Source organism: Cucurbita pepo, chromosome 14 (genome assembly GCF_057944985.1).
Source record: "Cucurbita pepo subsp. pepo isolate OVF chromosome 14, ASM5794498v1, whole genome shotgun sequence".
In the NCBI taxonomy this organism is placed as follows: Eukaryota; Viridiplantae; Streptophyta; class Magnoliopsida; order Cucurbitales; family Cucurbitaceae; genus Cucurbita; species Cucurbita pepo.
The window spans coordinates 6269878-6391793 of record NC_141811.1 but is presented as its reverse complement, the minus strand read 5'-3'; the positions used below and the strand labels follow the sequence as shown (position 1 = coordinate 6391793).

At 35.3% G+C, this 121916-nt stretch overlaps 15 protein-coding genes, 2 long non-coding RNA genes, 3 other non-coding genes and 1 pseudogene across 28 annotated transcripts; 7 read left to right on the top strand and 14 right to left on the bottom strand.

Moving 5' to 3' along the window:
• Positions 1 to 1062: 1062 nt before the first annotated feature.
• LOC111810648 (uncharacterized) lies at positions 1063 to 4703 on the bottom strand. The gene is made up of 7 exons (XM_023697391.2): positions 4144 to 4703; positions 2814 to 2954; positions 2601 to 2714; positions 2275 to 2448; positions 1686 to 1801; positions 1445 to 1529; positions 1063 to 1351 (listed from the first exon to the last, which is right to left on the bottom strand). The coding sequence occupies exons 1-7, from the start codon at positions 4624 to 4626 to the stop codon at positions 1346 to 1348; spliced, it is 1119 nt and encodes a 372-aa protein (XP_023553159.2). The 5' UTR covers positions 4627 to 4703; the 3' UTR covers positions 1063 to 1345.
• A 1716-nt stretch (positions 4704 to 6419) lies between these two features.
• Positions 6420 to 14037, bottom strand: LOC111810632 (Cyclophilin-like peptidyl-prolyl cis-trans isomerase family protein). Of its 2 annotated transcripts, none has more exons than XM_023697365.2 (12): positions 13803 to 14037; positions 13230 to 13490; positions 13061 to 13150; positions 10405 to 10500; positions 9503 to 9610; positions 9296 to 9345; positions 8295 to 8397; positions 8059 to 8112; positions 7131 to 7289; positions 6916 to 7038; positions 6767 to 6816; positions 6420 to 6679 (listed from the first exon to the last, which is right to left on the bottom strand). In XM_023697365.2, exons 1-12 carry the CDS (start codon positions 13974 to 13976, stop codon positions 6568 to 6570), a joined length of 1380 nt encoding a protein of 459 aa, XP_023553133.1. In that variant the 5' UTR covers positions 13977 to 14037; the 3' UTR covers positions 6420 to 6567. The 2 variants fall into 2 exon arrangements, with proteins under 2 accessions (XP_023553133.1, XP_023553134.1); XM_023697366.2 differs by having other exon boundaries at positions 13230 to 13498; positions 13803 to 13944.
• Positions 14038 to 16018: 1981 nt separating this feature from the next.
• Positions 16019 to 17596, bottom strand: NAC2 (NAC domain containing protein 2). Its single transcript, XM_023697395.2, has 3 exons — positions 17329 to 17596; positions 16917 to 17230; positions 16019 to 16830 (listed from the first exon to the last, which is right to left on the bottom strand). The coding sequence occupies exons 1-3, from the start codon at positions 17510 to 17512 to the stop codon at positions 16276 to 16278; spliced, it is 1053 nt and encodes a 350-aa protein (XP_023553163.2). The 5' UTR covers positions 17513 to 17596; the 3' UTR covers positions 16019 to 16275.
• Positions 17597 to 26115: 8519 nt separating this feature from the next.
• On the bottom strand, positions 26116 to 27578 carry NAC3 (NAC domain containing protein 3). The gene is made up of 3 exons (XM_023696281.2): positions 27335 to 27578; positions 26973 to 27241; positions 26116 to 26878 (listed from the first exon to the last, which is right to left on the bottom strand). The coding sequence occupies exons 1-3, from the start codon at positions 27498 to 27500 to the stop codon at positions 26405 to 26407; spliced, it is 909 nt and encodes a 302-aa protein (XP_023552049.2). The 5' UTR covers positions 27501 to 27578; the 3' UTR covers positions 26116 to 26404.
• Positions 27579 to 34144: 6566 nt separating this feature from the next.
• ABCG9 (ABC-2 type transporter family protein) lies at positions 34145 to 36463 on the bottom strand. Its single transcript, XM_023696216.2, has 4 exons — positions 36313 to 36463; positions 35473 to 36244; positions 35077 to 35402; positions 34145 to 34961 (listed from the first exon to the last, which is right to left on the bottom strand). The coding sequence occupies exons 1-4, from the start codon at positions 36421 to 36423 to the stop codon at positions 34296 to 34298; spliced, it is 1875 nt and encodes a 624-aa protein (XP_023551984.2). The 5' UTR covers positions 36424 to 36463; the 3' UTR covers positions 34145 to 34295.
• A 2406-nt stretch (positions 36464 to 38869) lies between these two features.
• On the bottom strand, positions 38870 to 39725 carry LOC111810423 (putative 2' cyclic ADP-D-ribose synthase BdTIR). Its single transcript, XM_087117719.1, has 2 exons — positions 39126 to 39725; positions 38870 to 39045 (listed from the first exon to the last, which is right to left on the bottom strand). The coding sequence occupies exons 1-2, from the start codon at positions 39614 to 39616 to the stop codon at positions 38979 to 38981; spliced, it is 558 nt and encodes a 185-aa protein (XP_086973845.1). The 5' UTR covers positions 39617 to 39725; the 3' UTR covers positions 38870 to 38978.
• A 4153-nt stretch (positions 39726 to 43878) lies between these two features.
• On the top strand, positions 43879 to 46078 carry LOC111809747 (fiber (DUF1218)). Its single transcript, XM_023696153.2, has 3 exons — positions 43879 to 44083; positions 45307 to 45512; positions 45605 to 46078. The coding sequence occupies exons 1-3, from the start codon at positions 43994 to 43996 to the stop codon at positions 45861 to 45863; spliced, it is 555 nt and encodes a 184-aa protein (XP_023551921.1). The 5' UTR covers positions 43879 to 43993; the 3' UTR covers positions 45864 to 46078.
• Positions 46079 to 47560: 1482 nt separating this feature from the next.
• On the top strand, positions 47561 to 47757 carry LOC111810976 (U2 spliceosomal RNA). Its single transcript, XR_002817491.2, has one exon. It is a non-coding gene; the product is annotated as a U2 spliceosomal RNA (small nuclear RNA).
• A 969-nt stretch (positions 47758 to 48726) lies between these two features.
• Positions 48727 to 59456, bottom strand: LOC111810039 (Leucine-rich repeat (LRR) family protein). Its single transcript, XM_023696577.2, has 21 exons — positions 59205 to 59456; positions 59041 to 59104; positions 58827 to 58963; positions 58625 to 58711; positions 57974 to 58049; positions 57733 to 57807; positions 57582 to 57651; positions 57401 to 57478; positions 57240 to 57300; positions 57045 to 57123; positions 54223 to 54313; positions 53747 to 53807; positions 53562 to 53629; positions 53379 to 53449; positions 51322 to 51459; positions 50802 to 50906; positions 50244 to 50368; positions 50031 to 50127; positions 49535 to 49609; positions 49152 to 49207; positions 48727 to 49056 (listed from the first exon to the last, which is right to left on the bottom strand). Exons 1-21 carry the CDS (start codon positions 59267 to 59269, stop codon positions 48984 to 48986), a joined length of 1752 nt encoding a protein of 583 aa, XP_023552345.2. The 5' UTR covers positions 59270 to 59456; the 3' UTR covers positions 48727 to 48983.
• Positions 59457 to 59837: 381 nt separating this feature from the next.
• On the bottom strand, positions 59838 to 65919 carry LOC111809676 (uncharacterized). 4 transcript variants are annotated; one of them, XR_015411716.1, is made up of 5 exons: positions 65753 to 65919; positions 65234 to 65315; positions 64699 to 64900; positions 60717 to 61176; positions 59838 to 60248 (listed from the first exon to the last, which is right to left on the bottom strand). XR_015411716.1 is itself a non-coding variant. In XM_023696057.2 (3 exons), the coding sequence occupies exons 2-3, from the start codon at positions 65307 to 65309 to the stop codon at positions 64797 to 64799; spliced, it is 180 nt and encodes a 59-aa protein (XP_023551825.1). In that variant the 5' UTR covers positions 65310 to 65315; positions 65753 to 65918; the 3' UTR covers positions 64532 to 64796. The 4 variants fall into 4 exon arrangements, 1 of the variants encoding a protein (XP_023551825.1); XR_015411715.1 differs by lacking the exon at positions 60717 to 61176; XR_015411717.1 differs by lacking the exons at positions 59838 to 60248; positions 60717 to 61176 and adding an exon at positions 61803 to 63916.
• On the bottom strand, positions 65753 to 68718 carry LOC111809677 (uncharacterized; the record flags this gene model as incomplete). The annotated part of the gene is made up of 3 exons (XM_087117577.1): positions 65753 to 66924; positions 67381 to 67426; positions 68504 to 68718. Coding segments are annotated over 3 exons (459 nt in total), but the record flags the coding sequence as incomplete, so codon positions are not given.
• Positions 68719 to 69160: 442 nt separating this feature from the next.
• Positions 69161 to 69290, top strand: LOC111810962 (U6atac minor spliceosomal RNA). Its single transcript, XR_002817477.2, has one exon. It is a non-coding gene; the product is annotated as a U6atac minor spliceosomal RNA (small nuclear RNA).
• An 899-nt stretch (positions 69291 to 70189) lies between these two features.
• On the top strand, positions 70190 to 71126 carry LOC147789398 (uncharacterized). Its single transcript, XR_015411769.1, has 2 exons — positions 70190 to 70421; positions 70463 to 71126. It is a non-coding gene; the product is annotated as an uncharacterized LOC147789398 (long non-coding RNA).
• Positions 70878 to 73774, bottom strand: LOC111810091 (uncharacterized). The gene is made up of 2 exons (XM_023696664.2): positions 73453 to 73774; positions 70878 to 71390 (listed from the first exon to the last, which is right to left on the bottom strand). The coding sequence occupies exons 1-2, from the start codon at positions 73670 to 73672 to the stop codon at positions 71077 to 71079; spliced, it is 534 nt and encodes a 177-aa protein (XP_023552432.1). The 5' UTR covers positions 73673 to 73774; the 3' UTR covers positions 70878 to 71076.
• Positions 73775 to 75247: 1473 nt separating this feature from the next.
• LOC111809828 (3-deoxy-manno-octulosonate cytidylyltransferase, mitochondrial-like) lies at positions 75248 to 78739 on the bottom strand (annotated as a pseudogene). Its single transcript, XR_015411650.1, has 8 exons — positions 78403 to 78739; positions 76708 to 76753; positions 76545 to 76630; positions 76341 to 76466; positions 76101 to 76239; positions 75913 to 75964; positions 75718 to 75828; positions 75248 to 75562 (listed from the first exon to the last, which is right to left on the bottom strand). The product of XR_015411650.1 is annotated as a 3-deoxy-manno-octulosonate cytidylyltransferase, mitochondrial-like (transcript).
• Positions 78740 to 84142: 5403 nt separating this feature from the next.
• Positions 84143 to 87758, top strand: LOC111810245 (uncharacterized protein At5g49945). Its single transcript, XM_023696897.2, has 3 exons — positions 84143 to 85241; positions 86963 to 87166; positions 87253 to 87758. The coding sequence occupies exons 1-3, from the start codon at positions 84222 to 84224 to the stop codon at positions 87481 to 87483; spliced, it is 1455 nt and encodes a 484-aa protein (XP_023552665.2). The 5' UTR covers positions 84143 to 84221; the 3' UTR covers positions 87484 to 87758.
• Positions 87759 to 88914: 1156 nt separating this feature from the next.
• Positions 88915 to 92186, bottom strand: LOC111809717 (putative sodium/metabolite cotransporter BASS2, chloroplastic). Of its 2 annotated transcripts, XM_023696110.2 has the most exons (6): positions 91684 to 92186; positions 91413 to 91553; positions 90065 to 90220; positions 89746 to 89867; positions 89505 to 89666; positions 88915 to 89407 (listed from the first exon to the last, which is right to left on the bottom strand). In XM_023696110.2, exons 1-6 carry the CDS (start codon positions 92089 to 92091, stop codon positions 89158 to 89160), a joined length of 1239 nt encoding a protein of 412 aa, XP_023551878.2. In that variant the 5' UTR covers positions 92092 to 92186; the 3' UTR covers positions 88915 to 89157. The 2 variants fall into 2 exon arrangements, with proteins under 2 accessions (XP_023551878.2, XP_086973409.1); XM_087117283.1 differs by lacking the exon at positions 90065 to 90220.
• A 6978-nt stretch (positions 92187 to 99164) lies between these two features.
• LOC111810590 (putative sodium/metabolite cotransporter BASS2, chloroplastic) lies at positions 99165 to 102455 on the bottom strand. The gene is made up of 7 exons (XM_023697319.2): positions 101970 to 102455; positions 101740 to 101880; positions 100936 to 101091; positions 100739 to 100860; positions 100491 to 100652; positions 99725 to 99785; positions 99165 to 99626 (listed from the first exon to the last, which is right to left on the bottom strand). Exons 1-7 carry the CDS (start codon positions 102372 to 102374, stop codon positions 99456 to 99458), a joined length of 1218 nt encoding a protein of 405 aa, XP_023553087.2. The 5' UTR covers positions 102375 to 102455; the 3' UTR covers positions 99165 to 99455.
• A 2399-nt stretch (positions 102456 to 104854) lies between these two features.
• Positions 104855 to 105050, top strand: LOC111810975 (U2 spliceosomal RNA). Its single transcript, XR_002817490.2, has one exon. It is a non-coding gene; the product is annotated as a U2 spliceosomal RNA (small nuclear RNA).
• A 1564-nt stretch (positions 105051 to 106614) lies between these two features.
• Positions 106615 to 110415, bottom strand: LOC111810098 (uncharacterized). The gene is made up of 2 exons (XM_023696672.2): positions 107850 to 110415; positions 106615 to 107105 (listed from the first exon to the last, which is right to left on the bottom strand). The coding sequence occupies exons 1-2, from the start codon at positions 110413 to 110415 to the stop codon at positions 106681 to 106683; spliced, it is 2991 nt and encodes a 996-aa protein (XP_023552440.2). The 3' UTR covers positions 106615 to 106680.
• Positions 108558 to 113330, top strand: LOC111810099 (uncharacterized). Of its 3 annotated transcripts, none has more exons than XR_015411720.1 (3): positions 108558 to 108697; positions 108798 to 111679; positions 112966 to 113330. It is a non-coding gene; the product is annotated as an uncharacterized LOC111810099 (long non-coding RNA). The 3 variants fall into 3 exon arrangements; XR_015411721.1 differs by lacking the exon at positions 112966 to 113330 and adding an exon at positions 112318 to 112941; XR_015411719.1 differs by lacking the exon at positions 112966 to 113330 and adding an exon at positions 111805 to 112183.
• Positions 113331 to 121916: the final 8586 nt, after the last annotated feature.

The window sequence follows — 121916 nt, the reverse complement described above, 5'->3', positions numbered from 1 at the left end:
ACGGTGTTATTTTCTCTAACTCTTTCCTATTTAATTTCAAAATTATTATGCCCTAAGACATGTTTCACCCGGTTTAGTGCGAGTAGGAGATTGTTGGGATTTATTATTTTATTTGTAATTTATCTATTATCCATTATATGAAAATCCAAGGTTATTAATGTAATCTTGAACCATATGTGGTTGACATCTAAGAGAATCGAGTTCAAATAATAACCTAAACAGTCTAGTATATGGATAAGGTTGGGTGCCTTATACTCGTAACACTATTGATACGGCCCACTTTGTAATGGTTACAAATGATTTGATCCAAATCGTTCGTGTGGAGACATGTAAGTGGGGGTATCCTATACAATAAGTTTGTATAAGACTAAACCAAGAAATATTTAATCTCTATTTATAAATCTGTTAATTGAAAAGATTAATATTTCACATGATGATCATATGCGACTCGATCTTAATCCTATGTGAGTTATGAACTCCTTCACGTGAGGGCTTGTCCTTTAATTTACATGGGTGAGAATGACTCTTTAGCCGATTCAATATGCCTACCATTCTAGGACTTCACCAAATAAGGAGTTGGGAACACTCCTTTCTATGAGGAAAGTAGATGAGTTGTTCTCTTAAGTACCGATTTCGAGACTTGAACAATGGAGACCCCACCCTCTCATTGGCCCGAGAGGAACTTAGTTTATGATTGGATCATTATCAAATTGTTCATAAAAGCATTAGAGATACTTAAGGTAAAAGATGTAATTACAGAGGTAAAACAGACTTTTCACTCAGCTCGTGAATGATCGACTTACTTGTAATCTCTCTTCGGGGCTCAAGTTGGTTATTGCAAACTAACCCCTTCATTCTACAACCTTTAATATCTTAAAGCATAAGCTTCAACTATAATCTAGACAAGATAAAAAGTGTAGCTTGTACCTTTTAGCCAATCCAGGGTGGTTCTTTTCTTCAACTCACTCAACCCCACAGCAGTTTTTTCTGGAAGAATTGATGGTGAATGAACTTAAAAGAAGCTTTTCTGCAGCTTCTGATCGTTGGCACCATGGACAAGGCTTGAAGAGCCAATGGGAGTGTACAAGATTCTATATATTTCACTATATTTATACAGTTGATGGAAAGCTATCAAACGCAAAAAGAAAACGTGTAAAGTGTTCATCTACAATAATGTTCAGAGATTTCTACACAATGTACAACAATCAAGATTTGCTGCTCGAATCATGTTTAAACGTGTAATACATTGTACCGTTTCTGATCGCAGACGCTCGGAGTAAATCTTTCTCTTAAGATTCTCAGAGTTGAAGTGAACAACACATATTTCATGGTTTTTCCTGTCAGCTTAGCCCTGATAAAACCAAAGAAAAGTACAACGGAAATGGTTAGTCCAGTCAGGGATATTAGATAAAATGGTCGATCAAGAGTTCTAAGACCAAAATACCTGAGTTGAATCTGTCGAAACAGAATCCGAACCGGAATCTGTAGCTACCTCAGAGATTCTAGCCTCCGATTTCTCGTTCGAATAACTATCAATCAGATAAATTGGCAAAGGTTAGGAGACAACTAGCTCACAGGAAAGTATGTTGCTCAACACCATTTCACTTGCATTATGCTCACTCCTAAAGAGATATATCAAAACATAACATAAAATGACTAACTGAATGATATTACTATATGCTTACGTGGAGAGTATGGTCACCCAGATAAGCTCCACACAATCAACCCAGAGGAGTCTTTGTTCTACTGGAACGACACCGTATGTGATAAGATGAGCAAATGGCCAAAGTTTCCAACCCGCCTGGATAAAACAAAAATCCAAAATTAAACTCAGAGAATAAAAGAACGTCCATTCAAACCAACATCAAATTCAATTGAAAAGCACTGGTAGTCTTCAAACTTCTGGTAATGAGATTTTCATAGTTGCTATGGTATGAATAAAAGTTAGATTCAAACTCTCATGATATTGATGGTTTCTTCGTATGTATGAAAAACTGAATTCACTATTAAATCAAGGGTCAACCATAGGGGAAAGGTGACCAAAAAACTAGTGTGCGTATGTTAAACTTACTACATACAAAAGAACCAAGAACGAGAAAGTTCAGAAGACGAAAAATGTACGACGAGAAATGAATCATATTGATAAGGGATAGTCCAAAGCAGAAAATGACTTCCCAACAATAGTTAGAACAAGAAAAAGGAACCCAATGTGCTGTCTTATTTCAACTAACTCATAGAAGTGTGAAGATTCAAGAAAAGAATGGAATCTCTTACGGTAAGCATAGGCCAAAACGTCGCCCTTAGTTCATTAAATATAGAAACTGGGGACTCGAGCCGTAGGAATCCTAATACCACAAAATAAATGCTGTTCCAAACTGCTGACCATGCCGTTTGATCGAATGCTACTTTAGCAGGAACTACCCACCAATCTTGAAAAGGAAAAAGACCCTGGAAAACACAACACAGATGATTTCTTCTTAAACGGGAAGTAATGAGACTGAAAAATATTTCCACAACTCAAACAAATAGAAGTTCATGTTAAGGTAAGGAAACATCTTGAAATCAGAACACAAGGAATAAAATTCAGAAGGCACACATACCTCACAAAAATGATAGTAGTAGTGGGAAAGGGAACCATGTAGAGAAAAACCAACAAGGCCTGATCTGAACATGCGTGTACGATCAAATTCGAATAGAGGTTTTCCTTCGACACACTATGAGAAGAAACTTAAAAATGAGAAAAATCATTTACATGGGCATACAAAGAGAAGATTTTATGGGATGCAAAAATTTGATGGTATGAATGAGTTTACCTGGGCAATCCAATCTCCAAGAGAGTACACCACTCCACTAATCACCATTTTAGCGAGAACTGGGTGTGTCTTAAGAGCTTCCTCATAAGCACTCCAGTTGTGTTGAGGGGCATATCTCAGTATTTCAAAAAGTGTCCATCCCTAGAGGTTGGAAGGAAAAAGAATTAGAATGGTGTCTAGAGATGACATGTTTGAAGCATGAGTTACTCTAAGATTACACATCAACGCACTTATTTAGACCATTGTCCAAGTGCTGAACTTCTTGAGTGACTAAAAACACTCGGATTGTGTTTTTAGCCTCTTCACGAATAGCTCGAATTACTGGGGTTGGGGAATTATTAGGATCAGTATTGTATAGCATGGAACTTGAAATGCGGGAGATTAATCTTTAAGGATTTTGAGACCAAGAACGTGTTAGGGAGTGCTTGCGAGTGCTTTTGGGTGCTTCCTGGTGATTGATCCAAAAAAAAAAAAAAATGTGACTCTATAACTTCTTTTCTACAGCAATTTAAGTTGCATTTCTTCTTCCCAAATCATGAAACTCTTTACAGCTTTTCCATTTGGAAGCAGAAAAGGTTCAACTTATTCCTGGCTTTCAGTAAAGCAAACTTAGTATAGATGTCATATAACCACCACATAACTTTCCGTTCATCAAGAACTATGTGTAGTTGTTGTTAGGAATCATGACTCTCCACGATGATATGATATTGTCCACTTTGAGCATAAACTCTCATGGCTTTACTTTTGGTTTCCTCAAGAGGCCTCGTACCAATGGAGATAGTATTCTTAGATTATAAACTCATGATCTTCCTCTTAATTAACCAAGGTAGGACTCCCCACTAACAATCCTCCCCTCAAACAAAGTATACCATACAGCCTCCCCTGGGTCAATGTAGCCCTCGATCACTCCTCTTAATCGAGGCTCAACTCCTTTCTCTAGAGCCCTCAAACAAAGTATACCCTTTGTTCGACACATGATTCACTTTTTAACTACACTTTCGAGACTAGCAATTTCTTTGTTTCATACTTGAGGATTCTATTGACATGGCAAGGCTAAATTAAGGGTATGGCTCTAATAATATCATGTTAGGAATCACGACTCTCTACAATGGTACGATATTGTCCACTTTGAGCCTAAGCTCTTGGTGAACTAATACAAATAGCATAGTTTATGTCTTTTATTTATCAATCTGAGAGTGACAGTATATTCAAGTTAGCGATTAACTTCTTCAAAGTAGTTCCCCAACTATTCAATTTGAACCAACCAACATTCTATCCCAAGTAAACACAGAAAACTATTGAATTGAAGCAATTGAACAGTATGACTCACATGCCAATAATCTTGATCGATGGTGAGCAACTTCGTGATAGCATAAGAACCCGCCGCAAGAACAATGGTGGCATTTATAATCCGATCAATTATGACCTTCTCACTTTCCCCGCTCTCTGTTACACCGCCATCTCCAACAGAACCAGAAGAAGAAAACCCCTGAATTTCACCAGCGCCTCCCAACGAGAGCTCGCCGAATCCACCTACCGCACTCCCCATCTCTCCCTCCACGCTCTCCCTCTCCACCCGGCTCACCGCCACTCCTTCTTGCTGGTCGGCGAAATCAGCGCTCTGCACCGGGATAACATCGATCTCTTCCACCGCAGAGTTCAACGCCCAACTCAACTTCCGCCCATTTCTCGAGAAAATCGAACGCTGCGGAAGCTTCAACGCGTGGAAATTGGGAGCGGCGCGTGGACAGGCTCGTTTTTCTTTAATGAAGGAAGTGAACCTCTGAGGAGCTATGGCGTGGACGGAAGCCATGGCCGCGTTGGAATGAAATCAGGACTCGGGAGGGAACCGAGTTGCCAGACGATGTTACTCCGAGTTGTAACGAATAAGAGGAAGGAGACTATATAACGTGGCTGTTTGGGTGCTGATTTGGTGTATAGTGATTTAATGTGTCGTCGAATTTGAATTGCCGTGTGATTGTCAATGGACGTTGATGATGGGAGGTGTGGAATTAGTAGCTGACCAGATGTACGATAATAGTAAAGTAGGGAATCATTTTCTAGAAGAATCCCGACGGCCAATTACCGTACACATACCATGAGTGGATAATATTCATCCGATAAAAGAAAAAAAAAAGTGTTTTTATCGTAAAATAAATAAATAAAACAAATAAATAACTAAATAGAAATGAAGTGAGTTTGAGCAGAAATCAGGGGCTGAAAATGTAAGCCCACAAGTTGATCCATAAGTGGGCCCACTTAAGCCCAAAACTAAGGGCCCACGATATTGGTCACGATAGCTCAAGATGAATACGACATGTAGTCCTAATATCTCCACCTTGTATGAAATAATATCATTCTTTAAATCCATATAAACCATTTAATTTCTTTTTCTTTTTCATTCCAAATTTGGAAATTAAAATTCTAAGCACCGAGGGATTCCACGTGTTCGTTGTGTTTCTTCTTCTTTTTTTTTTTTTTTTTTTTTTTTTTTTTTTTTTTTTTTTAATTTTGCAATTTTCTCTCTTCTTAATGGGTGTGTGGAAACTCCACTTCTTGAATTACGCCCATAATCGGATTTCAATTTTTTTTTTTTGGTTTAAAAATAAAAAAATACAGTTGTTTCTATAATATTTTACAATATTATGTTTGACTTTTATTTGGAAGAGATCCAATAATTTTTTTAATGAAAATTAGAACCTAAAATTATGTGACAGTGATGTAGAACGGAAATTTGGATTGTCATGTCTTGTTAAGCCATTCTCACTTCCAAATCTTAATGTTTGTATGAAATTCTTATAAAAAAAAATATATCAATTTCAATGATAGTTTTGAAACATTTATGAAATGTCAACTCACGATTATGATTATTATCCTATTTGAAGATTATTAGAGAGTCTGGCAACTAATCTCTAATAATAAACTTTCTAGATTGACATGATCCATGTATTATCAATTAGAACGATTATGAAGTCGCATCTCACCCATATATGTGTGCGCATGAGATTTGAAGTGATTCTAGGGAATAGTAAAAAGTTAGCTAGATTATCTAAATTCGGATAAACATAATGATTAAAATAAGCTCATATGAGCTAGATTACATGAACTCAATGATTGGGATAAGCTAACTCAAGTAATTGAACTCAAATGAGCTAAGATTATATGAAACCAACTATTGAAATAAGCTCAAATGAGCTCGATTATATGAAACTAAATGAAATCCCTATGTTTACGGTAAGCTCATACGAGTTGATATAACTAAACAAGAGATAAGACTCCTTTAATACAATTGAATTGATTGAGTCTTAACAATGATAAAGGTAATGGTCCATGAACAATGAGAATGATATTTTAATCTTTAATCTATGGAAGTTCTAAAAGTGAAGGCACGTATATAGCTTTACTACATGGTTCATGGACGATTGAGAACCTACATGTGCGATACTTATTAAATATTTTTATATACACTCGTCCTACTCTTTCTTTTCATCAAATACAAATGAGTAATTTTATAAATTAAATCGGTCTTTTAATTTGTTCTTTGTCCTTCTATAGCAGCCCTTTGATATAAGAAAAAGGGGTGATTACACCAACGAAGACCAACTCTTAGGAATATCAAAAGATCAAAGTAAATGAATCAAGTTGCAAGTAACATAATGGTACATGTAAGATATCACCAAGCAACAAAACTTTGCCAACAAATACAAATGAAACGAATCAATTGCTAGATCTGGTTTTGATAAGAACAAAAGAATCAATTCTCGTTCGGTAGGATAAGGCGATCTCCACCTTCCACGAGTTTCACAGATCGAATTATGTCTCCCGTTTTAATCTGAGGAAGGATGTCTCGTCCAACGGTTGTGTATCTACCAGACACAAGAGAGTATAAAGATTAATGAAACTTCAAAGGTTGAAGAGAAGAGAGAAGGTTCAGTGGTCAAATTATTTATTACCCAAAAACTGAAAACTGCCCTTCATCAAAGGATAGTCCTCCCAAGCCAGACTGAAATATGAATTGCATAACCAGATAGCAAACTCATGAGCAGTTTCAACCAGGAACTGCTTCCAAAAATATGTAAACAAAATAATGTACCAAACTTACATTTCTTTTATCATACAGATAGAAGAAGAATTGATATGGTGAAGAATATTCCTCTGAATCTTCATTATGTGCCATGGCAACTGCCCCATACACAGACAGAGGTAAGACCGGCAATTCTCCATCCTTCCATGTCAGGGGAAAAATAATATAAGAAAAACGAAACGGAAAAGTTCTCTTAAATAAATTATAAGTCGATAATGAGAACAGGATTAAACCTGCACGCTAAGGGTTGTTTTGTATAAGGGTTCGAATTGTCCTGACGGCTTTATTTCCAAGGGAATGCTATAGCCTTTGTTGTTATCAAGACTATTTTCAGAAAGAACAGCTTGACTTGTACAGCTGAGTTTTGTTCCATTGTAAGCTCCATCAATTACCTGCAATTCAGCGAAAAACATGGAAGATATACTGAATTTCCATGCACAACCAGTATTTTTTCAAGCTAGCCGTACAGTTTTCTTTATTTCAACTTGTTATGTTACTTGTGTCATATGTGAAGTGTTGAGGATTGTTGGGAGGGAGTCCCACGTTGGCTAATATTAGGGAATGATCATGAGTTTATAAGTAAGGAAATATATCTCCATTGGTATAAGACCTTTTGGGAAGCCTAAAGCAAAGCCATGAGAGCATATGCTCAAAGTGGACCATATCATACCAGAGATCCGTGATTCCTTACATGGCACCAGTGTCATACCCTAAATTTAGCCATGTCAATAGAATCCTCAAATGTCGAACAAAGAATTGTGAGCCTCGAAGGTGTAGTCAAAAGTGACTAGAGTGTCAAACAAAGGCGGTACTCTATTCGAGGGCTCTAGAGAAAGAGCCGAGGCTCGATTAAGAGGAGGCTGTTTGAGGGCTTCATAGGCCTCAGGGGAGGCTCTATAGTGTACTTTGTTCAAGGGGAGGATTGTTGAGGATGGTTGGGAGGAGTCCCACATTGGCTAATATTAGGGAATGATCGTGGATTTATAAGTAAGGAAAGTCATGAGAGTTTATGCTCAAAGTGTACAATATCATACCATTGTGGAGATCCGTGATTCATGTTATTCCTAAGATGAAGTACCTAACTCATCAATGAAAATTAAAAAGCAGTGTAAAGACGTCCTTCAATTAAGCTTAAGTGGGGCTGACACTCAACTACCTTACCAGTTTTGCAAAATTCCCAGCTGTCAATGGTGCTGAAAATCCATCCACTACAACCTGGAAACGAGGATAATAATATCAGTATCACTTGATCCTGCTATTGTCTTTATGTGAAAGATCGATGATCACAAGTCAAGACCAACAAGTTCGAGTCAGAGAGAAAATATATATTGTGAATTAAATACAATTTTTTTCTGGAAAGCACAAATGACGTCCAAACTAATCAAGATTCAACGAACCTGAATTGTAGCTGTATTGCTAGATTCACCACCTGCTTGTGGGGAAAAAGCTGAACCATCTCCTTTCTCAATGGTAAATTCAACAGTTCCTCTCCCTGTCAACCTACAAATCACTATGAACATTGATATTTGACTCTCAAAACTCATGGAGAACGTTCAATACATTTCTATAATAAATTAATGGAAGTCGTCTATATAGCACATGTCACATGAAGCATAATCACAAAGTTAATAATACACTAATCTGAGGTAACGTTAGAATAAATCCATTTATCCAAAATGAAAATATAACTCCAATAGCTAATCTCACTTATCTTTTGTAAATCTGGAGGTAAACTAACAGAAAAGTTAAAAATACGAATATGGACCCAATCATGAATCAATGTATTATGACGTTTTCTGCATTCCAAACTATATGTCTTTATATCATTCTTCACGATGATAAAAATTAAAAAGTAATAACTCATGAAATAAGGAGTCACCCTAATGCGAAAGCCATTGGAGGAGTTACATGTATACATTTGTCGAACTAAGATAAATGCATATTGTATTAATTTTGAATTATATGAATAACAATATCTTAATTAGGATAGCAGAATTTTTAGGATCATAGCAATTTTAGCGTTGCCCTTGTGACACAGAATCTAACCAAGTTTGGTTTAGGGATGGATACCCATACATAAAGGCTTAGGATGAAAATCCTAGTTTAGTCTTGAATGAGTAGAATTTTGAATATTAGTTGAGTCACAACGTCAATATTCTTAGTCTCTCTTTCTCCTATCTATTTGTCCTACATCACATGCATCTTCAAATACTGAATAAGGAAATATGGTTGAATTGCTAAACTAAAGCACTTGAATGCATCTTGAGGTTAACGACTATGATGGACGTTTCGAGCTAATTCTTAGTCCTCGACAGTCGGAGAGTGATAAGAAATGAAATATGGGTGCAAGGGCGCCATTCAAACAGGAAATGAAGTATTGATGGGAATAATTACTGACCTTGGATATTTCAAGTATTGCTCAGGCAATAAAAATGACAATCCAGGGGCCTGTGAGACAAGAATGTTAAGGAAAAATAGGATAAGAACCCTATTATAACATTAAAAGAAAAAACATAAGCAGATAACATTGTTTCTAGGTCATGCAACTCCAACTTTCGCACAAGTCAAGCTGTGGGTAGTTCTTTAAGTGGTTTAACATGCTGACCTGCAACAATTCCAACTCTGCAACAGTATCAAGTGATGATGCAAGTCCTACAGACACTTTATCTGGGTCATTATCCTTAATGCTTTGGAGGAGAGTTTGCAGTCCACCCTGAGAACCAAAGAAATGTTAAATGTTCATCTAGCTTCTGAATTACCCAATAAAATTAACCAAAACCTAATCATGAGTAGATTATGTGAAAGAGAGAAAAATGGTAAAATTCATCGATGAAAAATAAACTGGGACAGAAATTTTATATGAAGTCTCGATTGCAATATTACATTACTTCAATTCGTATTTACTATTCTATCCAGCCATAAAATCACCCCCACAACACTGTTTTCCGGTCAGTTAGCCAAAAGACCTATTTATCATTCCAAAGTCTAATTATAAGACTTTAAGTTCTGACCTACGAAAAATTTTACTGCTAGAGAGACTACTCAAAAGAGTTAAAATCGCTATGATCAAATTTTATGAAGCATTGACACTTCATTTTATTGAGAGTATTGTCTTCAATAACCACTAAACACAGGCAGCAGACTTTCATACTGACAAGAGGTTTAATTCCTTAATATGATTTTTTTTTTTAAAGTTTGCTGCCACGTGATGACATTGAGGATATTGTTAAAACATTTGCTGCTTTAAAAGAATAAATAAAAATTAATGATGAAATGTTCATTTTATACTGTGTGTAACTACGCATGTATATTTCGTTATCTATTCTCTTATTTTGAAAGACAAAAGAATCATTTTGAGGTCTATTAAATATCACGTGTATCTTATATGTTTCAACCATACTTCTTGGATCAAGGGCTTGTTATAATCTTCTTCCTTAATTTCAATCAGCATTATAATGGAGATGTACAGCAGGTCTCCAAGTCAAGTGGAGCGCTGCTCTTATGTACCTTGCCTTCAGTTAGAGTTGTGTATAACGATGAACCTTTTTCCTTCAACTCTGATGGTATACTTCCCAAAATCAAGTCTTTCTCATCAATTGCCAGCTGCAATAGGCAAACAAAAACAAGTCAAATAAGAAGTTTAGAATGTGTTACCGCTCCAACTGATAAATAGATCTAAACGAGGAAGGAAAACACAAACAAAAGTAAAAGTAAACTTAACCTCATGGTCAAGGAAAGAACGACACAATATTTTTACCAGCAATTATCTTCTGATTCAAGTTAAACTATTGTACTACATGCGATAATCTCTCAAAAAGAGAGAGAGTTCTTCTCATTTAATGAATAAAGAATGTACAACCCTATTTACAGGCAACAATGCAAAAAGAACAACAATTAAAAATTCCTCAATAATTGAACACTGATTAGTTACTATCCTCCCTCAAACACATGCACGAAGAGGTCATGAAATTGGACCACAGAGCTGAAGGCAAAAATTGGTATGAGCTTTAGTCTAAACATCGGAAAGTTGATGATCTGTAGTAATATATGGTAGCTCAACATTCTAATTGTAATGGCTCATGCCCAGAATTTGGATCAAAATTTGACACACCTGATAGCCCTAACATTATCCTACATCCCCTGCGACATGGCCACGTTACTTTTCGCTTCTAAGAGTGAAGACTATTCCCATAGGTCAACACGAGTCCTTCCAGCATGCTTTGTTCTCACTCACATGTATCCTAGGAAAATTCCTAGGAGGTCACCTAACATAGAATTACTCCAAGCAAATTACGCTTAACCATGGAGTTCCTATGATTGAGTCACAAAAAAAAGGAGCACCTTGTTGGTATAGGTAGTGACTTTCAATTCTTTTAAGCCTTTCATAGTCATTCTATCTTCAGGATCGCTCTCATTCGGTTGTGGCCTCGGTACATTCAAGTAATCCTCCTTTACTTGGGAGTCACATGCCCACCAGCATCCGCATTGGTTCATTGACGAACCACGTCTTAGAAGGAGAGGTACCGTTCTGATACCATCTGTAACAACTCATGCCTAGGCTTCGGCACCTGACGGCTCCGACATTCCCCAGCATCCCCAACGACGTGGTCACGTTACTTACTCTTCGCTTCTAAGAGTGAAGACTATCTCCACAGAACGATATGGGTCCTTCCAGCATGCTTTGTACTCACTCACATGCATCCTAGGAAAATTTTCAAGAGACCACCCAATAAAGAATTGCTCAAAGCAAAGCACACTTATCCTCGTGATTGCTTTCATTCAGATGAGGTCTCAGTTCATTCACACACCTCTCCTTTGACTGGGTGTCACACTTTTAAACAAAATGAAAATCAATTTCCACATTCTTCGTTCGACCATGAAAGACAGGATTACAGGCTAACTGAATAGATGAAGCATTATCACATAAAACAGGGGATTTTATTCCTGTAAACATGAAAATCCGTTAGAATTTGGCGAAGCCAACAAAGTTCAGCAGCAGTCTGTCTCAGTAGAATTTCAAGAAACAATCTGTTTCTTAGCAACCCAAAAAAAGGATTTGAACCCAGAAATATAAGGTAACCAGACGTGGAATGTCTATCAAGAGAATCACCAGCCCAGGCTGAATCAGAATAAGCATGGAGACAAAGAAAATCAAAGTACCCTCGATGAAACAGTAAACCAAGACCAATAGCCCCTGAGAGATAATTCAATATCCTCTTAGCAGCAACTAAATGAGAATCAGAAGTAGTGTGCATATACTGAGAAAGTTTACTAACACAAAACGATATATGAGGCCTACTGAAGGTTAAGTAATGAGAAGGGCACCAATAGGAACTCGATCGTTTTTAGCATCCTCAGCAGAACAAAGAGCACCCAAGTAAGAAGCTGCTGCTAAAACAAGAGGAGTCGCACAAGACTTAGCACTAAGCATGTGAAAACGCTTCAAAACATCCCTAGTATACTTTGCTTGATGCACAACAATACCATTCTTATGAGAAATCTCATCCTATAGTATAAGAAATCTTAAGCCCAAGAAAGTATCTTAAAATTCCAAAATCTATCATTTCAAACTGAAGCTTCAGCTGCGAAATAAGAGCCTGAATATAACCATAGTGCCTTTTGTGGATAGAGTAACAATAGTGCTTAATCCATAGAAGTCTCACAGCCACAATATTTGCGAGAGCAGCCGGAGAAAGTGTAGCATTGATAACCATCACTAGAATATGATCCTTCGCAATCCAATCCTCTTAAGCAGGATTTGAACAAGGAATGGCAGAAAGAGAGGACGCCAATTCAGAAGTCGTTGGTGATGGGATCAAAGACGATAAGGACAGTAAAAGAGCATCCGGTTTATGAATTTGATCCATCAATGAATCAATAAGCTTATGAGCCTTTCAAAATCGAGGTCATTTGAAGCTTCTACATCACAAAATTGGATGCATCCAGTCGAATTGAAACAAGATTACAGGTGTTAGAAAGAAGAAAAACCTGAGAAGAATACTCCTTGGAAGCAGAAGAATCAGTCATGGGGAAAGGTAAAAGACAAATGCGTGGAGAAGAAAACAAGACGCAGACTGGAGGAATTAAAAACAACAATCAAACACTCATCAAGTAATTAAACACTGATTAGTTACATGAATGAAGAAGCAGGGTTATATGTTACCTTGAGAGCTTTCTTCACATTACCCTCCATAGTTCCATAAGGCTTCCTTTGCGGAATCCTTAGCAAATATGATATCTCTTCTAAAGAGTCCTAGAAGGAAAAACAGTGTGGCAAAACAATTAATGATCACCATAAAAAAAAATGTACATGCTAGAATCTCAGCAACAACCTGTATCGCCTTCATGCTCGTGTTTGCAGGAATTGCTCTCCTTAATGCAAGTTCTCCTGTTCTTGGGACCTTGGTGTCAGGTGAATAAAGTACTGCCTTGGCAGGATGAATTGATTGAATGTCCCAATTCAGCAGGGGCAATGGGGAAGAAATTTGTATACATATGAGGATCATAGCAATTAACTTCCCAAATTCCCTCTTTCCATGTTCAAAACCTGAAATACATGACTGTCGGAGAAACTTATGCTGGTCCATTGCTTCCTGCATCACTGAAACTCTATTCAGAAATTGAAGAGCACCAAGTAAAAGCGAATCACCAAAATGTCAATAGAGGTGGCACATTCAGTAGATTTCTATCACTTTCATTCGAAACTTCGAACATAATTCCATTAGAAGAAGTTCTATTTGCTTAAAAAATCCCTATACATTTCTCGCCAAGTTTGGGGACTAAACTCATTGAAACAAAAGAGAAATTTGAAGATGCTTTCCGTGCAACCAATTAAACAGGAAAATTGAACTGACATTACGAAATTTACAAGAAATAAACACTTTTACAGTGAATCGGGGACCAACCAGTGATGAGTTCTTAGCAGACGCGGAGGAGAGTTTCGGGAGAATCGAGCTTCCAGATGACCGGGTAAATGGAATTATGCAATGTGTATGAAGAAAGCTGCATCTCGTAGTGTGAGGGGCGGCAGAGAGAGATAACCGGCGAGAGAAAACGGCCGAAGATAAAGGGAACGCCATGAAAGGAAGTTGGTAGCTGCAGAGAGGCCTTGGCGCGCCTCATCCGTAGAAGAAAGCTTATCTGAAACTGAAATTATAATTTTTTTTTTTTTTTTTAAAAAAAAGTAAAATTATAGAAAATAACTTCTTCAAAAAATTTCAATAATGCCATTGAAAATTTTAAACTTAATAAATAAATAACACTCAGATTAATAATAACGTTAAAATTTTAAAATATTAAAAATATCCTTAAAATGATGAAAACTGTACACTGGTGTGGTATCTTTTACATAAACTCTACCTAGGTTAAATAGGTTGAATATAGCAAGCTCAAAGTTTCGGGATCTCGAATTTGGGTTTGAGAATTAATCAGATCAAAATGACCCCTCGAGCCAGGGTATGCATTTGGCACGCCCCGTTGAACAAGAGTCTAGGTTAAATCCGACCTTGGATTTTGGGACATAACTCAGTTCGAGTTTCATTTGTTTCCTAGTTACGGAGCCTCTAAATTTTTTCAATCTCGATTATTCCCGTAGGATCATTTCTCTTGAATTTGTACTTAATTTGACGGCTCGATAAAGAACCTTTAACTCCACCGTTGTTGATCTTCTTTAGCCAATCTTTGACTTATTGATCTCGACATGTGTTGATCTATTTGGACAATCTTTCAACTTATTGATATTATTGGATCGGTCTTCTACTATTTCTAAATTCTCTGAATTCACCTCTCTTCTAAATTAATAACAACGTTGAAATTTACTTTAATAGACATAGGTTTTCTTTTCTTTCGATATCGATATATCTATAAAATTCGAAAGGTCAGGTGAGGAGTCGTCATACATCATTTCCTAAAAATTGTGTTCATAAATATTATCATAAGGATACACTAAAATTTTATCATAATCTATACATTAAAAAAAGAAAGCAATTTAGAGCAAACAAATTTGATATGGTAAAAAAAAAAAGAAGAAAAAAGAATTATGATGAGGGGGTAAATAATTAATTAATTACTTGAGATGGGGTAGGGTTAGAGTGGAAGTATTAATCACTTACTTAATTTAATTTCATATATAATCCATAATTAGTCACTAATAATTCAAACCTTTGTAAAGTAGTTTTGTACGCTTTCCTCACAATGGAATGCAATTAAAAAGAGGTATTAAATATGGGGTAGTTTTAAGATAACGATTCCTATATTAGATCATTGTGTGAATGGTCCCATTTACCCATATTCATTCTTTTTTTATTTATTTAATTTTTTAAAGAATAATATTAAAGAAAAATAAAACCAAGTTGGCTTCTCAATGCAATGTAAGAAAATCACCACCACTCTCGAAGATCTACTTAATGCTATTTTCCTTATTTAGGATTTACTTTCTTTTTTTATTTTCCATTTTAATTAAATTCACCCATACCCGTATCTTCTAATTTTTAAATTAGATACGTAATAAACATTTAAAAATTTATATTTATCTATTCATTGAGATGTCACATCAATTGGAGAAGGGAACAAAAATATTCTTTATAAAAGTGTTGAAATTTATCTCTAGCAAACCCATTTTAAAATCGTAAAAGGATATAGGTTAAATTAGATAATATCTGCTACCCAAGAAATATTTTAAAAAGTAAATGTAGTTTTCATATATGAAATTAATTCCTTCCACACCCACCTCTAGTTTGAAATTTAAAAAGTAACTTAAAATTGATATTCAACAATAAGATCTTTATTCAAATGGATATTTCCATACAAATCAAACCTTCCATTATATATATATATATGATAATGATCTTATTGGTGAGTAGCTTGAAATATAAATGATATAATTACTGTTTAAGTTTCATGAAGAAGAAGAAGAAAGACCCCATAAGGGTTTCAGATGAATAACCCTAAATCCTTCATACATCTGCACGTGATTCTACAGAAACACAATCAAAACAATGAAATTATGAAATTTTCATCAAATTTAAAGTTCTACGGAAGCAGAGCAGTACATTCAGAGTTCATAATATATATATATATATATATGTTTATATAATCATAGTGTTCATAATTAACTACTCTGTACAAAAGGGTTTTACCACTATTCTATTTGAAACCAAAGAAAAAAAAAAGTATATGTGTATACACTAACCTTCTTTCAAATGGGTATAGAATCTATTCTTATGTAGAAAGCATCTATGGCCTCAGTTTTGAAATTGGAGTGAGAGATAGAGAGAGAATTGTTTTTTTTTTTTTTTTTACCTACTACCAAACAAAATAATATTCTCCTAAAATCTAAATTGTTACTGGGTGGAATTGGATTGGGTTGTGTTGAATTGTTTACGAGTACCAATTCGCACCTGGGACTTGGTAAGTCGAGCGGAAAAGCCCGTCTCCGATGGAACCGAGGATGGTGTGAGCGTGGTGGTGCAGGGGCGGGGTTTGTGGGAGGTTGTTGAGTAGAGTGGCGAATGAGGAGGTGGAATTTTGGGGATTATTGTCGGTACTATGTGTGGTTGTAACAGAGGTGGAAGCCCCATCGGTAGTGTTTTCGAAATGCAATCTCTTGTTTGAGGAAATGTCTGAATGGTCTTGTTGGTCTTGTTGGTCTTGTTCTTGTTGTTGGGTCCAGAAGAGTGAGGAGGGTAGGCGCTTTGAATTGGTAAGTCCACCATCGTTGTTGTTGGCGCCCACTATTCCCTGAAGCAGGTTTTGATCATTTTGATGAAGGAACGTGGCGTAATTGATACCCAATTTCGGGTACTCATCATTTAGCCTCAACGATTGGGGTATTGATCCTATCATAATTTCATCCATTGAATCTTCCCTCTCTTGATCCATTCCCCTATGCGAATTGTTTTTCTTGTATATTCGGCACAGTACCCAATCATCCAGCTAACCAAAAAACGCACAAAAAAAAAAAAAAAAACACTCAAAATCATGATTCCATCAATTCAATCAATGTTATGTTATTGATTTACCTTCAAGGAGTTCTTCTTGTTGGCCAAATCATATCCAGGAGGCCTATTGATACTGGGCTTGTTATCAGCCAACCTATATTCGTGCATAATCCAATTGGTTTTGATTCCTTTAGGCGGTTTTCCCCCATAGAACACCAGCGCCTTCTTCACCCCTACTTTCTGGTTGCTTCCACCCGAGGCCAACACCGGCTTATCCGTCCCTGTCGCCTTCCAGTATCCGGACGTCGCGGCTCGATTCGGCCGCGCTCCTTTCGGATACTTCCTTTCCCTTGGACTGAAGAAGTACCATTCCTGTTCTCCAAAAGTAGCTTTCGCTGATAAAATCATCACAAAATTAATTACTAATTACAACAACAACAACAACAACACCTAAGGTTCTGAAAATTAATTATGAAAAAATTGAAGATCGTACCTGGAAGCTCCCATGGATCGAACTTGTAGAGATCGACCTCGGCGATTATGGCGACCGGCAAGGGCACAGAGTTGGCTTTCTTCTTGAGATAGTGAACCACGAGCTCTTCGTCCGTCGGGTGAAATCGGAACCCCGGCGGTAAGTTCGGCTGCTGTGGTCCCGCCGACGAGTCGGTGCTCTCCATCGTTCACTTTCCGACCGATCACTGTGAGATTCTGTTTTGGAAGAAGAAGAAGAAGAAGAAGAAGAAGAAGAAGAAGAAGAAGAAGAAGAAGAAGAAGAAGAAGAAGAAGAAATGTGTTTGTTGCAGTTACTCAAAAATGGTGCACGAAACAGGCGAAGGTGATGTTTTAAACGGAGGAGTGAGAAAGAGAGTTGGGTATGATCAAGTGCGGGCGGAAGTATGTAAACACTTACTAGAAAGCCAATAGAATATGACCACGTCGTTGAGAAAGGGGTATTGTTGTCTTTTGGAAGCCTGGAATTATGGCTTGATTCGAGCGGAGTTGGAGGGAGAGTGATGCAGTGGATGATCACCTGATGCTGATGCGAAGTGTAACTGGAACCGTTAAATGACCGACGCGTGTGAAACGAACTCAGAATCATAACGCGACACGTGTAAGAGTTGTGTGCGTGTGTGGGGTCCACTCTCCACACCCACAACATTTTAGAGCAAATGGAGTGGGGCCCACTGTACAAATTCCAATGGAAATCCATTTTGTTGTGTGTGAAATTTTTATAATAAAATAAAAAAAAAAAAAAAAAAAAGGAAGAAATCAACCCTTTCTCTCTCTCTCCTTTGAACCCACTGGTTGGAGAGCCTTCTCATTTTGGGTGCCCTAGTTTTCTACTTTCTAAATTTAGTTTTGCATTTATTTCTTTTTTCTTTTTAAATTAAAACAAATTAAATTCTGGTTTTATTATAATAATTTTGTTTCATTTTTTTTTATTATTATTATCGCCTCTATATTTAATTTAAATCCCATTTTCAAATTAATAAGCTTAATGAATTTAAATGTCATATTATTAAATTTAAGTGAATATTTTTTATTAATTTTTCTAGAAAATATTATTTAAAACTTTGAATTTAATTTTTTTAATTTTTTTTTTACAAAAAGGGAGTTTTCTAAAATAAAGATTTTAAAAGGGCTTTAAAAGAGAGGGTAAACAAAAGTAAATTTGAATGAAAGAAAAGTGAAAATGGAGTATGAATTATTGAAAGTGTAAAAAAAAAAAAATATAATGATATTTAGGTATGTAAGTAGAACAGTTCAACTACTAATGGTTGATTAGCTATGAGTAAAATCTAAGCATACCCAAGTAAAAAATCCTCCCTTCATTTTACACTTCTAATTCCTTATCTCCTTATCTCTAATTCATTTTTGTATATACCTTCGATCAAAAAATTTAAATAAACGTAAGATATATGAATAAAAAAAAATACTACATTTAAATAAATAAGAGCAATTCTCTAGATATATGGGTAAGAGATGTGATTTTCCCTCAAAATTTTTAAAACGCGTCTATTAAGGAGAGGTTTCAACACCTTTATAATAAATATTTTGTTATGTGTAATTTAAAAACTATAAAACTAACGACACACATGTGGGATAAGGCCAAAATCTGTAAAAAGAAGATCCCATGATGATATACTTATAAAATTATTATTATTTTTTGAAGGAGATCCCATGATGAAGTTGTGTGGCCCCAAATGCTCCCCAAATCATGTACCATTGGGTCCCACTCACTGCCCTACATTGTTTTAAATAACTACCCAATATTCTTTTTCAATCATTTTTTTCTTTTTCTTTAAATTAAAAAATAAATAAATAATAATTTTACTATATGATTTAGGCTTCAACCAACATCTAGGTCAAAAGTTTATTATATAAATCTTAATTACTACTTTCATAATTATCGTTAATTATATTATTACATTATCATTTTAAATAAATCTATAACGAGCATTCATACCATTCGAAAATTATAATAGTTAAGTTATGTTCGATATTTTTTTTAGTATGGGTCTGATTAAATTTTTTAAGAAATAAAAAATTTAATTAGGTTTTCAAACTAAAGAAAATATTGATTTGATTCGTAATTATTAATGCTAAAACTTAGGTAAGTGAAATTAATTGTATTATTTAGTTGACTTAAAAATTTAATTGAGTTAATTGAAAAGATTTGACTTTTAATAATGGATAAATGTGATTTTATATTTCATCCAAATTAATAAATGGATCTTAATTAACCTGATAATTGAATGATTACTAACTTTATCCATTTGGGCCCCACTTCGCCACATTTTCTTTCTTTTTCTCATTCAATAAATAAATAAATATTTATTTATTTCCAAATTTTTATTCATAATTGACGTAATTCTGCCATTTACTTTTTCTTAAATGCTTTCATTTTAATTTCTTTAGTTTAATACTAATCTATTAGAGATTAGTTGACGACTCTCTAGTCATCCTCGTATAGTACATATTCATAATCAAGTCAGGAGCTACCCGTACTAGCTAACTATTGGTACCCATGAGAACGGTTGTCATTCTTTAGATAAGTTTACTACTAAAGAATAGTTGATGACCTGTAACAATCTCAAGACGTAATATTCTAACAAACCAATACAAAATAAACTTAATTCCGTTCGTAATTCAAAGCCTACAAAGAAAAACCTAAATCTTAGACTAAATCCCTATTCCATAACTCGATTTATTCCAATTCATTATACAATTTTTAGTGCTCAGCAGAGATAAATTGTTAGGGAGAAACCCACGTTCTCCCTATCATAAAATTTCAGAAAGCGACAGCGAAAAACTCCTGAACCACAGTCAAATTAAGTTATTCAATTTGATCAGAGACGAAATACAACTGTGGAAAAAAAAAATTAATAGGTTTGATTGAACGATCTAAAGTAATAACTAATTCATTATTTAATAAACTATGCTCGAATTCGACGATTCATATCACGAATTTGTTTGAAGTACATCCAAGAATCTTGCGTGGAGATAAAGTTTACAAAAATGTGAGTGTAAGACGCAATAAAAAGTATTGGGTACTCCCAAGAATAATAAAAGGAAGTTCGATATTTTAGATAAAGCAATCATTTGTTGTAATTATTCTCTTCCGTTTCCCGTCGTAACATTATTGAACCCGACTCTAACATTCTTCTACATTTCCTCGACCTACTGGGACACACCATTTTACTTATCTTCAACAACCTTTTTCTCCACTAATCAACTAGTCTTTTCAATATATTTTGTATTTATTTAGATCATCCCAAAATAAGATTACTTCCGGGACACTAGAAATTTCTATAATTGGGGGATTGAAAAGATTTAAAATAGTTAGTATTATAATTCTTTTAATTGTTTCTTTGCTATGTTTTCATCCCGTTCATTCATGTACTTCCCTATTACTCAGACAATACATTTTTAACAAATTATAAAACTGTGTAATAAATTAATAAAATTTAAAAAAAATACGATATTAAAACTAAATTTTGTTAAAATGCGAGTTTTGGAGAATATTTGTAGGTCAAAATATGTTTGTCACCCATTTATAAATAGTTGACTTTTATATAGTTTATCAAACATAGTGTTTCTTAGTTGACTTTTATATAGTTTATCGAGTGTTTCTTACTTATATATTTAAGATCTTTTATATATATATATATAATAAATATAGACGAAATATCGTCGATATATTACTTTGTTCTTTATTTATTGAATTGAATTAGGGCTTGTGTGGAGTGTCCCTTTGGAAAGGAACCTTATCAAAATTTGAAGCCCTTTTTTTGTTGCATTGTAAAGAGGTTGTTGTTTTTGTCACACATTTGTGTTTCCCAACTCAGAAAACAGAAAACGAATGAGCTTAACAACTTTCTTTCTCTTTTCTTCGCCTTAGTTTCCATATGAATGGGCGTGGACGAACACGAATGAGCTTACGACACGAAACCACGACACGGTTTCTTCCTCTTCTCCATTTCAAAACAGATTCTGGGAAAACCCATAAATGCATGACCTTTAATTTCAACACATGTGTATCCATCTTTCACACTATTAATTGTTCGTTTTATCTCGTTTTGCTTTTAGGTATTTTGGGCTTTCATTTTTTTTCACACGTAATTCGTTCATTTGGTTGTACTTTTTCTTAAAGAGTCATCTATCCGTTTAGCACTGTCTACATGACTCTAATACAAATAACGAGCATTTGTAATAGTATGATATTGCCCACTTTAAGTATAAGCTCTCATGCTTCACTTATGATTTTCCTATATAAAAAAAACCTCATACCAATGAAGATAAATGAACCAATGTGGAACAAAATTCTTTTTTTTAGGGTAGATACAAAGTACAAGGCCTATATAGCTTAGAGGATTAGAGAACGTGTGTAACGTTCGAATCCTACTACTAGGAGATATTGTCTTCTTTCTTTTTTGGGTTTCCCTTCAAGGTTTTTCAAGGTTTTTAAAACGTGTCTTCCAAGAAGAGGTTTCTATACTCTTATAAAAAAACGTTTCGTTCTCCTCTCCAATCGATATGAGAATATCTCACAACGTGTCTACAAACCACGAGATTGAGGTTCAAATCTGTAACAACCCAGATTCACCGCTAGCAGATATTGTTCTCTTTGGGCTTTCCCTTTCGAGCTTCCCCTCAAGGCTTTAAAACGCGTCTGCTACGGGAAGGTTTCCACGCCCTTATAAATGGTGATTTGTTCTCCTCCCCAACCAATGTGAGACATCACAAAATCTCTCCTCGGTTGAGGATTGTTGGGAGGGAGTCTCACATGGGCTAATTTAGGGAATGATCATGTGTTTACAAGTAAGGAATTCATCTCTATCGGTACGAAGCCTTTTGGGAAGCCCAAAACAAAGTCATGAGAGCTTATACTCAAAGTGGACAATATCATACCATCATGGAAAGTCGTGATTCCTAACATCTTCACCCACAACCGACCAAAAAGGAAAGGATTTTCCCCAAAATTTTACCTGTCATACGACGCAGGTGGCTGTTCGAGATTCGAGTTTAAAAATCCTTTTTTCTTTAAATATTTTCTTAGTTTTTGTGAAGCAAATCTAATTCATATCTCGAAAGCTTTTTTCCCGAAAATATGAATCCTTTTTTAGTTGTTGGGTCTACATGAAATTAGATTTTCATATATAATTCATATGTAATGAAAATACATTATGAACACATAAAGTATGTATGGTTGTTAATAAGATCCTGAGTGAAACACGTAGAGATAAGTTGGTATTGTTTGTAAGTGCATTATGATTAAGAACATACGTGCACGTAATCAAGTTTAACAACTTTGTCAACTTACATTGAATCAAACTCACAACAAGATTGATATCACCATACTCTATTATGGGTATTAATATTTCTAAATCACAACCAATGCAATGTATTTGTGAGTATACCAAAGTATTTCTTATCCTAACACAAAGGTATATATATAAAGAAAAGCATTGAATCAATCCTCACATGCTATTGTGCTTTCATTAAACCAATGTTTTTAACCTTTATTTAGAAACCCTAATTTTCTTACCTTCCTAATCTTTTTTACTATCTTTGTGAAAATGAATGGTAAAAGATGAGTGGGGAATTCTTTGGATTCGACTAGAAATATGAAGAACGATGGTAAGAGATAAGGAGCATCATCCTCGCTCTAAAGCGTTTCATTTTTAACTTTGAACTTCCGATGAAAAAAAAAACCCACTGATTTGTATAAATTAGAAGATATTATTTATGACTTTATACAAGATTAACGTCATTGTTACCATTTAGTTCATCTCGAAAGATGTTGTCTAAACCATTTATATAATCACTTTTTTCCGGCTAAATTGATGAAGATATATGTTTAAATTTCGTGCTTTGTTTCAAAAATACTCTTGAACTTTCAAAAAAAAATTCAATATATCCTTATGGTTAATTTTGAATTACAATCATTAATACTTTATTTTTAAAATAGTCTTGAAGTTTCAAAATATTTCGAAAATACCATTTAAATTTTTAAGTGTTTCAAAATATCCTTAAAACTTTTAAATAATTATGTGATATATATATATATATATATATTAATATGACAACAATTATAAAAATGGTTAAATTAATAAAAAATAAACTTTTTATTTTATTTAAAAAATACTCTGAACTTAGAAAAAAAAAATTCTAAAACACTTTTACGATTTATTTTAAATAAAAATGGTTAGTAATTTATTTCAACATCTTTTAAATTTTTAAAATTTTACTAATATCCTTTTAACTTTTCTAAAAATTTTAAATTTTTTTTTAACGTTTAAAAATATGTTTATCGTTAGTATATAAACAACATTATTAAGCGTCACATTTTAAAAATATTCATAAACTTTTTAAAAAAATTGATTTGCGTTAAAAAGCAGTTATTTTCAAACACGCTTTTTATTTATTTTTCCCTTTGAACAAATATTTGAAGGTGAAAGTTGATGGAATGTTGTTTTCATATATTTATGCTGTGGTTTTCATATCTTTATTTTATTAAATATGGCTTGGTTTTATCCTTCATTTATTTTTCTCTTTCTTCATTATTAATAGTAAAAAAATTTAAAAATTTATGACACCCTATTCCATAATTTTAATCTTAAAACAATTATATACAATATCTAAATTAAGTAATATTAATTACAAAATTATAATAAAAACTTATTTATCTGTCCACCTAATAAATATATTATCAAATAAGGAAACTTAAAATATTTATTTTTTCTATACCATTATTTTCTTATAATAATTTAATTTAAAATTATTTCTATATTTATCCTATACCCATGTGAGATAAATTTAGACATAATTATTTTTTTTTAAAAAAATTAAATTATATATATTTGAAATTAAATGTTGGATTATTAGTAATTACCCATCATTATATTATACATAATTAGTTTCATAAGGATGCATTAATTTAAAATTAAGAAATAAAGTTTTTAAAATAAAAGAAAATGAATTAATTTTGGTGGTTCAACTACTTTTGGGTATATTCATCCCCATTTTATTTTATTTTAGAAATATAAGATAATTGGGTGAAATTGTAGATGGAATTTAAATAATGCCTCCTACTTTTTTTTCCTAACAATTTATAGCAATTTTATTTAGGTGAAAACATGCAATTTCATTAATTTTTTTTTTTAACTTCTTTAATTTTATCTCTTCAACCTAATTTTTCTCCTTAATTATTTTACTTTTTCCGACAAAGAAAATATACGAGTTACATGTTGAAAATGGAGACGGAAAGTAACAAATAGGGATATTCATATAACTCGATAATTTGACCTGTTCGGACTACTCAACCTAAACTATCTAAAAATAAGGTTGTTAACCCAACCCATATTTTAAAATTAGGACGAAGATTAAAAATATTTAACTTTTGTAATCGATATTAGAGATGTGCTGTGATGTGACTGGTAGATATTTGATATTTAATTTGATAAAAATAGTTTTTTTAGTAATTAAAAAAAATAATCCAAAAAAATTCCTCCGGCGCAAGTTTGATAGCCCAAATACTTAGTAATGGATCTGTATGATGGCCCAAATTGGATTGGGCTCAGGCCCAATACGAGGAAAGCTTGATGGGCCAACTTGCTAAAATTTGAAAATTAAAAGTAGTTTTAAATTAAATTTTGTATAATAAAAAAGTGGTCAAAATTGATAGGCATAATCAAAACTTTTTCAAATTTAAAGGCTAAATAAATATTATTTTAAGTAGTTGAAAAGTTATTCTAAAGGAATTTTAGTGGGAATATTATTTTTTTTTAAAAGGAAAATAATTTGTTTTATTTTTAGTTATAAAATTGAATAAAGAAAGACTTAAAAAAATAAAATTCCAAAGCTGAAAAAGTGAAGTCAATAATTGATAAAGGGGAATGAAAAATAAATAGACCATCTTGGATAATTACATCAACATTAAAGCAATTATCACAAAATAAATAAATAAAATAAATAAAGAAATAAAAAAAATAAAGTTGAGAAAAAGAAAGCATGTTTATCTCTTGAGTGCTCATTATTCTCACCATAAACTAACACTTTTAAAAGAAAAAGAATATAATATGCTTTTTTTTTATTAAAATAATAATAATAATAATAGCGATATATTAAGAGCGTGATGCCTATTTTTATTTTTTGTGTAGATAAGTATGATTTATATTTTATATTCTATGGATAATTATCGCACTTAATTCTTAATATAAACTAACATCTCATTTCACCCATTCTTTTGAATTTGTTAGAGGAAAGTCCCACATCGACTAATTTAGGGAACGATCATGAGTTTATAATTAAGGAATATTCTCTTCATTGATATGAGATTTTTTAGGGAAGTCCAAAGCAAAGTTACTAGAGATTATTGTGATTAAATTGAATTTTGACTCAATCCAGCTACAATTGGGTTGGAGAATTTTAAATCTTTTCGATAAATAAAATAACACAAGTTGAGAGATTTTTTTTTTTTTTTTTGATAATTACTTAAATAAATTTGTTTCCACAATATAAAGTACTTTAAAGAAGGTAAGAAAAGATATTAATTATTTGAAACCAACTTTTGTGGAAAATACTTGTTATAAAAAGTAGTGTATTTTATTGGTGAAATATTTGTTTTTTCTACAGATATTTCAAAAATAAATAAATAAATAAATAAACAATTATTTTCCAAACATATAAATATCCTCTCTCTTATCATTTTTCTTTTTTGAAAAACCAATAAGCAAAAATCAGGTTTGGCAAAAGCTTTAAATTAAATGCTAAAAAGTTCAAAATATTTAACAATCATTTAATTAATAATTGTTTAAATAATGAATTGAAGTCCTAAATAATAATAATAATATTTACAAAGGTATTAATTCGTGCCACGTCACGTCCTCTCTCTCTCTCTCTCTCTCTCTAAAGTCTAATAGGATGTGACATTGAACTTCGTTGATTGGCAGAGTTTGCTCTGTTTTTCGTCTCCTCTTTTCAGAATCCAATTCCCCAAAATCAAAGCCCCAACCGAATCCCAATTCTATATACACCCAAATAAAAAACAAAAAAAAAGCCACTCCTCATTGCCTGAATCCGAACACTCCGCTGCCGTCGCGGTGGTGCGTTGGATACTGGAACGTCGGCAACGGCGGCGGCGGCGGGTAGTCCACTTGGAAACATGGCGTTGTAATTGAAGGAACATAGAGATTGGTGTTGTAGTTGTTATGCTTGTAATCGAAAGTTTCCGTGTGGTCGACGGGAACGAGTTCCGGCACCGAGTGGAGTCCGGCCAGACTCTCCCAACCGGAATTTACAGAGTCAGCCGGAATTTCAAAGTTGAACATGTTAAAGTCGTTTTGTGGCAATGTTGTTTTGGGATATGTGAAGAAATTTTCGCCCATTTCCGGGAGGGACTCGATGACCTCGTCGATGTGGGACGACGCCGACGCCGACGACGGCGAGCTGTTACTGTATTCTTTACTAGAAATACTCCCCGTCGGCTTCTGACAACTCGAATTCTTCTTATAAATCCGACACAAAACCCAATCGTCCAGCTAAAAAAAAAAAAAAAAAAAAAAAAAAAACACCCATTAATAAAAAAAATTGAATAATCAAAATGTTGGGTTCGAATTTGTTGTATTGTTGTACCTTGGAGCTTCCAATTTTCCTGGATGAGGCTATGAGGCGATACTCGTGCATAATCCAATTCGTTTTCGTGCCCTTCGGAGCTTTTCCGATATAGAAAACCAGTGCCTTTTTTATCCCCACGTTCTTCCCTTCCGACGAGATTATTTTGTCCGTTCCGGTCGCCTTCCAGTAACCCGTTCCGGCCACCCGGTTTGGTCGGGATCCATTTGGGTACTTCCGGTCTCTTGGGCTGAAAAAGTACCATTCCTTTTCGCCGAACAAAGCCTTCCCTGCAAGTCACAATATATTCATCAATTATTGAAAAAACAGAGTTGTTTTGGTTTGGATTTGGATTTGGGTTTGGTTTGGTTTATGAATCTTACCCGGTAAAACCCATGGATCGAATTTGTACAAGTCAATCTCAGCGATCAGCGGCAAGCTGAAATGGTGGCCGGCGACTTTCCGGCAAAGATACTGAACTAAAAGCTCCTCGTCGGTCGGAAAAAATCTAAACCCCGGCGGTAAGCTAAGCTGCGTCAGTGGGTCCATTGGAAAGTGGAGCGCCGGAAATTGAATTTTGGATTTTTTATTTTTGCTTCTCGAAAAATAATTAAACTATTAATATTCATTTTTTGAGTTAAGGAGTATTTATATAGTGAGGCGCGTAACGAAGATAAGTACGGTCGTCCTTGTCGGACTGTTGAGTTGGCGGGTCCACATGGTATGGTCACCGATGAGAACTAGCCACGTGGGAGTCAGAGTTTATCTATAATCAATAAAGGGTCCAAGCACCCGGTGCATGAACGTTGAACTGTCACGAAACAAACAGAGTGAGTCATCGAGATCGAAGGACACGTGTCGAGATCTCCAACAACCTTCTAGAATTCTTTTATTTATTTGTTTTTTTTCCCTTTTTTAAAATGATGAAAATAAGATTCTAATTTTTGGGGAATTTTCTTTTTCTTTTTCTTTTTTAAAATTTGGCTTTTATTGGAACCACGTCGACGGTCGAGTGGCGACAAATTGGGACACGTGGGATGATCCGAGAGGCACAAGTGTATTGAAGTTAGGCTTGGAACTTAAACAAAAGCCAAAAAAAAAGAGAAAAAAAAGTAGAGTGCTCTGTGATTGGTGCAGTCATGGGAGTTAGGTGAACGTGGAGGATTTTAGCGTAGAGAGAGAAGGAAAGAAAAAAAAAAAACGTTAATTAAAAATGACGGATTGAGGAGGAACGAGGATTGCGTGTGAATTAGAAGAGGGAAAAAGTAGGGTGGGTCAAAGTGGCACGTGGATAGCTCGTGGGGATGTCACGACGACTTGTCGTTTTGTCGTGTGGGTTAAGCCTTCCCTTTAGTCGGTTGACCAAGCTGTGCGTCGGACAGTTGGAATGTTCGTGCCTATATTTGATTTGTTTCAATGCAAATTAACCTTCCATTTTCTTTTATTTTTGTTCTTTCTTATCTTCTTTTTTATTTTCATGAATTTAATTTTTACTACTCGGAATTAAATTTTGGTATTTTTCAGGATACCTAGTCATTGATCTTCGAGTATCATGACCTCCTGCATAGTCAACATCACAATATCCAACTAGCTTATAGTTTTTACTTTTTTTCGTACAAAAGATCATAGTTGATTGTATCTTTGACATATTTCAAGACCTGTCAAGTCGTATTCAAAAGATGCTTATTTGAACTTTGCATGTACCAACTCATGAATCCAACTGCATTCTCAAATCCGTTTGGTTGATTCAGGTAGATCTCTTAGTCCAACTTTTTGTGCAAGAAAGCATTCTTCACATTCGTCTACCATACTTTCAATTTTTTACTTGCCGCGAGTGCTAGTAGGACCTGTACGGTAGTGATTTTTGCTATTAGACTAAACATTTCCACATAATCAAGTTCATATTGTTGAGAGAACTCTCGACTACCAGGACAATGTGCCAACAAGGACGCTAAGTCCCCAAAGGGGTGGACACCAAGCAGTGTGCCAGCGAGGACGTTAGGCCTCGAAGGAGGTGGATTGTGAGCTCCCAAATCAATTGGAGAGAGGAACGAGTGCCAGCGAGGATACTGAGCCTCGTAGGAGAGTGTATTGTGAGATCTACATCGATTGGAGAGGGGAACGAAGCATTCCTTATAAGGGTACAGATATCTCTCCCCAGTAGACATATTTTAAAAACTTTGAGAGAAAGTCGGAAAGGAAAAACCCAAAAAGAATAATATCGGCTAACAAAGCTATTAAACATGGTGGAATTAGAAGAATTTGAAAGATGTATTAAACTATTTCTAAGAGTGTTACTTCACTTAGGCAAATCTTTTAATCTTTTGAAAAAGATGAATGGAGTGTAAGCAAAGAGGCGTTATTTTATTAATATCAAAATTATAGTCTACAAACGGGGAGCTCTTGCCTTTATAAAATAGGCTAGAGCTGGAGGGAATGGGCCATTATTACAAGAATGCAAAAGAACTAACACCAATATGTGAGCTCTTTTTCATTTCTGGGGAAGCTGGTCTTAGTCCCTCCTCATTCCCTGTTTTGAGCACTAACTTCATGGTCCACAACATGGTGCCAACGATCCTCACTGCCTTTGGAACTCATCAATTTTAAACCATAAAATTTATACACCAACAACGACTACAAACGACTACAAACTTACTGTATCTGATGATCATTTCCGATATGTTAATTAACAACCTTGCATTTGCAGAACCGACTCTTCTACTTTTCACCGAACCTTTGGGGTTCCTTCCTTCTGAAGCGAGCTACCACAACCTTCCCAAGAAAAAGAATGATACTTGAAAAGGAAAGATCCTCATAAATGTACCGTCTCTCATCCTACTTCATCTCAAGAACCATAAGCGACCTCCCAATGGAGCTCGTCCTTCCCACCGTATTCGTCATCATAATCTACAGGATGGTAGGGTTGAAGCGAACCGCGACGAGTTTCATTTTTACTCTATTTCCTCCGCTTCTGAGTGTTTTAGCGTCCCAAGTGTCTGGTCTGGCTGTTGGCACCCTTGTTTTGGACCAAACTTCAACCACCACACTTGAATCAGTCATCATACTTTATTTCCTTCTAACATCAAGCTATTTTGTTCGGTAGGTGTCAATGTTCATTGCTTAGACTAAGTACATTTCTATTGGTACTTATACTTATAGACTTTTGCAATATCTATCTCAATACGTTGCTACTGATATTTATCCATGTTCAGGCAATGGAGGGAGCTACATGAAGTTGAAGAGACCCTTGCAATTAGGCAAGTGGGTCATCATGGAAAAGTCACTACTGTTTTGGCTTTGGTTGCTAGGCTTATTAGATATCATCTTGTTGCATAAATTTTTTTAAAGATTGGGCTTCATATTCCCTACGATCATATCATATTATATTCAACAACAACATAGCTTTATAACGTTCGTTAGAGTCAAAAGTTAGACTTTCATATCTTCACAAACAACAATTTCCAACATGGTTCAAGTATTCACTAACATGACATGCATCAAACGAATATCAAAACGAAAAGAAAAATAAAGAGCTTTGGTTACATATTCTACCATCAATATATAAATAGATAGCCAAAGGGAACAATGAACAAACTAAGTGTCACTGAACTATCACTATCCCTATAAACATCAAAGATTAACCCTAACAATATCAAAGATTTCAAAACAAATTCATCCGTTACACATCAAAGCTATTCCTTCTTAATTACACCAATCCTCATCAAAGCAATATAAGTAACAAGACGATATCCAACGAGCATAGCCATCAAAGCCAAAATAGCAGTGGTTTTCCCATGAAGACCCATTTGCTTAATTGCAGGGAACTCTCCAACTTCACACACCCCCACTCCATGGCCGGAACATAGATAAGTATTAGTAGCTTTGTATTGAGATATCAGCCAAAGCTTATAAGTATAAGTACCAATAGAAATGTACTTAGTCCAAGAAATAGAAATAGAATTGGGAAGATGTGTATTCTCATTGATATTGATATCCTTTAAATAGGATACAAGCTAGCAACTAATACGTACAAATGAGGAAAATATAAAATAATTAAATATTGAGAATAAAATACAATATACTGTAAATCAAATATTATATCTCAATAGATATCTTTATGCGAGAATAATCATTTAAATCATATTCATAAACAATGCTATGAACTTACCTGTTTGAGAAAAGGTTTTTAAAACAATACAAAAGAAATATTAAATAAACAAAAGTAAATATTAAATATAATCACGCTCTGTACCAAGCTAAAGTCTAAGAAATTTAAATACATCTACTCTATGCATGTGTCATGATCTTTACTTGTAATGTCAACCATGCACGGAAATGCAAAGACATACAACATGAATGAAACCTATCATCTTAAAGTCATATTCGCTTAGGTGACTATCCTAACCTAGTCATTGGATGTGTATTTACTATTCTACACACAACTCATATGTGTGAATATGGACCCAACAGTCGATTCGCACACCTCCTGGGCCCTTTTCTGGTTGGGTTAGCATTCTCTGATACTGTTGTCGGACAACCTGAAGGAGTAGCGACCGTTGTAGCATCATGTTAAACATAATGATCTTTTTTCTTTTCATAAGGTACACTTATGTACTCATTGTAAAGGGGGTAATACCCCGATGCATGTAACATACAAGAATGCATGGAAAATGGGGTGAGAGAGACTCAAACTCTCAACCTCAAGATAACTATTCGAGCTATGAGACCTACGTGCTAGCCAACTACGCCACCACCCCTTTCTATTTTCTTTCATTTAATATATGGTGTAGTGGCTATAACTCTAGACTCTAAATATTGTGAGATCTCACATTAAGTAGAGAGGGGAACGAGTGCCAACGGGGATGCTGGGCCTCAAGTCCCATCTAGTAGTCTGCTCAGGGTTCCAACCTCAATGGTTGGCAACTAAACACGAGGCTTGCGCTCGTTGCGGGACTTAACCCAACACCTTACGGCACGAGCTGACGACAGCACCAGGTGGGTCCATATTACCCCTTTATGAAAAAGAAAATGATCTTTATTTTTAACCAGACGGGTACATATTCGAACATATGTGCCGTGTGTAGAATAGTAAATACACATCCAATATGATCTAGTTAGGACAATGATTATTATATTTAACCACGTGGGTTCATATTCGCACATATGAGCCGTGTGTAGAATAGTAAATACACATCCAATAACCCAGTTAGGATAGTTACCTAAGGGAATAAGACTTTAAAATGATAGGTCCCATTCATGTTACATGTCTTTCTATTTTCTAACTCCAATGTTGGGTGGTCATTTACTAAGTATTTCTTAACATACTCAAGCCACCCACTACTTGTATACTTTAGGTAAAGCTAAGACATCTCTACACAAACTCAAACCACGCGCTACTTTTATATTTTAAGTAAAGGCAAGGCGCCCTTGCACGGTTGACGACGCAAGTAAAGACCATGAAACATGCATAGGGTAGGTGTATTTAAATTTCTTAGACTTTAGATTATTATAAGGCGTGATTATATTTAATATTTACTTTGGTTTATTTAATATTTCTTTTGTATTGTTTTAAAGAACTTTTCTTGAACATATAAGTCCATGACGTTTTATGAAGGCGATTTAAATGATTATTTCTGCATAAGAAGTTACATTATGTATATGACAGTAACTTTAGGTTAGTAGAAATCTAAGGTTGTTACAAATGGTATCAGAGCCAGATACTGGTCAATGTGCTAGCGAGGATACTGAGCCCCGAAGGAGGGTGGACACCGGGCAATGTGCCATCGAAGACACTGAGCCCCGAATGGAGTGAATTGTGAGATCCCACGTCAATTGGAGAGAGGAACGAGTGCCAGCGAGGATTCCACGTCAGGGTGCGAAAATCTCTCCCTAGTCGAGGTGTTTTAAAAATTTTGAGAGAAAGTCCGAATGAAAAAATTAAAAGACAACAATATCTACTAGCAAAACTATGGGCAGAATTTGAAGAATCTGAAACATGTATTAAACTATTTTTGGGCAAATCTTTTGAAAAAGATAAGTGGAGTGTAAGCCAAGAGGGGTTATTTTATTGATATCAAAATTATAGTTTACAAACGGGGAGCTCTTGCCTTCATAAAATAGTCTAGAGCTGGAGGGAATGGGCCATTATTACAAGAATGAAAAAGAAGTAATACCAATATGTTGCCATTGATATCTGTTCTTCAATCATTTCTGGGGAAGCTGGTCTGTCATTAGTCTCTCTTCATTCCCTGTTTTGAGCACCAACTTCATGGTCCACAACATGGTGCCAACACCCTTTAGAATTCAAGAATTTTAAACCACAAAATTTATACACCAACAACGACTAAAAACTTACTGTATCTGATGATCATTTCCGATATGTTAATTAACAGCCTTGCATTTGCAGAATCGACTCTTCTACTTTTCACCGAACTTTTGGGGTTCCTTCCTTCTGAAGCGAGCTACCACCACCTTCCCAAGAAAAAGAATGATACTTGAAAAGGAAAGATCCTCAGAAATGTACCGCCTCTCATCCTACTTCATCTCAAGAACCATAAGCGACCTCCCAATGGAGCTCGTCCTTCCCACCGTATTCATCATCATAATCTACAGGATGGTAGGGTTGAAACGAATTGTGGCGAGTTTCTTATCGACTCTATTTCCTCAGCTCCTGAGTGTCCCAAGTGTTTGGTCAAGCAGTTGGCACCCTTGTTTTGAACCAAACTTCAGCCACTACACTTGGACCAATCATCATGCTTTGTTTCCTTCCAACATCAAGCTATTTTGTTCGGTGGGTGTCAATGTTTATTGCTTGGACTAAGTACATTCCTATTGATACTTATACTTACCGGCTTTTGTAATATCTCAATACGAAGCTACGGATATTTATCTATGTTCAGGCAATGAAGGGAGCTACATAAAGTTAGAAGAGTCCCCTGCAATTAAGCAAGTGGATCATCATAGAAAAGTCACTACTGTTTTGGCTTTGGTTACTAGGCTGGTTGGATATCATCTTGTTGCATAAATTTTTTAAAGATTGGGCTTCATGTTCCCTACTATCATATCATATTGTATTCAACAATAACATAGCTTCATAACCTTCGTTCGAGTCAAAAGTTAGATTTTCATATCTTCACAAACAACAATTTCCAACATGGTTCAAGTATTCACTAACATGACATAAATCAAACGAATATCAAAACGAAAAGAAAAATAGATTGAAGGTAGAATATGTAACCAAAGTGTCCTGATATACACTGAACTATCACTATCCCTATGAACATCAAAGATTAACCCTAACATTATCAAAGATTTCAAAACAAATTCATCCGTTACACATAAAAGCTATTCCTTCTTAATTACACCAATCCTCATCAAAGCAATATAAGCAACAAGACGATATCCAACGAGCATAGCCATCAAAGCCAAAATAGCAGTGGTTTTCCCATGAAGACCCATTTGCTTAATTGCAGGGAACTCTCCAACTTCACACACCCCCACTCCATGGCCGGGACATAGATAAGTATCAGTAGCTTTGTATTGAGACATGAGCAAGAGCTTATAAGTATAAGTACCAATAGAAATGTACTTAGTCCAAGCAATAAACCTCGGCACATGCTGAACAAAATAGCCCGATGTTAGAAGGAAACAAAGCATGATAACTGATCCAAGTGTGGTAGCTGAAGTTTGGTCCAAAACAAGCGCGCCAACCGCCAGACCAAATCCTTGGGACACTAAAACACTCAGGAGCTGACAAAATAGAGTCAAAAAGAAATTCGTCGCGGTTCGTTTCAACCCCGCCATCCCGTAGACTATGACGATGAAGACGGTGGGAAGGATGAGCTCCATTGGGAGGTCGCTTATGGTTCTTGAAATGAAGTAAGACGAGAGGCGGTACATTCCTGAAGATCTCTCCTTTTCGAGTATCATTCTTTCTCTTGGAAAGGTGCTGATAGCTTGCAAAAGAGGGAAGAAACCCCAGAAGCTTGAGGAGAAGTAGAACAATCCAATCTACAAGTACAAGGTTGTCTTAACATGATCTCATTCAATACAAGAACTAACTAAATGTTTTGTTGGTGTTTTTTGTGTGTGTGCTTAAAGAAACGAATAAAGAGGGATTTGAAACCTTTTCTTGTAAATGGGCATCATCAGATTGCCACCATAACAGCCCACTGATGAAAGCCACAGCTAAAACTTGGGCAATCTTGAGCCCAGAAAAGGATTCATGCTTTCTTTCCTTAATTCCTCTGTTCAAGAGAACACAGAATTGTTGCCACCAAGTGGTAGACCATCGCTCAAATCTCTTGTTTATTGTGGCATCTTCATCCAAATGTTCATCACTTTCTTTTACCTCTAACTCCAAGTTTTCAGCCATATCACTGTTCTTGTAACATGAAACAAGCTTCTCCTTAATCATGGTGGCCTCCTCTTCCGGATCATTCATTGACAAACCTGCAGCTAACTCTGTCAAGAACACTCCAAAACCACATTTCTTTAAGCAAATGAAAGAAAAATGGCATACCATTAGCAAGATCCAACAAGAAATCAGAAGGGTTCATAGGCACAGAAACAGAGTAGCCAAGAGTGGAGAAATAATCCATGGCTTCGGATCCTTTCCCAAAATACATCGTGTTGCCTTCGGACAACAACAAGATCTTATGAAACATATAGAAAAGGCGGCTGGAAGGCTGATGAATGGTCATAACCACAGTCTTCCCACCATTATGAGCGAGCTCCCAGAGAGTGGAAACGATCCTCTGAGCCGTGGTGGAGTCAAGACCCGAAGTGGGTTCGTCAAGAAACAGAAGACTAGGGTTTATGAGCATTTCTTGGCCAATGCTGACCCTTTTCCTCTCTCCCCCAGAAACCCCTCTTAGCCTTCGGTCACCCACGACGCTGTTCTTGCACTTAATGAGACCAAGCTGGGACAGGACAGCCTCTGCGTGAGCCAATTTCTGGTGCTTGGTCAAGGCATTTGGAAGCCTTAAAAGCGCAGTGAAAACAAGGGTTTCAGTGACGGTCAAATGGGGAAGAAGAATGTCATCTTGGGTTACAAAGCCAATGTTGCGTTTAATTTTATTGGAGAAGGGTTTATTGTTATAAGAAATGGTTCCTTCGAGACGGCCACCCAAGCGGCCTCCAATGGCTGTGAGAAGCGTGGTTTTTCCGGACCCCGATGGACCCATCATGGCTAACATCTCCCCTGGTCGAACCACTCCGCTTATACCTTTCAAGATCGCTTTCTCTTCCGAATTTGACTTCTTGGATTTGATCTTATAAACGACCTCTTGGAACTGCAAGAAAAAGAAAACCCATTAAAAAAAAGTGAATAAAGATTATGATATTGATGAAAGATTTTTACCTTTAAAGTGAGTGGGCGGTTCTCCTCGCGGAAAAAGGCAGCGGCTTCGGAAGAATCAGTGGTGTTTGTAATGGTGGGGTTTGTGTGGGATTCAATGTCTGGCTCTGCCATTTTGGTGTTGAGTGGTGCATGTAATCGAAGAAGCAATTAGCTGCTTTATTTGGTGTATTTATATGGGGAGAAGAATGATGGAAGGAATGAAATTCTTGATTTAATCGTGTGGATCTGTGTTTCTAAAACTAACTGATTTCCAGCTTTTCTTTCCTCAAATTAAGCCCATCAACTTCTTGCTTCAACTTTTTAATTTCAATAAATAACCACACTAAAATTATATTTAAAACTTTCATACAAAATTATACTCTATGATCCATTGTAATATTCTTAATATTCCTCGCTTAATACATATATATATATTTAAATACTACAACTACGGGATTATGATACTAATTTTTGTACCAATAGAAGAAATAAGATTGATTGTACTCATAACACCAATGAATGGAATTTAATCATAGAGACAGAGATTTATGTGGTTTGGAGAGAAGAAACTCCTACATCCACTCGTAGTAACTAATCACTAATAATCAAAGTGTTTACAAGTCAATACCTCACTCTCTGCAAAGTCTCACCAAAATGTCACTCAACAAATATAATGTAACACATAAACTCAATCAAATTCTGATATCCTCACCCTCCTGACAAATGGATGATTCAGTTAGAATATTAATAATAAAAAAACAAACTAAAATAAATAAGATATTAATTGAAATGGTTATAAATTAAATGACCATTTTTTTTTTTTTTAATATGGTATAGTAGTTAATGACTAAATTAAATAAAAAAACATTTATGACATTTTACACAAAATATATATATATATATATATATATATATATATATATATATATATATATATATATATATATATATCCACTTCCTTCCAACAGAGATTTTTGGACACTTTTGGCCACATATTAAATAGAATTTTGGAGTGGTAAGATTTATGTAAGTTGACTATGGTTAGTTTTGACTCTCAATTAAAGCACACTAAAATGAATTATCGAAGCAAAAAGTAACGAAATAAATAACACTATAATCGAACCAAATAGTACTTCAAGCACAACGCTTTTGAACCACTAATAAATCGTGCAAAAACTAAATCATGTACGAATTAAATTAACCCTATTGAGTCAAACCAATCATGATTTAAGCAATAAGATGATATACAATAAGCATGGCCACCAACGCAACAATGGACTGCAGGAAAGTCTCCAACTTTATACAGCCCTCCAGAGTTGGGACATGGATCGGACATAGATCTTTTAGACTTGAGCGGATGAGAGCAAGGGACCATACAAAAATATGATAGTTGGTAGGCACGGAGGTTGCTCCCTATCCGATAAGGGTGTTATGTAGGGCTTATTAAGATTTTTTCGGCTAACCCCTAATACTGAGTGATTCAATATAAGACGAGAGCGTTCCTTGCCTTAAGATGAGCCCATGAGTTGCGGCAAATTAGGTTGTTCCTCAAGTACCTACGAGATATTGATATATGACATACATGAGACCTAATAGTATAATTGATTCAACTTTTGTGAACTAAATATTAGAAGCGACGGTTCCAGTCGGGCCAAATGATGGCGAGGATGGGGATGAGGAAGATTGTCATGTATCCACCCGGCCCCGTGGACATCCTCCACTTCTATTTTTATTTTCTTTTCATTATTCTACGTTTATTTTAACCGAATTTCAACTCGAATCTTTGGTAACATATGGAAAAGTTTTTAATTACAAATATAAAAGTTTTAGGGTTGAATTTTGATATAGTTTAGAATTAAAAACTTTCATAATTGACGATCACAAACATCAAAAGCCCTAATTTCACCGTACTTTCACAAATTTTGGGTGGAAACTTCAAAATTAAAAAAAAAAAATTAAATTAAATTAAGAAATAATTTTCCTTAATCTCCCTCCAATTAACCGACTTTCATTAGAAATTCCAGAATTTCCTCTTTTTCAATTTAAATAAAATGTGAAACTACCATTTTGCCCCTTCGTTTCCTCAAATGTATTTGAATAAAATATTTTTATTTTATTTTATTATCCATATATTCAATTTTGTAAATATCTTGAGATAGTTTAACAAATTCAATTTTGAAGTCCTTTGTTCGACATTTAAGGAATTACCCAATAAGACAATATTATTGGGCACAACTTGGGCACGACTAAGTTTACGATATTTGAGGAATTACCCAATAAGACAATCTTATTGGGCACGACTAAGTTTAAGGCATGACTCTGATACCATGTTAGACGAACACGACTCTCCACAATGTTATGATATTGAAACATAAGCTATCATGACTTTACTTTGGGCTTCCACAAAAGGCAATGGAGAGAGTATTCTTCTGTTTATAAATCCATGATCATTTCCTAAATTAGCGGACGTGGGACTTTCATCATTCAACAACATTCTTTCATCATCCAACAACATGTAATGAGTCAAAACAGACCATATCTATTTCAAGTTTAAGGTTAGATTTGATCACACCAAAAATTTAAATTTATTATTATTATTATTATTATACATCATGATACATTTCGTTTGTCGGGATGTTATACAAAAGAATAATAAGTGTTAGATGTTGGCCTACTTCATCTTCCTTTCACCCCATCTCTACCAAATTTCTGATCACAACATTTGATATCTTCGTCACAACTTCGGGTAATGTCCTAAAAAAAAAAACATAGAGAAATAAATGAAATTAAATGAAATTAAATACTATAATATATATGAAAAATACTAATCTTACTCTTTAAAGGAATTAAATTTGAGGCCCTCAAACTGCTTAGCTTGTTGGAGAGCCCAATTGAACCGCCTAAGCTCATCTCTTTCATAATCATTGTCACCCTGAATACGAAGCTCAGATGGTTTGATATCACAGAAGATGGGAATGAGCTTCTTGTTGGAGTCGATGATCATGGCCAACTCATGTAGGCAAAAGTAAGACTCACAATAGCGAGGCGAGAACACAGCCACGCCAACTTTGCAGTGCCTAATGGCGCCATGAATTTCATCGAACAGCTTCTCCCCAGGCTTCAAATTCTTGTAGTCTAGAAAGGGGCGGAGGTTCATTCGGACGAGCCTGTCGTACAGCAACGCCGCCACTGTCTTTTTGGTGTCGACGCCTCTGTGGTTTATGAAGACGTCGCAGGGCTTGACGATAGGCATGTGGTTGTTGCCAAGATGAGCTAGAAACTGGCTTGGCGTAATGTTGGCGACGGCGGACATGCGGTTCATCATGGTGAGAGGGAGGTTGGGGTTGAGGATGGAAACAGGAAATGTTGGGGTTTTTATATGTAATTTGAATGTAAATGAAACAAGGAAAATGGTTGGAGAATTAAGACGTTTCATTTGAAATTCAAACGGGAAATATTTTAGATTTGAATTGACACGAATTTTTTTTTTTTTTTTTTTGAAAGCGCCAGGAAAGTAAAATTAAGGTTTGACGGAGTAAAATGGAAGTACTGTTGGCTTTATAAAGTATAAAATTTTAAAATGGGGCTGTACCTTTGTCTACGTAATTCAATCTCTCCCCCTTCCTCAACGCCCAATTTTTTTTCATTCTTTTTGCGCGGCTGTATACGAGTTGGATTGAGTTACTAAAATTTTTTTACATCTGAATTGGTGACTCGAGTAATTTTGAAGTATTTACGAGTTGGGTGGGTTGGTAAAAATTTTAGTTCCCTTTCCTAGTTGGATCGTCATATTATTATTTTTTTTTATAAAAAAAAAAATATTAAAAAAATCTTATATATACACATACATAATATGCTTATAACTAAAATCTCTAAAGTTTAAATATTAAATATTTACGAGATTAATATCGGCTACAAACGTCAAATATTCTTAATTTTCGTAATAATCTTAAAAGTATGATAAAATAGAATTAGGTTGTAACTCTATTTTTTAGTGGGTCGAATTTGATGTAACAAAAAAATGTCAACCTGCGAATTGACTCGAATTTTTTATTTTTTATTTTCTTTTCTGTTATTTCTTAGTTTTCCACTCATAAAAATTTCTCGATTTATTTATGTCTACTCAAACTGTCTTAATGGAGTTATTTTTCATTTTAATAAGAGACACTCATTTTATTCATCTAGATCGAATAGGTGAAAATTATTCATTTAGGCAAAGAAGGAAGGAAAGAGTGAAGAACGTTTTTTTTTTACTGTTAGATAAATGGAGTCAGGGACGAAAATATATTTTTCATCCCACTTTAATATATATAATATTTCTCTTTTTTACTAAATTAAAAATAAGTTAGTTTTATAACTCTAATAACTTAAAATTAGGATGTAAATTTTTTTATTTGTTATAGGTTACTATGTATTATAAAAGTTTGATCATATATATATATATATATATTTATTAAGATTTTTTTACAATTTTTTAACAAAAATTATATTAAAAAACGAAAACATTAAAATAATTATTTTAAAAAAAATAATTAAAAAAATAAAACTCTATAAAGAATTCAATCCGCAAATTCTCACATAAAATTATCGACTTAATCTCCATAAAAATAAATAGAAAATTTCACTAGAATAAAAAATAAAACAAGAAGCATGAATCGGGACGGGAAAGCCAACCAGGACACGTACCATCTATAGTTTTAGTTTTAAAATATTTTGGATACTTTTTATATTCTCAATGCAGTCCCTCTGTTCTTTTTAAATTTCATATCAACCCCTAACTTTTTGTTATTTTATATTTCCTCCCTTTCTTAAATGGTCCTTTTTCAAGGAAGTCCCCTTTATTTTTTTCCCTTTTTGTGTTTAATCCTGAAAGTACGTTCTTCTTTCCTTTATTTTTATACCATTATATTTTAATTCCTGGGTTTGTATTAGTCTCCTTAGATTATATATATTTTTTTTTTAAAAAAAATTGAGTAATTATTTAAAGTATTTGACTCCACTAATAAAGTTAGGTATTGAGAGTTTTTTTTTTTTTTTTTTTACAAAAATAATAATACTCCTTATTTTATTCTTCTTCTTGAACGAGAAATTAATTGAATAGTAAGTTGAACGTGACTAACAAATTTACGTCAAGTTCTATAATTAGGTGGTCAAGTCATAGGTTATATGAACATCAGATTATTTAATTAATCAAAGTCAATTATTTAATATGATTCTTATAGTTCGAACTCTGGTTAGTAGACAATGAGAATTGTAAAAGAATTTATATTTTTGACCAGGAAATATGTCCAAATTTTCTAGGTTTGGACGAGAGAAAAATAGAAGGAATATATAATTACGTTTGGTGGAATATTTAAAAATAAGAGATTCAATTAAATATGAATTATGTTCGTTGTTTAAATGTTTGGTAGTAGATTTAGAAATTTGATACGTATTTCAACAAATATTTAAAATGTGATTTGTTTATGATAACTTGTAGAGTACGGATCGAATGAAAATATTTTTATGAAAGAATTTGGAATTATTATTTTGAAAGTAAGCGATCACTTTCATCAATATATACGCGTAATTCACTTATAATCGTATATAAATATTTATTCGAACGAGAATACAATGTCAACCATTTCATACCATTCATATTGCATACATATGTCATATCATATCATTTCCATGCTTCCAGGATAATAATTCTCATCCTATACATATCATAACATATCATATATCACAACAATCATATAATATAACTCGTGTATGCCTTACACATATCACTTTGTAACATATCGTATCATAATACATCATATCATAACATATATCATGTCATTCATATATCATATCACAATAAATAAATAAATAAATATATATATATCCGTCATTCACATATCATATCATACCATATTGCTCTATATGCATATCCTTGTCATAACGTTTCCTAAATTTGTCATAGTCTTATCGTTCTTATACATCTCAGAGTCATATCATTTCATGACATATCTTAGTCATATCGTTTCCTAAATGTATCTTAACCATATCATTTCATGAACGTATTTTACTCATATCATTTCATGAACGTATCCTAGTTATACCGTTGCATGAACGTATCCTAACCATGTCGTTTTATCAATTCATCATAATCATATCGTTTACTATACATAACCTAACCATGTCGTTTTATGAACATATCTTAGTCATATCGTTACATTACGTTTATCGCATACTTCTCATATCTTATCTCAAACATATCATTAAACACATCAAACCATAAGAGTTATCATACCATTCACATATCATATCATCGTCATATCGTTTCATAAACAATTCACACGTATCAAATATATGAAACGTGTCAACACACAACATCAAATATAATCATACTGATAGTAAGACCATTTTACTTGATTAGTTTAGACTAGTGTCACCAATTTATCCTTAATAAAAGTTCGATTTTGTCATTTGTATCCAAATCAACCTCGTAAGCAAGCCATCTTGCTTAGCCACCTCATGTCCGCTGCAATTTTTCTCATTTGCACTTTCAACAAAGTTTCGAATTAGACTCAGCACTATTCTTTAAAAATCCATTTTTCCACAGTAGCACAATCTATAGGATGGTGAGCTTCTTCGGCTATGATACCACTCGTTGCAAAACGCAATAGACTTTTACAATAAATTGAAGAGACGATAACAAAATTGTTCTCGAGAAACAAGAACTTATATTTTTCTTGTTAATAACTTTACTTTGCTCGACTTTCCACAAAATGACAAATCCTATCCATGTATACTAGTCCGAAAATACATCAAGTGACATCAATATTAAATACCAATATATGTAACTTTTCACCAATACATCAACATATACCTCAACTATTCATATATCCCTATTATTTAACATGTATCGAGATTAATTCTTACCGTTTGATTATACCGACAATGTTGCTGAAATTTGTGAAGGATTTTACTATCGTTTACTCATATGATGAGTTCATGTTGTACTATGTTGGAACTTGGAGATATGGTAATCGTCAAGACTATTAGAACAATGGTTACGCACAAAAAAACAAAAAAAAAAAAAAAAACTATACTTAATTTGTTGACGACCCATTGCATGGTTCGAGGCTAAATGTTGAACCTAAGTCATTTCGTTAAAAAAAAAAAAAAAATCGAGTAAATTTTTTAAAATGCTGTGGTATTCTTATACCCAATCTATCTACCCTAATTTATTTTTTTATTTGTTTTAAGTTAAATTAATAAAAATATCAAAAAGTTTTAATAATATTTTTATTGGAAGGTTTTAAGGGTATTATAAAGATTACTTTAAGGATCATATATTCTTTTGGATAATATTTAAAGTTAAATGATATATATTTTTAATTAATTTAACTTTTTTTAATTACATTATTTTTATTAAAAAAAAATATCTCACACATTTTCTGGAGTGGCACAAAAAAGAAAGAGTTCAATACTGAAATTACAGATTTGCCCTCCATCCCAGTCGACACACATTGTATTACAGAAATGCCATCTGGACTTTTTTGGTATTTGGTCATTGTTTTCAATTATCTGTTGCTTTTTGCAAAGAATTTTAAAGACAACCTGCTGCTGCTGCTACTAGACTTAGTCCTCTGTTCTTAAAGAGAGGGCAGAATAGAAATTAGAAAAAGGCTTTCAAGAAAGAAACAGATCTGCGAAGCTCTTAATCTGCTCAACAATGGCGTCAAAGCTACTCCTTCTCTTGGTCTTTGTGTTTGATGTCATCGCTTTTGGGTTAGCCATTGCAGCTGAGCAAAGGAGAAGCACTGTAAAGCTCTTACTCTTTTCCCCTCTCTCTTTACTTCGCTTTATTGTTGCAATATTCAGTGAAAGTTTGTGGCTTTACTTTCAAATCTTGGTGATCTATGGCCGTTCTCTTCTGGGTTTGCTTAGTTCGTTTGGTTCTTAATATGGGTTCTGAATACAGAGACGGAATATGAACATTGGGTTTTTAGGTTTAAGGGATTTAGAACGTTCCTGCTAGTTTTCTCAGTGACCAAACAAAGAAAAGTGCTTTGTTTCAGCTGGAAAAGTGCCCAGATCTGCTTTTATTTGTTTTTTTGAACACCAATTGTCCTGTTCATACAGAAACTTCTTGTGAATGATAACACATAATTTCTATGCACTTCTTTGAGTTGTTTGTGTTCTTCTAGATCGAGTGTGTGTTGTTGTGCGATTCTAACAGTGTTCTGTTATTGGGATTGTGATATTCCATAAGAAATCTCGAAAAAATACTCTTTTCATGTAAGGATGCTTAACCGTGGCACCGATATTATTCGGGGCGGAGAAGGAGATTCTATGAACCTTCTTCGACGTGAGATTTGCAAATCTTGAAAGACTACTCTTTCGTTTAAGGATGCTTAATCACTAGGTTGTGATTGCTTTAAGGAGAGATTTTGTAAGAGCTTAACCCCACTCGTAACAGATATTGTCCTTTTTGGACTTTCTCTTTTGGCTTCCCCTCAACGTTTTAAAATGCGTTGAAAGAATACTTCGTTTAGAGATCTCACAATCCACCCCGTTTAGAGCCCAACACCCTCGTTGGCACTCGTTCCCTTCTCTAATCAATGTAGGACCACCAATCCACCCCCTTCCGAGCCTAGCGTTCTTGCTAGTACACCGCCTCATGTCCACCCCTGTTTGAGTCTTAGCCTCCTTGTTGGCACATCGCCTCTTGTCTGGGCTTCCCTTCAAAGTTTTAAAACACGTCTACTAGGGAGAGGTTTTCACACCCTTATAAACAATGTTTCGTTCTCACATATCTAGGGATCTCAAAGACAAATCTAAAGATGAATTCTTCTTCAAAGGCAGATCTGATATTCTGAGGTCCCACATTGTTTGTTTTTGACCCACAAGCCATTACTTTCCCCTCACTTTCTTTACCTGCTCCCAACAAGAACAGCCAAACTCATAACTCAGTGGGGAACTGTTTGAATGTTCTAAAGAGTTCATAATTATTTTAATCCCATTTGATTTGAAATGATTTCACAGGCAAAGATAGTTGAAGACTCTGATGCCAAAAGAAACTATTGTGTATATGACTCAGACATTTCAACTGGCTTAGGAGTTGGAGCATTTCTCTTCCTGATGGCTAGCCAGATCCTCATAATGGTGGCTAGCCGCTGCTTTTGCTGCGGTAAGCCTCTGAGTCCGGGCGGTTCGAGGGCTTGGGCCATCATTCTCTTCATAACTTGCTGGTAAGTCGAGTCGAGCAAACTAACATGTTACGACATCGAATTTTTGTACAATAGTATGATATTGTCTACTGATATGAAATAATCTGTTTCAGGGTGTTCTTTTTAATCGCCGAGATTTGCGTACTCGCGGGTTCTGCTAGGAATGCATACCACACCAAGTACAGAACATTGCTTACTGATACTCCTCCCTCTTGTCAAATGCTGAGAAGAGGAGTGTTTGCTGCAGGAGCAGCTTTCATTTTCTTAACTTCCATTGTTTCGCAGTCTTACTACGTTTGCTACTCGAGGGCCCGGGAGAGCTTCCAATCACACAACAAAGACACTGGCATCGGCATGAGTTCGTACCGATGAGATTCGTCGTAAATGTCGTTTTTTCGATCACGTTCTGTTTCGATATAGTTTTGCCTTACATTACACGTTTTGTAGCTTTCAATCCAGTTTATAGAAGCCTATAGGTTGTCGTCTTTCTCTACCGTTCTATGTTTCAACGGAACTCCGTGGTCGATGTCTTCGTGTCGGTATCAGAAAAACATTGCTAGAAAATGAAGATTTATGTTGCAGGATAATGTTTCTTATTCTTATTCTTTCATCCTTTTGTTTATTTTCCCAGTAAATTGTATGTAATTAATATTTTATGTTATACTCCAAGTATAGGTAGCTTAAATAATAATAATAATAATAAATTATGGAATTAAATATATATATATATATATATTTTTTATAACTTAATTTAGTGTAAATTTAATAATATATATTATTATTATTATTATTTATATATGAGGGTAGATATCACGTGCTACAGGTCCATTTTATCACCTCCTCTTTTTGTAAAGCTTAATCAAAGGTTTCACGTGCAAATCAATTTTATAGGTCCATTTCGACCAATAAAGTATGCTATTCTGTTATACGCTAATGCCGCACTTATAGTGTTATGATACTAATTGTTGTAGCGGAAATGGAAGCAAAATTAATCGTACTTCTATACCTATAAATATAAATTAAATAAAGAGGCACAAATATTTACGTGATTTGGAGGGAAGAAATTTCTCTACATCTGTGGGTGGTAGTTAATCCCTGTAACCAAAGTGTTTACAAGTGTATTTCTCATAAAACACAAAATGGAATGACTCCACATTTCAAAATAATGCTAGACAAATATTTATATAGGCGTAGCAATATTAATGTTATACGTGAGTCAAGATGATTCATGTATCGATATGGGAGATGAACCAAATGAATTCCAATAGGTTCATGCATAGGAGAGGAGAATGTACCAAAAATGGTCACGATTCTTCTTAACAATTTACAACATTTTCGTTATGAGAGCATACGCTTAAAATGAACAATATCATGTTATTTATAACAAAGATTTAGCTGTGCATAGCTAATAAGTGATATCATAGACATGCTCCCGACTCTAAAGTAGATTTTTTTTATAGATTGAGGCCTAGCTCCCTAACTTTTTAAATAGAGAGCGAGACTAATGTTATAGGTAATATTGGATCTCACAAAATAGGTCAAAACTAAAATAAAAATTGGTCCAAGACGAAAGTAGACCTTCCCTCAAATTCAAGGGCAAATTTAGATCTAATCCTAACTTGTTTGGGATTAAAAAGAACAATTCGAAATGCCTCGACTTTTTTAGAACAGGTCTAAGTCAAATAATAATGATTCGAAGCACCTCTTTTTACACTATTTCAGAAATTCAAGGACTCAATCGTATGGATATGAAAAAGACAGGATTTTCAATCATCGTAAGTCAATTTTCATATAAAATACTCCCGAGCAACTCATATTACTAATAATATTGAATCATTATTACTTTATAGATTTTTCTCTTTCACTAAAAATATAGGCGGCCGGACAAGACAAGGATAAAGAAGACTTCTCTATCGGGTTCTAAACTCTTATTTCAATCTATACCTCATGAAATTAAATAATATAATTTGAGGGTCCCTAAGGAACTGATTGGCAGTCCCACATCGCTTGTGCTGAAAGCAGCAGACTAAAATTAGCTATAAAAGGAGGAAAGCAAGTTGGTTTAAAGCATACCTTTCTCGGCCTTTTGGCTAAGATCAAGTGTAGTATCTGTTCTTATCAGTTTAATATCTGATACGTGGGCCATCGGCCCACATGATATTAAATTAATTTTTAACGGGGAGGAGCCCGTATACAGAAGCTTGCTGCTGGGGCTCTCGAGCGTCGCCCAAGTCTTGCACTATTGCTTGGGCCTGGCGCGCCCTTAATTCTCAGTCCAAAGTAATTTCTAGAATTTTCAATATGGGTTTCTACGGTAAAATCTTAGGAAGTTGATTTTTCAAATACTAGACATTAGATTTTTTTAGTTGATTTGTGCACGTGACTTAGTGGATCGAAGATTGATTTAATTCCCCCAGTTTTTAAAGTTAATATTCACTTGAAGTTAAATTGAATATATATGTATATATTCTCTTGAATGTTGTTCTTGTAGTCTATTACGTTTTTAAATAATTCAATCAATGATCTAAATAATTTTATTTTTATTAACTTAAAATTTAATCTTTGTTATGTCGAATTTTAAATAAATGAAAATTAGTTTGTATTAAAATGGTTAGATTATTTATGTACACATATTTATTATAATTTTAGTTAATTCCTTTTCAATTATTTATTCTGTATTTGAAATGTTTTTTTTTTTTTTTAAATATTGAAAGTGGATTACCTATCAATTCAACCCATAAATACTCATTTTAAATGAAAAAAGTTATATAGTATTTTAATTGATATTTTTCCCTTTTCTCATGATATTAGATCTCATAATATTAGAGTCAAACCTGTTTCCTCGTTTCAAGAGGGCACATTAGGGATTCAACAACGAGTCTCCAAATATGCTAATCCAATAGAGCATCAATTTATTCGATCTTTTAAGTCATGTGAACTTAAATATTCTTAAAAGTATACTTACCTCCCTATATGTCATAGATTTAAACTCGAGAATAACATCTAAAATGATTTATTACCCAATATAAACTAAACTTATCATGAATAGATAAATAAATATTCGGTGTAAGAAAAAAAGAGATTGAAAGTTAAATTGCAAAGCCCCAGTTGATTCCAATTTCATCTCCAGTTTTCATTTAATTTAAAAGCTAAATCTTAACATAACTTTTAAAAGAATTATTTTAAGAGTTTTACCATTTGGCAACAATTCCGAAATGAAAGATATAAAATAAAATAAAATAAAAATATTGTAAATAAACTTACTTTTTTAAGGACATAAAACTTGAGTTACCATCAAACAAACCCCACGAAGTTAAAATTTACAAGCCCTCCAAATACAAATATCTTAAATCACGATAAATAAGAAACAAAAACATCAATAACTGTCTCTCTAGATCAGAACTTGAATCTTCACCCAATATACTATATATTCTCAAAAAAGGGAAAAAGAAAATCAATTTCCCAATGGAGAGAAGCATGAGAAGGTTAATGCTACTCTGTCAATTTATCCTTCAGATATGCTAGGACAGCTTTGGTTCCTTTCTCTAAGATTGCCCTCCGAATGCTGTATAAACAAATGTGACCATTGGTTAACAAACATTAACACAGGAATTTACTTTCATGTTGAAATGGAAAAAATGAAACGAATCATCGTCGTACCTTCTAAGCGGATTTCCATCCAGTTTCAGTACCTGTAAGCCGGGTTCAAGCAAACTCTGATTTTCGAAAGAAAGAAAGTAAATTGTAAGTGACGATGAGAAACCAAAGGTTGAGACAAAGTTTATGATCTCTTTGATTTAGAATAAGTTTAAATTTGGTCCTTGCAATAGCTAAGCCTCTAAAATTGTGATTATAGTTTTTAGAAATTTACTAACAATTTTAGAAAAAGTACTAAAAAAAGAGAGTGGGTCTTGAAGAAGCCTTCTTTTAAAATTAAAAACCAGAAACAGAAAATGAAAAGGCCATCAAGGGAGAAAGTAATTGCAAGACAATGTATTATGCAAAGCATTTTATGTACGCTAACAACTTCTACCCATTCTCACCAGCTGTGGAGGGAGCATTGAAATGTTATTATCAGATAGGTCCAGCTCAGTAAGGGAGGTAAGATTCTTCAATCCCTGCACCGAATCAAAGATGAATCAGATAGAGGATAGAACTAGGTGGAAGGAAGGTACAGGGCAAAATATAATATATATCTAGTCTAAGCATATGAATTTAAATAGACATTGTAATCCAAGAAATCAGGAGCAATGAGTAAAATCAAAGTCCTCTGATATTTATCCCCAGCCAAAAGAAGTATGAAAACATGAGATCTATCTTCAAATAGCACATGGATTCGAAGCCCATGAATTTGGTCCAAGAAATTGCTATACTTCAAAAACTTGACAAGTAAAAGTAAATCATTAAGCATTTGTGCCAATCAATCACTTTTCAGATAAGAACATCGGCTAATCATACTGATAGCGCCAATTTGAATTTGACACGTGAAGGCCTCTTGGATTGGAACTACACTATTCATTAATTAATGAAACAAGTTACCTCTGGAACCAATTGAATTGAATTTTGACTCAAATCAAGTATCTGTAGATGCTTTAAGCCCAAAATAGATGATGGAACTTCATGTAGCCGCGTTCTCCTGTTAATTAAAAGTCATTACATTAGGATAATGTTTTCAGATACAAGAACACGGTACATGAAAGCACGAAAGGTATCATAGAGGACTGAAAAATATCCCAGATTCTTGTGAATAACCTTAGGTAAAGCTCTCGCAGAAGGGGTAAGCTGGAAAATGTTGGGTGCTCTGGCAAGGAATCTATGTTACCACTAAGATCTAAAACCTGTAGCATGGGGGTTTCTTGAAACCCATGTGATGGAATCTACAAAAGCAAGTAACATCACCTGGTTAGATTTTTATTAGAAAAGAAACCAATTAGTGGGAAACAGTCGGACTGTTCAGCATTTGTGACGAGAAAAAGGAGGGGTCAATCCAATAGCTAGAATGTCAGAAAACAAAAAATTTAAAAATAATGTAAAATTTCAAAACTGAATTTTACCACTAGTCTATCAGAGATCAACAAATATACGACCTTAAAAACAAAATAATGTAGCTCCTTTGAGTTGAATGATCCACTCGGTTGCTAAATCCTTTATGCAAATAGGATATTTAAGAATTTAACGAAGTCTAAATATCAACAAAACTTCTCTTCCCAAATGTCACAATGTACAATCCTGACTCTAGAACATCTCTCGAGTTTTTTTTTTTTTTTAAAGAAAAAGGAACAAGAAGAACATCCATGAATTACTTTGTACCTGTTTAAGTGGATTATTATCCAGCTTTAAACACATGAGATTAGGTAGCGACTTGAGAATTGCACCCGGCCAATCTTTAACCTTGTTCCTAGACAAAATCAAGGTCTGCATATGTTTGATGAATTAATGCTATCAATTATCGAAAACATTTAACTAAAAATAGTTAAAACTACGTGACTTTCAGAGCTAATAACATATCAATCCGAATGTGTAATATTTTAGGCAAAGTCCTGCAGGTTTTGGTACCAGGTAAACACAAACGCAAAATGCAGTGATGAAGGAAATTTGACCTTTATACTTGCAAATATCAAACTGGTTGGCCTAAATGTCTACATCTAATTAGGTTTTATCCAACTGCAGCAAGAATATTTTCCTACAGTTCAAAATTTACTAAATTGAAGTTCCTACCACCCATGAGTTTTAAGATCAGCTGTCGACTGTCAAAATGAGTATTTCCTATGGAACTTAACTATACTCATCACTTCATTGATTGTGCAACGCTTAAACTAAGCATATTGACCTGCAGAGAAGTACACGAGGAAAGTTCTACAGGCAGCTCCTGGAGGGAATTCTTTGACAGATCAAGTTTCATGAGTTCACTGCATTCCCAAACTTCTGATGGCACAGCACTTAGCCCTTGCCCTTCTAGAGAAAGCTCCTTAAAACAGGAAAAGCATGAATTAATGATAAAACAGAAAATCACAGAATAAAAATCACACGCACATAAACTAGCTTGAGGTACTCATTGGAAGCAGGAAGTAAACAAAGCCAAATGCATCAAATCTTATCATCAATGATACTCGGAGAAATTATTTTATGATTCTCTGAATATTATCGTTGCAATTTAGAACTTTTTGCCATCCCATTGATGATAAATGAACCAACCAGGTTTCGTTGCTTGTTTGTAATTAGAAACTTCGAGACTTAATATAGGAGCTTCTCATGAAATGCTTGCACCACTAAAACCATTTTGGTAAGGGTATGTTCAGAAACTTGTGTGTTGTGTTTCTTTTTTCTTATTTCTAGATCTTTTTAGAACTAGAAACTTGGTAACTACAAAGAAGGGTGTTTGGTAATCAATTCGTTTTCTTGTTTCTTTGAAAAATAGAAACATAAACCAATAAAGCAAAATGTGTTTGATAATTGATTCTTATTTTTTAGTTGAAATAAAACTTGGTAGATATAATATACAAAAAAAAAAAAAAAAAAAAAAAAAAAAAAAAAAAAAAAAGATCACATGTATTAAAACAAATGTAAAACAAGTATAAAGAGTTAAAGAGCTAGTAACACTTAAGTACCAAAGAATAAATAAATAATAATAATAAGAGATGCATTTTATCAACTCTTGTCCTAATTTGATCGGCAATGTCATCTCTAGCTTGAGCCATTTGTTTAAATGATCTTGGCTCCCATCTAGCTCAATTAGAATATTCTGTAAATTATTCAGCAAACTATTGTAATTCTGGTGATCATTAATTTATTGCAATCCTCGGTAAAGAAATCATATTAACAATCATTCAAATTTTAGCATATTTGTGAACAGCAGTGCAACATGCTATTGGTATATATCTTTTTTAGAAGAGATTAACATATAGTTTTGAGTGCTGATTGGATAAGGAGACATTTGTTAAGGACAGGGAGTCATAGAGCTTTTGTACTTCTAATCAATCTTAAAATTAGTCATGTGAAGTTGACTTTGTTTTTGGAAAAATTAACAATAAACTAAGCAAATTTGGACATGTGTTTCTAGTTAACCAATTAGACCACAAACAAAACCCAACAACGAGAATGAAGAAGAAAGATTTTAACATAAAATACGTCATTAGTTTTTTCATTTGGTAAAAACAAATTATGAATCGAGGAAAGATAATAGAAATTTAAATGGAAAAGAAACTCAAGTGAGCAGAAGAAAAAATCTGATATCCCATATCATCCCTGAGAGAGAGAATAGAGAGAAATAGGATCGAGAGATACAATTCAAGTAATAAGCACACTATTGAGAGAAAAAAAAGAAGCTAATGGAGAAAGTAACAGAAGTGGCTATCCAAAATCAAAGAGGATGTTGCTGTTGCCAGCTTTGGAGCGTGTACAAATGAGGAGAGCAGAAATGGAATAGAAGGAAACTATTTTTTTATAGTTTCTGAAACTTCGCATCATTTTAAGGAATACTTTTTAAAAAGAATTAAAACAAATGGTTAGCCAAACATGTCTTTTTCTAAGAAAAAAAAAGAGAGAGAGAAATAGGAACCAGAAACAGAAAAGGGGAAGGTTACCAATCCGGCCTAAGAAACTATAAAGTGTAATAATTCTAGAACCACTGGAAAGTTGTGTCGATCCCACTACCTCTCTTTTAGTTAGTTTCCATAGTAAAAACTATCCTGATGCAAAATGTTCGAACTAGGCTTTGTTTATTCCTAAAAGTAAGCTTGGACCAATATCTCTGTCAAGTAACAGATGTAGTACGGTAGGTAATGGCTCCAAAGTAAGAGTTCAGAAATTACATACTAAATCATCATTGGATGACAGAAGAACTGTAAAAGCGTTAGAAATTTGTAAAAAAGATATGGCAGTCAATACCTTTGAAGTGATAGACATTCTAGCTGCCATAGTAATTACATTCTCTCTCTGAGTGCTACTAGCTTCAGGATCTAGAAAAGTACACTATGTAAACACCATAACGAAGAGAGACTGCAGACATGAAATAATATGCCCTAAAGTACCGAAAAATAAGAATAAAATTAAACAAAAAAACTACTGAACCTTCATTCTCAGGAAGTCTACTTCGAAGAACCTTCAATAAAGCAGGAGTTGGACCAGAAACTAGTGAGCTAGCATTGAACGAAGCATTCAAAATTGGTTATCGTTTTCATTGAAATTAAACAATGAAAAGCAATTCATTCATAAGCATTAGGTAGGTAAGAATACACTCAACAGAACTTTCACACCTTCGAAGAGTTCGTATGGGATTCCCTGCGAGCAAGAGCTTTCGTAGCGTAGTCATCTTACCTACACAAAAATCAAAATTAATGTCTTATGTCAAAAGTCCTTTAAGAAAACAACAATACCCTGTTGTTTCTAATTTTTCCAGTTACATTCACTAATCTAACTTTCAAAAGAATGCAAGGGGCATTCTGTGGTTATAAGAAAACTACATTCGCCTCCCAGAAGCAGGCAAGTTAAGTCGAGGCAACACTTGCTCAATAAGTTCTGGCACTACATTGGTCTATGCTTATAAAAGAATAGAAGTTGATACAACTAATCTTTTACTGCCTCTAAAAAAATCTATCAGAGAACCAGGATCATGTGGAGTAACTAACATCGATAAACTCTACAAACAGTGCGAAAGAAGAATCTATATGAATATGAAACTTTTAATAATTTCAGTATTTCAAACATCCCAGTTTATATCTGCTAACCTTACCGATTTCTGGGGGCAGTCCACTCAATGAATTGTTTGAAAGATCTAAAACCAAGAGATGCAACTTGCATGCCTCAACTGGATACTCTTTCAACTGCAAATAGTAGTAAGGAGCGTCCACACAATCCCAAGGATTATCAAAGTAAGAGTATTCACTCAGTGGCAAGAATAGAATATAATTTGAATGTATAATATACAAGATAGTAAAACCATATGAAGAAACAACTTTCTTTAGAGTAGAAAAAGTACTCCTATTCTCCATCCATGCAAGATTTACAATTTTTACTCTGTATCGCATGGGTAATTAATTATGCACTGAATAGCAAGCTTTTAGCATGAATTGTTCTCCAACCAAGGGCAAAATTATTTTATTTTCATCTCAATTTCTAGGCAGGTATTTGGTAGTTCATGAGAAAAATGTTGATCAGAACTAGAACCTGAGATTGAACAGCAGGAAATTAGGGCTGAAATTAGATTGTAAATTAAAGTAACGACGAAGTTTTAGTCTGTACTAAGATCGATAGACTCTCTCTCCTAAAACAAATCCCAAAAGATGCCTGTCTCAAACTCCTCTAATGTACTCTATTCATAACCACACCACTAACAAGCTAAAAGTTCATGTCCCTAATAGCCTCATAATGTTAATAATGTTCCCAACACTACTCTACTCCAAGAGCAACCATCATCGAGGGTTAGTGGTTTCTTAGGACCAATTTCTTTTTTAACAATTCAGTTTCTTTTCTTTATCTATGTTTTTATGGCTAATTTTCATCCACTCCTCAGCCCCAAAATTATTCCTAAACCTAATCTGAAGACTACATGTAGACTCCTCCATTCCATTGGCTTTCTTTTCGTTTAAATTAATCCAGACCCATGAACCTATCTAATTCCAGAGCTTCTCCACCCTTGAAGTAATGAAGTGCATGAGTGCATTCTATAGCCATTCTCTAGTTCATGATTTAGCTCCTCACTTCCCACCCGACATTATCAACATCTCTTGGCCATTCCACACATTGGAGATATTCTATAGCCAGCAAGCTTTCATCCTCTTCACTATCCTTTCACCTCCACTCTGTCCGTCTTTCATTCTTCATATGTACTTGTCTGCCCTCTGCCCTCTGCCATTAATATTTTTTTTTAACAAGAAACAACTTCCATTGATGTCAGAAAAGGAAGGAAAAAGTGAAATGTTTGGCACTATTCTAGGTGCTTCAGTTGTTGATGGCACCACTCCTGTAATTCCAAGCATGATCTCCTAAAATTCAAGCGTTTTCTTTGCTAGCAAGCTCTCTTACCCGCTCACACTTTTCCTTTGCAAGACAAAAAGATCTTTTCTGGAACTTTTTCCCTTCATGCTTAGACATTTGTGTACTCCCTTGGATACTTTTCATTGGTTCTTCGGGTGGTATATCGCAGATGACTTCTTCTGGCATAATCATAAAGTCTTAATTGCAGACACTAATTTGTATTTCATGGCTCCTTTAGCCCTCGAATAATATTCCTTCCTCCTTTCTGAAACTCCATTTTGATGTTCTACATGAAGCCTTGAGCAAGTTTGTAATCAATTTCTCATAAAGATGTATTAAATCTAAACATCTACCACGCCTCCTCTAAATACCAATCCTCCTATTCCTTTCAAGCCACATTACCCATAAAACCACAAAACAACAGACCAGCCAAAAACCTCTCCCCTAGCAAAACAGTAGATCTAATCCCAAGATCAATGTTCTTTTAGGACAAATTTGATAGAAAGCCATTGGGCTGAAATTGTACCAGAACATCAAGCAAAATTACAATAGCTATTATGCCTTTGAAAGGCATAGTTCTCCAACTAGACTAATTCCAAATTATGCCCATCTCCTACCCCTCGAATTACTCTATTTATTATAACCATCTTCACTAGCAAACCCAACGTTTAATACCCCTCAAAAACTAACAACATTTCTGAGAAATTGACTTCTTGCATATTAAATACTATTAATCCTTCATATGAATCGTAAAATGGGTATCTATTTATTATGTTACACCACCAACCAAGAGTTTCAGTTACTGTTCAAATCCAATCTAATCCATGCTAATTTAGAGCTTCAAACATGAGCTTGTTCCCCTTGTTTTGATTTTCAAACTAAAGAATTGGAAAACCCCACGCTGTCCTGTAAGCATTTTATTTCACACTAGTTATATGTGATGGAAAGTATGCCCATAACCAAAGACCACGGGGTTGAATTTCATGGAAATTTCGTTTCATTAATATAGTCAGTTATTTGAGCTTAGCAATAGCTTATGCATTAGATATTTTGAAGTTAAATATTCATAATTTAAGATCATGAACTTTTTCTGGTTTACAGTATTTAAATTTTTTTTGTAGTACTAACTCGGAACATAACTTTTTCTTATAAGAAAACGTAAATTAAATTTGGGAAAGAACAAATGTAAGATAGAACAACAATGGATTGCCGTCCAAAATGTTGCAGAAACTTTTATGGTTTCTTTTTATGGACTTGTGTTTTCTGTATGCTCTTGTATAGAAATTTGAAAGTTCTATTTATTAAGAAAAAAATTACAGAACTCAAAAACCATGCTATACAGCAATGTATTATATGCTGAGAAATGGATAAGCTTGAAGAAATCAAGGTAGAATTTATTAATGTTTGAATGCTCACTTATCCCTGATTTAGCCTAACCAACATTTCAAAGAGCTGTACAGCTCCCTCCAACAGTTTTCCAATTGCTATTTTCCTCTTTAATAGCTTCCCTATTCTCTATCATCCATTAGTAGAGGTAAGAGAAAAAATATAGGTAAGAACTTTAGATGAACGGACTACCTGGTTTGAGTGAAGATCTAAGGTCCCTAAATGAGAAAGTGCCCCAATCTCCCCTGGTAACATACTCACTGAATTATTCCTATAATTTGAAATAACATTACTAAATCAAATTAAAATGTTAAAAGAAGAAAAATAACATACAATAAAAACCCATTACAATCTAAACCAATTGTATGATAATGGATGGAACATTACCCTATATATAACTCTGCAAGAGCACAGCAATCCTTAATTGAAGGTGGGATTGATGAAATTTCTGCAGATATATTTGGAAAGCCTTGTTAAAGAATGAAAGAAAATAATAAAATTATCGACGGAAAAGGAGATTAAGTAGGCTAATCAGCCAAAAAACTCACTGTTTTGGAAAATATTTAAACGAATGAGGCGTGATAGACTACCAATATTCTCAGGCAATCCATTAAGCAAATTCTTTGCTGCAAAAATTAAATTCTATGTTTATATTTCTCTGTATGTGGTAATGCAAAATATAAATTATACAACAGTGTCAGATGGACAGGTCAAGACTTCAAAACTTACAGGCATTAAGTTCAGTAAGCATGGTCCATGATGCAATCAAATTTTTGGGTATCATGGTTAGCTTGTTCCCCTGCCAAACAAAGAGATTAAATTGGAAATTAGTAACTAAATACCATTACAAGACCAAACATTTAATATTCTCTATCATTACCTCCATATCAAGCTTTGTCAATTTTGAGCAGTTTGCAAGTTCATCAGGCAAGCTGGAAATGGAATTGTTTGATGCCTGAGGAATGATACACTAAGAATCCTTGCTAGATATATTATGCTAAAAACAAAAAGTAACCCTTTTTTCCTGGTATGCACCACAAGGTCAGTCAAGGCAGACTGCTAAAGAAACAGACCATTTCGGCATTTGAAAGTCAGTGCAGATCACAGCAGGAAACAATTACCTTCAGATCTGATAGATCTGAACACCTTCCAAGTCCACCTGGTAGTTCCTTAAGGCGATTGCTTGAACAGTCAAATCTAAGGAAAACAATTGCCTCAATTAGTCCGGTAGAAAATGAATAAAGGAAAATGGATTTAAAAAACTAAAAAATGATTTCTTTTTACATGCTCATTTGGAGGCTCAATGATAAAAATAAATAAAGGAAAATGGATTTACAAAACTAAAAAATTATTTCTTTTTACATGTTGGAACTACAATTAGAAGTGAATATTTGCAGGAATGGTACATGTCAGTTCTTTATTCAGGAAAGCAAAAAAAATGAGGTAAAGGAGAGGAAGATTAATCATGTCTGTACGAATCTACAAAAATATTATTCAATTAGCAAAGCTGAAAAACACTTCAAATAAAAAAGAAGACTGAACATTGATTTTTAGATGACTTCAATCAATTCTTCAGTTCCTTGTGTCCTTGTAATGTCATTCCCCTAGATGCTCATAGAATTAAAAAAAAAAAAAAAAAAAAAAAATTACCACTTAAAGGCAAATGAATTCATCAACAATCTCTCATTTCCGCAAATATTCTGCTAGATTCTCTCCTAACAAATTATGAATAAGTAAATCTACTGGGGATATGTAGAAGGGAAGAGGAATACTTGACAAGGGAAGTGGCGGATCCAATTTCCTCAGGTATTCTCATTAATGAATTGAAGGATACATCTAAGAGCTTTAGGACAGGAAGCCTGCAAAAGTGAATTAACAAAATACAACCATCTTAAACTTTTCTAAGAAATGAGCACAGGAGTGTTTTTCTTTTTTTTTTTTTTTCTTAAGAAAAAACACTAAATCAGAACTCACTCTCCAATTGCAGCTGGTAGTACAGAAAGTTTGTTGTGACTAACATTTAATACAGTAAGAGAAGATAAATTCCTTAGCTCTTCATCCAACAATTGAATATTATTATGAGCTAGAATCAGCTTATGTAGCTCCACAGCCTGCAAAAACAAAGCAATGAATGAAACAATTTACAACCAATTCTTAGACCTCCAACTCGAAAGTGAAGAAAGTTTACCTCCCACCACTTCTCGTCCGCCTGAACTGCATCCAAACTCCGATAAACCTCACTTGGCACATCACTAAAGATTATAACCAAAATCAGGCACATGATCTTCAAACAATACAAGATTAAAGTGCTTCAAGTAATGATCAGGATGTGTAAAAGAATACAGTACTTACCTGAGAGAGCGATTCGAAAGATTAAGAGAGCCGGATGCTCTTGCGGCCTTTAGCACACGATCCATTGCTTGAATGCTCCAAGTATAATGAGTGCAGATTCCAGAGTTTTGGATGCAGATCTATGGCCGTCGTAGGCGATTGAGAAGCTCGTTTAGGTCGAGAGAGAGAACGAGCGCTCCATTTCTGGCGACCAGTTACCCAACCAACCGCTCGATTATGCGGTTCCAACTTCCATTTTTTTTTTTTTTTTTTTTTTCCTTTTTCTTTTTAATAATTTCAGAGTAGATTATAGAACAGGATTAAAACATTAAAAATTAATAAAATTACCTTTTTTAACTTTTTAAATTTTCATTAATAATCTTAGTTTTTTTTTTTTTTTTTTTTTTTTTTTTACATATTCAAATTTATAAGAAACTTAAATAACTAAATAGTCTCTCAAGTAAAAGCTGACTTGAAATTGGGTATTAAAATTTCTACATTTACGTGCTAATGTCATGACCTAATTTTTGGGTCTTCGAAAATTAAGATCGAGACCAATTGATCATACAATGAAAATGTGTGAAAAGAATAGGCGGTGAATAATTACTATAAAATTTCGTGAAATTTGAAACCATTTTACCAAACAAATAGAAGTATAAATGTTTAGTTTTGATTATAAAGAGGGAATGAGATCGAAATACATAAAAACAGATTATCTATATAAAAATGAAGACTCGACAAACGTCTCAGGCCGACTCCCTTTGTTGCTACTAGGCTCTCGAACATCCCTCGTGTAACATCCGCTTATTGACATCTCGAATCACAAAAGTTACTACTGACGGATAATTTGCTTTGAAAACCAACCAGAAAACAAAACATATTCATACATGGTAAGTAAAACATTTGAATCAATCAGTCAAGGTAAAATCAAGTACTCAAAATAACCAATATATAAGTTTTTAACAACAAAAGCACATATACATAAAACAGACTCAGAAAAAGGATTCTCTGTAATCTCTCTAATCTGGCTGCCTCGTCACCACGATTGTTCTGCACCTTCTCTATCTGGAAAGAAAAGTTAAAATAATCTTGATGAGTAATTAATTTAGTGGGTAAGTAGCTAACTTGTCGTTTACATTTTATTTATAGGATTATTTGCTCATTAAAAGGTATTACTGCTACTTTTAGCTTGGGTTATTGACTCTCTGTATGCTTATTTAGAATCTATGGACACGTATTTAAGATTCGCCCTCCGTCAAATACAGCCCATCTACTAATTTCTTAACATCATATAAACCAACGATCAAGAATTCTCATTATTCCTTACTTAGCACACAGCGCATCGATAAGGAACTCCGCGGGAATTAATAGACTACAATACTCAATATTATAGCCCATGACTCAATAAACTATACGCATAACCTAGAGTCATAACATTTTTACTAACATGTATAGCATGCTCTGAGCATGCATTCATATATTTATAATGTTCGACTTATGGAACTTTCTATTTTGCATTTATAGCATGCTTACCATGGCAGAACCACTTCATCCACTTAGCTGCACCGTCACTGCCGCCTCACGCCCTTTACTAGTGGCCTTTACTCAACGATGTTGCTATTAAGATCAAGGATTTGGGAGCGGAGGAGGATGTAATTTGGGTGTTTGTCAGTAGTAGTGGCAAACTTGGATACCGACGAGTGAATGATTCTATCCATCTTCCATAGTTGATTTTGGGCATTCGTCGAGTTCCCAACAAGAAATGTGTGCGGAAAGAGATGGTCGATTGAGCGAGGAAGAAGAAAATAGAAGAGGAGATTATTGTGCAACAGCAACAACAAGAGGTCCGATGGTGACATCAAGTCGATCGAAGAAAGGAAACAGAGATGAAGAAGAAAGGGAAGGACGACATAGCGAAGGAGGAAAGAGATGAATGTTTTAATTGAATGACTGGTATTCTGGTGCCAGACATTCCAAAAAATGTTGTCTTGTCCTAGGAATCAGTGTAAGAAACTTCTGTTAGGAATCAGTGTAAGAAATTCTGTCATCTAACATGCACTACAATATTCTAGGTCTACGACACATCAGCTCTTCATTATCATCAAGCATTACGTTAGTAAGTGTTAAGAGTATGACGATGGTTTGCAAAACTTCCATCAAAATATATGTCATTGTACGTGTACGATAACAGTTAGTTACATTTTAAATTTAGAACTGACATCGAATTCAATGTCGTTTCAAAACCGACATCGAACCCCCATGCCTCATAGATTTAAGATGACAGTTTTCAACAATGTCTTGTATGCTTCAATTGAACACCCATGCCTCTATCATTTTATTTCATAATACGAACTCAAACCCTATATAAAGCAAGTTTACAAACCATCCAACCAAACCATATCCATTCATTAAGAAAGCCATTTCAAACCACATTTCCATTTCAACATCGAAACTTCATTATTATAACATAACAAATCGATGACGCTCGAGAGGATGGCGAGCTAATAAGATTATGTAAACAAAAGAGGGAATGTAATGGATTTGGAAACTCTTTCATTGGATGTGAGGTGTTTATTGAATAAGCATTGTCTAAGAGAGTAGAAGAGTGGGAAGGGCAAGGCAAGGGAAGGTATTCAGCTTGTTTTTATTCATCAAGAGGTGAAAGAACATTACTTTATTTAATATTGCAGGAGTGAAAGGAGGAGATGGGCATGAAAGCATTTAACTAGACGCCATTTTGAGGCGTTGCAGCAGGCTTGCTGCCTTTGGCCCATTTCATTTCAACTTCGTGCAGGTGCATGGAAGCCGTCAGTGGATGAAAGCCATAACTATCGCAATTTCCATAAGAAAATTTGTCGCATCCCCTGCGTCCGTAGGTTGGACAAACATACCCCAATGTGCACTCATTGGACACCCCTCGACCTCCAATTCCTGGGCCAAACCAATGCTCCCCTCCCCCTACACCTGCCCTAAATCCTGATCTATACCCAATATCCACTCCCAGTCCCAGTCCCAGTCCATTAATCATCGGATCAACATCTCTCCTCACACCACCTTCACTACTGCTTACCCCTCCCTCAGTTCCTGGCCAAGCTCTTGGTCCCACTGTAGGACCAGCCTTAACATTGTTTACCCATCCTTCAGCTCCTGGACCAGCTTTCGGTCCAGCTCTTGGACCAGCCTTAACATCGCTTACCCATCCCTCAGCTCCTGGACCAGCTTTCGGTCCAGCCCTCGGACCAGCCTTAACATCGCTTACCCATTCCTCAGCTCCTGGACCAGCTTTCGGTCCAGCTCTCGGACCAGCCTTAACATCGCTTACCCATCCCTCAGCTCCTGGACCAGCTTTCGGACCAGCCCAAACATCGTTTACCCATCCCTCAGCTGCTGGACCAGCTCTAACATTGCTTACACCTTTCTCAACTCCTGGGCCAGCTGTTGGTACGGCTCCTGGCCCTGCCCCAACATCAAAACCAGATCCATCATCAGAGTTGGGGACTCTATTGGCAAAGGTGCAACTTAAACAGAGGAAAACAAAAGGAGACAGAAGGAAATATTTGAGGGAACCCATGGTTTTAGTGGAGATTTGGTGCTTTGGATGGGTGTGAAGTGAAGATGAATAGGAGGGATTTTATATATGTGCGAAGGGAACTGAAGTTTGAGGCGTGGGGAAGGTAAAGTAAGGGCAGTGGGTATGGCTTCATTTTCCAGGAATCCACTGGTCATGAAATTAGTGTTGCTATCTAAACATTACGTGTTTATGCATTCATATGGGATTAGTTACATACCAAAGAGGAGCAGTATGGACTTTCAGAAACAATTTTCATGCTCTTAAGTCAAAAAATTAATGAACATTATAGTAATTAAACCAACATGTATACAAGTCAAAAGGTTAAAACATAATGAATTGTTTTAACTCAACAAGAATGTATCAATTATAGATGCCATGTCACAATCTTGTTGAGACTAAAATGAGGTATAATCCAAAATTGAAGGACATGATTAAAGATGTTTGCCATAAGGTAAAAATTCTAACAAGTTTCAACTCCAAGGGTAGTTTTTGAAACAAAAATCCCACAGTTCTAAGTTCATACAATCAAGTGGTAAGGTAAAAACTGTAACTAGGTTTAGACGAAATTTAGAAATGGCAGAAGAAGTGCAGAAGGCATGAACACTGGAGATTCACATGGTGGGTTTTGTAGAGAATAATGGTTTTTAAAATACGTAGGAAACTATTTTATTGATGGATGAAATTACAAAAGAAGGGAGAGAAATCCGAAACGAAAGGAGTTATAAAAGCTTCTCCAATTGGTAGGAAGAGATAAAGGTGTGTAGGATTTAAAAAGAGGTAACAATTTACACCAACAAGATATAGCTAAGTAAGTAATACTATCCAAAAGGTGCTCAAAAGGCCTTTCCTTGGCCTGAAAGGTTCTGTGGTTTGTTCGTTCCATGTGACCTAAAAGAAGGCTTTGATGAAGTTAACCCAAGGATATCTCTTCTCATTCTTAAAGGGATGCCCCAATGAAGTGGAGCAAGGAGAAGGTGAGCTAGCTCGGGGAAGGGAGCCGTCCATTCAAAGGCACTCACACGGTATGTACAGAATAGTGTGGAAAAAGAGCACCAGTGTGTGAAATAGCCATTTAAGGCATGCAACGTTGAAGCTTTTCATGTGTTGTTGGGGCAATAAACAATTTCCCATAAGAAGAATTTGGTTTGCTTCCGATATGGGTCTGTGGAGAAGAATGGTTAGGAATTGGTTTAACTAATAAAAAGGAAAGGTTTACTTTCTTCATGAATTCTGTGCTTGATAAAATTAAAAAAAAAAAAAAAAAAAAAAAAAAAAAAAAAAAAAAAAAAAACAAGAAAACAAAAGGTGAGGGATCCATAGGTTTTGTACAAAGAATGGGGTGGAATTTTGTGATGAGATAAAAGGGTGGGTGGAAGAGGAATGAGTCTTGAGCAAAGAATGGCTAAGGTCATTAGATTATGCTAGAAAACGATGGCGTTTAAATCAAATCTCCATTATGGTACAACGAGATTCAAACTTATTGGGGAAAGAAAGAACTCAACTCCTCAACTCCTACTCCAAAATATAGAGCAAGAGCGGGACACAACTTCCATTTCGAAGTACAATTCTCAACCTCGACGCGTTCCTCCATCATTTAAGGATATTATGATGAACAGAGACTTTTCTATTGTAAACTCATCTAGAGTAACAAAGAGATTGGCTTTCAAAGAAAGTTGAGGTACCAAAAAGGTTGTACCTTACCCTAAAGAATGATACCAAAGGAGAAGGTGAATATGTTTTTTCGAAGTCATCGACTAGTGAAAACATCAAAAGGACGTCTTTAAAATTATGAACTTTTGATATATCTGCTTCTGAATCCCATTTCTCAAAGTGACCCACTAAACACTGATTCAGCATAATTATTGTATCCCATGAATTCAGATGAAATCCAAGTTCATTACAAATAAACAGGGATCTAACTATTTCACATTATTGGAAACTCACAGTATTGGTTTGTAGCCACCATAAGAGATGGGAGCAATTTGCAAAAGATAGAATCTCAGGTAGTCTGGAGCTCACATTTCAACAACGCCCTAAAAGGCCTAAACATTTTCACCACTGCCTCCTGATTCCACGTCTTTCAAACTCTCAGCCAACATTCTTGCCCTGTTCTGTAATTGTCTTTCTTGAGCAACCATATACAAACCTAGACAAGTGATAATAATTATCAAGTTAGGAAGTTTTGTTATACCTTATATGAAGATAAAGAATGATACAAAAGATTACACAAGTCCAAGCCATATTTGGGACTGATTTAAAATGGTAAAAATCCCTTTTGTCATACTCAAAATCACTTCAAACAGCCCTTTAATCATCCAAATCAATTTAATGCTTAATCTTGCACGTTTAAATGCAGATTTCAGACCATGAGAATTGATTCTTGAACGATTAAAAACATGTTTTAGAGTGATTTTGAACGTGATAAAAGCGATTTAAACTCTTTCAAAATCTCTCTCAAACATGCCCTAATATGGCTTACCGACTGCACTTCCTAGGGCACAGACCCAGAGAACCCTCATGGACCATTTGTCACCAATAACTCCTCTGCCTCCCATTCCTTTCTGCAAATAACAAGCAAATAGCCTACCTTAGTCATTACAGCACTTAGAGAGCCAAGCCTCCTAAAGGGTCAAAGAACATGGCACGATAGGTTCATGTTTTACTGTTAGAAGCCCCTGAATTTGGGAAGATTTCAAATCCGTTCTGATTCGAAAATTTTCTTCTATATTCAAAAAATAGATTTAAGCCTCCCTACAACAGTTATGAATCGATGGTTTCTTCTATACTCAAGCAAACTCAATGTCTCTCAAACAAACTCTGATGCCTTTTTAGCTTTATGTTTTCATTTGGATTGATTGAAAATTGGTTGAAGCAGAAATCAACAAAAAAAAAAAAAAAAAAAAAAAAAAAAAAGAAACGCTTGTTTCGATGTTCTTCTTCGTGGATGAACGAATAAATCAATGAAACAAACTAAAAAATAAAACAAAAGAAGCAAAACCTTGGGCTGAATCTGAAAATGAGCGGCGGCGCGACCACACTAACGGCGCGGGTTCGGGGCTGACGGAGATAAGTAACTCTGATTGCACGGAGGCGAGAGAATGTGAGAGGGAGATAGCTGCGGAGAGTTCGTTGGGAGGCTGAGACGCGCGTCCCGCAGGGCTAGGATGCAGTAGCTGGGGGTGGGAGGGAGGTGCGCTGAATTAAAAATAGGATTAATTAACTAAATAAATAAATAAATATATATATATATATATGTATATATATTTCATTTAGACTTATTTACCTGGATATATTAATAACTAATTATGTTCATAAAGTTATTATTCTTGAAATTTCATGAATCTTAGTTTTAATTTTAAAACTATATAAGTCAGGTATGTTATCTTTATGTAGAATGAGCATTTGTATATTTTTTTAGTCAATGACTAAGTTTCATTGTAATTCTATAGTTTAGGTTACATATAAAATCATTCAAACTAGACATTATCGATCTTGGTTGTGAAGTGATTCAAATTTCAAACAAATGTTCTTGTCTTGAGATTTGAGATATTCGATCAACAAGATAATCGGAATCTTATTTCCCTTATAGTGAGTGATTCCTTATCATTTGGTATGAGAGCTTTCATTGAGTTAATTCCTTATCCACGAAGGTCGACAGAAATGATCGGATTGGAGAGCTTCCCTTTGGAATCCAAAGACAACATTTAGAATCGTTCAAAAACTTCTTCAGAGTGGAACGATGCAGTACCAAACCGCAAAATACACTCTTCTATCACATCTCGGTCCCATCTTCGTTGGATGGCTGCTGCAGCCTGTAATAAGATGCAACAAAAATTTGAGGAATTAGCCTGGGATTGGAGAGCTTCCCTTTATTGGAACCCAAAAGACAACATTTGGGAACTTCGTGGTTCTCAAGAGTGGAACCATGCAGTACTAAACACGAGATAATCCTGTAAAACACAGACTCTTCTGTCACAGGGCGATATCTGGGTCCAATCTTTGCTGGATGGCAGCTGCAGCCTGAATTAAGATGTAGCAAAAACTCGAGGAACTAGCCCGAGATTGCATCAAATTAAACTGCAGGAAAACTTCGTTCACATTTATGCCTACATCAAACTTTCCGAGCTTATACTGGTAAGCCATCTCCTCTCCGAGTCGAGCTTGTTCGCTCTACAAGTAGTTCTTGCCTGAAAAGTAGAGTGAAAATATTAACCGAGCCAACTGACAAAGTTCGAACTTAACCATCTTACTTCAAATCACGTAGTGAGTTACAGAATTGGATAATGATTTTTAGTAATAGTTCGTTTGCTAGTCTGTTGAACAGCTATTTGATATACTTTTGAAAATTGAATAAAGAATTTCTTCTATCCATCATCAAACATCCATGTTCAACAACCAGATGAGCAAAATTCCCAGAACGAGATGCATTTAATCATCAAAATGAACAGCAGGTAAAGAAAGAGGAAGAACAGTAGAAAGTACCTCCTCTGTTCTTCATCATCAAACACATTAAAAATGCTGTATAAAGTTCGCACTACAAGAGATATTGATCATAGTAATGTTCCATCTAGCATTCTAACTTCTCAAACAAGAACGTGGTAGCTGCATACAATAATCACTCAGAACCTTACTTTTTGGATGGAAAAGTGGCCGTGTAAGGTCCTCCATGAATCTGCACAAACAATCATCACAAAATGAGTAAGAGAAATAAACATAACAGCTATCTTCAACCGTTATTACAGTTCAAGTTCACCGCTAGCAGATATTGTCCGCTTTGGCCCGTTACATATTGCTGTTAGCCTCACGGTTTTAAAACACATCTGCTAGGGAGACGTTTTCATACCCTTATAAGGAGTGCTTCATTCTCCTCTCCAATCAATGTGGGATCTCACAATCTACCCCCTTGGGGGGCCCAGCATCCTCGTTGACATAGCATTCGGTGTCTGGCTCTGATACCATTTGTAACAGCTCAAGCCTACCGCTAGCAGATATTGTCCGTTTTGGTCCATTACGTATCTCCGTCAGCCTCACAGTTTTACAATGCGTTTGCTAGGGAGAGGTTTCCACACCCTTATAAGGAATGCTTCGTTCCCCCCTCTAACTGATGTGGGATCTCACAAGTAACGACTGGGAGGAGCAAACTAAACATGATCAGTTCGTCTACTTACTGCTCAAAAACTTAGCTTCTCTTCCCAATTAGCTAGACTTCCCAAGTTCACATAAAAGCAATGTAATATTCAAAGTAATATGATCAGCAACAATACCACAGCTACGAAAGCAGTTAGATCATAAATTCTTCTGACCTTGGTAGACATTCATGTTCAATCAAACGAATAGGCACACTACGAAAGTAATATGAGTCCCATAAACAGCATAAGTGGGTTATCTGGATCAAGTATTGGAAGTCTTCTTTCTCGACGGTGAAATAACATGAAAACCTAATTTGGTTTTAATTAATTCAAATCCATTGAAAGTATGCAATCTGTTCATAAAAATGAAGGAAATTCAACTACTGCATAGAGCAATTGCACAAACTTTGTAGTTGTAAGCCGTAAGATAATGTTACAGATCACAAATTTCATGAATTAGCATGATTGAGCTAATGAAAAATATTGGGCATCAATCAATTTACGATGATGCAATGAACTTCATCAATCAAGAAGTTGCAAGAAAGAGCCAATGGTTATGCAGAAGAAACCAATATAGAAACTGTTTCACAGTATAATGAATATCAGGTTTAATTGATTACATGCAGAGAGCTTCATCAAAGCCAAAAAGTTGAGCAAGAAAGGAAGACAGCAAGCACAAACCGAAGCATTCATGGAATTCAATCTTCACGTACCAGGTATCAGTTTCTTTGATAATGTTGTACTTTCCGCATGAATTCGTCACTGCTCCTTCCTTTCCTCGTTCCTTCTTCTCCTTCCTCCGTTTCTCTTCCTCCTCCTCCTCCTCCTCTCCGAATCATACTCAAGCTATCAGATTCGGTATCGGAATCAGAATCCTTCTCGCTACTACTGTGTCGTTTACGGGATGTGCGCCTTCTTCTTGAACTCATTCCACGTTTCTTGTCATGCTTATCATCGGAATCCGAACTGATTTCCTGCGTTTTCGTCAATCGGAGCTCAAATTTTCACGATCCTTGTCGGAATTTCTCTTTGTCCTAGAACCGTTCTCTTCTTCTCCTCTTCCTTCGCTGGTCTCGTCGTTATCGGAACTTCCTCTCTTAGTTAATAGCTCACCGTTTCGATCTGTAGCCATTTTCGTTCGGGATTAGAGAATTACAGGAGAGGGGAAATGGGAGCGGAGAGCTCGGAGAAGTAAGGTTCTATTTTGGTACATCCCACATCGAAAAATTTAACAATTAATTTCTGTTATATGACATAAAGTTAACATCTATTACGTTGTGTTCGATTAAAGGAGAGATGGTTGGCATCTCCCCTGACAGGGTCGGGAACAGCCTTCGGGCTTCCCTGTTAACACATCCGGTTAAGGCTACCCACCTCTCGCAGGTGGATCTATAACCCAATTTTTTTTTTTTATTCTTTTAAATTTTCGTTTGGGTTAAATTACAAATTTAGCCTCTAGATTTTCATATTTATATTTATTTGCTCAAATAACTCTAAAGTTTTCAATCTACTTTTATATTTTTTAATTTTGTCTAATAAATCATCAAAATTTTCAATTTTATTACACAAAATTTTTGACTTATTCAACCATTTTTAGAAAAATTTCATGAATCCATTTAGGGTTTTTGACAAAAAAAAAATTTGTTGGATTAGGGTTTTTGTCTAATAAAGTTATGTTATTGGAACCCTAGACATCAATTAAAATTGATGGTTCCAATATCAAAATCTTATTATACACAAAATTCACAATAGAACTTCGAGACTTTTTAAAGTGAATCTATTGAATCCTTGAAAAAAATCGTGGGTTATGAATACTCAGGCCGATTTCCATCTTTTAAAACTTCAAACCGAACACTTCATTAAATATTTTGGAAGGTTTAAAGACTAAATAAAAGTTTGAAAGTTTATGAACTAAATTTGTAATTTAGAAGCCGTTTGATTTAAAATTTTGTTTACAGTACCTAAAAATAAGCGTTCGATAATAGGATTCATGTTGCATGAGAATGAAATCAAATTTTCATATAAATAAATAACATTTTTGTTAGGTTCTCCCAATTAATAATAATTTTACATATATAAATATATATATTATTTTCTGTTTTTTCTTTTTTTCTAGATAGTTTATTTCTATTAAATAAATTTATTAAAATAATTTTGACTAATTAAATTTTAATTCATTCATTTATAAATATATTAGGAACAATTACAAGAAAACCTAATCATGATTTTATTCAAATATATGAGACTTAAGTTTAAAAAAAAAAAAAAAAAAAAAAAAAAAAAAAAAAAAAAAAAAAAAAGAGAAAATGTTTACAAATTATACAACCAATCATCATACACCTCTTTAGATACTTTTGAACATTCAAAAATCAAATAAATAAAAATTTAAAAGTTTACGAACAAAATTAGTAATTTAACCTAAACAGCCATTTTCTTTTTATTAAGATTAAGACATCCAAAAAAAAAACTGTGCCAAAAAAAAGAAAGACAATCAAGCTGAAGAAAAGAGCTTCAGTCAAATGAAATTCAATCTATTAGGTAATATAAAAAGAACTTCGTCATTCAATTCAATCTATTAGGTAATATAAAAAGAACTTCGTCATTCAAAGCTCAACAAGGGATTAAACATCATTTGAATCCCTGTCAACCCTTCTAAAACTGACCGAGAGACGTAGTCGAGACCTATTAAATACAAAATTAAAATTTCGAAAACTCCTTTAAATATGCAAAGTTCCCAGCCCCTCTTTTAACTCTAATATTTCAAGGACTTTGTTTTACTGCTTAAACCAACTAAACGACTCAAAACAAAGATGACTACTTCCTCTCTGGCCACTTGAGAGAACTCATTTAACATAAACACCAAAACTTCTCTCTATTCAACACCAGGTGACAAGTAATTCATGCATCCTAGCAGTTGATTTGCAAGCATGCATTGTTCAATGCAACTAACAATACATAGCAGAATGTCATGTATATTGAAATTAACAAAGTAAATAATTCTATAAAGAAAGATGCATTCATAGGAACAGTATTGCAGCAATAAATACAATCTAAAGAAGATACAGAGACATCAAGAACTATATGTAACAAAAGAGGAGAGTTTATTTCCAGAGTAGAGAATTCATCTTCAGATATCAGAGGCTAAAATAAGGAAATTGTGGGAAAGCAGCTTAAACCTCATCATCAGCCATCTCTACAAGAATTTTTCAATGCTGGCAGTCAAAGTTGCTTTGGGAACTGCACCTATTATCGCCTCCTTTTTCTCACCATCTTTGAAGATAATGACAGTTGGTATGCTTCTGATACCATATCGGGATGCAACACCAGAGTTGCTATCAGTATCCACCTTGTAAAATTTGAACTTACCAGCATACTGTTTAGATAGTTCATCAACGATCGGATGAATCATACGGCAAGGACCGCACCATGGAGCCCAGAATTCGACTAGGACGGGTAATTCGGATTTAAGAACCAGTGAATCCCAGGTAGCTTCTGAAGCAGCAGGTACTGCAACATTTGACAAACATGTGATTTCTTGTAACATCAACAAGGGCCCTTTTCGGGGAGAAGAAAGTTCAAGAGACAGAAAAAGTAGGGGTAGGTAATATTATTGACCCAAGAATCAGGTAGTCAGCAGAGAAGAGTCTAAACAGAACATAGATTAAAGCATAATTTTATGGATAACAAGTTCCTATAATGATCAGACTAAAAAATGAATCCAGTACTGTGACTCTCCAGGATTAATATCAACATCAAAGCAAGTGATCAAGAAAAAAAAAGTACAACCAATGATGCAAAGACCTGAACTCAGAGTCAGGTGAAAGATTCAAACAGAAAATTTCGATGCCCCCTTCCCATGATCTAATAAATAAAACAAATGCCTGATAGATGACAGTAGACGGAAAAATTTGAAATAAGTAAGCTCCCCAATATAAGAACAGCCGGAACTCTCTAGTTGAATTACATTTTTTAAAAATTGACATGCGGTTGAACAATACTTCTGAGCTATATACACTACGGATAAAGTGTGTGTATGTGCACAAGTGTGTATAATAGAATATAAAGGTAGCTGAAATGCAACATTTCTTACACCTTTTGATGCTTAAACAGCTGTTATTTCATAGCAATGATGTAAGATAACAATCAAAATAAAACGTGAAGGAACAACAACCACCGACAAATGCATGTTATCATTTCGATGTTATACCTATTGTAAATGACTCAGAACTTCATGCCATACAAGATAAACACTGGCTCCTATGCAGACCAAGAAACATAAAGAACCAGGCTCACTCATACACACACAAAAGAGAGGGATGGCGGAACTAGGCAGAACCAGGAGAGAGACAATTCGGCCACTTTCTCCCAACATATTGAGCCAATATCAGATCAGCTCCTTACTGACCACTCTCTGTAGCATTATTAAGACCTAGGCACAGCAGAAACCATCTTCTCAATTAGCAATTCCTACTCCTAATGCTAAGTGACAACGTCCCGCCCAGAGACCATCTCTTTCAGTCACAGGTCTCGGTCCCGGTCAAGGGTGCATTGACTGAATAGGCTTGTCACTTACCGATTGAGAGTCTACTGATTGCCTAGGGCATCATCTCAGCCTCTCAGGTAATAACATATATTAACGAACTGGAGGGGGGAAAAAATCATATAAAAGGCCTTACATATATTCAGCCTAGAGAACGGAGCCAAAACAATGACTAAAGACATAACAAAACAAAAAATTGCTCCAATCTCATATAATATATATATACCACACACGAACCCCCTCATTTTCTGCTTAAGTTGGTACCGGAGGCACCTCTCTTCTAACAGCATCAAACACAGAAATCTTCTACTGGAGAGAGATGGCGCAGGCCTGATATTGGCTCAAAACAATATCATATCAAAATATTTGGAAGCTAAATGTGTGTAAACAACTCTATATGACCGATCTTTATGGTTAATGGAGTGATTCGTAAACAATTTTAATGCTCAAACTGAAACACATTTATAAGGTCCAATTAAGGCTCTTTAGAATTGCTTTTTAAGTGCTTAAAAGCATCTCTTTTCACTCAAAAGTACTTTTTTAAGCACTTGAAGAGTCATTCGACATCAAAATTCATCACAGTAATTTACATCAGATCCAAGCATGTGCATGGATGGGAATACGCAACATCAATATATCCGTCAGGTATCAGAGTATAGAAATATGACAAGTACATAAATTCAAACAGAAAATGATTTGTTATATCATGTCAACATCACTCCACCAACTGATCTCATTCTTTCTTTTATCTTTCCTTTCTCTCTAATTTATATTAAGCATATACTGAATAGGATAAACGTGCCTTAAGCTGACGCTTATAAGTTAACTCTAGTGGAACTCTATCATATTGTTTACTAATTGGAGACGTGATGAGTTTCATGCGAATCTAAACCAAACCAAACACCAGTAGATACTGACAGCATGCTCTTAAATTCATCAAACTTTCTAGTATTGTTAAAATTTCCTTTCTTCTACCCTCCAAACAACAGAAAAAGACTGAAAAAGAAAATTGCAGAACAAAATCCCAACCAATGGCAGCAGTTTCCTGAGCTTCGCAGACGATTCTTCCAGAACGCTGAGCAAATCTGGCATTAGATCTCGCAGATCTTATAGACTGGGAAGTGAAACTGTGACCGATCTTCAAGCCTCTGTACTGCGGGAGGGCGACGGAGCTCCGACGGCCGGAGAAAGCAGTGGAAGCCAAGGCGGAAGAACAGGGAAGAGTGAGGGAATCGAGAACCGTAGCCATCGGAGCAAGGGATTGATGAGCGATAGTGGTTGCGAGTGTGAAGTCGGGGAAAATTTTGGTAATTTGGGTCTTGTGTTTGATGTGGCAATGAATGGAGGACGAATGGATGAGGGTGCTGGGACAGGCATACGGCGACGTTGATCCAAGTTCAAACACAGACGAATGATATTCTGACGCGTGGACTGACAGGTGGCATCCACATTCATGTCCGCGAGTTCGATTGTAAATCTCATATTTTATTTAATTACGAATTTATTATTACATACAAAATTCAGACATTATTTAACTTTTGAATTTATTGAAAGTTAATAATTTTTCTTTGTTTTTATTTTTATTTTTTTGAATAAAATTAAAATTTTCATAAAATTTTAATTTTATATTGATTAGGATTTTCAAATAATTGGGTAATTTTTTTAAAATTTTGAATTTGAATGATACGGGTCATCTATCAATAACGTGAAACCACATGTTTAAAAGCTAAGATAAGCCAACTATACAACTTTAATAAACCTAGTCGGTGTCATTACGATTGTAAATATAACAACACAGGCTCACCGCTAGTAGATATTGACCTCTTTCCCTTTCGAGCTTCCCCTCAAGGCTTTAAAACGTTATAAGGGTGTTTTGTTCTTCTCCCCAACCAATGTGGGACATCACAATCCACCCCCCCCCCCCCTCTGGGGCCCAGTGTCCTTACTGGCACACCGCCTCGTGGCTACCCCCCTTCGGGGAAGAGCAAGAAGGCTGGCACATCGTCTAGTGTCTAGTTTTGATACCATTTGTAACAACCTAGGCCCACCGCTAGCAGATATTGTCCTCTTTGGGCTTTCCCTTCGGGCTTCCCCTCAAGGCTTTAAAACGCTATAAGGGTGTTTTGTTCTCCTCCTCAACCAATATGGGACATCACAATCCACCCCCTCTGGGGCCCAACATCCTTACTGGCATACCGTCTTGTGGCTACCCCCTTCAAAGAACAACAAGAAGGCTGACACATCGTTCAGCGTCTGGTTCTGATACCATTTGTAACAACCTAGGCCTACTGCTAGCAAATATTATCCTCTTTAGGCTTTCCTTCTCGGGCTTCCCCTCAAGGCTTTAAAACGCGTCGGCTAAGGGAAGGTTCCCACATAGAGTATTTTGTTCTCCTCTTCAACCAATGTGGGATATCGCAGTAAAAGCCCTAGCCACCACCTCTTCTCCCTGGGTCATCAGACCCAATTGAGAGTCAAAACCAAAACATTTCGAATTGAAATAATGCAAGAGATTACTTCAATCAGATCTTATTCCCACATTTTCGATCTCTCTTCAATTATTTATGATATAGAAAGGAGTAGTCTTGCTTCATATTTATTACTTCATATCTGATTTACACGACCTCAAGCAGATAAAAGCAGCTATAAAAGTCATGTCTATCAATCAATATTGGATTAGCTTCTGAGATTTCGGATCATTTTACTCTCTTTCAAACAGTGGACTTTTCAACCATTTTTACTCGTGCTAGTACCCACGTTAAAAATGGGTTTGTGTCGTAAGTGTTGAACGATCAAATAAACGGTAACAATGGGATAAGCTAAATAGAATGGGAAAAGCTAGGGACCTTATTTTAAAACCAACCCTTTTGATCAACAAATTTACATATATAATCACATATCAAACTAACTTTACAAATAAGTAAATGACCCAAAAATCAGAAACAAAAAATTGCATCAACTCAACACCAAATCTATTTCAAACTCGTATACTAAAAACGAAATCGTTATCAATCCCGAACGTATAGCTTTCTTTGGTTGGTTTTGATTAAGACAAGTTCCTTTCCTTCATATAAGATTCTATCTTTTCTACATCTTCAGGAACATCAACACCATGAGCCTCATGGTCAACCTTAATCACCTGCCAAACAAAATGCCAGTTTCCACAGGTGAAAACACAATTCCGTTTTTGATAATCCATCGTTCGAGTACTAAGCTGTTCTAGATCTTTCGAGTATACGAATTTCCAACAGTGGGAAAAGATGGTAGGTATGTTAGAGGATGAACTGTGCGTACCTTCATTTTGTAGCCATGTTCTAATACTTTTAGCTGTTCTAGATCCTCTTCTAGTTGCAATGGTGTTGGTTCGAGTTCAGGATACATACTTAAAAACTTCGAATCGAAGCTCTGGAGAGAAAAATAGAGGAAACGGAAGGTTTGTTTAACACGTTACGACATAATGAACTAATCTCGTATACGTTCTGTTAATACCTGGATTCCAAGATGAAGCAAATAAGGATATTGAAGGTTGACCTTTCCTGACCTGCAACAATGAAATGAATTGATGTAACTCATTAAGTTTCCCGAGCACGAGCACGGGAAGTTATCTATAATGGAAGTCTCAAGTTGATAATGAAGAGTACGACAAGGGAAACACATGATCGAAAAGAAAATCGTACTTGTTGAAAGGGATCAATCCTCTTGAGAAATAAATAGCGTAACCACGATTATCCACTACGCACTTCACCCGATTGGGATCGAACGCATCTTCGGGTCGTAAGCTGTCACTGCAGTGCTGAACACTGCATCCGGGGCAGCCTACACACCATACAGAACAAGAGCTTGTGAAATTGAACGCATCTTCACCACACTATCGAATATAAATGTTACAATAACTGAAAGATATGAGATCGTTTTACCTGCAGCGCTTTAACGATGCCATCGATGATCTCCGGTTCAATAAGGGGCTCATCCCCTTGAATATTTACAACGATATCGTATTTCTTCTCAAGCTTCTGAAGCACTTCATTACAACGCTCAGTTCCTAAAGTAGTTTTGTACCGAAAATTATAAGACTTCAAAAGTAATCTCGAGATTTTGTTATAAATCACAGTGATTACCGCGTTCCTACACGACTCTGATGTCATTACAACATCAGCACCAAATCCTTTACAGCATTGTGCAATCTTAGCATCATCGGTTGCAACAACTGGAAAGATTTCAAATCAAAAGGAAAGGATGAGAAGGTGAAGCATGAAATAAGAAGAAAAAAGCACACATGCTTACCAACACAGTCCAATGTAGTAGCCATTCTTGCCCTTTCCCATGTTCTCTGTGGAATATGAATTTCATAGGCATATTAAAATTTCGACCGAAGTGAGAAATGAACGATATAAAAGTAGAGTCCGATGTCATTAGGTTCCTTGTGTATCCGATTTCGATGGAAAACTGATGGTTTGATCAATTTATTTGTCCTTTCTTTGGGATAAGGAACAATTTTATAAATAATACGAAACTACAGGGTCGGGAGGAAAGCCAAGCCAAATCCGAGACAGAGAAGATTAGCAAAAAACAGCATTTCTTGACGAATCAAAGTTTTCTTTCACGTTGCTCAATCCCTTGCTATGTTCGAGAGCAGGCGCAAAGAAGTAAAGGGCAAACACTTGGGTAAAAAGAAAATAGAGACGGAGGCTAAGACTTCAAAAAATTGTAACCCACGTGGGTTACTGTAACGACCCAGATCCACCGCTAGCAGATATTGTCCTCTTTGGGTTTTCTTCCCTCAAGGCTTTAAAATGCGTCTGCTAGGAGAAGGTTTTCCACACCCTTATAAAGGGTGTTCCGCCTCTTAGAGTTTTCCCTTTCATGGGAAGGTTTTCCACACCCTTACAAAGGGTGTTTTGTTCTCCTTCCCAACCAATGTGGGACATCACAATCCACACCCCCCCTTTGGGGTCCAGCGTTCTCGCTGGCACTCTTTCCTTTCTCCAATCGACGTGGGACCCCTGCCAAATCCACCCTCTTTGGGGCCCAGCATCCTTACTGGCACACCGTCTCGTGTCTACCCCCTTTGGGGAACAACCTTCTCGCTGGCACATAATCCGGTGTCTGGCTCTGATACCATTTGTAATGACCCAAATCCACCGCTAGCAGATATTGTCCTTTTTGGGCGTTCCCTTTCGGCCTTTCCCTCGTGTCTGCTAGGGGAAGGTTTTCTACACCCTTATAAAAGGTGGTTTGTTCTCCTCCCTAACCAATGTGGGACATCACAGTTACATATTCCATCGTTAACTAGACATTTTAATATGAAAATTATGGATATTTCTCGTTAACTAGCCATTTTAATAGAGAGTTATGTGTCTATTTGACTCACATAGGTTAGACAACACATTATAGAATTGAAAAAGAATAGAGTTTCTATTTTAGCTTTTACTTTGCAAATGTTTAAAACTTGCATGCTAGAGTCATTCCAGTGTCATTAATCAAACCTCTTTTAGAGTGATTCGAATCACAAGATTAGAAACGATTTTTCTCTACTCTTGATCTTGATCTTGATCATCAAGGTAATCCGTTCCAAAACTTTCCCTTAGGTTGATTCCATATCAAAACCATAGAACTTTACCGTTAACTTCTTTTTGAGATTTCTACTATAGCTAAGCTCACCAAGCTTCCTAAATCCTAAGAACAAAGTGAACAGGTTTACCAGCACCTATCCAATAGGTAAAGAGAAATTCTGCTAATTCACCTACAATTCTTCTCCCATAATCTACTTAAAAGAGTTAGGAAACTAAAAGTTACATTTCATAGTAGATCCATCACATAATGAATAGTTTCAACTTAAACTTAGAAATTGAAACGAACAAAACCCAGATCAGATATGAAACAAATGCAAATTCCGAGTATTAACAGCAGTATAAACCGAAATTGATAGATCCAGAAACGGCACGAACAAAAAAGAACGGATGAGAAACAATTAGAAACCTGGATCATGGGTTTCCCAAGAATCTCTACGAGAGGCTTCCCCTGGAACCGTGAAGAGGCGAAACGGGCGGGAATGATTCCGACAACGCGGCTACGGAATTTGTTGGATCGACCCAAATAAGCTCGAGCTCCGATGGCGGCGCCAATGGCGACTCCGGCAACAATCCCATGCACAATCCAGGCCTTGGCACTGCCGAAGTACCCGGATGATGATAAAGAGGAAGAAGAAGAAGAAGAGCAAACCGACATGGTCTCCCGCGATGAGAGCGGCTTGGTACTGATGCGGAAATTGGGCTGTTGATTTCCCCTTCTTTTTCCCTCCGTTTAAAAATTTGATGAATTAAACTTTTTATATATATATATATATATTCAAATTTGTAATAATTTAGTCATTAAATTTTAGCTCATAGTAGACAGAAAAGTTACGTTAATGTGAGGTGATGAAAGCTCTTTTGAAGTTCGAAAAAGGTCAAGTTAAGCCCACGTTTCATCGGACTCTTCAATATCCTAGATCGAATCATGCTAGTGGCATATAAACTAGCCTTACCACCGTCCTTCTATGAGATGCATAATGTATTTCATGTGTCTATGCTTCGAAAGTACTTGATCAGTCCGACACATGTGGTAGATTACGAGCCTCTACAGATGGACAAAAACTTGAGTTATGAAGAGAAGCCAGTAATGATCCTAGCTCACGAGGTAAAAAGCCTACGCATGAGAGAAATAACCTTCATCAGGATATTATGGGAAAACCACCAAATCGGAGAAGCAACGTGGAAACTAGAGAATGAAATGAGAGAGAAATACCCCAAGCTATTCCAATATCAAATTACTCGGGAGGATAAGAGTTCTTTTTAGACATGTATAAAAAAACGCTAAATTTTCGGCTACATATGAACATCCCAAATTCATAACACATTAAAGTCATTATTTCACGACTCATAGTTCAAGTCAAACCAAAGACAAAAATTTTCACACCTTACCTTAGAAGAGAAAATCGCCACTTATGGCCCTACATTTTTTTTTCTTTTTGAGCTCAACACATGAAGGTCGAGGACATCTAAAACAAACATACATACACATTTTAACCAGTTTAGCTATGATCGAGTTCGACAGGTCATACTACAATTGAGTCCGACATACCGGACAAGTTTGATTAATCCCTAACCAACGGACTATACAATGCGTATGAAATATATGTTTGCAATTAGGAAAAACACGGCACAAATCCGTATTTTCGAACTCCTCCAAACATATTGCACATTGACTCAACACCAACAGGGCTTCGTTATTCTTCTCGTAATCATACTCCGTTGATGGCTTCGTCAATTTCTCCATTGCAATTTGAATATGGCGATTTAGCTCATCGGAATCCACCGCCACCGATGTCGCCCTAGTCGTGGTCGTGGTCGATTCTCCGCTTTCAGTGATGATTGAATCATCTTCGGGAAAGCTGTGGTTATAGCATTGGAAGCAGATGTAAAGGCACAAGGCGAAGAAGATGAGGATTACAAAAATGATCAAGAACAAGCCAAAGATGACGATTATGTGCATGTTAGTTAATTAGCTAAGATCTTGTGCTGTTTGGATGCTGGGAAAATGAAGGAAAATGAGGTGAGAAAATGAGGAAGAATCATGGTTGATGGTTCTTCTTCTTTTTCATTTTTTTTTTTTTTTTTGATTTTTGTTGATATAAAGAAAAAAAAAAGATTTGAGTTTCGTAACAATTTCTCGTTTGTTTTCGAAACTGTATCTGTGAAGCTAACAACAAGAACAAACAACTGCGTTAAACCCATTTTAAGACTTTTGTTACGTATGAAATTAAATCTTGTTATCATCAAAATTCGAAAAAGATTAATTTGTCTAATTTGCACGTGATTAACGATAAATTTGGGAGTAAACTACCTACAGAACAATAACCTGTATCTATTATGTGATTTGGTGCTTGTTATACACGATCTCATAATTTTGGAACAAAAACTTGGATTAATTTAAAGTCGGGCTAACTAATGAAAGTACAATGTTCGATACGTTCATCATATTTTCGAGGAGAAGTAAGGGTGAGCTTAACGGAAGTTGGAGATGTGATTTCGAGTAAAAGGGGTAAGAAAGGTTACAAAAATTTCAAAAGATCAGGTGTTACCAAAAGGTGTTGGTGTCTTTGTTTGAAAGCCGCCAACGGTAATTGATATGAACCAAGAGACCTCAATCATACAATATGCTTCAATGAAGATGTGAAGAAAATATTGTTGAAATCATCAAAAGATATTTCAATTCATGCCACATTGAAGAAGAATGAAGTTTCATGTGATAAATTTTGGGTGGATTAGAATTTAGAGTTATTGTATTTCATTAATGTAGTTTAAGAGTTTTTATTTAATGGCTAATTATGGCGATTAAGTATGAATGTTACAACTCTTGCTATGCCTTTAATAGTTTTATTTTGAGCCTATATAAAGCCATGTATGTTGTATTTGCAAGCAGACTTGGAAAATATAGAAAGAAGCATTTGTGTTTTTCTTTCGCCAATAGCTAAGTTTCTTTACAATTCTATGTAGTTTAGGTTGCATGTAGAATCATTCAAGCTCGACATGATCAATCTTGCTTGTGGAGTGATTCGAATCTCAAACAAGTGTTCTTGCGTTGAGATATTTGATCAACAAGAATCATTCAAGCTAGACATGATCGATCTTACTTGTGAAGTGATTCGAATCTCAAACAATGTTCGTGTCTTGAGATATTCGATCAACAAGGTAATCCGAATCTTATTCCCCTTGTATTGATTCCTTATCTTATCAGTAATACTCTTAACGTGAGAAAGTGAGAAGTTATGATTATTTCTCTAAAAAATGTGATTAATATAATTAGTGAATATAATACAAAAATATATATTATCCAAACAACGTGAATAAAATTCACAAACCAATCTAATCCAATCCTCTGTTCTCGGGTTGAGTTGTCGGGTTGTTTTTTTTTTTAATTATTTAAAAAAAAATTACTTTATCTCTCGTACATGTTACGTTAATAACAAAAATTTCATAAAATTCAAATATAAAATATTTATAAGTCACAAGGTATCACTAACATCGTATACAAACCTAAAATATTTTTAATCTTCGTAATAATTTTAAAAGTAAGGTAGGATTGGGTTGGGTTGGGTTGGATTGTAACCCTATTCTCGAATTGGTCGAGTTGACCCGACCAAAACAATATCAACTCGTAAACGGACCTAAAAATTCATCCCAACCTAAATTGAAAAAATATATATCTAAAGTTGGGTGGTTTGAATTGGTCGGATTATTGAATCATACAAATATCCCTTAGATCTCCATACTCGAGAAGCATTTCGATTCCATTGCCTTTGGTCATGTGGCTTGTTTGGTGCATTTTGAGTGTCGAGACGTTGTTAGCGGCGTCTCAATGTTGTCCTCTTGATTCTATTGGTTGCAACACCTTTTCTTCAATTTTCACTTTCAAGGGTGTGGCTCGTACCCTACCTGATCCTCATTGAGCATGTCACTTGGTCAATCACAATACTTCTCTCTCGATCCGTTACTTTGTCCATTGAGAAACATGCATTATACTATATGCTCTAGTAGAATCAAAACTTATTCTTTTCAGGTATGATTGTGAAACGTTGCATGCATAAAAAATAGAATCAATCGATTTGGTGAGTTTTAACTCTTGTTGGGTTCGTTGATCGACTGATCCCGAATCAAACCAATTTCAATTTATCGACTCGAAATGTGAAAAAGAAACTCGAAAAAACCAATATATTTTTAGAAACAATGGGATGAAAAGTTTGAAATATATACAAATCTCATCACTTCTCACTCACAATAGAACAACGACAAATGGGACAAGTCATGTTCTTCTTCAACCAACGTTGAATACAACAATAATGAAAAATATGATTACACACTGGAAAAATCTGGCAAAGCTCTCCCTTTTCAAAATCCTCCAAACAAATTGCACAATCAACAAATTTCGCCGTCGCTTCCGAGCTGCCATAGCTCACGGGCACCGTCGTCGTCGCCTTCTCTAGAGCTTGTCCTCTCATCCCCTTCCTCTCCAAAGCCTCCCTCCATGATGCATTCTCTACGTCTCCACCATGACGTGTTGGATGAGATACCAAAATCCTAGTTCGTGTGCTCTGGTTTTGGTTTTGGTTTCTCTCACCCACTACGAGTTCAGGGTCGTGTTCGTCTAAATAAACTGGGCGAACTAGGTACTTGCAAATGAAGTAGACGAGGACGATGATGGCAAAGGAGGCAAGGACGGAGAAGATGATAATGGAGACGAAGATGAGGATTATGATCGAAAAGGAGGTGAGGAAGGGGAGGATTGAAGGAGGAGGGTTAAGAGGTGGAGGGATCATGTTAGGAGCTTTGTAATTGGTGGTGTTTTTTTAGAGTTTTGTAGGGTTTTTGTGTGAAGAGACTTAGAAGCCATGAAGCATAATGTTGGTTTTTTTTTCAACAAATTTTTTGTTTGTTTCCAATTCAATTTACAAAAATAGAGAGCTTTTGTTTTTGCCCTACATGTCCAAGGTCCGGTTTGCCACACTGGTGGACGACTATTTCAAAATATTTACTTCATTGGTCAAAATTTGTAATGACTCAAGCCCACACTAGCAGATATTGTTCTCTTTGGGTGGTGGACGACTATTTCAAAGCCCACACTAGCAGATATTGTCCTCATTTCAAAGCCCACACATGCCGATATTGTCCTCTTTGGGTGGTGGACGACTATTTCAAAATATTTACTTCATTCTCTTTAGGTTGTGGTGGACGACTATTTCAAAATATTTACTTCATTCTCTTTAGGTTTAAAACGTGCCAAGGGAAGGGGGGTTTCCCTCAAGGGTTTAAAACTCGTCTGCTAAGGAAAGGTTTCCACACCCTTATAAATGGTGGTTTGTTCACTAAGGAAAGTTTTCCACACCCTTATAAATGGTGGTTTGTTCTCCTCCCCAGCCAATGTGGGACATCACAATCCATGCCCCGAGGTTTCCACACCCTTATAAATGGTTGTTTGTTCTACACCCCAGCCAATGTAGGATATCACAATCCACCCCCCTTCAGGGCCCAGCGTCCTCGCTGACACTCTTTCCTTCCTCCGATCGATGTGAGACTGCCCCCAAATCCACCCTCCTTCCGGGCCCAGCGTTCTTACTGGCACACCGCATCATGTCTACCCCCTTCGGGAAACAGCGAGAAAGCTGACACATCATCCGGTGTCTGGCTCTGATACCAATTGTAACGGCCCTTAGTAGATATTTTCCTCTTTGGGCTTTCCCTTTCGGGTTTTCTCTCAAGGCTTTAAAACGCGTATGCTATGGAAAAGTTTCCACACGCTTATAAATGGTGGTTTGTTTTCCTCCCCAACCAATGTGAGACATCATAAAACTGTAGAGGTGTTCGAAAAAAACCGGATCAATCCAACCTAGTTCATATAGTCTAGATTGAGTTATAAACTTATTTTAGGGAATGGAAGTCCCACATCGACTAATTTAGGAAATGATCATACGTTTATAATCAAAGAATAATCTCTCCATTGATTTGATTTGAAGCGTTCTGGGGAAGCCCAAACAAATAAAAGTTAATTGGAAATTGGAACTTGGGCCTTACTACTTAAACATGGGCCAGGCTGATTTTTTGGTCGAGTTGGCCCAGCCCAATAATGAGGCCCAACTTTCCAGTTTCCGCTATACTCCACCTCCTATTTTCATCGTCGTTCTTCATCCAGATTTGAGCGGTTTGCTCTGTTTTCTCTCTCTCTCTCTCTCTTCCCAGATACCGGAGAGAGGAAAATCAGCCATGGCGAAGCTGTTCTCCCTTTTCATCTCCTTCTTTCTTCTCTCTCTTTCACTCTCTTATGTTCTTGCTGATTCCCACTTCGAAGGATTCGAACCAGAAATCGACGACCTTGAAGATGACGATCTTTCTCTCCCCCTCACTGATCTCCCTCTCCGTCCCTCTCTTCTCACCAAGTCGGACCCTGAACCTGCTGGAATTTCTTCACCGGATCGTGATTCTGATGTACCGGATCCGGTGGACGAGCCGTTGGATTCTCAATCTCCACCCTCCGTCTCCGATTCTCCGAAGCCGTCTCCGACCAGCTTCAGTTACTGGGATGAGGATGAATTCGAAGGTTTGCCGATTGAACAACCACAAGAACCGGCACAACAAAGCTCCAAATCCGCTGAGGATTCAGCCTCCACCAATCCGAACTCTGATTCAAAACCTACCTCTCCGATTCCCGAACCTGCGAATGTTCGGAAGTCGTATACTGTTGAAATTGTCTGTGGATCTTTCTTGGTGATTTTTGTGATCAACTATTTTACTGGAAAGCGTGAGAACGAGAACGTCGCTCTATCGTGGGCTTCGAAATTCGCGACTAAGGACTCCATTTTTGAGCGGAACTTTAGTTTGTTGGGTGTGGGGGAAGGTGAGGACTCGCCTTTGCTGTTGAAAGAGGGACAGAATATCTTCAAATTCTATGCTAGCGGCCGGAGGTATTGCCAAGGGTTGTTGGCGACAATGGAGTTGAAGAGCCGACACGATTTGATCTCGAGGTTGTATAACATGGTGATGCCATGTAAGGACGAAATTTGCTTCGAGGTCTATATGAATGACGATGCAATGGATCATATAATCTTTGCCGTGGCGAGGAAGAAAGCTGCCAAAGGAATGCAAAAGGATTTGAACGATTTGCAAAGATTTGCCGGGATTTTGGCGCCTCCCAGTGGCAGAAAATGGGTTCCTGAAGAGTTGAGTGTAATTTCAGAATCTAAGGAAGTTGCTGCGGATTTGATCACAGAGACCGTTCTTGACCAGGTTGGTAACTTTTTGTTCCACTGTTTCAGGTGACTTCCATTATGTTCTTTTGTTCTGAATAGAGAACGTTTATGTTATCTGGTGATCTCGCCTTTAAAATGTAATCTTTCTGTCTATTTTCATGATATGTTCGTTTTTGTTGCTACATTGTACATTTGCTTATGGTATTCTGCAACTACCTCTTTGATTGTTCTACTTTGGAAGTAGAGTGGAGATTCCTAATTTGTCTCTCCTATGGTGGCAAAATTGACTCTGATTCTACTACTAATAAGATCTTTGATCTTCTAAGTCAAACCAAAGTTTATTGCCAATGTTTTTCACTAGCTGGGATCCATGTTCCGAAATGAAACATGCAAGGTGGGGTGGAGCCGGGTGCCTTCGGGCGTGCGGCATGAACCTCATTGAGTGTGCGACGTTGTGGTGATGCCTCCCATCCTTGGGCCAGCCCTATGTTCAAGGCAGCATGGTAGCGGAACGTGCACGGTGGGGCGTTGTTGGATGCCTTTGGGCGTGCGACGTGAGCCTTGTTGAGCACGGAATGTTGCATTGTTGCCTTCTAACTTGGGCTGACTTGAGGATGGTTGAAGCTGGTACGACGACGAAGAATTGAGTCGTATGAATCAGCTCACCAGCATAGAGGCATGTTATTACAATCACTTATGCCACTGCCCCTTCAAAGTCCATGAGATTTTTATTCATAGCTTCAATTGATTGGTCATTGGGTTTAGACTCTTGATTCTATAGCCATTTTTTCTTGTAAATCTTCTTTTTCCTAGGCATTTGGATTTTGTTTTCGGACGTTTGCATCAACCTTTCTTCGAAGCTTTGTAGGAATTCATATGAGGATTAGAACTATTTGTTTTCGCAATGCCTTTTGTCAACTTTTATTGGGCATCCTTTTGATGTCAGTTTGACCCGAGTCGAGAGATTGGGAACGCCATATTTAAGATTCTCTGCATGAGAAGAGAGGGAGGATTCTGTGGCAAGCCTGTTTTGCTGCAGTGCTTTAGTTCCTTTTGGTTAAAGAGGAATCTCGACGTTTCTTAGGATAAGAGACTTCGTCGTGGGAGGAGGGTTGAAGTACTGTACACTATAATGCTTTCCTATGGGTGTTGAAGTCTCCGTTGTGCTCCTTCCATTTTGTGATTTTTGTTTTCGGCCCTTCCTTTCGTGACTTTGGGATTTCGTCCCCTCGGAGTTGTGCTGTTAGCAACAACTAAAAGGGGTTAACTGTTGAAAGTCTTTGGGACTTTGAACTTTCTAATGGAACATCACATCTAAAAGGAGTCTGCTTCTGACTGGGGCTCCAATCAGTCAGCGTGTAGATAGAAGAGTATAGAAGAATTAGAACTCAGGACACCTCTTGGTGTAGTCTTTATTTCTTTTTCGGGTTTTTGTTATTTTTTAGGGTTGGGGACGGTATGCTGCCTTTATTTTCTTCGGGTGCCTTGGAAACGTTTATTTACTCCTCGAGCGGTTGTAACTGTATACTGATTTTAACTTTCAGTAAGCTTCTATTTCATTTGTTGTGTTTTGGCTCATTCCCCAGTGATGCATATTCTGTGTTGAAGCAAAAACTTTTTGGGGGTAGGGCAAATATAAAGAAAAGGGTGTTTCCGACGTGCGATATCTGATTGTTTGTTCCTTATCGAACGCCCTCATGCCCAATTAACACGACATAACCAAAACATCCAGTAAATTTCTTTAGTTGATTTCTGCAGGTTTTTGGTGAAAAATCTTTTGAGAAATTTGGGAAGTACTTCATCTCGATGCACTTCTCAGATCAGCATTCAGGCATGCACAAGAAGATGCTGTTGTTCAAATTCGCTCTCCCAGATGCCAACAACATGGCAGATATTTCTCGTCTGGTCGCACTTGTGCCCTATTATATCGACGCCATTGGACGTTACAAGCTCAGTTCACAGGTAATGTTCAGAGATATCTATTCGATACAATTTAAACATGTTAACTTTGTTCGAAATTTTCTAAATCCTAATCGTTGGTCATGCAGGCCCGGTCGAAAACTGAAGCTGCCAGGTCCAAGGCTGCTCAAGAGGCATACAAAGAGCTTCAAAATGCTAGGCAAGAAGCCCTGCAGAAGAGGAAGGCAGAGAAGAAGAAACTGATGGAAGAGGCTGAAGCCAAGTTAGGTGCTGAGGCTCTTCGACGGAAAGAGGCGAAAGATCGCGCCAAGCAGATGAAGAAAGCAATGCCGAAGATAAAGATGAGCCGCACTCGGTAACGGTAACGACTCGAATTCTTCACCTGGTTTTCTAATGTTGTTTCAGAGCTTAGCTGAGATTCCGGAGTTCATTGAGATTTTGATGATCAGGTCGTCATGTACTTTTAGATTGCATTACACTAGCTCGTCATGGCATAATAACAGTACAATAGAAACTAGCTTCGGTTTTTTTATAACTTAAATCTCTGAGGAGATCATATGGCTGAATAGGAATTTTACTGAACTGTAATGTTACTCCATGGTGAATTATATATAAACCTCTTTTGAGACGATCATATGGTTTGTTTTTTCTTCAATGAGTTCTGATGAAAAGGTGTGATCGGATCGATGGAACACGCATGATCATAATGAAAATAAATTTTGTTTTTTAAACTCTTAAACTTTCAATTTTTATGAAGGATAGATTCGGAATGAATGAATGTGTCTATTCTATTCGATGTATCATCTTCTCTCAAGGGATACCTCGAGTTGAAGACTTGTGTCTCATCAACAAAGACCGAGGAGAAAAATAGGATGTTATAGTGTATTATATTATGTATAATTTCTTGATTTTTATTAAACACAAGAGTGTTCATTCTCTTCTCATTCAAAGATATAGCCATTAGATATCGACGGTCGTCTTCTAACATTACCAACCTTTAAGTAAAGAGTTTAAAATTATTTAAGCAATATCGACGGTCGTCTTCTAACATTACCAACCTTTAAGTAAAGAGTTTAAAATTATTTAAGCATAATGAAATAGCTTTTATATATAATTACATTGAATATTATAAAATTTTCATAAATGTTTCATAGGGGCAAAACGAAAAATACGAAATTATCCTCTACTAAATACTAAATATTATAGAATTAAAAAAATTAATTGTTACGATAAAATGAATAAGAATATAATAGCAAATTTAGACACATTTCAATATTTCTGGAATGAACAACTTTTAATTATTATTGTTTTTGAAAAGTTTTGAATTCTCTAATAAAAGAAAAAAAAATTTATAGCCCCATATGCATATCTATATATATATATATATACATATACATATTCTATAGATTCTATAGATTATATATTATATATTATAAATAGACTATAGTTATGTTGTATACATAGATTATATATATTTATGGGTGCCAACTCAACATTTCTTTCTAAGCCAAAATTTTCATGCTTAATATTATATTTTTATTTTTATTGCATAGACTAAATAAAATGGGTTAAATTGTAGTACTTAATAGGGTTTGACAGTAATAATTATTATAATTTAGAAGATAATAATAATAATAATAAAAGTTAAAAAATAATGAATCAAAACCCAAAGTTAAAAAAAAATAATAATAATAAAGAATGAAAGGTGATCAACTTTTGATATAGTAATAAATTTTGAGACAGTTTCTGCAATTTATTTCCTTCCATGCATGAAAATTTGAACCATTGACTTTTGAGATAGTAATGAGTGTCTTATTTATTGAGTTATGCTTTTAGAATACGTTTCAAAATATTTTGAACATTTGATCGACATATACCTTAACGAGTAGAAGAATCAAAGATAAAAAGGTCAAATTCTTTTACGAAAAAAGGGTTAATTGAACCCTTATAATGACAATGAGATTATTATGAGTGTAAAGAACAAATATACACTTACAAGAGATAAATTAAACACTAAAAAAAGGGCTTGAATTTCAGTTGGCAACACTTCCAATGGCTTCCACTTCATCAGCAGCAGGTTCTATATATCTCCAACAAAGCCCAAGAGTGCTACCCATTATGTTCATTATCACAGCTGACATCGCTGCCGGTAATGCCACCATTGCTGAGCTGAAATGTGAGCTCGCCAAAACAACTCCCAATGATGAATTCTGCATCCCAACCTCTATGGATATAGCTCTTCGTTCCCGTTCTCGAAACCCCCCGATACTCGCTGCTATATAGCTGCAAACCAAACAAAGCTCGTGTCGATCGACATTATATTACAAACCAATAGTTAAGTTTTAACTTCGAGTAACATCTCGAATGATATGCAACTTACCCGACAAAGAAACCCGCGAAGTGTAAACAAAACACTGAAAGTATGACCGTTCCCAACTCTCCTGATAATATACTTCTAATAACCATCCATGGAGATGCATCAGAAGCTAATGAGGCATTAACCATTGATGATTTGAAACGAACGACGTTCTCCGAGAAGACACTGATGAACAAAAACACGACTGAGTTTCGATTAAACAACGATCATTTATACATTTAAGAAGCGACGATGAAGTTAATACCTGCAAGCGAGCAGCGACGAAGTTAAGACAGCACCGAGTGGTGCAAATGGTATCACCAGTTTCACCAGCTGAGGAAACGCCTTCTGCAAGTAGGAACCTAATAGAATAGGAGCTACCACCACCTAGCCAAGAACAAACACGATGGCGATCGTAAGAATTCAGTTAAGAACAAGAACAAGAACAAGAACAAGACCATGGACATGGACATGGACACATGAACAGGAACATGAACACGAACACGAACATGAACAGGAACAGGAACATGAACAGGAACACGAACAAGAACAGGAACACAAGGCAAATGAGAACCAAATTTCACCTGAAGGGTGCTGAGAGAGAGCTTTGCAGCATCAACTGGAATGTAAGCTCCTGCTAGTAATTTGGTAAGAAATGGAGTGAGAATTACGGCTCCTAGAGTGGTGCATACTGTCATTACAATAGACAAAGGAACGTCGCCTTGAGCAATTAAGGTTACCTGAAACACTATTTGATTGAAGTAAAGGTGAACGGAAAGCTTAAGCAATCAACTTATCTACTTCAATTCTTCATGATATCATTCATAAACCTTTCCATAATGCTCAATTGAGATACTATTTTGAACCTACATGTTTGTTATTCAGCATTATTGTAACGGTCCAAGCTCAACGCTAGTAGATATTGTCCTTTTTTAGCTTTTCCTTTCGGGCTTCCCCTCAAGGTTAAACACGTCTACTCTACTAGAGAGAGGTTTCCAGAGTAATATTTCGGGAGAGGTTTCCACACCCTTATAAAGAATATTTCGTTCTCCCCTCCAACCGAGGTGGGATCTCACAATTCACCCTCTTGGGGACCCAACGTCCTTGCAGACACACTGTCTCATGTCCACCCCCCTTCAGGGCTCAACCTCTTCTCCAAGCAACGTGGGATCTCACAATCCACCCCTTTCAGGGCCCAGGTCCTTGCTGACACTCCGCCTCATGTCCACCACTTCAAGGCTCAACCTCCTCACTGACACATTGCCCAGTGTTTGGCTTTGATACCATTTGTAACGGCCCAAGCCCATCGCTAATAGATATTATCCTTTTTGGGCTCCCTCTTTCGGGCTTCCCCTCAAAGTTTTTGAAAGGAGAGGTTTCCACACCCTTGTAAAGAATGTTTCGTTCTCCTCCCCAATCGATGTGGAATCTCACAATCCACCTCTTCGAGACCTAGCGTCCTTGCTGACACACCGCTTTATGTCCACCCCCTTCGGGGCCCAGCATCCTTGCTGACACACTGCCTCATGTCCACCCCCTTCATGGCCCAACGTCCTTGTTGACACACCGCCTCATGTCCACCCCTTTGGAGCTCAGCCTCCTCACTAGCACATTGCCAGGTGTCTGGTTGCTTGACATACCGCCTCATGTCTACCCCCTTCGAGGCTCAACCTCCTCACTAGCACATCGCCTGGTGTCTGGCTCTATACCATTGGTAAAAGCCCACCACAAGTAGATATTGTCTTCTTTAGGCTTCTCTTTTCGGACTTCTACTCAAAGTTTTTAAAAGTCATCTACAAAGGCATCTACGAGAGAGGGGAAACATCATCCCAAATTGAGTATAATATGCAATAAATAGATTAATAGTTGTGAAACATCAAGAACAACTACATCAAAACTGAACATATAAGCAACAGAGATCATGAACATTACCACATTGGAGGCTGTCCCTCCAGGGCAACACGAAAGCAAGATCAAACCAACCGAAAGCGACGTTGAAAGCCCAAAAAACTTGCCAATAAGAGCTCCAGCAGCCGGCATAATCGTGTACTGAGCTACACATCCAAACAATATCTAAACCAAAAACACAGAATCATTACAAAAATTACCAGCAGTCCACAATTTAATCCCATAAAATCAAGAACCCAAATCCCAAAACCCCACAAAATCCACTAATAAACAAAGCAAGAATCCAAAAACTCACAGAAAGTGGCCTCTGCATGAACAAATTAACCAAATCCTTCAGCTCCAGAGTGAGACCCATAGCCAACATAATCAAGCCAAGAGCCAAGCTATACGAAGTGGGTCCTCTCTCCACAAACCACGAGAAGGTCGACGGTTTCAGACAAGCAACGACGCCGCCGACCGTCACATAGAGAGGGTACAGACTCGCCGACGTCGAAAGAAAATCATCCAAACCGGAGGGTTTTGCCGGGGGCAGGGGAGATGGGTCTTCGTTATTTTGTTGAACTGATCGGACGGCGAGCAATCTGGGGAGGTTCGGCGGCAAGAGACAGGGAATTTTGGGTCTGTGAAGGCGGAGATTACGGCGGCGGTGGTGGTGTTGGAGAGGGGAAATGAAGGGGGTGAATTGCAGAGAAATCGAAGCCATTGTGCAGAATTCGGCGGCTCCGATTGCGAAGAAAAGAATTGGTGAATGAATCAATGGTTTTCTGTGGTGCTAACTACGCGATTGTGATCGGAAATCATTTGGAAGCTGCCAATAAGAACAGAGAGATTTATTTATTTATTATTCATTTATTTTTATCCTTTGGCTTACGTGTCAAAATACGTGGAATATAAATTGACGGATTTAAACATTTTTTTAACACTGCTTTAAATTTTTTAATAATGGGTTTTGGTATATTTAAAATATAATGGTGAAAAATGTGCTGATTATATTAATTTATAATTAGACAATAATTTTCATACAATTTCATAACATTAATAGTCATGTTACTTATATTTTTAAAGCTCATGTGCTTTTTTTTAAATAAAATGTCAAATATTATGAACAATTAACGCGAGGCTGTCCATTCAAATTCTCATACTTCATTTGTTGTATTAAGAAAAATATTATTAAAAATAGTCAATACATGTAATAGAGATGTTAATTTAAAATCCGGCCCAAATGGAGTGGGGAATACCTCTTTAAATGAAAAATGGGAGTGATTTTTTCCCGTTAGTTATGGGCCCGATGGTGAGGGTCATATTCCCTGTCCTTGCCGCCGACTCTGCCAAAACCCCCTTGATTGAACCGCAATTCAAGTAATTTTCATTAAAGACTTGGTTTTTTAAAAGATTATATGAAGGAGAATTGATATGAACTACGACTAAGAAATTTTCATACCATAAGGTCCAATTACAAGGATGAGAGCCAAAAAGCTACAACAAATCTTGTACACCTATATTCAAGCTATGATAAGTTCATCAAAAGAAATTCTAGAAAATATTGGAGGCTTTTTTTATATGTTGGGCAAAATTGAGTTTCGAGGAGGAGATGCATTAAATGCACCTTAATAAGTACATTTATTTCATTGCACTGTTTCATTATAATTTAAATATTTATTTGTCATATTTAAGCTAGTTTTAACGCAGGAGTTAAGGTTATATAAATGAACTCAGTTGAATTTATGAAACTAGTCCAAGAATGATTAATAAGTACATTTCATTCATTGCACGGTTTAATTATAACTTAAATATTTATTTGTCATATTTAAGCTAGTTTTCAATTCATTGCATTGTTTACACATTTCATTCATTGCTAGTTTTTAACACATGAGTAGTTGAATTTATGGAACTAATCCATGAATGATTAATAAGTACATTTCGTTCATTGCATTGTTTTGTCATATTTAAGCTAGTTTTTTAACGTATGAGTTAAGGTTATATGCATCTAATGTTGCACTGTTTTGTCATATTTAAGCTAATTTATGGAATTAGTCAATTTAAGCTAGTTTATTTAAACTAGTCCTTCTGTTCTTTGTCGTTATTCGGATTGCTACTTTAATGCTCTTGTTTACCTTCACTTGCACCATACTTTATGTCGGAAGAAGGAAATAGGTATCTACTTTATTCTCTTGGTGTAATATTGTCCACCTTGAACATAAGCTCTCATGACTCTGCTTTAGACTTTCCCAAAATGCCTCCAATGAAGATAGTATTTTTTATTATTGTAAACTCATGATCATTTCCTAATTAGCCGATGTGGGACTTTCATCCAAAAAGATAAAATATCAGTCAATATGAGAACTTTTGCTATCAACTCAACATGGCATGGTATCGTGAATGAAGACCCGGGCTGATGAGAGCGTTGATTATCACTAGCCCGATAACCAATTCCATGTATGAACAAATTGTCTATAAATTGTATAGAATGTTTTAGAAAGATAACGAGATATTTTATGAATAAATATTTAAATTTTTAGAAATAAATATATCTAGAAAGATATTGAGATACTTTAAGAAAAAATGATAAAATGTGTGGTATATATTGTCTGTCCTCGCTAAAAATATATTCCATTCCACCCGTTTTTCATACCAAACAAAGCAAAGTTTAGTAATTTGTGAGTATCGTGTAATTTCTTCTTAATTGATAATAAAGAATTGTGTTCAATATATCTATCCTCGACTAAAAGATTAAAGCTTGACAAATAGACTACGAGATGAATCGTTGGGTTGGTCGTCGTGGTTGCACATGAATTGAGTTGAATCGTTGGATTGGTCGTCGTGGTTGCACATGAATTGATCTATATAGGCACGAATTAACTCTTGGAATGAGGCAATGGTCCTTGAACTAGGTTTGGGCAAGCTCATGAAGGTTAGGGAGAGGCTCAACATCTACGGACTGCATGGAGTTTCATCCATGACCAGTAAGATTTTTGTGTTAGGTTATGGAGTCTGCTGCTTATTTATAGCGGTGTTAAGTAAAGCTATATTTGGTAAATGACATATAAAGTAAATTGTCATAAATAGTAAATAGCTATGTACAGTAAAAAGCTATATCTAAATACAATTCTAAAAGCTATATTTGGTAAATGACATATAAAGTAAATTGTCATAAATAGTAAATAGTTATATATAGTAAAAATCTATATTTGATAAATGACATATAAAGTAAATTGTCATAAATAGTAAATAGCTATGTATAGTAAAAAGCTATATCTGCTATATATAGTAGATGGTTATATCGCGTAAAAATATATATAGTAAAGCTAAATCATATATATACAAAGCTTTGAAAACGTACTGTATTCTTTGTTACTGTACACATACTTGAAGTCATCAATATAAATCTTTTAGCAAGAGTGCTCCTTGCATTTTCTCTATCATGTTCTTTGTGTTCATCTAGATCGAGTGTGTGCGTTGTTGTGCGATCCTAACACTTTGCATGTTCAATCAGATCGGTTGACTTGTCATATACCTTCATAGTGAGAATTTTGAACTTGGTGGATATTGATGTCGTGCAATCAAGCTAGCTAGAAGTCTGGTGCATACAATGTTTTGAAGCTACGAGTTGAAAGGATCACACCTCACTCAATCCTACGAATTGCTCCTTAACCCTACTCAAGATGTTCAAAACACATTCAACTTATGACATCTTAATATTGGATGTGTGTTGACAATGTCATGATTCCTATAAAAGTCAATAATTGAGGGCTATATAATTTGACCAAAGTATTATTTTATCTCTCTTTTCTTCTTATTTAACCTTTTTTTCTATAAATTTTTTTAAATATTGTATCATGAAAATTATAATAATTATTGAATTAATTATGATTAATTTTTTTTTTTTTTTTTTTTTTGAAGGATTAAGCTTTTTACTTAAATATTTTTTGAAGACTAAAAAAATAATTGTTTTTCCTTAGTACCATGTTTAAAAAACAATAATAAGGTGTTAATAGACTATTTACATCTCAGTTAAAAAAAATTTGAATTTTTTTTATAGGATAGCTGGAGCCCGCGTGCGAGTTCTATCATGTAATAAAGCCAATGATTAGAGGTATCGGGGGTGCAACGTGTTGAAATATCATCACTAGCCCAGTAGAGTGAAGCCCAATAATTGTACGAGTCCATTATATATTTATTTTAGTATAAATTTTAGGAAAGATACGGTATATTTTAGGAGAAAGATGTACATATTTTAGAAAAAAAGATTTAGATTTGTTAGGTCTATTGAGTAGGCTCTAGTATACCCCTCCACCCTAACTAGGTTTTAAATACAGTTTCTATAGAGTGTTTTGTAAATCTCTTCTCGGTTGGTGTTAACAAAGAGTGCGAGTGTTTTCCAGAGAGTTGTGTTCAACAATTTGGTATCAAAGCGAGTTTTCCAGATAGTTGTGTTCAACAATTTGGTATCAAAGCGAGGTTAGTGTAGGTTATCTCATCCCTTGGGATCTTCCACATCAGAAACGATTTCTTGAGATTAGTAGTGAGTGAGTTTCTTTTGTATCGTGAGTAGTCTGTGACTCTGCAATATCATCTTATTTGAACAATTCTAACTTCTTGACTTGAAATATTTTAAGTATTTGGCAAAAAATTAAGAATAATTAAGACTAGAAAAAGAAAATCCGATTTCAGTTTTGGATATTCAAATTTTTTATTAACCGATCCTTTTGAAAAGAGATAAGAGCTGGTGAATCAGAAAAATTAATTAGGAATTAAATATACTTTTTTTTTATGGAATATACATATCAATATTCATGGATCATACCTTTCATCTCACTTCCAATTCCTATCTTGTGTCGAAAGAGCTTGTTTGGTATTACTTAGGTATGACTAACACGATGGGGTGATTTTCAAATCGTTGAAGAAATCAAGAAAATCAACAACTACTACAACATGTGGGCAACATGCATGATGTCCTATTTACATGGACAGGACCTTTGGGAGATCGTTGGCGGGTGTGAAACTACGCCGCCAGAGGAGGATTCTAATGGCGCCTTGCGCAAATGGATAATCAAAGCAGGCAAAGCAATGTTTGCCTCGAAGACCAAAATCAGAGATGAGATGTTATAACATATTTGGGATGACAAGACACCGAAAGAAGCATGTGACACGTTCGTGATGTTGTTCTCAAAGAAGAACGATACAAAGCTACAACTTATGGAAAATGAGTTGTTGTCAATTTCACAACGTGACATGACGATTGCTCAGTACTTCCACAAGGTCAAGTCGATCTGTCGGGAGATTACTGAACTAGACCCGAAGTCCGCCATTGGAGAATCTTGAATGAAGAGGATTATAATCCATGGATTGCAACCGAAATATAGAAGCTTTATTACTGTTGTACAATGATGGCCCACACAACCATCACTTGTAGAGTTCGAAAATTTGTTTGCCAGCCAAGAAACCATGGCTAAACAAATGGGAGGCATCACATTGAAGGGTGAAGAAGAAGCACTCTACACAAGTGAAAGTCGGAGCAATAATAGGTCGTCTACCAAACGTGGATATAATGGTGACAAAAGAAGAAGCCACCAAGGAACTGCACAAGTGAAAGTCGGAGCAATAATAGGTCGTCTACCAAACGTGGATACAATAGTGACAAAAGAAGAAGCCACCATGGAACTGCACAACCTGAGAGAGCTCAAAAGAACGACAACAAGAGTTTCCAAGGAAAGAGATTTGGAGGTATTTGCTATAATTGGAGAAAAATGGCCACATGTCTATAGATTGTTGGTCCATGAAAAAGTATGTTGAAAGCAATGTGGCAATATCCAAAAAGAAGATAGAGGATGAATGGGATGCAGAGGTATTATGTCCATAGTAGAAGATGAGCTAGCACTCATGGCAATGATGAAAGAGCATATCGATTACGAGGATGATTGGATCATTGATTCAGGATGCTTAAACCACATGATTGACGATCAAAGCGGTGCAATGGAAGAGGGGTGGCCCTCAGAGAAGGAAGTATTACCAAACTTGGACAACACTGAAGAAATTCCTCCACAAAAGACGGGGGAGCAAACTGTACACACTTGCTTAAATGCGAATGTGCTTGGAGATTTGAGTGACACTGATGTTGATGAGCAAAAAGTGACTCAACCAAGCCAACCTGGTGAGAAGGAAATGGCGCCTCAACAACTTAGATATTCAAAGATAATCCTAAAGTTAAATCCAGAGTATACCAATACAGCTATTGTAGAAGACGGAGTTAATGAGACAAAGACATGTGAAGCATCACAAAACTTGGCTTGCCAGAAAGCGAGGGAGGAAGAAATTATAGCCCTGGAGCAAAATCAAACTTGGAACTAGTACCAAGACCAGAATATATCAAATCCATCTTTTGCAAGTGGATTTACAAAATAGAGTGTACCCCAGATGGATCAATCGTGAGATAAAAAAACTCAGACTATAGATTCAGGGTTCTCTCAAGAATATGGACTACACTATGAGGAAACGTTTAGTCCAGTGGCAAAGATCACTATCGTACAAGTTCCTCTAGCACTTGTGGCAAATAAAGATTGGAAATTTTGGCAGATAGATATGAAGAATGTATTCTTGCATGGAGAGTTGGACCAGGAGATCTACATGAACCAACCAAATGCATTTGAAAACGAAGTTGGAGTCATTAGTCAGTATATGCAAAGTCCGAAGAAGCCTCATCTTGATGCGGCTCAACGAACCTTGAGATATGTCAAAGGTACAATCAATTACAATCCTTCGTATAAAAGAAGCGAAGACTACAAGCTAGCTAGATACTGTGATGTTGACTATGCAGGAGATCATGGTACTCGAAGATCAATCACTGGGTATGTGATCAAGCTCTGTTCGAGAACAATTTCTTGGTATAACAAAAGACAACCAACTGTATCATTGTCAACTAGAGAAGCAGAGAGTACAGAGCAGCGGCGGGAGCAGCTCAGGAATGTACATGGCTGAAACTTTTGATAGAAGATTGGCACCAGAAAATTGACTATTCGATACTACTTCAATGCAACAACCAATCTGTGATTTGTTTAGTAGAAAATTCAATGTTTCATGGCAGAACAAAGCATGTGGAGGTGCACTGCCATTTTATTAGAGACAAAGTCTTGAAAGAAGAATAGGGATGACCAAGTGGTAGACTTGTCTACAAAAGAGCTGAATATTTGCACACATGAGAGCTTTCGCTGTGGTGCAGCGAATGAGGATTAGTGCTGGGGAGTGTTGAAATATCGTCACTAGCCCAACAGAGTCAAGCCCAATAATTGTACGAGCCCATTGTATATTTATTTTCATAGAGGTTTTAGGAAAGATATTTAGATATTTGAGGGGAGAGTTCTAGATATTTGAGGAAAAAGATTTAGATTTGTTAGGTCAGATTCAAATGAGTAATTTCTACAAAGTGTTTTGTAAATCTCTTCTCAATTAGTGTTTCTAACATAGAGTTGTGTTCAACACAACGCCCTCGACCTATTCTCAAACTTTAAATAGTTTGGATGACATGAATCCTTTGTTGAGCCATGCACGGAATCAAGACCTCCAAGTGGGCCATTTTTGGTAAGCAGGCGATGCGGGATGAATCGAAAGTAGGTTTAGAGTCTGAAATACTCCCTCTAAAATTTGTTAGGTATTTTTTTAAAATATAATATTAACAGCAAAGATACTTTTAATTTTTTTTTAAAACTTGGAAGTATTAATGATTTTTTTTTTTAATTTTAAATGTATTTTTGAAGTAAATAAATATATGGAGACAAAATATAAAATCTAATAATATTTTTTTATTAATTTAATCTTAAAATTAAAAATTATTAAAAGTATAAAAACAGAAAAAAAAATTAAAATAACATATATTGTAAGAGAGACAGAGATGCAAGATGACAAAGTGGAGTCAGTGTGCAAGGTGACGACAGTCCATGGCGACAGTCTTGATTTGATAGCCATCAGATGTCAGTTCAGAACTCCGACGAATGAATCTCAGCCGTCAAATTCTGATAACCAATGCCCCAGAAAGGCCCCTCCATATTGTGAAGCAAACAGTGTGTGGGGGTTTCACTGGGCAGCCTCTGCAACAGTGGGCGGAATATTTCTCCATAAAGACCCGAGGCTGCTACCCATCATGTTCATTATCACCGCTGACATTGCTGGAGGCAATGCCACCATTGCTGAACTGAAATGGGCTGTTGCCAATACTACTCCCAATGATGAATTTTGCATCCCGACCTGAATCCAAAACTCGATCTCTCGTTCATATCATATCATATCATATCATATCATGCTTTGAATTTTAAAGATGTGATTGTTTATGTTTTGATTCATACCTCAAGGGATATTGCTCTCCGTTCTCGTTCTTGAAATCCACCGATTGCGGCTATTGTGTAGCTGCAAAGTAAAATGATATCAACATGGTTAAGAAAAAATGTGAGATCTCATGTTGGTTGGAGTGAAAAACGAAATATTTCTTATACGGGTGTGTAAAACTCTCAATAATAAACGTGTTTAAAATCGTGAAATTGACAGTAATGGGTAAAGTGGACAATATCGGCCAACGGTAGATTTGGGCTGTTATAAATGGTATTAGAATTAGATATCAGGCGGTGTGTCAATGAAGACGTGGGCCCCTCAAGGATGGAATGTGATATCCCACATTTGTTCAAGAGAGCAACGAAACATTTCTTATAAGAATATCTAACAGACGTGTTTTAAAACTGTGAGACTGACGGAGATATGTAACGGACCAAAATGGACAATATCTGATAGCAATGGACTTGGACTGTTATAAATGGTATCAGAGCTATATCGAGCAGTTTGCCAACGAGGACGTTGGGCACTTCAGATGGTGGATTGTGAGATCTCACATTGGTTGGTGAGGGAAACTAAACATTCTTATAAGGGTGTGTAAACCTCTCCCTAACAAACGCGTTTTAAAACCATGAGGCTAATGATGATACGTAACGGATCAAAGCGGACAATATCTGATAACAGTAGACTTGGGTTGTTATAAAAAATCTACGAGGATTGAAGTTCGATACCCATTTGACCAAATTCACGTCAAGAAGCAATGAAAGAGATGCAACGACGACTTACCCGACAAAGAAACCAACGAGGTGCAACAAAAACACCGAAAGTATTACAGCTCCCAACTCTCCGGACAATATTGTTTTAACACCAATCCATGAAGATACGTCGGAACCCAACGTCGAACTAACAAGTGATGATTTAAATCGAACGAAATTCTCTGAAAAAACACTAAGATAAAACAAGAACCATCAGTAAATCCACCTCAAAAACAGCTTAAGAAAGCAAAAAATGGTTCAACAACAAAGAAAAAAGACCTGCAAGCGAGAAGTGACGAAGTTAAGACAGCAACAAGTGGCGAAAATGTCACAATTCGTTTCACAAGCTTTGGATAAGCTTTCTGCAAGTAAGAACCCAACAAAATGGGAGCTACCACCACCTAAACCAACAAACAAAAAGTCAACCAAAATCTATGTCGGATCGATTTTAGTCAAAGTTCTTTTGTTTGTTTGACCTGAAGAGTGCTGAGAGACAGCTTCAAAGCGTTGACCGGAACGAAAGCTCCAACGAGCGTTTTAGTGAGAAAGGGAGTGAGAATTACGGCTCCCAGAGTGGTGCATACCGTCATTATAATCGATAAAGGAACGTCGCCTCGAGCTATTAACGTCACCTGAAACACTATTTACTGTTCAAAAAAAATAATTGATTGTTGGGAAGAAGTCCCACGTTGGTTAATTAAGGAAATATCATGGATTTGGTATAGAGCAGAAACCAAAAAGTAAAGTTACGAGAGTTTATGCTCAAAGTGGATAATATAATATCATTATCATGGTATCAGAGTCATGCCCTTAACTTATACATGTCAATAGAATCCTGGAATGTCCAACAAAGAAGTTGGAACCTTCGGAAGTGTAAGTAAAAAATGACTGAAGTGTCGAACAAAGAGTGTACTTTTTTCAAGGGCTCTAGAGAAAGGAGTCGAACCTCAATTAAGCGGAGGCTATTCGAGGGCTCCATGAGCCTTAAGAGAGGCTCTATAGTGTACTTTATTGGAAGGGAGTCCCACATTGGTTAATTAAGAGAATGATCATGAATTTATAAGTACGGAATAGATCTCGATTGGTTCGAGGCATTTTTGGGTATTTTGTTTAAGGGCTCTAGAGAAAGAAGTTATAGGCCTTAGGGGAGGCTCTATAGTGTACTTGGTTCGAGAGGAGGATGGTAGGAGGGAATTCCACATTGATCATAGATTTATAAGCCAGGGAATAATCTCCATTGGTACGAGACACTCAAAGTATACACTAGATGATAAACTTACCACACTCGAAGCAATCCCTCCAGGACAACATCCGAGCAAGACCAACCCGACGGAAAGCGGCGGCGGAAGGCCAAGATATTTTCCGATGAGAGCTCCGACCACCGGCATAATTGTGAATTGAGCTATACATACATATAATATCTGACCAAAAATCAACCAACCCACAAGCTCAAAATCATTCATTAATTCACCAAATATTCCAAAATTCAAAAAATGTTACAAAAACTCACAGAAAGCGGCCTCTCCATGAACAGAGTGAACAAATCCTTGAGCTCCAGAGTGAGTCCCATGGCCAACATAACCAACCCAAGAGCCAAGCTATAAGAACCAGGCCCTCTCCGCACGAACCACGAGAACGTCGACGGTTTCAGGCACGCAACAACGCCACCAGCCGTGATATACAGAGGGAACAGCCCTGCCGCCGTGGACACGAATTTGGCCACAGGGGTTGGTTTCTGCGGCGGCGTTGGAAGAGATGGAAGCTCTGTTTTCCGTTGAAGTGCTCGGACGGCGAGGTGTCCGGGGGGCTTTGACGGCCGGAAAAGAGGGGTGGGGGGTCTGTAACGGCGGAGCTTGCGGTGGGTGTGGAGAGATTGGGACAAGAAGGGGGTGAATTGCAGAAAAATAGAAGACATTATGAAGAATTTTGTGTTGGTTTGGTCTCCAAGAAAGCAGGAATCAAATAAATAAGCACATTCCTCTCGCAATTTCTGCCAACTACCCTTACAGCCTTGCCTTCGTAATTAGTACAAAATTATTGGAGGTTACCAATAGTTAACCATAAATCATTTATTAATTGAATCTTGTAATTTAAAAATGCATTTGATTATGTTATAAAATCAGTAGCTTCTCGAGTTAGATATGTTTTTTTTTTTTTTTGGGAGCTGGAACGACCATCGTTCCAGTTGTAAATTGATTGGGTTAGTTCCTAGATTTACTATTCAATTTGAATATATATTTTTAAAATTAAAAATTATTTTAAAATTTTAGAGGATAAATAATAAAAAAAATCAAAATAAATTTAATATATGTATACATATAATGCTCTAGCAATCAAAATCGTATATTTTAAATTTAATTGAGAGGACCTACGTCAGTCACAGTAAGGAAATTCATAAAAGGCCGAGAAAATCGCTCCCTACTAAACGTGTTTTAAAATTGCAAGTTCGACGATGAAACGTAACGGGTCAAAGCGAACAATATCTATTGACAAGGTTAAATCAGACAATATCTACTAATGAGGTATTTGTTTCGACGATGATACGTAATGGGTCAAAGCGAACAATATCTACGGACGATATAAAAAACAGACCATATATATATATTTTTAATAATAAATTTCAAATGATGAAATGGGATTTGAGCTCCCGTGATGGGGTGAGTGTTTGGGAACGTGTAGAACGTTATTGTCGTTTTCTGGTTTTATTTTTATTTACAAAAACTTTTACACCGAACACGTATTTTCTAATTTTTTTTTTTTAAATAAAAAAATGTGTTTAAATTTTGTACCAAACACCTTACCAACCCCCTCCTCTCACGTGATCCACTTGCTTTTATTTGTTCTAATAATTGGATTTGGGTAACATAGTTTTTAATTAATTAATTAATTAATTTTGTAGTTTTTTAATTGGTTAAATATTTTAATTAAATTTTATTTTCATGGTTTGATTAAATTCATAATTTATATGAAATACCTCACCAACCCATTTCTCACATGATCCACTTCGTTTTATTTTAAATTTTAAATTTGAACGTGTATGAGTTAGGTTGGATGAAATTGATTGATACATGAATACCATATTTACATATTGTTGTTTATGTCATGTTATGTTGTTCGAGTGACTTTTGTGATGTGTGCACTTCATATTTTGTTGATTATATTTGTTATGTTAATACAGTCATGTGATATGTATGAAAGTTTTATGTGCATCATCTCATTGAACCATGATTTTTAATGTGGGTCTCATGCACATTGTATGTTATATGAACATGGATTAGCTTTCCAATTTATTAGGACACCACATTATTATTCGTGTTTCTTTCCTTTTTATTGATTTTCGTCAGTGTGAACACTTACTAGTCCATAGTCAAGTCTAACGGTATGTTAACGAGCTTGCTTGGTGTGCGTGAATTGTATGTAAACATGGCTCTACTGAGAAAGAACAGTAAAGCTCAAGGAACAATCACACAAATTAGATCCCACAAGTCACAAAACATGCAGTGTAAAGTGGCATTTTTTATTATTATAATAGTGTGGTAGTATTTTTAAATACTCATTCTATATTTAACATTTTACGTATACATAGAAGGTGTCGTATTCAAAACCATGTGGTTTCAGTTTTAATCGTATGAATTCAATATTTAATTGATTTTGAATGACCAAAATCATGTGAGAGAGCAATTTAAAACCAAACTAAAAGGATGTTAACTCTCTAAGTATACCTTTAACAACAGAAAGGTTCCGATATTTAATATGTCATTCAGTACAGTGATTGAGTTGAAGAAATCTTTTGAACCAATCCAAGAGATGTGTGACTCGAGCAATCTGAATAGAGTTCACAATCCGACTCAACCCAACCCAACTCTACTCTTTGTTTTTTGGTTAGGTTGAGTAGTCAAGTTATTTTTTAAAATTATTAAAAAATATATATATATATATTTATACATATTACACGTTATATTACTAACTAAAATCTCAAAAACTTAACTATCAAACATTTACAAATATGACGTTAGTTAGAGTTGAGGTAGTTTGGGACGTAAGCCTATTTTCAAGTTGGTCGGGTTGGTTAAATTAACTCAATAAAAAACATAAAATTGCTAATCGACCCAAATTTTTCGTATTCAAAAATTCAACCCAAATTCAACAAAAAATAATAATAATAATAATAATAATAATAATAATAAATAAAAAATAATGGATAATCTAGATTAAGAATCATATTAATACCCATAATTATCCAAAACAATACTAACTTGGCCGAAGGAAGACTTAGAAGGTGACAATTGAGGAAGTAATAAAGATAAAACCAACCAGCTCATCCCACATCGGTTGTGCCCATACCACAGTAATCGGAAGTGTCTATAAAAGCAGCGGTGGAATTCATAACAATTCATACCTTTCTCGGCCTTTTGGCTAAGATCAAGTGTAGTATCTGTTCTTATCAGTTTAATATCTGATACGTGGGCCGTCGGCCCACATGATATTAAATTAATTTTTAACGGTGGAGAGCCCGTTTACAGCAGCTTGCTGCTGGGGCTCTCGAGCGTCGCCCAAGTCTTGCACTACTGCCTGGGCTGGCGCACCCCTCCAATTACCGTTTTAAATTTTATTGATTTTATTTATTCAGTAATTATTTGTTATATAATATTACAAAACTTGATATTTTTTAATTCTGTTTTCTAAGAGTAATGTAGACTGAAACTTTAATTACATTACTAATTAATGGAGTCAATTTCTGGACTTGAATAATAAATTTAATATATGATTGCTTATATATTACGAAAATATACAAGTAGGTCCAAATTACCCCTATTATGAATATATTACAAAAATATATAAAATTAAAGAGTGTAATTAGTTAATTAATTAAAGTTAATTATTATGAAAATTGATTAAAGTTAAGACCTATGAATAATTAAAGTTAAATGAAAAGTGTAATTAATAAATAATTTAACTAAAGTTAATTATATAAATAATTAAAGTTAATTAAAGAGTATAATTAATTAATTTAATTTAAGTTAATTAAAGAGTGTAATTAATTAATTTTATTAATTTTTAAATTTAATTTTGAGATAATTGGACCTCTAATTAGGTTCATTAAAAGTGAATCTATTTTTAAAAAAAATAGATATTCAAATTAATAATTTCATTTATTAGATTTATTAAAATAAAAAGAGACAAAAATGTATTTATTATATTTAATACATTAAATATAAAAAACTAAAAAGAGAAAAAAAAATTAATATATTTAATACATTAAATATTAAAATAATTAATGTACCTTATACCTTAAATAGAATATAATTTTTTTGAATTTAATTAATTTTTTATTTATTCAAAATTTTATTTTTAATAAAAGTAAAATGTTAATCTGTAAAAAATTATTTATTTATTTATTTTTAAACATTTAATTAAAATTTAAAATTTAATCTCAAAAATAGTTTAATTAAAATTTAATCTCAAAAATAGTTAAAAATTATTTATAAGGTTGGTTAGAAAATATATAATCAATAAAATAATTATGAATAAAATAAATAAATAGTATATAATGTGTATATTTTAAAATTAAAATAATTTAAGGTGGTTTGTTAACTCAATATAGAATATAGTTTTAAGAGAATCCATATATTTCAAGGGTTAAATCAATCAATTTAAAATGAAACCAATAACAAGAACAGAAATCTAATTAAAACAAATATTCAAAACAATAGATATTAAACTCATATATTGAATATCATATAATTCACAATTGCATACCTATGTTACGAGAAAAGTAATAATATAGCATGTTCATAGTCGAGAATCACGAGAGCGATTTTAATAATATTATACGTATTGATGGCTAGAATCAAATTATGATACGAAGTCGAGAACGGGTGTGTAAGACCAAATTTATGCTTGTATTTTGCTAAGAAGTACACAATTTTAGTTTAATTTTATTTGTTCCACCCCCTCCCCCCATTTTCTTTCAACTTTCCCCCCCTCAAATTCCCTAAATTACTTAAATATCTTAAGAAAATAAACCTTTACATATATAAAAAAACAACCCATTTAACACACAATATTATAAAGCTTTAAAAGATAAAGCATATCAAACTAAACCCTAAATTAATATATATATATATATATATATTTGATAAAACCCTAAAGCCAAAAAAAAAAAAAAAAAAAAAAAAAAAAAAAAAAAAAAAAAAAAAAAAAAAACATTTTTTTCTCGCTTAAACTAAAAGATCGAGTTTAGATTTCGAGGGATCTTCTCTCTCCTTTTCGCCGTTCTTCAAATTTTGATAGGGAGAAGAAGAAGAGGGAGATTGGGGAAACTGATGAGAAAACTCGGCCAACATTTGAACCACTTCTCTCATTGTTGGTCTTTCCACACTGTTCTCTTGCACACATAACATTGCTATGAAGAATAAGTGTTTTGCTTCCTCTTTAGGCGCCATCCCGATCCTTTTGTCAACTATGCAAATAATGTCGTTTTCATTCTCACCATTTGTTAGAGCTCTTTTGCACCATTGTGCTATGTCAACCACTCCGTCCTCGAAATCTCCAACTGGACGACGACCCGTCAAAAGTTCTAATAGCACAACTCCAAAACTATATACATCACTTTTCTCGTCGACTCTCAATGTGTACGCATATTCTACAATAATACAATAAAATAAAAAAATGTATCAGTATATATATCATCGTCATTTACAAAAATTGGAATCGAAAAATATTTATAAATATAATAAAAAAATAGACTATAATTCAAACTTAGGACACTCATCAGATAAAATCATAGGTTTTTAAATTAATTGAGCTATGCTGATATTGCCCATCATATATCAATATATCAAAGTAACATACTTAAATCATTAATTTTAAAAAATAAAATTTATTAACAAAAAAATTAAAGAATTTAAAACATAGAATATTGAACATACAACGGTATTAAAATTTTAAGAGTAATTTTAAAATAAAATATTTTAAGTCATGCAATAAAAATATATATTTTTTAATTTTTTAAGTTAAAAATATTACTACAACTTTTTTTTGGAAATAAAGTGGAAAGTTAGATAATTTAGATAAATAAAAAAATTTGAGTGTTTTTTCTTTAAAATATAATTTGACCAACTGGTGAAACCAAAGTTCCAATGGTCACTGTCAATCACCGCCCTTGGATTTTCATGGCTGTGACGATCGGACGGCTGCGTTGACTACTAATTCAATTACCATGGCCCACCATACGGATTTTAGTAATTAACTAACTTAACTAATACTGTAACGACCCAAATTGAAAAAGAAAAAGAAAAATAAAATAAATATGAAAATCGAAAAAAGCAATAGAAAAAATAAAAAAATAAAAAAATAAAAGAGAAAAAGAGAAAGAAGAAAAACGTACCAGGAGCAATGTAGCCGTAAGAGCCGGCGATCACCGACATGCATTCCGACGCGCCGCCCTCGAACATGAACTTCGCCAGACCGAAATCGGCGACGTGAGCTTCGAAGTTGGAATTCAAGAGAATGTTGTTCGATTTCACGTCTCGGTGGACGATTAGTGGAGAGCAATCGTGGTGGAGGTAGCAGAGACCTTTGGCAGCCTCAATGGCGATTTTGCACCTCAAATTCCATCCGAGAAACGAGGCCTTTTTGCCATGGAGTGCTTCACCTAAGCTTCCGTTCCTCATGTATTCGTATACGAGGAGATTTGTCTCTTTATTGGAGCAGAATGCGAGTAATCTGACGATGTTTCGGTGTCGAATGTTACCTAGGGTTTGGATTTCGGCTCGGAATCCATGGTCGTGACTGTTAGGGCCGAATCCTAGGAGTTTCTTCACTGCGATCTCGACTCCGTTCGGCATTTTCCCGTGGTAGACAATGCCAGCGCCACCTCTTCCGATCACGTTGCCGTCTTTCACGCACTCCAATACGTCGTAGACGGTGAAATCGAGCTTTTGGAATGAGGTCATTTTCCATGAACTCGATCCGTTTCTTTTGAATGATTTCGCTTTGACTACAGCCGCTATGGCGAACACTAGAGAGCAAATCAGTAGGCCGAGAGCGAAGATTAGCTTGAAGTACGCCGGAGTTTTTCCCGGTTTTGTCGCTGTTGTTGCGAAGTTGCAGGGATTATTCAGGAGAGAGCCGCAGAGTTGAGGATTTCCGGCAAAGGACGAAGCATTGAAGAAGGCAAGTTGTCCTGATTCCGGTAACTTTCCGGAGAAATCATTGAAGGAGAAATCAGCAATCGTAAGGCTCTTCATTGCCCCTATTGATTTCGGTAGGGATTGATTTAGATGATTTCTCGACAAGTTGAGGTAATTGAGAATATGTATATTCGAAATTTCAGGTGGAATTGGGCCAGAGAGGTTGTTCTTGCTCAAATCAAGGTAAGTAAGATGGATACAATTCCCTATTTCAGGAGGAATTTGACCAGAAAGTGTGTTTCTGCTAAGATCAAGCTTTAGAAGTTGATTGAGCTCTCCAATGGAAGGAGGGATTGTACCAGAAAACTGGTTGCCATTGAGGAGGAGAATTTGCAGAGAAGAGAAATTAGAAAGTGAAGATGGTAAAGATCCTGAGAGAAGATTGTTAGAGAGATTAAGTTGCCCTAATTTGATGGGTTTTGATGAACTCTCCCAATTTTCTGAAAGTGTACCTGAAAGGTAGTTGTCCTGAAACTCTGCTAAATTTAGTTGAGGCAAGTAAATGAAGCCATTGGGAATGCTTCCATTCAGATAGTTCTGCCCCAACCTCACTTTTGTAAGACTGGTACATGTCCCTAAACCATCAGGGATTGGTCCAAACAGGAAGTTGTTCATCAGAATCAGTATTGTCAGCTGATTTGATGAACACAAATCTTGCGGTATTATACCTGTGAGCTTGTTTGAAGACAAATCGAGGAGCCGAAGCCTCCCATTTTGGCCAAGAATCTTCGGGATTGTGCCGGTAAAGTTGTTCATCCACAGTGCCAATGTCTCTAAGTTTGGTAAATCTGCTATGTAGTCTGGAATAGATCCGTGCAGTTTGTTGATGAAGAGGTTGTAAAGCTTGAGCTGTTTGAGATTAACAAACTCAGATGGGATTTCTCCGGTGAGTGCATTGTTGGAGAGATCGAGATAGACCAAGTTTGTCAAATTGCCTAACTGCTTCGGAATCGAACCCGAGAGTTGATTTGTATACAAATATAGTGTGTTCAAGGCCTTCAAATTCCCCAGTTCATGAGGAATTTGACCATCCAAACTGCAGTCTGTAATCTGCATGATAACCAAATTGACCAACTTCCCAAGCTCAGGTGGAATCCCACCTTCGAAAGCATTGAAATGACCCAAGTAAATTTCTCTCAAATTCGTGAGATTTCCCAGCTCTTCTGGGATTTTCCCAACCAAATTATTTCCTTCAAGAGAAAGATATTGCAACTCTTCTAAACTGCCATAGCTCTCAGGGATTTTTCCATGGAAATAGTTACCTCCAAGGTCCAAGTATTTGAGGTTCCGTAAGTTCAAAATCTTAGTGGGGAGCTGAGCAGTGAAGTTGTTGTCATAGGCATCGAACACCTCCAAGTTCGGCAGGCTCGAGAAGTTCCAGTCCAGAGTCCCAGTGAACTGATTGGTTGAGATGTTGAGGAATCGAAGGTAACTCAAATTCGTTACTTCAATGCCACCAGAGAAGTTATTTCCTGCTAAAGACAACTCAGAAAGTTGGTCAAGACTCGAAATCAACGGTGAAACAGAGCCACCAAGGTTCAAATCTCTCAAGTCAACCGACACAACTCGTCCATCAGCGCACTGAATCCCGACCCACGAACAAACTGAGCTGAAGTTTGAGGCATTCCAAGTGCTTAGTATAGCAGAGTCAGAGAATTGAAACCCTTGTTTGAGAGCAAGCAAAACATGGAAATCACTGACCAAACTGTGGGAAGAAGAGGAGCCTAGAAGAGACAAGAATGTAAAAACAAGGAAAAACATGTTTTTCCCGAAATTGTTTCAAGGGAATTGAGTTTGGAAGTACAGGAAGGAAAAATCAAGGGTCTTAAGCAGCTTTGCTATAATATGTTCTTCAGCAAAGTGAGGAGGAGAAGACAGTGGAATAACACGTTGAACTTCTTCAAGTGTACTTGGGCTCAAGGAATCAAGCATGTTCATAGTAAACGAGTGTTCAAATACAAGTAAGAAAAACTAAGACCCTCCTTTTTTTCTCCTCTTTTGTTTGCTTTTCTTTCCTTTTCGTGAAGATGCAATGTTGAAATTCTGCTACAAAAATGGTTTCTTTGCTTTCTGGATTCCTCTATGCAAGTTTCTTTTAGCAAAGCTAGGAAGAAAAGAGGTTGAATGAAAGGAAAGAGAGAAGATGGCTCTGTAGATAGACAAGTAGCTAGCAAATTGCAAGTTAAAAGATGGCCGTTGGATAATAGAAAGATCAAATGCGGGGTGGGGAGGGAAAAAGAAATGAAAAAAAACAAAAAAAAAAGAGAGAGAGCAAAGTTAATGCTTTGTTTCCTTTCTTTATTCATATGACAAGAATACCCTTCAGCTTTAATTAAAGGATGCTCTTTATTGCTTTGAATGAATGAAAAAGAGAGAGCTGAAGTGAAGGATTTGCACTTTCCATCAATAAGAACAGTTCTGTCCTCAAGCTTTTGGTAAATGACTCTTGTATGTTTAGTTTTGTCTCTTCTTTTTTTCCCTGAATACTAACCAGGAAACTCAGGGCTGTACTGCCCTCTGTACATTATAGGCCTCTAACTCAAGCTCACCTATAATGTCACTCCCACATGAAGTCCTTGCCTCCCCAGGACGACATAATCTTAACTCGACATAACCATCATTGTGTTGGTTTCGTCCAATAATTTCTCTTCGAAAGGGGCGAATCTCGAGAGTGAGAGAAACACAAAACTTTTTTAACCCAAGAATCCAATTATGCCAAATGACGTTTCCTTCCTAATCTTAAATCTCTCTATAAATTCTAGAAGCCAAGAAAAAGAGTTCCTCAAGGAAGATAATACAAAACCATGGTGATGATCCTTTTTTTTTTTTTTTTTGGTTTTTATTGATCATATGATAAAAGCTATCCACTTTTGAAGAAGAAATATCTACTAAAGAGTTGGTTCCATGTGGGTGGAAAAGAAGATGATGATTATTAATATATCATTACAATGGTGTTGAATGATCAATCTACAATGATGGGAGAGATGCAGGCTGCTGCAGATGAAGAAGAAGAAGGAGCCAGTAGGTCAGTGAGAGGTCTTTTTTTTAATTTTTTTAATTTTTTAAAATTTTTAAATGGAGGGAATTTACTCTTATTAGTTTATAATTCTAATTCCAAATGATTTCTTCAACTTTATTCCTTCTTCCTAGTTGCCCTACATTGGTGGACCAGTTATCCATGTAAAAGAATGTAGGATTTGAAAGCTTTATTAGAAGATGGAATAGTCTTAAAGGGAGAGCTGTAAAGCAAAAGCAGAGCAGCAGATGAAATCTGCTTTTGATCTTCCTCTTAAAAAAAGAAGAGCCATAGAAAAATCTACTGCACCTCTTCCCCTCCTTCCCTTCTCTTCTTCTTGAATAGAAAACATTGTTTTTGTTTTTGTTTTTCTTCTTTTCTGTGATCTACAATTATAAATTGCATTTTGGGATCCATGTTGTTGTACCTTTTCCCCCCTTTTAATGCAGAGGTGTTTCCCCCCCTTAGTTTATCAAATTTCATTGATCAATAAAGTTGGGTCACATTTGTTTTTGTTCTTTTTTTAAAGTTAGGAGTGATTAAATGTGGTACTAAAGTATAGTCTCTCGTATTCAAACTCTTACGACGTCATTTCTTAATTTATATTGATTATCGTTTGTAAGGTCTGGTAATCTATCTCTTGTCAGGTGTTGTGAGATCCCACGTCGGTTGGAGAGGTGAACGAAACATTCTTTATAAGGGTGTGGAAACCTCTCCCTAACAGACACGTTTTAAATACCTTGAGCGGAAGCCCAAAATGGTAATCTATCTCTTGTCAGGTGTTGTGAGATCCCACATCAGTTGGAGAGGGGAATAAAACATTCTTTATAAGGGTGTGGAAACCTCTCCCTAACAGACACGTTTTAAACACCTTGAGCAGAAGCCCAAAATGGTAATCTATCTCTTGTCAGGTGTTGTGAGATCCCACATCGGTTGGAGAGGGGAATGAAACATTCTTTGTAAGGGTATGGAAACCTCTCCCTACCAAACACGTTTTAAAAATCTTGAGCGAAAGTCCAAAAAGGATAATATCTGCTAGTGGTGGGTTTGGGCTGTTACAGGTGTTGTTATCAATGTATCAATAGGGACGTTGAGGAATCTTAGGACGTGATAAGCGGTAAATGGGTAAATAGTTTAGTAGACATGAGGAATCCAAATACAAATGATTGACCTATGTATGAGGGTTAGAAGGGGGAGGCATTTGAATGCGCACACACACACCCCACTTGTTTGTGATATTCAGAAGGAGCACTTGGGCAAGAGTGCCCTATGACAAGTCCTTATCTCTCATGCAGATGCGATTGTGGGCCTTCCATTTTGAAGGGTCGTTGTCTTTGTAGGGGTCTCTGTCACTGTGATCTAAAGAACCATTTATGATCACTCCCAAAAGAAATTGTGGTCACCCCTTTTGCCTTTCTTGGTAATAGCAATGCCAATAGCAATGCCCATTGCCATTGCCATTGCCAATGCCAATGCCAATGCCTTGGGACTACACAATATGAGTTTTGGTGAAGAGCATCTTTGATTACCTTTTTTCATTCCTTTATTATTTCATGTCTTGAGCAACATGTGTATCATTTATATGGGGGGGTTTTTCCTTTAAATTTGTGAATATGTTGTTATTGGTGTTTGTTTTATACTGATTTGTTTCTTGTGGGTTTCTCGTTTTTTGTGCTTCTTTCTAGCCATTTTTCTAGATGTTGATTGAATCACTCACTATTCTAGATGTTAGACATGAAATCAATTCATTTTTAAAAATTTTAAAGTTTTATGGAATTTAATAGACATGAAATTGAAAGTTTATTGGGTTACTAGACTCCAAATTGAAAACTTAGGAATCTATTAGACAATCTTTAAAATTTAGGAACCAACTAAACACAAATCTTATGGATTTTTTCTTAATTTATTATCCTAGAGAGAGAGAGAGATTGATGATATTTGAGGGTTTGATGATCTCGAGACAACTAGCCCGTCTATGATGGGTCCAGGGGGTGCGAACCGCCTGATGAACTCACGCTTGCACATGTGGGTTTTGTGTAGGGAAGTACTAGATGGGCCCAGGGGGTGCGAACTGCCTGGTGAACTCACGCTCGCACGTGTGGGTTGTGTGTAGGGAAGTACTACACATCAATTTTGTCCGGACTAGAGGTCACATTTATGATGATTTTAACTATAGGTCCCTAATCATGAGTGCATGTGTGTGCATTCTCTAACCTCAATAGTGGGGTCATTTACTATACATTTCTTAAAATACTCAAGCGGTGTGCTAATTCTATCTTTCAGATAAAAGCAAGACACTTCTGTACAGCTAGCTGACAATAACATCATAGCATATGCATAAGATAATTGTATTTAAATAATTTGACTATAGGTTGTTAGTATAGCGCATGTTTATTTTCAATGTTTACCTTGTTTTATTTAATATTTCGTTTGCATTACTTTAAAGATCTTTCTTTGAAACATGCGAAGTTCATGAAATTGTTTGTGAAGATATTTTTAAATGATTATTTCAGCCTAAGAAGTTAAGTTATGAAGATAGTGTGACTTTAGGTTGCATAAGAAGTTAATTTATTTTTCAGTGAACATTTGACTCATAGTGGGGAGTAAGTTATCAATCATGGCCACTAACTTCTGTGAGTGGGCATTTGAAGAGTTGAGAGTTTTTTTCGTAGAGAGACTATAAATACCCATAAATTAGCATGTAAAATCCAATTTTTTTATCACCCTCATAAATTTGAGCACCGTCATCAGTATTTCTAATTCAAGCCATTCTTGTAGTAAATTGCATATGAACCATTTAATCAAGTTTTGATCAAGTTCGATTGTGGAGAGACTCAATTTAGAACAAAGTTTCAAATCTTGCTCTTGATCTTAAGAGGTAATCTAATTATAGTCTTATCTCTTAGGTGATCTGAATCTTGTATAATGATATGTTAATTTCTTTGATTCAAGGGTTCTTGCTTCAACAAAAGCTTGGATCGTTGGACTGAGGTTCATGATTGCTTTATCACATTATGTCATCGAAAGTAACGATTCTTGCAGCATATAATAGTTACGAAGGTCGATACTTATATTAAAGACATTTAAAAACCGTTAAAACGTTTTACTGGTAAATAAGATTCTTATCAAATTAAGAGATAGATCGAGTACGAGACAAGAAGAGAAAGGAAAAGGGCAATGAGAGGGAGAAGGGCATACTCATTAAGGTGGGCCTCTAAAGTAGTCTCCAAAATTGTACTAAACAAACCCTAAACTCATCCATGGAAACAACATCATCATCACCTCTACCATACAAAAAAAACAAACAAACAAGAAGAGGGAACCCTTTTCAATTTTTCATGTTTTTTATATGTTTTATATTAAAATGTGGTTAAATTACACAAATACCCCTCAATTTTAGAACGTTTAATGTTTACCCTCGAACAGTGAAATTTATTTCAAGAAATACCCTTGTATAGTTTTGACGTGATGGTTACTGTGTAAAAATCAAAAGTTGTATGTGGGATCATTTACAACGTTTAAAGTTTTAAAGAGCATTTTCTCAAAACAAATTTAAAACGTTTGAATTAAGTTGGGTCGTATTTAGACATTTTTTAGACTCAAACTTTATTTGGGTTTTAAATTTATCAACTCGAGCTCATAATCCAAATAACCCTTAATAAATAATGAACTCAACCTAAATTTTACGGGTATTATTGAGTTGATAGAGTTTTTCAAATCATCGATATTTTTTAACATTCTGGATTACACATTATAAGAACTAAAACTTAAAAATCAAATTAGTAGAAATAATTGAAAATTTGAAGATTATATGTCAGGATCATAATCCTCGTATGTATCAACCATAATGTAGTATTGTTTATTATATTAATCTTCCCTAGATGCTGATGAAATCAAGCCCATTTGATATGGCAAATTTGTATTGGATAATAAAACAATAGTAAAATCATCTGTAATTTAATATCATATGTTATAATTTAATGTCTAAATTTGGTAATATTATAGTGTGAGTGAGTAGGTAACACATGCAACCAACTATCTATTTATATCATGATTTCATTAATGTGCCATAAATAAAACAATATTAAGAGAGATTTTGTCAATCTTTCATATAAACACCCAAAACCCTCATTTTAAGTCGGTTGTTATAGATTAAATTATAAATTTAATCTCCAAATTTTAAATTTTTAAAAAATTTTAAAATTATAATTTTGAGCGTTCAACTTTCTACGTTAAATTCACTAATTTATTAAATACAAAAACAAAATTAAAATTTAATATTTTAAATTTATATTTAATAGATTAATTAATTGAAGTATTTGAGTGGTTACCAATATGAATGTTATGTTTAAATTTTCGAGAGGTATTTTCTTAAACATAGTACTAATGGTATAAAAAAAAATTTAAAATTTTATGGTGTTTCTAAAATACTATTAAAATTTTAAAAAAAATTAATTTTTTTTTAAATTCAAAAGTATTATTAAAAATTTTGAAATTTTAAAAATACTTTCTAAACAAATTATAAATATTAGGGGTATTTTTATTAATTTAACTTTTATTTATATATATATATATATATTTCTTTTTGGCTTTTTAAGTTTTGTCCTCATTAGTTTCATTCATTGGTTTATTTATTTATTTATTTATTTATTTATTTATTTATTTATTTATTTAGAAGCACTAATTCCAAATTCCAACCCCATCAACTTTTAAAGAGTATCATTTCTTTTCCTTTTTTTCATATCACAAGACTTTGCTTTTTATTTATTTATTTATTTATTTATTTATTTATTTATTTATTTATTTATCTCATCACATGATTTTGCTTAAAGTAAAGTTTTTAGGATTTTATTTTGTACTTTATTTATTTTAATAATAACTCCACATCAATCAATCCCTCATTTTACTATTTCTATTTATTATTAAAATGACGTATTAAATACTCAAATTAAAAAATTATCGTAAAAAATTCACTTTTATTTTTTAAATTTGTCACATTATATTTATTTTTCTACAAAAATTTTAACCTCAAACGCTGTAATTTTCTATTATCGGTTCAATTTAATATTTGAATTTTTTCTTTTTTTTTTTTTAACTTTGAAAATTTTAATTTTAATTATTGAAGTTTGAAGTCTGTTTCAAAACAAATATCGATGTCTTTGGGGTTAAATTCGTTGACCAAAAAGTTTGTCTGTTTGTTTATGTTGTTTATCGAACAAATCTATTTGGAGAATTAAGATTATGAAAAAAATCATAAACTAAAGAACATAATATCGAAGGTGTGAGATTGAAAGGAAGAAGACAACAACATATATATATAGTTTGATTTAAGGATGTTCATATGACTCGATAACCCAACTAACCTGAACTACCCGACCCAAACAATAAAAGTTGGGTTTAGTTAATTTTTTTTTTTTTTTTTTTTTTTCAATTTGATATTGTTTGAAAATCGAAATTCAGTTCAACTTGGGGTAAGGTTGGGTCGTAACAAGACTCCACATGTGATACACATGCTTGACTATCAAGGTGCCCTCCTTTTGTCTACTTTCGATCGGCTCACAACTACTGACCCCTTTGTGACAACTTCGGCCAACTCCCAATTGGCTCTCTCGGCTTGACATCTCCAATTCGGCTCATATTGTTTTTTTTTTTATTCTCTGTTCTACCACTTTTAACTAGATGTGATGCACGTATTTCGTGTTTGTCGACCAATTTTGCTATTTTAAAGGTAAAACTAGAATCATTACGTTGATGAATCAACTCGAAATCAAGTTTTCGTTCTTGAACATATATTTTAATTAAGTAAAACGACTTTAATATTTAATCTTAAGAAAATGTTCGGTCTTAGAAAATAATATTTTTAAATATCATATCATCATTTGATCGACTTCTCTATTCAAATTCAACAATATTATCGATTAAAAGTTTTTTTTTTTTTTTAAATCCCAAATATTATAACCCTTTCTAATATTTTAAGCTTTTATTAAAACATTTGCAAGAAAGTTATTTGAATAGAGTTTTTAATTACAAAAAGAATTTTTCAAATTAAAGGCTAATTGCGTAATTGTTTGACCAACTTTTTATTTATATATAAATAGAAAAAATTCTTAGTGTATAACAGCCCAAGCTCACCGCTAGCTAATATTGTTCGCTTTGGCCCATTACGTTTTACGGTCAATCTCACGATTTTAAAATGCGTCTGTTAGAGAGAGGTTTCCACACGAATGCTTCGTTCCCCTCTCCAACTGACATGAGACCTCACATCGTAGATAGCTTGATCCTTGTCACCGAAATTTCTCCCCCAATTCCCACAAAAATAAATGAAAAATTTTGGGGAGATGTTTTACGACATCTCTAGACAAAACGGTTGATGATGAAAATCCCACATCGACTAATTTAGGGAATGATCATGGGTTTATAAACAAAGAATACTCTCTCCATTGGTATGAGGCCTTTTGGGGAAGCTCAAAGCAAAGCCATGAGAGCTTAGGCTCATAGTGGACAAGATCATACCATTGTGGAGAGTTGTGTTCGTTTAACAACATAAACAACTTTTCTCATGGATTAAGAAACCCTAATATTGCGTTAATTTATGTAAGTAGCTAATTGAAATTCCTTTTTTTACGTCTTGCCTTGTAGAATAAGTTCGACTATAATTCCATTATTGAATTTAAGACTCGTGTATGGTTGTATTGGTTGAAGTTGGCTCAATAAGGCACGTGAAGTGATTGATGACATGTAAGAATGTTCGATATTAATTGGTTAAAGTATAACATGTGGATTTTGTGGTAACTACATGTGTGATCGGGTAAATAGCCACCAAAATTGTCCAATAATAAATAATTTTGTAGTAAATACACCTTCTGTAATTAAGTAATTACCCACAAGGTCACCGTAAAAGGTGATTATAAATTACTTTTACCCACAAGGTCACCGTAAAAGGTGATTATAAATTACTTTGTGGTAATTACCACTGTGTGACTGGGTAATTAGCCATCAATAACACAAAAAAGGGTGATCATAGAAGACGTGGTTTGACCCGGTAATTAGTCATCAAGGTCACAAAAAATGGGTAATCATAAATAACTGTGGTACTCATACGTTATATGATTCAAATAATTAACCACCAAAGTCATTATAAGGGGTAAACTTCTATTTCATCGTCTGATCCCATAATCATATTATGGATTTTTTCGTTATGAACGGTCTATCATTTTCAGAAACTAGTCACCAACGTACAAATTATAAATCAATTATTGAATAGGTCATGTGACACTGATTATTGAGACAAGTTCAAAAGAGCTAAATGATAATGTAACAACCCAGATCCACCACTAGTTGTCCTCTTTGGACTTTCCCTTTCGAGCTTCCCCTCAAGGCTTTAAAACGCGTCTGCTAGAGGAAGGTTTCCACACCTTATGGACTCGTCACCACATAATTGCGTCAAATAAAATTTGATGGGCTTAAATGAAAGAACAAAATTAATGGGCCAAAGCCCAAGTAAACTATTTGATGGGCTTAAATGAAAGAACAGTATTAATGGGCCAAAGCCCAAATTAGACGGTTAGTTCAATTTGGGTAGATTTGAATATGTTTATATTTTTAATTTTTTTTAATTAATACTTTTTTTTTTTAATTTTGAATTATATTTTTCTTTCATTTTCAATACACTTGTTAACGTCATTTGCACGTGCTTTCAATATTTTTAAATAATATTTAATTGTAATGTTTTAAAATTATATAATAAATATAAAATTAATAAAAACAAAATGCAAAAAATTTAGATATTTTATTATTTTTGTTTTAACAATTAAACAAAATTAATAAAAATGCTCATAAATTTTTACTTTTACCACAAAAATACCATTAATTTTTTTTAAATCTATAAAAAAAAACTTTAAATTCTTTTACTTTAAAATTTTCATTAATATCTTTCAACTTTAAAAAAAAAATTAAAAATATCCTTATCATTATTATTATGTTTATTCATCGGCACATCTTTTTTTAAATAAAAATTCAACTTTAGCCGGACTAGTTTGTAATAATGAAATTTAAAATTTGAAAAATTATGTCTTACATCATATTATTTTTTTTCTACCAAACATTATATTATTTTTTTTTTCCTACCAAATATTATATTATATATATAAAATTATGGAAAGAAAGTTTCCAATCTACAAAAATAAATATACAATTTGTGAAGATGGATATTAAATAGGGGGCGGGAATAGGATAAGGTTTTAGTCCCGTCCCACCCTATGAACATCTCTAGTCACTTCGGTTGTCATTATCGTCGTAGTAATAAAAATAATAATAATAAATAAATAAATAAAAGCAAGGGAGGTTCAACATAACCAACTATTTTTATTAACAAATTATTTCAATTATATCATTCCCCAATTATATATATATATATATATAGGACAAATAATGATTTAATTAACATTTTTCATGGTAAAGGAAAGCATATTTATTATTTAAATTCCTTTTTAAAAAAAAAATATGAGTAAACAATAAACAATCAAAACTTTCCTCAAGTATTTTGAAATATTGCTTTACTTTACCGCTTTTATAATGTATTATTTTCTTATTGTATTTTCTAAATTTGACGTTTTGGCATAATCACGTCGGTAGACCTGAAATATCTCATAATGTACTATAGGGAGTAATGCTGGTTTTAAGAATGAGTGATTGCCCTTCTCGAAACCTTATTGCCCAACTGGATAGAAGACAGCTAATGCGTTCCACTTATTGAACAGAGTTCTATGGTCAGTCCGTGACCCCTGGATATCGAAGGCGTCTTTGGGGTGATCTCGTAGTTTCTACAGGTGGAGACGATGGGGTCAGTCCATGGATTTTCCTTCCTTTTACCGAAGGCGTCATGCCTCATAATACTATAGGGGGTGCAACTAGTAGTCAATTCTTCCTACTCACTGTTATATGATATTTAAGCCGTTATGTTGCCTTTTTGCTTATAGCCTATAACATTGTTTTCTAAAATCTTTCTCTAACCTCGTTTTCTAAAACTTTTTTCTTAAACTGAAGCTAGAAGCTTGTGTATAAGTCGTTGGCTGACTCACTTAGTGGTGAGAGTGAGTGCCGCACAATTGCTTACAAATGTTATGTAAGAACGTGATTATTTATTTATTTTTTTTTTTGATTTTGAATTCGAGCATCGAGTAACTCGTTCGCTTGATTATTGGGAAAGAAGAAAAAGGGGGAAATATATGCTTCAACCTGTTGAATTATTGTGTTTTCTTTTCATGGGGCCCTTCACTTTTACAAAAAAAAGAATGTCTTATATGGAATTGGGAACTTGGTTTTTTCTCCTTTTTGTTCTGTGCCCTTTTGGTTGAAATGAAATGTTTTGGTTGTTTAGTACGTCGACAGTCTCATGTGTTTGTATTCTCTGATTCAAATAGTTGAATCACTTACTGAGTATTTCTTAAGCTACTCAAGCCATGTATTACTTTTATTTTATGTAAAGGCAAGTCATTCTTGTACGGCTGACAACGGCATCATAAGTCAAGACCATGACACATGTATAGGATAGTGATATTCTATTTCTTAGACTTTAGGTTAGGATAGGTTGTTTTTACTTTTATTGTTTTTTACATTTAATGACGGAGTATTTCTTAAACTATTTGAGGTAAATACAAGACATCCATGTACGGCTGACGATGACATTGTAAGTCAAGACCATGACAATGTTTTATAATCAAGTTTTAACTGTTTAATTCTGCATAAGAGTATAGGTTATGATGACGGTAATTGACTTTAGGTTCGTAGAAATCTAGGGTCTGATTAATTGTTCGGTTGATGAAAAGATCTGCATTTTAGGTAGAAGAACTGCGTAAGGAGAGTAGTCTTTGCTTAACAGTTCTATTCCTTTATATCAGGTAAAACTAGTTGTAACCTCAATGGTGCTTGGTAAAAACTTGAAATGTATAGACATGGGTGGAAAGATGAAGGAAGGAAGGGTAAAATGCCCCCTTTTGAGTCTACCTTCAGCTATGCTTTGGTTGGTTGAGATCTTTCGAGATACATTTGAACTCCGAGAACTTAAAATTTATTGCGAGATCCCATGTCGATTGGAGAGGAAAATGAAGCATTCCTTATAAAGGTGTGGAAATCTCTCATTAGCAAACGTGTTTTAGAACTGTGAAGCTGACGGCGATACGTAACGAGCTAAAACGGATAATATCTACTAGTGGAGGGCTTGGACTGTTACAAATGGTATTAGAGT

Excerpts from the sequence above, each read along its gene's own strand:
- LOC111810039 (XM_023696577.2), bottom strand. The coding sequence starts at position 59,269 with ATGGATCGTGTGCTAAAGGCCGCAAGAGCATCCGGCTCTCTTAATCTT. Across the intron at positions 58,712-58,826 it reads CTACCAGCTGCAATTGGAGA|GCTTCCTGTCCTAAAGCTCT; the intron begins GTGAGTTCTGAT and ends TCACTTTTGCAG. Across the intron at positions 50,128-50,243 it reads CTGCGAGAGCTTTACCTAAG|GAGAACGCGGCTACATGAAG; the intron begins GTTATTCACAAG and ends TTTAATTAACAG.
- NAC2 (XM_023697395.2), bottom strand. The coding sequence starts at position 17,512 with ATGGAGAGCACCGACTCGTCGGCGGGACCACAGCAGCCGAACTTACCG. Across the intron at positions 17,231-17,328 it reads CGATCCATGGGAGCTTCCAG|CGAAAGCTACTTTTGGAGAA; the intron begins GTACGATCTTCA and ends TGATTTTATCAG. Across the intron at positions 16,831-16,916 it reads ACAAGAAGAACTCCTTGAAG|CTGGATGATTGGGTACTGTG; the intron begins GTAAATCAATAA and ends TTTTTTGGTTAG.
- LOC111810245 (XM_023696897.2), top strand. The coding sequence starts at position 84,222 with ATGGCGAAGCTGTTCTCCCTTTTCATCTCCTTCTTTCTTCTCTCTCTT. Across the intron at positions 85,242-86,962 it reads CAGAGACCGTTCTTGACCAG|GTTTTTGGTGAAAAATCTTT; the intron begins GTTGGTAACTTT and ends TGATTTCTGCAG. Across the intron at positions 87,167-87,252 it reads GTTACAAGCTCAGTTCACAG|GCCCGGTCGAAAACTGAAGC; the intron begins GTAATGTTCAGA and ends TTGGTCATGCAG.
- LOC111809747 (XM_023696153.2), top strand. The coding sequence starts at position 43,994 with ATGGCGTCAAAGCTACTCCTTCTCTTGGTCTTTGTGTTTGATGTCATC. Across the intron at positions 44,084-45,306 it reads CTGAGCAAAGGAGAAGCACT|GCAAAGATAGTTGAAGACTC; the intron begins GTAAAGCTCTTA and ends ATGATTTCACAG. Across the intron at positions 45,513-45,604 it reads ATTCTCTTCATAACTTGCTG|GGTGTTCTTTTTAATCGCCG; the intron begins GTAAGTCGAGTC and ends AATCTGTTTCAG.
- LOC111810632 (XM_023697365.2), bottom strand. The coding sequence starts at position 13,976 with ATGGCGTTCCCTTTATCTTCGGCCGTTTTCTCTCGCCGGTTATCTCTC. Across the intron at positions 8,398-9,295 it reads CAATACTTGAAATATCCAAG|GTTGACAGGGAGAGGAACTG; the intron begins GTCAGTAATTAT and ends AGTGATTTGTAG. Across the intron at positions 8,113-8,294 it reads GCAATACAGCTACAATTCAG|GTTGTAGTGGATGGATTTTC; the intron begins GTTCGTTGAATC and ends CCTCGTTTCCAG.
- LOC111809676 (XM_023696057.2), bottom strand. The coding sequence starts at position 65,309 with ATGGGAGGCAGAGGAGTTATTGGTGACAAATGGTCCATGAGGGTTCTC. Across the intron at positions 64,901-65,233 it reads TGCCCTAGGAAGTGCAGTCG|GTTTGTATATGGTTGCTCAA; the intron begins GTAAGCCATATT and ends TCACTTGTCTAG.
- LOC111810590 (XM_023697319.2), bottom strand. The coding sequence starts at position 102,374 with ATGTCTTCTATTTTTCTGCAATTCACCCCCTTCTTGTCCCAATCTCTC. Across the intron at positions 100,653-100,738 it reads TCGTCACTTCTCGCTTGCAG|TGTTTTTTCAGAGAATTTCG; the intron begins GTCTTTTTTCTT and ends GTTTTATCTTAG. Across the intron at positions 99,627-99,724 it reads GGAGAGCAATATCCCTTGAG|GTCGGGATGCAAAATTCATC; the intron begins GTATGAATCAAA and ends TTTTGGATTCAG.
- NAC3 (XM_023696281.2), bottom strand. The coding sequence starts at position 27,500 with ATGGACCCACTGACGCAGCTTAGCTTACCGCCGGGGTTTAGATTTTTT. Across the intron at positions 27,242-27,334 it reads CGATCCATGGGTTTTACCGG|GGAAGGCTTTGTTCGGCGAA; the intron begins GTAAGATTCATA and ends TGTGACTTGCAG. Across the intron at positions 26,879-26,972 it reads GGAAAATTGGAAGCTCCAAG|CTGGACGATTGGGTTTTGTG; the intron begins GTACAACAATAC and ends TTTTTTTTTTAG.
- LOC111810098 (XM_023696672.2), bottom strand. The coding sequence starts at position 110,415 with ATGTTTTTCCTTGTTTTTACATTCTTGTCTCTTCTAGGCTCCTCTTCT. Across the intron at positions 107,106-107,849 it reads TTACGGCTACATTGCTCCTG|AATATGCGTACACATTGAGA; the intron begins GTACGTTTTTCT and ends GTATTATTGTAG.
- LOC111809717 (XM_023696110.2), bottom strand. The coding sequence starts at position 92,091 with ATGGCTTCGATTTCTCTGCAATTCACCCCCTTCATTTCCCCTCTCCAA. Across the intron at positions 91,554-91,683 it reads TCATGCAGAGGCCACTTTCT|ATATTGTTTGGATGTGTAGC; the intron begins GTGAGTTTTTGG and ends TTTTTGGTTTAG. Across the intron at positions 89,868-90,064 it reads TCTCTCTCAGCACCCTTCAG|GTGGTGGTAGCTCCTATTCT; the intron begins GTGAAATTTGGT and ends GTTCTTGGCTAG.
- LOC111810648 (XM_023697391.2), bottom strand. The coding sequence starts at position 4,626 with ATGGCTTCCGTCCACGCCATAGCTCCTCAGAGGTTCACTTCCTTCATT. Across the intron at positions 2,955-4,143 it reads TCGATCAAGATTATTGGCAT|GGATGGACACTTTTTGAAAT; the intron begins GTGAGTCATACT and ends TCCAACCTCTAG. Across the intron at positions 1,530-1,685 it reads TGGGTGACCATACTCTCCAC|TTATTCGAACGAGAAATCGG; the intron begins GTAAGCATATAG and ends TCTGATTGATAG.
- ABCG9 (XM_023696216.2), bottom strand. The coding sequence starts at position 36,423 with ATGGCAGAGCCAGACATTGAATCCCACACAAACCCCACCATTACAAAC. Across the intron at positions 36,245-36,312 it reads ACCGCCCACTCACTTTAAAG|TTCCAAGAGGTCGTTTATAA; the intron begins GTAAAAATCTTT and ends TTTTTCTTGCAG. Across the intron at positions 34,962-35,076 it reads ATGCCCATTTACAAGAAAAG|ATTGGATTGTTCTACTTCTC; the intron begins GTTTCAAATCCC and ends TTGTACTTGTAG.
- LOC111810091 (XM_023696664.2), bottom strand. The coding sequence starts at position 73,672 with ATGGCTACGGTTCTCGATTCCCTCACTCTTCCCTGTTCTTCCGCCTTG. Across the intron at positions 71,391-73,452 it reads TCAGGAAACTGCTGCCATTG|TACCTGCTGCTTCAGAAGCT; the intron begins GTTGGGATTTTG and ends CAAATGTTGCAG.
- LOC111810423 (XM_087117719.1), bottom strand. The coding sequence starts at position 39,616 with ATGATGAACCGCATGTCCGCCGTCGCCAACATTACGCCAAGCCAGTTT. Across the intron at positions 39,046-39,125 it reads AAATTTAATTCCTTTAAAGA|GACATTACCCGAAGTTGTGA; the intron begins GTAAGATTAGTA and ends TTTTTTTTTTAG.